The following is a 119320-nucleotide window of genomic DNA, read 5'->3' on the forward strand; positions in this document are numbered from 1 at the left end:
AACTTGGGAGAAACTCCTTAGTGTATACATAAAGCTGAAGATGCCAGGACCTAGGTCCTTGACCTAAGATTCAGCTGTTCCAAACTTTGCTTCTGGGGCAAGGAACACAAAGAGGAGCTATTATGAAGAATTCTCTTTGGTCATGACTACAGGGTTAATGGCAACAAGATAAAGTGTTCAAGGACAATATGCCTGCCACACTAATAACAGCAATAGCATTTAATATCTAGTGCTAGTGGTGCCAGTGATCCAACCTATTGCATCTGGTCCTTGGTAGATGGTTCTGGAATGATTTGGGGTACAATTTCAGGCTGCTCCAGGTTTTTCAGCCTGCCTATTGCATACTTGGACTACTAAACTTTTTCTTAAATAAGCTCCTTTTGACCTGAATCAGCTGTTGTCAATTTAGTTAAGAACTTGCATGTAAACCTGATTCAACACATAATAACTAAAATACTTATGCCAGAGGCAGGAGAATAATATATAAGATCAACCTAGAGTTTCAATTCAAAACTCAGAGGTTCTGGATTTGATCACAGTTCTCCCCACTCAAGATGGATGATTTGCGGCCAGTAATAAATCCTCTCTGAGCTTGAAGGTCTTCAGATATAAAGTAGAGAAAACAGCCTGATGAAATGATTGAGAATTAAATAAAATAATGTGTCAAATTATTTTCTTTACACCAAATTGAGATCACTATAGGCTTTAAACACAGAATCTTTTCACATTAGACTAAAATTATTTCTGGGAAGATAACAACTCTTTCCTACTAAATTATAAGCTACTATATTAGTCAGCTTCTGAGGTAGCAAGAAACAACTACACAATCTCAGTGGCTTACAACAGCAAGTATTTGTTTCTTGCTCACAAGTCTGAAGGTTTATTGTGCTTACTTGGGCTCGCCTGGGGTCATCTGGGCTCAGGCTTGAGGATACTCTATGTGATCTCATTCTGGGGTCCAGCTAGAGGGCCAGTGGCTCTTGGGGATCATTTTGTATAGTGGGTATAAGTGAATAACAGGAGTGCAAGGAGCCAAATCAAACTCTGCCACTAGGACATTTAAATCCTGCTCAGATATGATGTACTTCAGGTCAGTTCACACTACATTGACCAGGCCCAATATAAATGTGACCGAGAAGACAGTCAGAGACAATAACTCATTTTTTCATCTTAGGGTCTCAAATATAACTGGGTACAAATTAAGTGTGTAAAGGGTATTTATGGAGTGGAATCATGAATTCTAGAGCCACAGATAGACAATAGCTCTAAAAACGTTCTTAGAAATCATCCAGTCCTTGCAGGTAATTTTAAAGGATGGAAAGCTGAGACCCACAAGGTTATGTGACATATGCAAATTCCTGGAGAGTTTGGTGCCTGTGTTGGCAGTCTTTCTATTGGGTAATATAACTTTCTTCTCAAATCCGGGGTGAGAGCAGAGGTAGAATTTTCCATTCTGGAACATATAGTCTAGTCTGTTAAATAGGGCATGATGCTGTAAAAGCCAAAGACACATTAAATTCCCCTGTTACTATTAACCATGGATAATTTGAACCTGGTTAAAAGCTGCTGACCACAAGGCGAGAAAGAATCGACTCTGTGCATGCAGCTGAAAAAGTGCAAATCCAACCCCACTGAAAGAATTGAGAGCACATAATTATCTCCATTTAAAAGGGTAGCACATTATTTATTAAAAGCTGTCCATCCATGTTTTTCTTTCTTTCTTTTTCTTTTCTTAAACATGACTCTTTGAAACACATTTTTGTCAGTTTCTTAAGAGTATTCCTGTAAGTCAGTCATTCCGTCCATAGTACGGATTGAATCTCAGATGCGCCCATTTGCTCTGAGAATTCAGTTAATGAGGAATAATCAATATCCATGGCTCTATTCAGTCTGACTCCTGACTTTTAGATAAAATATACTTTTTCCTCACATGTAAAGTTTCAGCTCACCAGCAAGGAGAGCTCAAATAAACCTGAAGGTATGACAGATTGAGCTATGAAAACAAGTTAGTCAAGATTCAAAACACATCTGGCTAATCCCTAACACTAATTTCTCTTAAGCTTTGCTGGAGGTTATAGCAGTAAGATTATGGATGGAAGAAAAACTCCTCTCTGGCTCTCAAAATTAGAGCTTTAAAATTAAAGTTGATTTACTTTATCAAAGTAAAGTAGAGGTTGGATAGCTATAGGAGCAAATACAAATATAATACTTTTATTATTCTCAGTATTTACAAGCATTTGAATTTTTATTATTTTTAACTATTGGGACAAAAAGAAAAGAAATACTCAGGTATTATTGTTCTATTTTTAAGAACTTGAATTGACTTTTTAAAGTAATTTCAACTTTCAACTTTTATTTTAGATTCAGGAAAAGTATGTGCCATTTTGTTACCTGGGTATATTGAGTAATGCTAAGATTTGGGGTACAATTGATACCATCACTCAAGTACTGAGCATAGTACCAATAGTTAGTTTTTCAACCCTTGTCCTGCTACCTCCCTCCCTCTTCTTGTAGACCCCAGTGTCTATTGTTGCCATCTTTATGTACGTAAGTACCCAATGATTAGCTACCACATAGAAGTGGGAATATGCAGTATTTAGTTTTCTATTTCTGCATTAATCCTCTTCGAATAATGACCTCTAGCTGTATCTATGTTGCTGCAAAGAACATGGTTTTGTTCTTTTTTATGGCTATGTAGTATCCTACAGTGTACATATGCCAATCCACCATTGATGGCCACCTAGATTCATTCCATGTCTTCGCTATTGTGATAGCACTGCAATAAACATGTGGTACATGTGTCTTTTTAGTAGAATGACTCATATTCTTTGGATATATACCCAGTAATGGGATTGCTAGGTCAAATGGTAGTTCTTTTTTGAGTTCTTTGAGAAATCTCCAAACTGCTTTCCACTGTGGCCTAACTACTTGCATTCCCACCAGTAGTGTATAAGCATCCCTCTTCTCCACAGCTTCTCCAGCATCTGTTGGTTTTTGACTTTTTAATAGTAGCCATTCTGACTGATGTAAGATGGTATCTTATTGTGGTTTTTATTTGCATTTGTCTGATGATTAGTGATGTGGAGCACTTTTTCATAAGTTTGTTGGCCACTTGCATATCTTCTTTTGAGAAGTATCTGTTCATGTTTTTGCCCATTTCTTAATGAGGTTATTTGTTTTTTGCTTCTTCAATTGTTTAAGTTCCTTATGGATTCTGATTATTATACCTTTGTCAGATACATAGCTTGCAAATATTTACTTACATTCTGTAGATTATCTGGTTACTCTGTTGATAGTTCTTTTGCTGTACAGAAGCTTTTTAGTTTAATTAAGGCCTACTTGTCAATGTTTATTTCTGTTGCAATTGCTTTTGAAGACTTAGTCATCAATTATTTCCCAAGGCTGATGTCCAGAATGGTGTTTCCTCAGTTTTCTCCTAGGATTCTCATAGTTTGAATTGTTACATTGAAAATTTTAATCTAACTTGAGTTAATATTTGTATATGGTGAAAGATACAGGTCCAGTTTCATTATTCTACATATGCTAGCCAGCTATCTTTGCACCATTGATTGAAATAAGAAGTCCTTACCTTATTGCTTATTTTTGTCAAAATTGTTGAAGGTTAAATGGCTATAGGTGTGCAAGATGGGTTCTCTGTTCTGTTCCATTGGTCTATGTGTCTGTTTTTGTACCAGTACCATGCTTTTTTGATTACTGTAGGTTTATTGTATAATCTGAAGTTGGGTAATATAATACCTCCAAGCTTTGTTCTTTTTGCTTATTCAGGCTCTTTTCTGGTTTCAATATATGAAGATGAAATATTTGTCCATTCGTTTGTGTCTTTGATTTCTTTCAGCAATATGTTGTTTTCACTTGTACAAGTTTTCCTTGTAGAGATCTTTCACTTTCTTGGTTAGATATATTTCTAGATATTTTATTTTTACTTTTTGTGGCTATTGTAAATTGGATTACATTTTTTATTTGGTTCTCAGCTTGAACATTTTTAATGTAAAGAAATGTTATTTATTTTGTACATTGGTTTTGTACCTTAAAATTTTACTGACATCATTTCAGGAGACTTTGGGAGGAGTCTTTTAGGTTTTCTAGGTATAGAATCATGTTATTAGTGAGGAGACATAGTTTGACTTCTTTTCCTATTTTAATGCCTTTTTATTTCTTTGCCTGATTGCTCTGGCTAAGGCTCCCTTGAATTGGCTTATTTAGAGAGGTAGAATCAGCAGAAACCTAGCATAATCTAGGCCTAATACTGTGCTCAGTCAGCCTAATACTTTATATGGCATGTAGGCACAAATGAAAGGACAGGTCTTCTCACATTTGATCTAAGTAATGATCAGAGTACAGTAAGTATCTAACCAAAATGTTTAATATTAATATTTAACTGATATCAGTCATTATTACATGTAGTTAACTCCTTCTAAATCTGGTTTTATAACCATACAAACTTATTATGTTACTTCTAGAGGTAAATTTTTTACTGAATTACTCACCAGAAGGTAAGGTCATATTGCTCTTATTTATCCCAAATTTTCCTTTTCAAGCTCAAATACATAGTCATTATTTTAGTCCTCAGCAAATAAGTTTGTTTGTCCTGTCCTCTTCTGAAACAAATAGGAATTGCATTTAGCTTCTGAAAGTAGACAGCTAACCACAACAGCATAAACACATAAGACTGTCTTTCTCTCACAAAGAAACAGCCTAGAGTTAGACTGCTCAGGACTGGTTTACCGGCTCCACAACATCTCTAGGCTTTTTCAAAAACTCTTACTTTGATGCAGCCTGGTTCAATGAGTCATCTATGATTGAGCTGTCAAGCTGATGCAGCTAATATTGTTTTACGTGGTATGACTAATTTTTTTTGCACCTGAAGATGACTTTGGACACTCTCTGCCTGCACATATGGCAGAGAAGCTTTTATGAGATCAGCACTCCCACTAAGAATAATTAGAATAGTTGGATGCAATTTCAAAAACATCTGTGTGAAGGCATCAGTGAGGGTGTGAAAGACCAAGATCTTAGAAAGAAGCAAAGTGCGGAAATGAGTCCAGCATTTGGCCCAGCTTTTAAGCTTCTGTTGATTTATAAGCAGTGGCCTAGAAACTGAGAGATCTAACAGCCAAGAAGCCAAGAGGCACAGAATCCAAAAGAAAAGTAGCACCAAGAGCTTGAGAGAGTAACAGACTTTTAGACTGGGACTAAAATTTGGAGATCATGGCTTGTGAGGTAGAGGCACTGGTAAACATCATAGGAGTCAAGTTTAACCTTGTTGAAGATTAATTCTTCAAATCATCTCTACCTTCGAGGGTACTAAGATGATCTACCCCTACTCAAAATGCCTTCCTAAAGGAAAGGAAACTTTCTACAGGGGGATAATTCCCTATTCATTTTAGGAGGCCAGAATAATTGTGACATCCAAACTAAAATGGTATTACTTTAAAAAAAGGAAAAATCATAGGCCAACATCTCTCATGAACAAATATCTGAACTCCTAAATAAAATATCATCAAATGAGGATTTGCAATAGTTAAAAAGATACTACATGACAACTAGACTAAGTTTATGCAGCTTTCCAAGTTTGGTATAACATTTCAAAAAATCAATTAATGTAAATTCCTATATTAATAATATAAAGAGACAATAATATGATTATCTCAACTGATGAAGGAAAAACATTTGATAGAAATCAAAAACTGATTGTGATTATTTTGAAAGCCACTTTGCAAATTAAGATACAAAAATTGAAATCTTAACTAAAAACTTACCCACAGGAAAAAAAACTTCAAGGCCCAGATGGATTTACTAGGGAATCTTGTTAAATTCTTTTTTTTTTTTTTTTTGAGATGAAATTTTGCTCTTGTTGTATAGGCTGGAGTGCAATGATGCTATCTCAGTTCACTGCAACCTCTGCCTCCCAGGTTCAAGCAATTCTCCTGCCTCAGCCTCCCATGTAGCTGGGATTATAGGCATGCGCCACCACACCCTGCTAATTTTGTATTTTTAGTAGAAACAGGGTTTCCCCATGTTGGTCAGGCTGGTCTGCAACTCCTGACCTCAGGTAATCTGCCCATCTTGATTTCCAAAGTGCTGGGATTACAGGCGTGAGCCACTGCACCTGGACATTAAATTTTTAAGGAAGAAAAAATGCCAATGTTACATGAACTCTTTCAGAAAAGTAGAGGAAGTGGCAAAACTTCACAACTTACTTTATGTGGTCAATATTACTGTGATACCAACATGAGAAAAGACACTGCAATAAAAGAAAATCACAGACCACTAATGAAAATAGATACAAAAATAATTGTAAAAAATGTTAACAAATAGAATTCAGCAAAACACAAAGAGGAAAATAAACCATGAACAATTGCAATAGTGTGAGGTTAGTTTAACATTAAATATTAGTCAACATGATTCACCATTTTAACTAAAAAAAAATAAGAACCATACAATCATTTCATTGAGAAAGCATTTAGAAAAATTCATTGCTAATTCATAACTCATTCATGATTTAAAACTTTCAGAAAATTAAGAAAATAAGGTAATATCCTGTACCCTTTTTATGTTTACTAGTTGAATTTGGTGCTTTTAACTAAAATTTAGTATGTAGGAGAGGATCACGTAAAGCAAAAAAAGTGTTTGACTTTTAATACCTTGGCTTTGAAGTGCTCTCACTGGATGACATCTAAGACAAAATGCTAAGGGAGTCAGTGGTTGACAGTTCTTGAGGTCACAGACAAGGCATAGATTAGAATTATAAATTTGGGAGCCATGGCTGTGCGGCTGGTTATTGAAACAATAGTTACAGATTCGATTGCATAGAAGCTGTATCGCATGGTATTTATTAGTGTGGACTTTGAAATCTCACTGCTTAAGTTAGACCCAGTCTTTACCCTTTGTAATCTCTGATCCTGGACAAGACATTCAAAACTTAATACCTTTTCTCTGTATGTCTACCATTATGATACACCTAACAACCATAAAGATATTATAAGAATTAACAGAATTTTATGTGTAAAATATTCAGAGCATCTCCTGGTACATATGAAAAACCATAAAAATTTTAGCTTTTGCTGCTGTTATTGTCATTTTGAAAGAAAGAAAATATAATAAAAAGAAGAGAGGAACTTATAATAATTTATTTGGTTTCGAACTTTCATATTTACAATGTTGCTTTTGCATATTTATTATAAAACTGTTTATTTTTCATACATTAAGTTCAAAAGTATCTTTTATATGGTTTTGACTCCTTTATAATATTAGATTATGTTTTCTCAAAAACAGGTCCTGAGTCAGACAGATAAATGTTTACATGGATGGTGATCCAAAAAGCAATGGAATGGAATAGAATGGAAGGTGATGAGATAAAAAAAATGAAACCAATATTGCGTGTTATGACCTTGGTTTTTAGTGCAGGCAAATGTGACTTCATTCAACTGCGGATATTTAGAAGACAATGTAGAACAAATCTCAGAGTTACTCCAACTGAGGAAAAAGAAAGTAGGAGTATGTTTCTACCAATTCCCCAACTGTCCAAGGTTGAGTGCTAATGTAGCATCATTAACTCTCTGTTATTTCTGGATTGCCTTTTACATATGCTAAGAGTTTCCCCAAGGCTATTAAGAAGCCCTCAGGCAGGGAGTAGCAGAGACTTCATTAAGTAGGCTTTGGTGTGTAGAAATGAGAGCAAAGGGGATATGACAGACCACCTACAGCTATTGCTATATCCACACTCTAGGTAGGATATACTAAATAATAACAGTCACGTCTAGTTCAGTAACTAGTTTCACTGTTCCCAAAGAAACTTTATTAATCAAAAAGAACTTTTAAAAAATGTGTAAAGCAGTCAGATTCAAGAAACTGTGCTCAGAAAGCCTGATGTATTATTATGAAGCACTATGCAAGCTTAAAAGGCCTAGGATAAAAATTTTTTAACATAATGAAATCACTGTGAACAGTTATTTACAATGCCTGTAATGGCACAAAATAAGAGAAAACAATGGACTCATAAATCATGAGATATGAATGTCAATATAAAAATCACACAATTAAAATGTTTAATAGATAATTTACAATGGTATAAATGTATAGTGATGTTATGATTTATGAATACAATGTGGAATAATTAAATCAATCTACTTAATCAATCTAATTAACATGTCATCTCAAATACTTAACTTTTTTTGATGAGAAAATTTGAAACTTAACTCTTTGCAATTTTGAAATGTACAATATCCTGTTATTAACTATATTCACCACACTGTACAATATGACTCAAAAGAAAAAAAATTTCTCCCACCCGAGATGTTGTATCCTTTATCCATTATCTTCTCATTCCTCCTCCCATCCCCAGCCTCTGCAATAACCATTCTCCTCTCTGCTTCTGTGAGTTCCATTGTTTTAGACTACACATGTAAGTTAAACCACACAGTATTTGTTTTACTGTACCTGGCTTATTTCATTTAGCATAATGTTCTTCAATTTCATTTATGTTGTAAATCACAGAACTTCCTTCTTTTTCAAGACTCAATAGTATTCCATTGAGTATACATACATTTTTTTAATCCATTCATCTGTTGACATACTGTTCTGGAGGTGACAGGAAAGCATAAATGTGGGATTTCTTTCCTCCCATTCCCTCCCCTCCTCTCCTTTCTGCTCTTTTCTTTCCTTTTGAGATGAAGTTTTGCTCTTGTTGCCCAGGCTGGAATGCAATAACATGGTTTTGGCTCACCATAACCTCCACCTCCTGGGTTCAAGCAATTCTTCTGCCTCAGCCTCCCACATAGCTGGGATTATAGGCATGAGCCACTGTGCCCAGTCAAATGTGGCATTTCTAAGATTGTTGCAAACATGACACAAAATTGAAAGAAAAATTTTGGCTAGAAATTTATTTTGAAACAAAACATAATTTATATAAAGATTTTTGAAAAGAATTTCTTAATTAAGAAAACATTCTTTTTATAAGTGTGTGTGCTAACTACAGAGAAATTGAAACTCAGATGTGCCCTAAAATGTAACTTTTGCTAAAACTCAGATATACATTGTATTAGTCCATTTTCATACTGCTATAAAGAACTGCCCAAGACTGGGTAATTTAAAAAGGAAAGAGGTTTAATTGACTCACAGTTCCCCATTCCTAAGGAGACCTCAGGAAACTTACAATCATGGTAGAAGGCAAAGGAGAGGCAGGCACCTTCTTCACAGGGCAGTAGGATGGAGTGAGTACAAGCAGGGGAAATGCCAACGCTTATAAGATCTCATGAAACCAAGTCACTAGCATGAGAACACATGGGAAACCACCCCCATAATTCAATTACCTCTGCCCCTGGTCCCATCCTTGACACATGGGGGTTATAGGGATTATGGGGATTACAATTCAAGATGAGACTTTGGGTGGAGGGACAAAGCCAAACTTCCAAAAATATAACTTTATTTTCTCTGAGTTTTTCTTTCATTTCTGCTACTATCCCAATTAATGAGGGGAAAAAAATCTTCAACATTTCAATTAATATTATTTAAAGTAACTATTTAATAAACTGAAAACTTAAGCTCCCTATTATGGCTATTTTTTCCCTTCTATAGGTTTTTTTTTAAACAAATACTTTAAGTTCTGGGGTATATGTGCAGAACATGCAGGTTGGTTACATAGGTATACATGTGCCATGATGTTTTGCTGCATCCATCACCCCTGTCATTTACATTAGGTATTTCTCCAAATGCTATCCCACCCCTAGCCCACCACCTGCCGCTATCTGTCCCCTAGCCCCTCACCTCCCACTATCTGTCCCCTAGCCCCTCAACCCCAACAGGCCCTGGCGTGTGATCTTCCCCTTTCTGTGTCCATGTGGTTCTCATTGTTCAACACCCACTTATGAGTGAGAACATGCAGTGTTTGGTTTCTTATGTCAGTATGTTGAGAATGATGGTTTCCAGCTTCATCCATGTCCCTGCAAAGGACATGAACTCATCCTTTTTTGACTGCATAATATTCCATGGTGTATATGTGCCACATTTTCTTTATCCACTCTATTAGTGATGGGCATTTGGGTTAGTTCCAAGTCTTTGATATTGTAAACAGTGCCACAATAAACGTGTGTATGCATCTTTATAATAGAATTATTTGTAATCCTTTGGGTATATATTCAGTAATGGGATTGCTGGGTTCAATGGTATTTCTAGTTCTATATCCTTGAGGAATCACCACACTGTCTTCCACAATGGTTGAACTAATTTACACTCCCATCAACAGTGAAAAAGCATTCCTATTTCTCCACCTCCTATCCAGCATCTGTTGTCTCCTGTTTTTTTAATGTTTGCCATTCTAAATGACATGAAATAGTATCTCAGTGTGGTTTTAACTTGCATTTCTCTAATGACCACTGATGTTGAGCTTTTTTTCATGTTTGTTGGCTGCATAAATGTCTTCTTTTGAGAATTATCTGTTCATATCCTTTGCCCGCTTTTTGATGGAGTTGTTTTTTTTCTTGTAAATTTGTTTAAGTTCTTTGTAGATTCTGGATATTAGCCTTTTGTCAGAGAGGTAGATTGCAAAAAATTTTTTCCGATTCTGTTGGTTGCCAGTTCAATCTAATGATAGTTTTTTTTGTTGTACAGAAGCTCTTTAGTTTAATTAGATCCCATTTGTCTATTTTGGCTTTTGCTGCCACTGCTTTTGGTGTTTTGATCATGAAATCCTTGCCTATACTTAAGTCCTGAATGGTATTGCCTAAGTTTTCTTCTAGGGTTTTTATTGTGTTAGGTCGTATGTTTAAATATTTAATTTATCTAGAGTTAATTTTTGTATAAGGTGTAAGGAAGGGGTCCAGTTTCAACTTTCTGCATATGGCTAGCCAGTTTTCCCAACACCATTTATTAAATAGGGAATCCTTTCCCATTGCTTGTTTTTGTCAGGTTTGTCAAAGATCAGATGGTTGTAGATGTGTAGTGTTATTTCTGAGGTCTCTGTTTTTGGTACCAGTACTATGCTGTTTTTGTTACTGTAGCCTTATAGTATAGTTTGAAGTCAGGTAGCGTGATGCCTCCAGCTTTGTTTTATTTTTTGCTTGGGACTGTCTTGGCTATGCAGGCTCTTTTTGGTTCCATATGAAGTTTAAGGTGGTTTATTCCAATTCTGTGAAGAAAGTCGACGGTAGCTTGATGGGGTTAGCATTGAATCTATTACTTTGGGCAGTATGGCCATTTTCACAATATTGATTCTTCCTAACGATGAGCATGGAAGGTTTTTCCATCTGTTTGTGTCCTCTCTTATTTCCTTGAGCAGTGGTTTGTAGTTCTCCTTGAAGAGGTCTTTCACAGCCCTTGTTAGTTTTATTCCTAGGTATTTTATGATCCTTGTAGCAATTGCAAATGGGAGTTCACTCATGATTTGACTCTCTGTTTGTCTATTACTGGTGTATAAGAATGTTTATGATTTTTGCGCATTGATTTTGTATCCTGAAACTGCTAAAGTTGCTTATCAGCTTAAGGAGATTTTGGACTGAGATGCTGGGGTCTTCTAAATATACAATTATGTCATCTGCAAATAGAGACAATTTGACTTCCTCCTTTCCTAAGTAAATACCCTTTATTTATTTTTCTTGCCTGATTGCCCTGGCCAGAACTTCCAATACTATGTTGAATAGGAGTGGTGAGAGAGGGCATCCTTGTCTTGTATCAGTTTTCAAAGGGAATGCTTCTAGTTTTTGCCCATTCCATATGGTATTGGCTGTGGGTTTGTCATAAATAGCTCTTATTATTCTGAGATACATTTTCCATCTATACCTAGTTTATTGAGAGTTTTTAGGATAAAAGGCTATTGAATTTTGACAAAGGCCTTCTCTGCATCTACATAGATAATTGAGTGGTTTTTGTCTTTGGTTCTGTTCATGGGATGGATTACATTTATATATTTGTATTTGTTGAACCAGCCTTGCATCCCAGGACTGAAGCTGACTTGATCATAATGGATAAGCTTTTCAATGTGCTGTTAGATTAGGTTTGCCAGTATTTTATTGAGGATTTTTGTATCAATGTTCATCATGGATATTGGCCTGAAATCTTTTTTAGTTGTGTCTCTGCCAGGTTTTGGTATCAGGATGATGTAGGTCTTATAAAATGAGTTAGGGAGGATTCCCTCATTTTGTATTATTTGGAATAGTTTCAGAAGGATTGGTACCAGCTCCTCTTTATATTGGGTTCACAATTGGCTGTGAACCCATATGGTCCTGGACACTTTTTGGTTGGTAGGCTATTAATTGCTGCCTCAATTTCAGATCTTGTTATTGGTCTATTGATGGATTCAACTTCTTCTTGATTTAGTCTTGGGATGGTGTAAGTGTCCAGGAATTTATCAGTTTCTTCTAGATATACTGGTTTATTTGCATGGAGGTGCTTGTAGTAATCTCTGATGGTAGTTTGTATTTCTGTGGAATCAGTGGTGATATCCCCTTTAACATTTTTTATTCTATCTATTTGATTCTTCTCTCTTTTCTTCTTTATTAGTCTGGCTAGTGGTCTATCTACTTTATTCATCTTTTCAAAGAACCATCTCCTGGATTCATTCATTTTTTTGAAGGGTTTTTTGGTGTCTCTGTCTCCTTCAGTTCTGCTCTCATCTTAGTTATTTTTTGTCTTCTGCTAGCTTTTGAATTTTTTTGATCTTGCTCCTCTAGTTCTTTTAATTGTGATGTTAGGATGTTGATTTTATATCTTCCTCCTTTCTCCTGTGGGCATTTAGTGCTATAAATTTCCTCTAGACACTGTGTTAAATGTGTCCCAGAGATTCTGGTATGTTGTGTCTTCGTTCTCATTGGTTTCAAAGAACATCTTTATTTTTGCCTTCATTTCATTATTTATCTAGTAGTCATTCAGGAGCAGGTTGTTCAGTTTCCATGTAGTTGTGTGGGTTTCAGTGAGTTTCTTAATCCTGAGTTCTAATTTGATTGCACTGTGGTCTGAGAGACTGTTTGCTATTATTTCCTTTCTTCTGCATTCACTGAGGAGTGTTTTACTTACAATTATGTGGTCAATTTTAGAATAAGTGTGATGTAGTGCTGAGAAGATTGTATATTCTGTGGATTTGGGATGGAGAGTTCCTAGATGTCTATTAGGTCTGCTTGGTCCATATCTGAGTTCAAGTCCTGGATATCCTTGTTAATTTTCTGTCTCATTGGTCTGTCTAATATTGACAGTGGGGTGTAAAAGTCTCCCACTATTATTGTGTGGGAGTCTAAGTCTCTTTGTAGGTCATTATGAACTTGCTTTATGTATTTGGGCGCTCCTGTATTGGGTGCATATATATTTAGGATAGTTAGCTCTTCTTGTAGCATTGATCTCTTTACCATTATGTAATGTCCTCTTTGTCTCTTTTGATCTTTGTTGGTTTAAAGTCTGTTTTATCAGTGACTAGTGTTGCAACCCCTGCTTCCGCCCCCCAACTGCCCCATTTCCTTGGTAAATCTTTTTTGCATCCCTTTATTTTGAGCCTATTTGTGTCTCTGCACATGAGATGGGTCTCCTGAATACAGCACACCAATGGGTCTTGACCCTTTATCCAATTTGCCAGTCTGTGTCTCTTGATAGGGGCATTTAGCCCATTTACATTTAAGAGTAATATTGTTATGTGTGAATTTAACCTTGCCATTTCGATGCTAGCTGGCTGTTTTTTCTGTTAGTTGATGCAGTTTCTTCATAGTGTCAATGGTCCTTATAATTTTCTATGTTTTTGCAGTGGCTAGTACTGGTTGTTCATTTCTATGTTTAGTGTTTCCTTCAGGAGTTCTTGTAAGGCAGGCCTGATGGTGACAAAATCTCTCAGCATTTGCTTGTCCTTAAAGGATTTTATTTCTCCTTCACTTATGAAGCTTAGTACGGCTGGATACAAAATTCTAGGTAGAAAATTATTTTCTTTAAGGATGTTGAAAATCTCACTCTCTTCTGTCTTGTAGGAATTCTGCTGAGAGATCCACTATGAGTCTGATGGACTTCCCTTTGTGGGTAACCTGACCATTCTCTCTCTCTCTCTCTGCCCTTATAATTTTTTCCTTCATTTCAACCCTGGTGAATCTGACGATTATATGTCTTAGGGTTGCTCTTCTTGAGGAGTATCTTTGTGATGTTCTCTGTATTTCCTGAATTTGAATGTTGGCCTGTCTTGCTAGGTTGGGAAAGTTCTCCTGGATAATATCCTAAAGAGTGTTTTCCAACTTGGTTTCACTCTCCCCATTACTTTCAGATACACCAATCAACATAGATTTGGCCTTTTCACATAATCCCATATTTCTTGGAGCCTTTGTTCATTTCTTTTCACTCTTTCTTTTTCTAATCTTGCCTTCTTGCTATAGTTCATTGAGTTGATCTTCAATCTCTGATATCCTTTCTTTCGCTTGATCAATTTAGCTTTGAAATTTGTGTATGCTTCACAAAGTTCTCGTGCTGTGTTTTTCAGCTCCATCAAGTCATTTATGTTCTTCTCTATGCTGGTTATTCTAGTTAGCATTTCGTCTAATCCTTTTCAAGGCTCTTAGCTTCCTTGCATTGGGCTAGAACATGCTCCTTTAGCTCAGAGAAGTTTGTTATCACCCACCTTCTGAAGCCTGCTTCTGTCAATTCATCAAACTCATTCTCCATCCAGTTTGTTTCCTTGCTGGTGATGAGTTGTGATCCCCTGGAGGAGAAAAGGCATTCTGGCTTTTAGAGATTTCAGCCTTTTTGCTCTGGTTCATCCCATCTTCGTGGATTTATCTACTTTTGCTCTTTGAAGTTGGTGATTTTGGGATTGAGTCTCTGAGTGGACATCCCTTCTGTTGATGTTGAAACTGTATCTTTCTGTTTGTTAGTTTTCCTTCTAACAGGCCCCTCTGCTGAAGGTCTGCTGGAGTTTGCTGGAGGTCCACTCCAGACCCTACTTGCCTGGGAATCACCATCAGTGGCTGCAGAACAGCAAAGGTGGCTGCCTGTTCCTTCCTCTGGTAGTTTCATCCCAGAAGGGTACCCAGATGCCAGCCAGAGCTCTACTGTATGGGGCGTCTGTCAGTCCCTGCTGGGAAGTGTCTCCTAGTCAGGAGGCATGGGGGTCAGGGAGCCACTTGAAGAGGCAGTCTGTCCTTTATCAGAATTCAAGTGCTGTGTGGGAGATCCATTGCTTCCTTCAGAGCTGCTGAGCAGGGACATTTAAATCTGCTGAAGCTGAACCCACAACTGCCTCTTTTCCCAGGTGCTCTATCCCAGGAAGGTGGAGGCTTTATTTATAAATCCCTGGTGGGCTGTTGCCTTTTTTCAGAGGTGTTCTGCCCAGCAAGAAGGGAGTCTAGTGACAGTTTGCCTGCAGAGGCTTTGCTGAACTGCCATGGCTCTACCCAGTTGCTGTGTAAACTTCCTGGTGACTTTGTTTACACAGGCAAGGTTAAAACCTCCTACCCGAGCCTCCTACTCCTCCCCACATCAAGCTCAAACATCGCAGGCTGAGCTCAGAATGCTGTGCTGGCTGTGAGAATTTCAAGTCAATGGATCTTAGCTTGCTGGTCTTTGTGGGAGTGGGAACTGCCAAGCCAGATTACTTGGCTCCCTGGCTTCAGCCCCCTTTTTCAGTGGAATGAGCAGTTCTGTCTCACTGGCATTCCAGACATCACTGGGGTATAAATTTTAAAACAACTATGACAGCCAAAGTGGCCACCCAGTTTTGTTCAGGAAACCCGGGGCACTGGTGTTGTAGGCACCAGAGGGAATCTCATGGTCTGTGGGTTGTAAAGACTGTAGGAAAAGCACAGTATCTGAGCCAGAGTTCCAAAGTGTCAGGAAAAGTCCCTAATGGCTTCCTTTGGTGAGGAGAGGGAGTTTTCTAGCCTCTTCCTGGGTGAGGTGATATCCCACCCTGCTTTGGCTTGCCCTCCTTGGGCTGCACCCACTCTCTAACCAGTCCCAGTGAGATGAACTTGCTACCTCAGTTGGAAATGCAGAGACCACCCACTTTCTGCATTGCTCTTGCTAAGAACTGCATACCAGAGCTGTTCCTATTCAGCCATATTGGTGTAAATCAGGTTTTTTTTTGTTTTATCTTCTCCTTTTCAAGATTCATCATGGAGGATTGGGACACTGGTCCACAGTCAGTCATTTCACACTATGCTGGCTGCTATTGTGGGTGTTTTGTCCTACCTAAGTACTAAGCATCCTCAAACAATATCATCTTGAACCAGTGTCGCTATCTGGTCTTTTGAGGCTTTATATGTAGTAACATCCACTTTGAAACCCATGTTTTCTATCATGGGGTCTAGTTGAGGTCTCTTCTGTTTCGTGAATTTTCTCATAATTTTTTGTCACCCCATCTAATACGCTGAGCTTGTGGATACCACAGGTAGGCTTTATGCAGTTGAAAATATTACCCCAGACTCATTCACTTCTTCCAACTTTGCTGCTTTCTTGCTCTCTAACCATGTTGCTTGTGGTACCATTCTGAATTCATGGTTTATCTGCAAGACCTGTAAACTCTTCAGTCTATGGCCAGGGAATCACAGTTCAATGTACAATACTTTTGGATTCCTCAAAATTTATTTGGATGTTTTACTGTCTCCTAGGGCTTCACCCTGGTAAAGAGACTGAAGCCAAGATCCAATGGTGTGCTAGAGCCAGCTCATATAATCTCGTAAAATGTTATTGTTAGGTTCTTCCCACCCACTCTTATTGCCATTGTCACTACCAGAGAGCTGTAGCATGAGCTCCACAGAGCCTTAGAGCCACGTGCCTAGATTGGCTGCCACTGGCAGCAACCCCATCCTAACCCCAGCAGCAGGGTTGCCATGCATTGGTATATGTGCTGAAGATAGCCTGTTGCTGCTGTGGCTGCTGGGGCATACCAACCAGGGCCTGGGAATTGCTCCACTTTGTCCACCACAACCTGTACCTGTACATGCCACTGGGGGCCTGAGAACAGGTTCACCTGGCCTAGCACTACTACCACTCCCCTAAGCACACTGCCCAGGAACCTGGGGAACTGTCTTGCCCTGTAAGTCACTGCAGATGTATACACACAGCATCAGGGGATCTAATAACAGCCCAATAATGCCTGTCACCCAAGCACACAATCTGGAGACATAAGGACTACCCTGCTATGCCCACTACTTATACCCATGCACACTATGGAGGAGGGACCTAAAGACAAGCTTACCTCACCTGGTATTCCTCACCTGGGATACCAGAATGCCACCAAGGGACCTGGGGTATCACCCCACCCCATCAGTCACTCTGGGCACATGTGTGCACCACCAGGGGCCCTAACAATAAGCCCAGAAAACCTGCTGCTGACACTCAAGCATGCTGTCTGAAAGCTAGAAGATTGCCTCACCCTGTCCACCACTATTGGTGTCTGTGCAGTCCTCCCAGGGGCCTGAAGATGGGTCAGTCCAACTACTGCAACCACCAACATCAGCACCAACATGTGCCATCTGGGAGTATGGGGAATGGCCCAACCAGCCCATCACAGCCACTACTAATACCAAGGAATGCTGCCTGAAAGCCCAAGAGTTATCCCACCACCCTACTGCCATGGACCATACTATGCATGCTGCTCAGGGGCCCAAGGACTCACCCATCTGCTTGATTCACATCTGCTCCTACTGGCACCCAAGCAAGCCACTTGGAGTCTCAATAATTGGTTTGCCTAAACCTGCTAACACCAGTGCCTGTGTATACTGCTCAGGGGTCCAAGAACAGGCACTTTTGGCCCACCACTAGCACTAATGTGGCAATAAGACTGGACTGTTGTCCTGTTCCCAGCAAAACCTCACCAGAGCTCCCATTAACAATGCAGCCTGACCAATGAAGATCAATGGCATAGAAAACTTATTTAACAAAATAAGAGCTAAAAACCTTCTCAAGTCTAGCAAGAGATTTAGAAATCCAGATACAGGAAGCTCATAGATCCCCAAAAAGTTTTCCTCCCTGACACATTATAGTCAAACTGTCAAAAGTTAAAGACAAAAAGAGAATTCTAAAAACATCAAGAGAAATGTGTCTAGTCACATATAAGAAAACCCCCACAGACTAACAGCAAATTTCTCAACAGACCCTACAGGCCAGGAGAGAATGGAATGATATATACAAAGTGATGAAAGAAAAATTGCCAGGTAAGAATACTATATTCAGCAAAGTTACCTTTCATAAATGAAAGAGAAATAAAGCCTTTCCTAGACAAGCAAAAACTGAGGGAATTTATCATCACTAAACCAGACCTTAAAGATACGCTTTAGGGAGTCCAATACCCACAAGTGAAAAGATGCTATCTGCTATTATCAAAACATAGAACAATAAAACTCACTGATATGTGGGAGCTAAAAATCATTGAACTTACAGAGAGACATAAAATAATGATAGGTATTAGAGGCTTAGAAGGGTGTGAAGGTGTTTTGAAGGGTTAGGGATAAGGAGAATGGGTATAAACATACAGTTAGATAGAATAAGTTCTAATGTTTGATACCAGAGTAGGGTGACTATATTTAACAATAATGTATCATGTATTTAATAATAGCTAGAAGAGATGACTTGAAATGTTCCCAACACATAGAAATGATAAATGCTCAGGTGGGTGCTGTGGTTCATGCCTGTAATCCCAGCACTTTGGGAGGCCAAAGCAGGTGGATCGCCTGAGGTCAGGAGTTCAAGACCAGCCTGGCCAACATGGCAAAATCCTGTCTCTACGAAAAATACAAAAATTAGTTAGGCATGGTGGTGTGGGCCTGTAATCCCAGCTACTAGGGAGGCTGAGGCAGAAAAATCACTTGAACCCAGGAGGCAGAGGTGTGTGAGCTGATATCACACCATTTGTACTCCAGCCTGGGTGACACAGCAAGACTCCATCTCAGGAAAAAAAAGAAAAAATGAAAGAAAGAAATGATACATGCACAAGATGGTGAATAACCGAAATACCCTGACTTGATAAACTGCATATTCCATGCTTGTAAGAAAATGGTACATTTGCCTCATAAGAACATTGTGTATCAATAAAAATTCAAACCAGTTGACTTTTAGATTTTTAGGAATGTTGTTTGCCTGCTGTTAACACATAAGTTATTTTAAATTAGATTATATGACTTACATTTAAATTAATTATATTAAAAACATTTTTAAAAAGGTAATATAAACTCTTTCACCATATTCTAATAATTTTAATATATTTTTACTAATCTTTACTAACAAAATAGGTTTTACTAATATCTATGCCCTTCAGGTTATTTGTGTATATCATATCTTTCTAATTTTACATTCAATGACATCAGGCTAGTAACTTGAAATTATTCATGATGTGAGATATACCATGAAAATTATTAAATGCTGCAATTGTTAATCATTTGTGAGCACATCACTGCTCATGTCTCACCACTTGCCCATCACTTCCCGAACCCTTTGTCTCTTCTCTTCCTGTTTTCTCCAGTGGTCTAAGGGTTTTATTACTTTTGCTTCAGATTGAATAGACTTGTCCCATATTCTCCTCTTCTTGTGGGTTAAAAAAAAGAAATTTATTTATTATTTATTAATAAAGAATGAGAATATAGGACTTGGACTTACGAAAATATTATCATCATTGTTTGACTACTAACTTGCTTTTCAAATCTCATCTTCACAGTAAATAAGACAAATCTCAGCCAAGATTCCAAATAATCTCAAACTCCAAATTAACAAAGTCTCATTAGTAAGGAAATATTACAGCACCAGGTAACAATAAATTATCTATCTTGTGTTCTGAATTTTTACAAATGTGCCTTCATATTTACACCTTGTACCTTCATATTTTATCACCTTGGCATTATTGGCTCCTCATATTTTTACATTGTGCCTTCACATTTTATCACCTTGGCACTATTGGCTCCTCATAACTTTCTTAGTTTCTTATGATTATAAAACTGATTTGATTTAACAAGTTATTAGTGAACATGACTAATTATGTTCCCTTGTAATTGCCTTAGTACAGCAATCTCAAGGCAGAGGAACCAGGTGACTGATTTATTAGTCATTAATAATCATTTATAAAATTGGATAAACCATAGAGCAACGATATTTCCAGTTTTGTCTAGCTTCTACACTCGTGCTAGTTCAATAACTTTCTAGATTAAATCTCCATTTTCTCACTCTATTGATTAAACGGCTACTTTGCCAGACAGGATTTACACGACCAAGCGTGTAGAAAATATATTTATTGCCAAATTATCTGATGAAATGATTTCCATTCCCTGAGTTATGCAACATCTCCCAAGCAAAAAGAAAAAGTTAGAATAACATAATATCCTACATGGGAAAATTCTAGGATTCTCCCCTGAACATTACTAGAAAGTGAAATTTCCTTTATTGTTACAAGGAATTTAGTTCACCTGGAAGGTATCAATATTTATACATTGCAATTATGTAGTTATTTTCTACTTTTCTCTTTCAAAAGTAGGAATGTGAGGTCTATCTGGAAAGAATGATCTCTGTGGGAAAGAATTCTGTAGGTAATACTATATAACTTGTTTCGTAAATTCTGTCTACCAAAACCTTGACTATGGTTAAGCAAAGTTCACCCATCTTGGTATCATATATAGCAACACTGGAAGGTTTTTATTTTAATATTAGAAATATATTATAGAAACAGAAATATTTGTGGAAATTATTTAAGCAATATTTGATACTATTAATGCTGTTATATATGTATTATGACCAAAAGAAAAGAATAAAAAAATTATGAAAGAAATAAACTGTAAATATATAGACAGATGGAGTTCTCATATAGCCTGCCAATAATTTAACAAGGCTCGAGGAAATAATCAGGTCTTATTTGGATTTTGCTGTTTGTCTCAGTGTTTTTCTTTCAAATCTTCTAAAATGTATTAGCTCTTTTTTGTTCTCAGCTTTTATTAATAACTGCAATTATTTTTTTGCTCATGCACTTACTTAGAGCAACTGAGTGCTTATTACATGTCTACAAATGTGTCTGCCTCCTTCCAAAGTGCTCTACAAAAAGCTTATTGCCTACTTCGCTGTATGAGAATAGCTGTATCTTGTTTTAGCTTTATTTTCTTACACAGTTGTTCCTGACAGTCTTCCCTTTGCCATCATGTAAACATTCTAGATGTGAAGAGCTTCTCCATCTGTAGTGAAAAAGAATTATGCCTTCCTTAGGGTTCTAAAGTGAACATGGATTTTACATCATATAGCCCATTTACACTTTTTGTAAACTATCCATCAAGAAACAATGGTAACAATAGCTTAAGACAGTATTGCTTAAGCATTTCATATCCAACGTCTTTTATGCCACAAGATCCATGAAGATCAATGGTCTCATTTACTTTTGAAAATGACCAGAATGAGTAGTTAGAGCAGTTATCATTTCCCTATTTTACAGATAAGAAAACTGACTGCTAAAAATGTTAATTAAAATTTACAAGATTAAATAATTGGTGACTGAGCTGATATCAGAAACATTTTATATGGATAAATGTTTATAATATGTTGCCAAATTAATTTTAAATATATGAAGTATAGTCACACACATGAAAATTATATACATAATAGAATATTAGTTCAAAAGATATAAAGCATAAATAATGGTAGTGCCAATTATATCAAATAACACATAATAAATAAATAATATAAATATATAAATATAAATTGCCTGTTATGTTTAAAGCTGTAATAGATACTGGGTTTACAGAAAATGTAGACATGGTCCTTGTCACAGTAAAACTAATAATCTAATGAAAGAGATAAATGCTAATCAATGAAACATAAAAAGAAACATATGACAACACATTATGAGAAAAAAGAACAAAAAATAAGGTGCTATAAATGGCATCTAATTAATATAAATGAGAGTTGACTTGACTCTGAGGAAGTTAATTGAAACTGAAAACAGAAAAATAATTAGAAATTAATCAAGTGAGGATAATGGAGCAAAAATATCCTGAATTACTTTAATTTTTTCTTACTTTTCTGCATTTTCAAATTTCTAAGAAAACACACATTACTAATCAGACATAATGCACAGCTGATTTTTAAAAACAACCTTGTTTGATTCTGGTTCTGACTAATAGAATACTTATGAGTACTACCATATTTTCTAGCAAAAGCAACTGTAAAAGCTAAAATTTAAAAAAGAATAACCAAGGCAAAAAGTACTTTACTAGTCAAGAAACCTGAAGAAGAAAAGTCCATGTATTTAAGACAACTTCTTTGCCACTTTTCTTTTAAGGAATTTACTAGCTGATAATTGAAGTAGACCAAAAAAGATTTAGCAGAAAGCAGCAGAACAGAGCTTTCTACTCTCTCAGAGTAGTGTCGTAGGGAGACAGAAGTGAGTAAGAACTACTAAGATGGCCACAACTCAAGGGATAGGCAGAGGGGGAACATACAAAGAAGTAAACTCAGTATTTGATTCAGTGTTTTATCTTCAAATATGTTCTCATTTCTAAAGCGTTAAGAAACACTTTAAGAAATCAATAAATGAAAAAGCTAAGAAGAATTTTTGAAAGTCTCATAGTTCTGAGGTTGCAACAAATACAGCTATGAATTAAAGAAAATATATTAAAGAAGTTATTATATTAAAGAAAATTATTAATTAGGAACATGTGATTTTTTTCATGCACAATGTCTATCATTTTCTTAAAAAATTACCAGCAAGACAGGACACAGAACCAAACGTCAAATAAGAGGGAAATAACATGTTAGAAACAGAATCATAGATATACCATATATTGAACTTATCAGTCACTGACTTTAAAATAAGTCTAATTAGTACATTAAAACAATAAATGCCAAAATGGAAAAGTTTACTGGAGGAAGAGAATTAATTTTTAAAAAGAATAAAAAATACTTGAAGTGAAAAATATAACTTAAAAACAAAAAATGGTTTTAACAGCATATTAGATTATAGATATTATACGTATTATGATTACATAAGATAATGGAGGAAGCAAAAGTGTTGTTTTGTATGTGAGCAAAATTAAGCTGTTATCAGTTAAAAATAGACTGGTTTTAACTGTCACTGTAAGATGAATTATGTAACTTGAACTGTAACTGCAAGGTGAATTGTAAGCTTCATAGTAAGCATAAAGCAAAGCTATATAATAGGTACACTAAAGAGAAAAAGAAATGAAGCATACCACCATTTAAAAAACCATAAATATCACAAAGACAGTAAGAGGAAGAAACAAAAATATCTGCAAAATAAGATGCAATTTTTAAAATGAATCAAGTCCTTATCATTCAATAATTAAACACAAATGGATTAAATTCTCCAATTAAAAGAGTAGCTAAGTGGATAAAAAATACATTTTAAGAAAATAAGATCCAACTGTATGTTGTCTACAAGAGAGTCATTTAGCATTAAAGCCACACATAGATTGAAAGTGAAGAAATAGAAAAAGATTTTCCATGCAAATAGTAACCAAAAGTGAGCAGAATGGCTATACTTAGATAAGAGCAAATAGAATTTATTATATAATAAAGTGGTTAATCTATCAAGAAGATATAACAACAGTAAATATATATGGCAACAACATCAGAGCACCAAAATATATCAAGCAAATATTAATAGAACTGAACAAATAAACTGCAATACAATAATAGTAATGAACTTTAACACCCCATTGTTAACAATAACTACATTATCCAGATAGAAAACAAATAAGGAATCAGAAGATTTGAATAACACTATAGATTAAATGGACCTAAAAGGCATATACAAGACATTCCATTCAACAACAAAATACACATTCTTCTAAAGCACACACTGAACATGATTCAGAGTAGATTACATGTTAGGCCATGCACAAAAGTCTTACCACATTAAAAAAGACTGAAATCAAATTGCACCATCTTTTCTGATCACAATGATATGAAACTAGAAATCAATAATGGGGAAATTTTGTAAATTTATAAATATGGGTAAATTAAACACAGTTCTGAACAACTGACAGGTCAAAGAGGAAATCAAAAAGAAAAGTTAAAAATATATTGACACAATGAAAATGGTAACATAACATACTGAAACTTATGGGTGTAGCAAAAAAAAAGTTCTGAGGAAGTTTATAAACACTTACATTAAAGAAAAAAAAAGATCACACATAGACAAACTCTTTCCACCTCAAGAAACAAGAAAGAGAAAAACTAAGCCCAAACTTAGTAGAAGAAAGAAAATAACAAATATCAAATATAAACGAAAGAATTAGAAAATAAAAATATGTTAAAATGATCAACAAAATTAAGAATTGATTTTTTTTTTCTTTTTGAGATGGAGACTTGCTCTCTCACCCAGGCTGGAGTGCAGTGGTGCCATCTCAGCACACTGCAACCTCTGCCTCCTTGGTTAAAGCGATTCTTCTGCCTCAGTGTCCCAAGTAGCTGGGACTCCAGACCCATGCCACCACACCCAGCTAATTTTTGTATTTTTAGTAGAGATGGGGTTTTACCATACTGGCCAGGCTGGTCTCAAACTCCTAAACTTGTGACCCACCTGCCTCAGCCTCCCAAAGTGCTGGGATTACAAGTGTGAGCAACTACACCCAGTTCCAAGAGTTGATTTTCTTAAAAGATAAATGAAGTTGACATTTAACTAGACTAGGAAAAACAAAGACTCAAACAAAATCAGAAATGTAAGAGACGACAATATAGCTGATGCCACAGAGATAAAAGGAATTGGAAGAGATTACTCTTAATAAGTATATGCCAACAAATTGGATAACCTAGAAAAAAATGTTAAATTCCCAGAAACATAAAACAAACTACCAAGACTGAATAATGTAGAAACAGAAAATCTGAGTAGACCAACAAGTAAGGAAATGGAATCAGTAGTTTAAAATCTCCTGAGAAATCAAAGTCCAGGACCAGATGGCTTCACAGATAAATTATATCAAAAATTTAAAGAACTAATACCAATCCTCTTCAAACTATTTCAAGAAATTGAAAAAGCAGTAATTCTCCCTAATTCATTCTGGAATGCAATGTGAGCATTAACCTAAGTGCAAAACCAGACAAAGACACAACGAAAAAAGAAAACTACAAGCCAATATTCCTGTTGAACATAGGTGCAACGTCTTTCACAAATTACCTGCAAACTGAATTCAACAGTGTATTTAAACAATCATTCACCGTGATCAAGTGGAAGTTATCCATGGGAATGCAAGGATGATTTATCATATTTAAATTAATAAATGTAATACAGTACATTAACATAAGAAAAAACAAAAACCATATTATCATCTCAGTAGATGCAGGAAAAAAATTTGTCAAAATTTAACAGCTTTTCATGATAAAACATTTCAACAAATTAGATATATAAAGAATGTACCTCAACACAATAAAGGTCATATATGACAAACCCACAGCTAACATCATACTCAACTGTGTAAGGTTGAAAGCTTTTTCTCTACAATTAGGAATAAGACTAAAATACCCACTTTCTTCTTCTACTTAATGTAGTACTGAGAGTCTCAGCCAGAGCAATAAGGCAAAAGAAAGAAATAAAACATCCAAATGGGGAAGAAATCTTATATACAATCTTATATATTGTATATACAATCTTATATGTAGAAAACCCTGAACACTGCACTTAAAATATTATTAGAACTAAGAAACAAATTTGGTAAAATGGCAGGATATGAAATCAACACTCAAAATATCAGCAGTACTTCCATACACCAATGACAGATGTCCCAAAAAGAAATCAAGAAATATCACATTTTCTTTATCCATTCATCTGTTGATGGATACATAGGTTGATGCCATTTCTTGGCTATTGTGAATAATCCCACAGTGAACATAGGAAAATAATCCCATTTACAAAAACTGCCACCATAAAAAGCAATAAAGTTAACCAAGGAGGTAAAAGAGCTGTATACTGAAAAGTATATATTAATTCTGAAAAAAATTGAAGAAGATACAAGTAAATGGAAACATATCACATGTCATAAATTAGAAGAATTAATATTGTTAAAATGGCCATACTACCAAAATCAATCTACAGATTTAATGCAATCTGTATTAAAATTATAACAGCATTCTTCACAGAAAACAGGGGAAAAAAAACAAAAACCTAAAATGTGTAAGGAACAAAAACACCTCAAATAGCAAAGTAATCTGGAGCCAAAAGAGCAAAGCTGGAGATATCATATTACCTGACCTCAAAATACACTGCAAAGTAATAGTATTTCAAACAGAATGGCACAGGCATAAAAACAAACACATAGACCAATGGGACAAAATAGAGAACCTATAAATAAATCCATACATTTGAGGTCAACCGATTTTCACAAAGATGCTGAGATCACACAATGGGGAAAGGAAAGTCTCTCAAACAAATAGTGTTGGAAAAGATAGACAGCCACATAAAAAGAAATAAATTAGACCCTTATTTCATATTGTATAAAATATTAACTGAAAAGTTATCAAAGACTTAAACATAAGATTTAAAACTGTTGGAAGAAAACTCTGAAAATATAAAACTACTACAAGAAACTAAGGGTTCATCTATGTTGCCCTAAAAGACAGGATTTCCTCATGTTTTAAAGCTAAATCGTATTCTTTTGTGTATATATAGTGTATTTTCTTTATCCATTCATCTGTCAATGGATACATAGGTTGATGACATGTATTGTGAATAATCCCACAGTGAACAACATAGATGAACTTGGAGGACATTACACTAAATAAAATAAGACAGGCAAAGAAAGACAAACACCGTGTGATCTCACTTACGTTCTACTTATGTAGAACCCATAGAAGCAGCAACTAGAATGGTGGTTAGCTGGGGCTGCAGGAAAGAAGGGATAGAAATGGGGAGATGTTCATGGGATATAAAATTTCAACTAAACAGAAGGAATAAGTTCATGAGATCTACTGAATAACATGGAGACTACAGTTAATCACAATGTATTTACTAAACACTTGAAAACTGCTGAGAGCACATTTATTGTTCTCACCACAAAAAACAAAATGATAAGTATGTGAGGTAATAGATATGGTAATTCGCTTATTTTACCATTGCAAATGTATACATATATCAAAACATCATGTTGTGCACTGTAAATATAGACAAATGTGTACAGTTTTTGTCAATTAAAGAAAATAATTGTAATACATTTATTTATATTATTTCCAGATACGATACTGTCGAACAAAACCAAAGTAAAGAATATTCTAAAAATAATTTGCTTTATTCTTCAAAATTGTCAATGTCTAGAATGATGATGAAAATTTAGGCACTGCTATCTATATTAAACAGATAGAGAGAGATGATAACTAAATGAAATATGATCTTGGCTGGATCCTATACTGGAAAAAGAAAATAAATAATATTATTGAAACAATGTTGAAATATGAACAAAATAAACCATATCTTAAACTACTGTATCTGTTGCCAACTTTTCTAAATTTATTGACTATACTTGGTTTAAGAGTATATTGCATAAACTATGAATTTCCTTCAATTACATGTATGTTTGTTGTCTTTCAAACATCTAAGCCTAATGGAACAGTTTTTATTAAAATAAATGGCTTCTCATCCACCTCCAACTTAACCAGTTAGAAAAGATTAACCCAGTACAGTCACACAAAAGCCAAATTGAGCACAATCCATGATGTCAAGAAAAGTTAATTCATTTTTATCCTTTACTGTGCAGTAGGGCTAGGAAGATACCATAACCAAGCCAGCTGGAGAGTTTTGCTTGGTTCCCTGGGAACTGATTGCCCACCCACCAAACCTATTATGTAATTGTGGTTCCCCACTGGTTTTCTCTTAAAGTACTCCAGAGAGAAGAGCAAAAAAGGCATTTTTACACAAGTACAGGTTTATTCAACCATCTACTCCCTGTAGAATAATGAAATCATCACAGTTTTTTAATTCTAATTCTCTGGTGCTTTCTTTGTTTCCTGCCTCCTCTGACATATATCACCCCAGTCCCCAGTGTGGTAACAATACCTGTTAATCTCTAAATGTTAGCTATAGGAGAAACCATAGAAACCAAGCTTTTGTTTATTACAGTGGTACTAGGTAAGTTCAGCTTCAGTCTGAGTACAAATCTATTCCTCACAATAACTTAAATTATAGAATTTAGATCTGTGATCAAAACAAATTGGAAGGTTTTATTTACAATAGAAATTCCAAAGAATTTAAGCATGTTAAAGTTTAAAATGGGTGAGGGGATAGGGAAATTTTCTGGTTAAATGAATACAGTTAAGAGATTAAATTTATTTCCATTTAAAGGCTATGTTGAACATAGTAATTAGCCATATGGACTTATTCATCACTCTTATTTCATTACTCTCATTACATATTTCATTACTCTTTCAATCCAAGAGAAAGAAATAAAATGCTATAATCCCAAAGGACAAGGAGAATAGAGGAGACCACAATAAACATAATATTTCAACAAATTTTGGTAAACAGAAAGCAGTAGAATACTACCTGACTTATAAGAGCAGGGGAAGCTATATGCAAAAAGGTATCAGAAATAGTAAATATATAGATATTCATAAAAATAAACTATTTTTTCTTTTAATTTCTTTGAAACAATGCAATAGTTTAAATTGAATCTTCAAACTTTTTTCCATTATTCCCCCCCAAGGAAACTTGTTAGAAACTTTCCCCTGAAATTATTTGTTCCTTCCTTGACATTTTTGTACCCAAGACATGTTGTGCTCTGGTTTATATGTTATAGGTATACCTGTGCTTTATGCAATGAAATAAAAAATATAAAACTTATTTTTTTGTTTAATGCAAGTTTCAGAATGACTAAATTTTTAAAAGTTTAACGTAATGTTTAAAAAATTAAAAAGCTATTAGCATGTAACAACTTTGTAACTGCATGATTATTGAAAATTTTAATGTAATTTATTCACTTAATTATGTAAGTTAGCAACATATATAAATACACAGTAACAGTTTTCAAAACTATTAGTTTCGAGCAAAAGTAAAACAATTTAAAACATTAAATTTCTTAAAGTTTATTTTTAGTGAATTTAACTTTTTTTTTTCTTTGAGATGGAGTCCCGCTGTCGTCCAGGCTGGAACACAATGGTGCGATCGTGGCTCACTGCAACCTACACCTCCCAGGTTCAAGCAATTCTCCTGCCTCAGCCTCTCGAGTAGCTGAGATTACAGGCACCAGCCACCATGCCCAGATAATTTTTGTATGTTTTAGAAGAGATGGGGTTTCATCATGTTGGTCAGGCTGGTCTCAAACTCCTGACCTTAGGTGATCCACCTGCCTCAGCCTCCCAAAGTTCTGGGATTACAGGCATGAGCCACCACACCTGGCCAGTAAACTTAGCTTTTAACTTTTGCTCAGTATAAGAAAATAACTTTTAACTTAACTATAGCTGCCTGATATTCATTTATATATTGTTGATACTTTTTTGTTTTTTAGCACCTGTTTAATGATAGATTGAATAAATTTTATAGACTTAAATAACTATTGAATAATCATTCCAAATAACTATTGAATAACTATTAAAACACTATTTTTATTTAATTCTCAAAGCCCAAGTCACACACCAAAACAATGAAGATCAAATATAAACAACATCCATAAGGTGGCTGATGGCAGCCGATAAACTTGATAAGCCACTTCCTGCAATTAAGAAAAGGAAGTCATCTACTCACTGTAGCACTGAGCTTATATACATTTTGTGTGTCTTCCATGAACTCAATGTCAGTGCTGTTCAAGGAATAACCAAGAAAATCAAACAAGAGAAATTAAATTCTAAGGAATGAGATTGAGTCAGATAGGGTTGGGCTTTACAAAGTCATACACCATTGCAATAGCTGAGACTATTTCACCAACCCCACCAACAACTGATTTTCATACTCCTGGAGGGAAATATCATTCCTGTTGAGAATGTGTAGCTTAAAGCAAAAATCATGACAATGTATTTTAGAGTTTTCACGAAAACTATAGCATTAAAGGTCTGGGATCGGATAAATGCAATTACATAGTACCAAGTACTACAAAATATGGAGAAGAAAAGAAACAACAAGAAAAGAAAAAACAGCTCTCCTTTAAAAGTGACTGGTACTAGAAAGAAAACTGCAGGGCTGGGAGTCGTGGCTTTGATTTGCTGCATTGTGTTGTGTTTCTATTTTTTTTTTAGCTACATAAATAGATTAGTTTAAAAAGATAATATTTTAATTAAATCTTAAAATTAAACTGCCAAGAATGTATATTAGCTACTTGCTCTTTTTCAAAAAATCTGTTTATAATTGGGCACGCATGGACATAAGGATGGGAACAACAGATGCTGGGGACTACCGGGTAAGGGGAGAGGGAGGAGGGAAAGGGCTGGAAAACTACCCATCGGGCATTATGCTCACTCCTTGAATAATGAAATCATTTGTACCCCAAACCTCAATGACACAATATACGCATATAACAAACCTTCATGTGTGCCCCCGAATATAAAATAAAAGTTGAAACTATTTTTTAAAAAAGTGGGGATCCAAAGAATACATATAAATGACCAACATATACATGAAAAGATACTTAACATCATTAATCACTAGAGAAATGTAAATCTAACCTGAAATGAGATATGACTGCACCCCTATTTATATGGTTATCATAAAAGGATGGGCAACAAAAAAATCAAAATAAAAAATAAATCTGGTTTACATAGGGCCTTCTTTCTGATTACACTCAAAACCTTAGTAAGTTTGTTGAAGGAAAATAAGCAAAACAGGCTGGTTTGAGGGAGCCAGGGAATACTAAAAGATAAAAAAGAACAAGGTAAAGCAAGTTCACCAGAGCAGAAGACCTCACGTTCCTCTTCTGCCATTTATTTGTGGCATTAATTTGACTAATTGCTTAAGTACCCAGAGCCTTAGATTCTTCTTTTTAAATAACACATTACCTTCCTAAAAATAAGGGCTGTCTAGGGAAGCTTTCAAAGACCTCTTGGGCTTGAAGAAAACAATTCTTTTTACTCTACTTAACTAAACTCTTTTTTATCTAATAGGTGTCAGCTTCGATGTTTGTCTTCCATCCTTTCCTCACCTGCAGATCTATTCCCTATACTTTCTTACAATACTTAATAATTTTTATAGCACTTATCAAATTTATTCTTATATACTTTGTGTGTGTGTTTGTTTAATAATATCAGTTTTACCTAATATACAGTAAGTACTCTTATGAGAAGAAGGATTATATATGTTTTATTCACAATTAGGGTTTTCAATGAACCTAAAAGATAGGCTTTCAAAACACATCTAATTTGAAGGTGGGTTGGGAAATAATTTGGGTTCATTTTCAGCTCTCTTAAGTTCAAATTTTGATAGATTGGTAAGAAAAAGTAGCTTTTTATCATAAAAAGAATAAACACAGCTAAATAGCCAGCCTCATTTTTGCAAGTGTTTGAAAAACATGGCAAGAAATCAGGAAACTGTTTGTCCTTGTATTACACACTATCCCATGTCAGTAGATGTTGACATTTTGTTACTGTGAGACTAATTCTTGCCATCATTTATCTTAAAAAAAATACAACTATTCATCAGAGTTTGATTATTTTAAAACATGACCTCCTCAAACATTTCTCAATTTGTTCCTGTTCTCTCATTTCCTGCTACTTTGGCCATAATCCTGATAATATGTAGAAAGATGATTGGAAACTGCTGTCTTCCCATGCAGGATTCAATACACAGAACCTGTGATATTAATGGGATTGTCAGGCGTTCAAGCATTTGACTGAGAAAATCTTTCTCTTGGAAGAACCTTTAAAAACTGATGTTTATTTGTACAATTCATGTCTCAGAGAGCAGCCTGTTCTACCTCTCACTGCCGTTCTTCCTTAGATGTTGTTAAAACTTGGAGTTGCTTACATGACTCAACACAGCAAGTCTTTCTTTGCCTTGAAACTACAAACTTAGCTAAGATTTTGATAATCTCTGACCTGGAATTACTTCTCCTTTTCCTGCTTTAGGTGCTGTCCTGTGCCCAGAGGATAACATCACTGCTGTCATTAGTTTTTCAGTAGCTTCCCACAACCTCAGAATTCAGAAGAAAAATTCTTTCTCAAAGCGCTTTGTCAGAGTTATTTCAAGGACTTCACATTTCCCTTCATTATTTGCATTGCCTCATTTATTTATAATTCCCACAACCTCAGAATGCAGAATAAAAATTCCTCCTCAAAGCGCTTTGTCAGAATTAGTTCAAGGACTTCACATTTCCCTTCATTGCTTGCATTGCCTCATTTATTAGCTACTTATACACCAGAGAACAAAGGATGCTCAATACAGCTCTCCCAAAGCTCTCTCAATAGCTGCGTCTGAACATAGCACGGCCTTTCTTTCTCAGACTTCCCCCTTCGATCCTACAGACGAATCTAGATGACCCTACCTCAAAGAAGCTGTCCAGATTTGGAAGCATGATTTCCAGCTTCCTTCCTCTATAACTACCCTAGGAGGTAAAGTAAAGAATCTTGGTAAATGTTCAACTAATTTATTAGTTTCTACAATTGCTGGAGGTTGTGTGACATAATTGTGCACCAGGCTCAGGGCTGACACGAGCCTGCATGTGAGGCTTGAATATACTGTACAGCATCCATTCTGATTAAGCAGTGCCATGCCATACAGTTGTAAAAGTGTTGGAATATCTTCTCTGAAATTGTTTGCAATTGTTTGAAAATCATAAAATATATTCTAGTTAGGATAATTTGTTTGTAAGTAACAAAAATGTATTCAAAGTATTATTTACTAAAAGGAAAAGGTGTGCCTTATGAAACGCAAAGGAAGGAACTGCAGCTGAGCTTCACGGGGACAATATTTACATTTTCTAGGATCACATGTTCTCACACTTACATTTCTTCGAGTCCTTACCTCATTCTTTTTTCTCTCTACAGAAGCATTCTCTGCTTCTCCCTGCATGCAGCTTAAGCAAGCTTCACATTCTATTTAACTAGTATGTCTGAGTCCCACTCCCCAATCTTGGCACATGAAATTTGACTGACCCATACCCAATCCTGACCTATCACCTTTGTCCAAGGGGCAGAATCATGAGATCTGAAACCAGCTCAGTGGGTCCTACAGGACTAAATTTTCTGAGATCAGGCTGGACAGATTTTCTTCAAGAAAGCATAGAGCCAGGAAAAAAAGGGAGTAGAAAAAATGACCTGCATTTTAACAAGATGCAATAGCTGATTAAATATTAAAGAAATACTTCTTTTAAAAAACTATATAATTCATGTCTTTATTTTATTTCCTCTCTCCTCTCTTTCTGGAGATTGTAAATCTCACAAAGTCAGGGTTTCTCTTCTGTTTTGTTCACTGCTCAAGTGCCTAGAATAGTCCTTGCAGTAAATATTTGCAAAATTAGTGAATAAAAACCTTTGGATAATGACAACAGTGGTAATTACAGTGAATGTGATGAAAAGATAAAAGAATAAGTGACTGCATGAACAAGGGAAGTTATGATTTCTGTGAATAGAAGCATTTCTTATAATTTTTAGTTCTTCTTAACACTCATTTTCTTTTCTATTCAACCATTATTACTGTGAGCTGAAGTTCTTAAAAGAACTAACCAAAAGTATTCATCTTTGAGTCTTAAGTCCCAGTATAATGCTGGGTACATAATCAGTAAATATTTGTGAATTGAGTGAAATAGATGAATCAAGATACTGTTGCTCCTATGGCACTTTGAAGACTGCTTTGCAAGCCATAAAATGCTACCCAAATATTAAATTGTGATTTTCATTATAGTAGCGCTTTAGAAAAAGAACCTTAGTAACAGTATTTAAGATACTAAGGACAACTGGAGGAGAAGGAAGAAACTAGAAAGCTGACCCAAGAGTCTAGGTAGGATTCACGACCTCAATCATCTTTTTTTTTTATTGTCTTTTCCCACAAATCTCTAAATTAGAATCCAATCTAGGTTTCTCTATAATCCTAGAAGGAACAAAACTTGCAGAGGATTGGCTTTATTGGCTCAAACCAGATTTCTATTGCTATGTTAGACCAATTTTTGATTTCGAGACTAAATAGTTCATTTTCTTTCATTCAAAAGAGTTTGTTCCAAGAGCTTATTCCATTTAATATCATAATTATGCACTGTTCAACAATTCAAAAACACTTAAATAAAACCAGTTCTTAGAGCATTTTGCTACAGGAAAGATTGTTACTTCTTACTGCCAAACACATGAGAATCCACATAATGGAATTTAGCTAAGGGTACATTTGTAGGGGCATATTCAGCCATTTTCTGACAAACTCTTTGTGTGTCGACAACTCAATTCAACCAATATTGATTTAACTTTTATGTTTATCAAATATAAAGATTAATATTATACAGGCGCAGTATAAAGGAACTTTTACTCTGTTATGTGGACTAAGTGAGTAATAATAAAGCACACAATGATCATAATATCTGGTAATAGTAGGTGAGTTCCATATGAAAGGTAAAAAGAGATTCATACATTTAAATGCTGGAGGAATTATGTAGTATCTGATCTAATGTGTAAAAGTGATTGTGAAATATAGAAAAGACATAAAAAGGAAATACATTTGGAATGGCCCCTGAAGAAGAGATACACAATACACTACATTTGGAATTGAGGAAGAAAAAGTTTCAAGGGAAAAATACAATAGCAGGAGAAACTATAGCCCATTTTGTGGATCAGCAAGTTGTCCAATTTGGCTAGATGGTGGACTATACAAAAGGAAGGAGAGAAAATAAGTCTAAAGGATAATATAGAACAAAGTTGCTGAGGGTTTCAAATATTAGGGACAAACTCTGTAGGGACAAACTCTTGGTGGTTTCCTTAAAAAAATAACACTGAGATTTTGAATAGGATTGTGCCACTGAGAGGTGAACTCTAGAATACCCCTGCAGAGTAGATAAGAAGAAATTACAGGAGGAGTTCTAAAGCTCAGAGACCAGGTAAGCCACTGATGCAATCTTCAAGGTATGGTTTCATAAGGGCTGGAAATGGAGCTGAAGCCATAGACATGATGGCAAGGTGGAAAAATGAGGAATGCTCAGATGAGATGCTTCAAAGATAATAGCTAAATAAAATATAAAATTGCTTCATATATTTACCATCTAAAAGGATAGGAGGAGTTGAGGAGTGAGGATGTGATCTCTGTGATGTGGTGTTTCTATTATCCGTCTGAACATTAGAATACTAAGACAGGTGGACCAGGAAGCAATCGATACAAAGGTGATCAACAAAGCCATGGAAGTAGAGAAAATTACAAATGAAAGGGGCTAAGAATAAAATCCTAGATGGACATAGGAAGAGAATCACAGAGGCAGGCAGAAGAGGAATTGCCTAAGTGTTCAGAGAAATACATGTATTATATTTTGTCCAGGAAGCCTGCAGTGGATTGAGGTCATTCAGTCTGGCAATTAGGTAGGAGGTTAATGGTGGCCATTCAAAGAATAGTTGTGTAAGCTGCTCTTATTTATCACATAGGTTTCAGAATGAAGTGAATGAGAAGTAGATGGCAAAACATTAAACGCAGTCAATTTAGATTATCTTTCTAGTAATTTTAGTAGTAAAGAGAAGACATAAAGAACATGGAAGACTGAGATCCAAAGTACCTTTTTTTCCTCCATATTTGAGAGTTTTGATCTATGATTCCCCAAGTGAAATAGTTCAATCTGCCATTTCAATTTATCTACTCACATATTGACTGACAAAGCACACTCTGAAGAGTTTTTGAAATAGATGGGGTCATTAGCCTTAGCTTTAATAAGAAATTATAGTACTTTTGCTATAATGATAAGTTGGCATGTGAATATTTAGCATGTGAAAAAACCTTCTGAGAACAGCTTCCATTGTTCATTATCTCATATTTGTGGTTATTTTCTTGGCAGAAATACCATTTGTCTACAAATCTATTATTATTAAAAGAGGAATAATGGTTTTAAACAGAATACATATTCTCCTTCTGCTAAAATGATAATTGCTCCATCTTAACTCTCCATGTCCTGACCTCAATTTTCTTCTGCACCCTTCTGTTTCTTTACAATTATAGGCTTTCTACTGGTCTGTCAGTAGCAACTATCTACCTTATGAAAGTAGGAGAATTTGTGTGAGAAGGTATTCGGTGTCACCAGCCAAAACTTTAGAAGGCCTGCAGTTGCAGAAGCAACTCAGGCAGTAAATTTCATGGCAGACTTTGATTTTCAGCAGCACACATCTAAATATTGTTTAAAGAACACCTATATTCTTTGCATGCAGAGAGTCAGACCTGAGCACAACTACACACAAGTATTCACTTCCTAGCTCTGAAACGAATCACCTACTCATCAGTCCCAAGTAGACTACTTCTACTTCCCAAAGCCACTGGACATTGTGTTGTATGTATCAGCCAGAAATATCTTCCTCTGGGTTGCAACTATTCCTATAAAGGGCCATGCAGTAAATATTTTAAGCTTTTCAGGCTAGTCTGTTGCCAGCACTTAACTCTACCACCATAGTGCAAAAGCAGCCACAAACAATGGCCAATTATATGACTTTATTCCTATACAATGTTATTTACAAAAACAGGCACATACATGCCATGGAATACTATGCAGTCATAAAAAAGGATGAGTTCATATCCTTTGCAGGGACATGGATGAAGCTGGAAACCATCATTCTCAGCAAACTGACACAAGAACAGAAAACCAAACACTGCATGTTCTCACTCATAAGTGGGTGTTGAACAATGAGAATATATGGAAACAGTGAGGTAAATATCACATACCAAGTCCTGTTGTGGGGTAGGGGAACTAGGGGAGGGATAGCAGGGGGTGGGGAGTTTGGGGAGGGATAATATTAGGAGAAATACCTAATGTAGATGACAGGGGGATGGACGCAGCAAACCACCATGGCACGTGTATACGTATGTAACAAACCTGCACATTCTTCACATGTACCCCAGAACTTAAAGTATAATAAAAAAAAATTTAAGTTATCTGAGGAATATTTGTTTTAGTTGTTTTTTACTGCTTTGAAAAAAGTTTGAAAAACACTTATTTTACAAATGAGGAACCAGTGTTCCAAATAGGTAAAATGATTTATTGAAGCTCACGTAGCTGGTAGCTGCTTAGTGCAGAAACAAGACTAGAATATGTATCCACATTCTAAGTTACTATAGTTTTCTCTTTTCTATTGCACTATTTTGTTCTGCTTAACCTTATGATAAAATCCATTTTAGTCAATCTCAAGTTATATTGCAACCATTTCAGAGAAGCATAATCATCATCACATACAAAGAGCTCATTTGATCATTATTATTTTAAATCTTTCCAAATTAAATTTTTGTTTTTGATGGCATATAAAAATACTTTATTTTCTACAATAAACTTGGGTTGAGAAATCTTACTAAATTCATTTATTAATTCTAATGTTTGTCTGTAGATTCTTTTAAACTTTCTACATACACAATCATATTGTCTACAAATAACATCTATTAGTTACCAATAAATATTCTATATAAAAAAATCAGAATCTATACATTCCTAAGGGGGACATCAATTTTAAGCAATTAAACTAAAGGATTCATTAAAATGGAAACAGAGATTTCTGTGCAGTAGCCTTTGAATTGAAAAATCACTGAAAATTCAGGATTCTTTGTAACATCCAACACACAGTTGCAGGATTACTGCTGATTGGTATAACCATTTGCAAAGTTCAAGGTTCACAGAATGTTTATTTTGGCAACACTATAGATGTTTCTAGGCCTCTGAGATATGAGAGCATTACCTTGCATTAGCTAGCAATAAGAAAAGAAGCTTTGTTTGGATTAACATATATACTCTCTTCATTGTGCGTATCCATTTTTCCTCAATAATTTGCAGGTTAGGTCCCAGGACACTACAAATGCTGCTTAAAGGTGAGTAATATGATGATTTCATTTTCAATCTTAATATCTCAAAATTGTTAATCATGTTTCCAATGAAATTACTGTTTCATGCATAAAAATACATGACTATAATCATTTCTTTGTCTTTCTTTTTTGTAATCGCTTTGTTTACATCTCAAAAGAATCAGAGGTTATGTTTTTCAGACAAATGTCATTACAGAGGACATTTGAGATCAGGTTTCTCTATGAGTTAAACTACAGTTTAGAGTAAAGCAAACATATTCGTTAGCAAAGGTCAATTGTGTGCCTGGACTACCCAGCTTACCTTGGCAATAGTAAATACCTTTTCTTGAGCCTCTAGGCATGCACAGAAAAAAAAATAAAAATAAATAAGAAATTCAATAAGTTTACATGAAGATGTAAAGGAAGAACATACAGTTTGGGATAACTACAGCATCTTCTGAAATCTGTTGGGTAAGATATGCTGAACTGGCTTGGAGACAAATGGTTCATATGAGTAAAATACATTAGATGGTGACAGGTTAGAATAAGATGGACTTCACTTTAACTGAAATTCTCTAAATGCTCATAAAGCCATCACCAATGGTTCAACGGAATCACTGATTTTTGGAAAATTCAGGAGGGGATGGCAACTATGAGAAAACTGCAGAATTTAGGCTCTTCTACCATGACACTGAAGTGGAAGATTTTTTTCCTATCTTCCTCTGTCAGTGAACATTCTTTTATTCTATGTTTGTACGAAAATCGTATAGTAATGGGTAAAATGCCTGCATGTAATTTTAGATACTTCCAAAATGCCAAGCAATGTAGAAATAAATAAGAAACCAAATAATACAATATGCTAGGCCATCATAACAAAAAAACACAGAAGTAATCATTGTTATTTGAATAAAAATTATTTTAACATAGAATAATTTTTCCTCCTAACAATAGAATATTAAAAAAAGGAAAGCTACCAATTAGCTCTTTCATTAATACCTCATCAAATAAGTTTTAATGTTACCATCTTAATTTATATCAGGCTCCCTATTGCCTCAGAAGTTATAGCTTAAAGAGAGATCAGAATATTTTATAAGGGTTCAGTTTTTGCACTTTCTGATGGTAATTGAAATAAAATTCACCCATACATTTCAAGGTTTTTGAAGTTAAACGACAGTGTCTGCTGAGAACTGAGAACATGTAAACGCTTGCAATTTAGCTTCTTCAAATTATTTACATGGAAATCTCACAAGAAGCTTTGTTTTCTCTACAATTGAGAGAACTATTCTGGAAGATACTGGTCTCATCCAACAACTAATAAGGGAAAAAAAAGCATCTGTTTAGTTTTTCTTGCTGAAAATGTCCCAGTACGAGAAGATTCTAATTTTGGCAGTGGGGGGTGGGGGGTGGGTAAAGGGTATAGGAGGTGGTTTCTCTAGTTTATCTACTGGTTGAAAGGAATGGTTCACATTATTTAGGAGCCTCAGCTCCCAAGGGCCCTGAAGCCAGTGAAACTCCACCCAATCTTAAACTCAGGTTGGATGTTTGGAACTCACATCACATGTCTGATCACAACCTAAATTCTACCTGGCTACTCTTGTCCAATATCCTGTGGTTCTGTGTTGCTGAGGAAAACCAAGAAAGATGAGTTACTTACCAGGAAACTGGAATCAGCTTGCAAGTGTAGTGGAAAAAAAGCCCCTTGTTTTTATGGCTGAAATAGTCTAGGGTTGTAGCAGCATAAGTTGGATTTACAAGCTTGGTTAGAAAGCATAGTTGTATTTTCAATTTCTGTCTACCCTCCTAGACAGTGATAAAGGCTTGTATTTCTTTGTGTCTCATTCAATGCTGAGCAGCACACAATGAATACCAAAATGTCTGTGGATTCCATTTTAAATTGAAAGACATATTCAGCCATATTTCAATGGATTTGGTTACTTTTATTCTGGCATTTGTGTTTGAGCTTGTAGGAGAGTTTAAAAAGCTTACTGATTTATTAACAAGAAATACCCTAGTTTCTGAACATACTGAATAAACAATTCTTCCATCTGATCTCAAGCTCTTGACTTAAATCAAGATTTATCGAACAATGAACCCCGATTATTTTTGCTGAGGTATCCTTACATCAAAACTAAGAAACATAAACAAACCACATAAAAATATAATCAGAAACTCATACTCTGAGGCATGAGAGAGCCATATTTCAGGGCAATTTGAAAATAGCTATCAAAAATGTATGACCAACAGCTACAATTAAATTTGTGACATTCTTAAAAGTTATTACTAATTTGAAAAGCTAGCACTGAGTGATCATTCTACCCCAAAGATTGTTCTAAGCATTTTACATAAACCTTCTTACTGAATCCTAACAAAAGCCTTATGAGGTAAATAGTATCCTTATTTTACAGACAGTGAAACTGAGACAGAAAAATTAGGTGAATGGCATTTGACTTTTTAAAGTAAATGTTACTACTATATTAATTATAGCAGTATTATTGATATGTACATATATTAATCATGCTGCATGTTTCATTAGGAATGTAAAGATTAAACTGCCAATAATGGGGGAAGGCATGATTTTACAAATAACTCATGGATCTTCAAGACCGTAAGTGGGAACCACTGGTCAAAGATTTTGCTGTTCAACCTCTTATGGCCTAGGTGATGGAGCTCCAGGCATCTTGATGCTCCAGTAACACAGTACTTAGGATTCTTAGAAACTCAGTGAAGGACTATACCTCATTCAAGAAGCCGGGGTGGTGAGCTCTTACTTGTCCTGCAGCCTCAACACTATAGCACTGCCTTGAGCCTCATTTCATCTCCACAAAATGAAGCAGTTTGATCGCAGGTTTCAAAGATCCTTTCCAGCTCTTATTTATCTGACTCTATAAGGAGTCAGTAAACTTTCTGTTCAGCAGGTTTCCAGCATGTCAGGAAATGAAAAAGAGCTTCTAGAAGAATGATCCAAACTTCTTTTCCAGTTCCAGAAAAGTAGGAGCAATTGATATGTTCTTGAGGGTATTGCCCACACAAAAGAAGCAGGTATTTTGAGAAGAATAAGATTGTATATATCTAAAATACTTTTAGGAATGAAATGGACTACAAACACATGCTACATACTTTGTCTTGTAGCCTATCACCAACCATTTGAAGAAACTTACTAGTACTGGGAGTTGTGCTATGGTAATCTCCACCCTGAAAATCTTTAAAAATAGGATTTGTACTCATGAGCATGTAAATTTGTAGGTGTTGACTTGCCTTAAGAAAGGCAGAAAAATGCATATATTTCCTAAAATCACATTTGAATCTGTGACTCAGGATGACCTGTGAAGGTTTGCCCTCGAAAAAGCATTTGATATGTGGTATACATTCTTTTATTTTAGGGCCTGAAGGCTCCCGAGGTATGGCCAGACACTCCATCTTGTACTTCATCCTGCTGAGTGCTCTGATCAACAAGGGCCAAGCCTGCTTCTGTGATCACTACCCCTGGACTCAGTGGACTAGCTGCTCAAAAACCTGCGATTCTGGAACCCAGAGCAGACACAGGTGGGTATAAGCTTTGTAGCTTTTCTTTGTGCCCTGGAAGAACTCAAGGATGAAGTCAGCAATATCAGGAGTGCCACACGAAACAATGGGAAAAATATATATATCTCAAAGTAAAAATTTACACATTTGGATAAAATTTGAAATCTTCCTCTTATGAGGTTGAAAGGAAGTCTACTTTTGTTCTCTCTACAAAAACAAGGGGTTTCAAAGAAATTTAAGAATCTGTGCAACAGTGTCAGTTGACTATTTAACTTGCTTAGAATCACTACTCAAGCCTTTTTTCAATTAGCATATAACTCTGCTTGCCTACAGTTAGTGAGTTAATTATAGAGAATTTTCTACTCATTAAACCGAGTCTAACAGGACCTCAATTGAGCAGAACTGCTAGCTATTAGCTTGATTATTGGCTTATACAAAATGGCAACAAAGCTGTTCATTCTTTATAACATTTAATAATTCAGTCTTTTCACCAATTCAGACTTCTCATCCCCCACAGTTTCTTTAAATATGTTAAATGTTTCTGTACCACTGAGATGCTCACAAGTTAGAGGAGAAAATCACCTATTTAATGTGTTTTAACCATTACAGCATTTTTTAGGATCCTTATTTTAGAAAACTATTTTTACATATGTAGTGTGAATCTCATTAAAATTACCAATTGACTTCCCCAATAAACCATCTATTAAGTATGTGAAAACAGATTTGTTTACAATATTCCTCTACTCAAGAGTCCTTCAGTAGCTCCCTGCTTCCTATGAAGAATAGCCAATATTCCTGGCCAGTCACACAAGCTCCTCCCTGGAGAGGTACCTGGATATCCTCTCTTCTACTTCAAATCTTTGCACATGTCACTTCCTCTATATTCCGTTCCTTCTGTAACCTGAAGAATTCACATGAATTATTCAGGATATTTCTCTCATGTCACTTTTTCTTTGCATCCTTAGTCCCACAGCACCCTGTGTTGTCCCCCCTTTAAGCAATTTGTAGGATCTTTCTCTCCTTTCATCTTTCCTTACTCTCCAGTCCATTCGAGGCGCTCCAACATGGCTGGCTTAATGGTGTAACACGTGCAGTCACATAGGACCCACACTTAGAAGGGCTTCATGCCCTTAATGATCTGCCATTGCTATCCTGAAGCTCTTAGTTTTGAGCAAGAGGTTTCCCATTTTCATTTTGCACGGGGCCTCAAAAAGTATGTCCTGAGTTCTATTAAGTGGTGAGAACTGCATATATGTCAACCTGCCTAATTTTTCTATGAAAATTTTCTTTCTTTTCTATTTATTGTAGTTAATGCTCAATGATGCAGGATCCATGGTAAATACAATCATTCTAAGCCATTTTTTCTTCACTATTACAGGCAAATAGTAGTAGATAAGTACTATCAGGAAAACTTTTGTGAACAGATTTGCACCAAGTTGGAGACTAGAGAATGTAACTGGCAATCATGCCCCATCAACTGTCTCCTAGGAGATTTTGGACCATGGTCAGACTGTGACCCTTGTGTTGAAAAACAGGTAGGTGACCATGCACATGTCCAGGAAATATGGATCATAAGAGAGGGCTCGGATTCCCTGACAGGCTTAACAACACAGTAATGCTGACTCACTTCAATTTCTGAAAGTCAATTGTCTCAGCTTCCATTGAGGGAAAATTCCATTTAGCACTTGAGGGGAAGAAGGAATGTATTTTATATATTTTACTGTCTTTGATCACAAAAAAGAAATTTTGCTCCCACTATTGGTATTGTACTTACCCAGTTCTGAATTCTACTGCCTGTGCCTTCTGAGAATTCTCAAAGCAAAAGTGTTTATACAGATTGATCCTTATCCGAAATGTTGGGATCAGAAGTGCTTTGGATTTTGGATGTTTTTTAGATTCTGAAATATTTGCATATACATAATGTAGTAGCTTGGGGATGGGACACAGTCTAAACATGAAATTCATTTATGTTTCATATACACCTTATTCATATATTCTGAAGATAGTTTTATACAATATTTTAAATAATTTTATTCATGAAACAAATTTATGATAAGTATTTACATATACAATACTCCACTGTGCCGTCATGTTAGCGCTCGAAAATTTTTAGATTTTGGAGCATTTTGGATTTGGGGTTTTCAAACTAGGTAGGCTTAACCTGCACTAAAATAATAAAATAATAATACAACAGGGTTTCAGTCCAAGGTTTCAAACAAGACAGAAATGAGGGAAATGAATCAAAACCTTGACTCCTTGCCCATCCTCTGCATTCTCTCTCCTCACAGCAGTCCCTCAATTTGTTTATTGTTCCCAATTGTCATATTTACCCATCTCATTCCTCTAAGGGATTGGCCAATGTGAGCCACAGTCAGGGCCGTGCTGAGCATTTGCACAGCAGAGAAGAAAAAGAAACTCGTGCAGAATACCTACTTTCTAAGGGGAACTCTTCTAGGTCCCTTTCATGTGTCACCTTACTCAAACTTCACATTATATTGTGTTTCTCTACCAATAGGTAGAAAAACAGATGAGAAAGTTATTGCTTATTTGGGGTTAAGTAATTTTCCCAAGAATATATTCATCAATTAATAAATTGAATTTTTCTGTCTTCAAAATCAGTACATTTTAGTCCTATTGTATTGCTATTCTCACTCGACTCACCATTTTACTACTCACCATTTAGAATCTTTTTAAAGTGTAGACTATGTTAGCATTGGTTTTCACAGGGACTTCCTTATGCAAAAGAACCTCAAAATTATTTCACATTTATCCCTTTACAGTATCTGAGATATAGAAAGGCTGTTATTGCCTGGAGGAATTTACTGTACTCAAGAGACTCTCAGCAAACATTTATACATTTTATTTTGAAAATGTATAAATATGGTTTCAGAGTTATAAGAAGCCTTAGAAACCTTTTTGACCCACTTTCTCATTTTACTAGATGGAAAACAGAGGCCCACCGTGGTGATTATTTCCCTAAGGGAGCATAATAATTGAACTGGAAGAATCATAAGTAAAATTTAAGAAACATTACCATAGGAAAAATCACTGTTGTGATTGAGAAGGCCAGTTTTCTCAGATACATTTTGACCTTGACCCTGCCTCAGAGTTATGTCTTTCTCTTCTTTCTTTTCAGACTAAAGTTAGATCTGTCGTGCGTCCCAGTCAGTTTGGGGGACAGCCATGCACTGAGCCCCTGATGGCCTTTCAACCATGCATTCCATCTAAGCTCTGCAAAATTGAAGAGGCAGACTGCAAGAATAAATTTCGCTGTGACAGTGGTAATGTATTTTTGTGAAATGTTAAGTCTCCACTAAAAATAACTTGACTAAATCAAAGTTACTCCAATTGACTAAACAGTAAAATCCATCACAGAGAAATCCCACTGCATTTAAGCATAGTGGAATGGGAGTGTCATGCTGCCAATTACCAAAATAATCCACTGTTAAGTTACGACTTTTAAGTTATACCATTTTGACCACTTACCTGATGTGCCCAAATCTATAATCAGGATAATTTTTTAAAAAATGAAAAATTTTCAAAGATTTTTAATATGATTTATTATGACAAGAATATTAAGATATCATGTTGGAAGATGACTAGAGATGATGTAGAAAACTCTCTTGACTGGCTCTAAAATTAATTCCAAAAGACAAAGTCAAAAGCACATACACAAATGAGCTGGCTGTGTTTCAGTAAAATTTTCTTTACAGAAACAGATGGACATAGTTCAAGTTAGTTTTAGCCCACGGGCCATAGTTCACTGACCTCCTATCTAAGGAGTCAACTTGAAGTTACAATAAAATTAAATTTCAGATGAATAAAATCTTTATCATTTCTGTGTACTCTGGGATATCCTGAAAAGTAAACTAGATAGCAAATTCCAATTCCACAGAAAATTGACCCAAGACCTTGGAACCCACGTTTTCCCCTCTTACTCCCTGCTCCCTGCCTTCAGCTTTGCAATGTTTTCTGGATGTCAGACAGGAATGCTGGGGTCAGGGTTTTCCTTTACCCACTTCCATTCCAAACCTGGAATATGAAGGTGGGATGTAGGTGGGGAGATATACTTTGTGGCTATATAAATAAGGTCAAGTCACACATTGACCAAAGAGGCAATCAGGGCAAAATCCTGATGACAGTGGCTGAGGGTAATACAGACCTGATCATTATATCCATAATATCAAAATCAAGATCTAGAACTAAAGTATAACTATTTGAATCTTGAAAGATAGTTTTTTACCACCAAGAAAGACTCTTTTATTCAGTAGATGATAAATCTATGAAAAATTACAAAAGAGCTGCATTCAGGCCAAAAATACTCAAAGTTTGAGAAGCCTTGAGATGCATCCATGGGTAACCAATTTATAATGAACAATTTTAGAAAAGTTAGCAGTGTAGGCACAGCAGATTGCCATTTCATCAACAGTTATGTTCATAACCATTGATTTTAAATTAGCTGTATTATAAAGATGTGTCTGTAATGGTTGGTAAGCAGCAGAAACCCTGTCCTCCCTGTGTAACCCATGTCCTGCTTCCCGAAGCCCCAAATCCCTAGATCTTTTCATGATCCAGAAACGGTGGTAAATCTCTGGTACAGATGTGGTTGGCATCCATTCTGACTGGGTGATGCCATAGCCTTTCGGTTGTTAAATATTCCATTGAAGATGGTATACTATTTTGCTCTCCTGAAAGTCTCTACTAATGCCACTGTCAATGGGAATAAGAGGTTGTATGAATGATTTTTTTCTGACTCAAGACGCTTAAGTTAGTTGTTTGGCCCTCAATTAACAAAGAACTATCTCACCTGAAAAGATTAACCATCTTGCCTTTCCTCCCTTATGACTGAGGTTCAGAGTTTCCCAAGAGTCCTCAAGATGAAATGGATTATTTTGATGTGTACATGGATTTTTAAGCATTACCCATTAGGTTAATTCCCATGCAATATACCAACTCTTCTTTCAAAGTCCTAATTTAAAGCATAAAAAAACTACAGAATTTGCAGCTGGTTTTAAAAAATAATACAGTATTTTAGTGACACAAATTGCTTCCAATGGTTAGGAAAAACGTGCAATTTCTGCATGATTGCATGGTTTCAAGTGTAAATGTATACAGGCATGGGCTGGCTAAGCATGGCGACTTCTGCAAATCCTGCAATATTCAAACTGTCCTTTAATTTCTCATTCTTTCTTTGGTATGGAACATATTTATGGCTTACAATATCTCTCCCCTTATGCTTTCTATTCCATAGAGTTTTTATGGCCTGGAACCATTCTTACCTATATCACATCAGGCCTATTCCTAAACATCACTCAAGAGGTATTCTCTTCCCTTCATCCCTGCCGTTGCTAATAGGCTATGATATTCCTCTAAGTACTAAATGGATAGAGTATCTTGTATTCTCACAAATCTGGTACTCTGCTCACAACGCTGGTACGCTGCTCACAAAGCTAAGCTAATGAGAACTATACATGTGTATTTTTCCTTCTGTCTAATAAAGTGTGATTTTAGTGTAACCATATCAAAAATAAGCCTTTGCTTAAATTTATAAGTGCTAGGTTCAAAGCTTTTTTAAAAATGTAATATGTATAGATGCATATTTTAATAAATAGCCTCTCTATTTCAAACTAAAATTCCCATTCTGTTCTGCCCTGAAAATAAAATGAAACAAAAAAACTAGAAGTACACTGTTTAAAAATAGAGCATCTTTCAGGTCAAGTCATGGGATGAACAGACATTCAGTTCAATCTGTATTTTCAGTCCTGTGTGATTACAGTACTCATAGCTATAATTCTTTATAATAGTCCTGACATAATGCAAGATGGAAGATGTAATTATTTTAATTACACTCCTACCTTCTAAGTGAAGATTATTAACCAAAAAAGTTGAAACCAAGTACTTTCATGGGAACTCTCTATTAATTAAAAAAATTTTAATTCAACAGAATGCCCAATCTTCCTGAGCATTTTAGTCAAAATAGTCATGCATAATTGTAGTGAGATACTAATCACGTCTTAAAATAGTCAACCAGATAATCTCAAGTAAAACTTTAATCATTGTCAACTGGACCTGTAGGTACCAGTACAGATGCTAACATCATCAAATAGAGGCAAGAAGGTGAAGGGCAAGCGAGGAGATATCTGTCATTGCACATGGGCATTTCAATTTCTGTAATATATAGTTACACACTGATTCCAAGGATCCTTATGAAATTCAGTGAGTCAAAAATGGAGCATAATTATTTGGGCACACGAAATTTGTACCATTTTCTAAATTTGCTCACTCAACTTGCTACTGTGGTATCTAGACACTTGTCCAAAAAATAGATATAGCAAATTTTATGCAGTAAAACAATTACATACAGTAATTATACATAGTAAAATATATAGTAGATATATTTAATAAAATCTGTAATTATAAATAGTAAAATATACAGATTCTAATTTTTCACAAATTATACAATCATGTAAACAACGCTATGTCAAGATATAGAAAGTACAGATTTCTATATTAAGATACAGAAAATTCCCATAAACCCAAAAAGTTCCTACCTTCTCCTTTCTAGTTAACTCCCCCTCCTTCTTTCTGGACATCATATAAAGGAATCACATAACATGACTCATGTGTCTGGCTTTTTTCACCCAACATAAAATTTGAGAGATCTAACCATGTTATTGTTTGTGTGTATCTGTGTGGTGTGTCTGTAAAATTAAAGGTTTTTAAATAAAAACAGTAACCTTGATCTCCCATCCTGGATCAAAACAAAATTCTGAATCTCTTGTTAATTTTCCTCTACTGAACATGATCTCTATAGTAGCTGACTGTAATGGGAATGACAGTCTAGGATTACTTCTCCTTCTAAAGACAATCAGCCCATGGCAACTAAATAATTCTGTGGTGACCCTTGTAATCTTACAGGTGGAAATATCAGTTTATCACTCCATTTTTATGTGCTCCTAAAACTCTATCAAAAATAGTGAAGACTTGCCTTCAACTTTACCTTGAAATTTAAAGGATTTGTGTTTCAAATTAATAAATACTTTCTAAAATGATAATTTGTTGCAATGATGTTGTTTGCTTTTCTTGACCAGGCCGCTGCATTGCCAGAAAGTTAGAATGCAATGGCGAAAATGACTGTGGAGACAATTCAGATGAAAGGGACTGTGGGAGGACAAAGGCAGTATGCTCACGGAAGTATACTCCCATCCCTAGCGTACAGTTGATGGGCAATGGGTATGTAACACTCTTTTTTATCATCTTGGGCAGAACAGGTATCAGAACAAATGAGTCAGGAGGAGCAATGAGATACATCATTGTCCATCTTCCTCATTAACTTCTTACTAGTCCAACCAGCCCTATACCTGATACTTAGCTACCATGTTCAGGAAGCATGTGGCCATGATCCTCACTCCTGAGACGTGAAAGTCAGCATTTTCACATATAGTTTGTGCCAGGCAATGCTATGGACCCTTCATAAACGTGGCTTGTTTTAGTTCTCATACATCTCTCAGGAAGTTTTCGAATGGATTAGAGCAGAATGGTAGAAAACCCACCAAGCCAGGAATTGCCAGGATGGGGTCCTGGAGCTAGGCTTTGAATGGCTGAATAACCACTCAGAAATATCAGGAGCAAATTGAGAAACAGGGTGTCATAAAAGAATGCCTATGGGTGGCTTTGAAGTCAACACATTAGATAAAGAAAACCAGTCTTCCAGTGTGAGAAGCAAGCCCAGAGTTGAATAATGAGCAATAAAGCCAAAAGGAAAGAAGTTAGGCAAATACAGAAAAAAAGAAAAGGCTAAGCAACAATGAAACCATAAGAGAGTAAGCAGTGAAGTGAATATAGCTAAGTATTCTCTCCCATAGGCTGTGTGATGTGTGAGTAGGTCAGTAGAGCCTCATGGCAGAGGCCAGACCTATATAACCATCCACTTTCAGCTTACAAACTGAGTCTCGGAAAGCTTAAATACAGTTACCAATTCTACCAACTAGCAAATGGTGGAACCAGGATTCAAATCCAGACTTAACCCAGGCTATTTCCACTATTTCATGCTGATTCAGGACTACATCCACCTTACACATGAGATAACCTAGAAGAAACCTCAGGAGATCACATAGCTCTTTCTTCTAGTGTCCCTATTTTAGGAATACCCAGTCATGAGCACAATGGGGGTTTCTCAAGAGGTCCTAAATTCATTAGACTGCACCAGTGTTCTTGAAAGATCTTAGGATATTATGAAAAGAGAAAAAGTGAGCTTTAACTCAAAACATAAGAAAAATCAGTAAAGATAATCTATCCTCTTCCCTTGACATAATAAAGAAACCCCTTTTAAATTTTTGGCCAGAAAACAAATAGTTTGCTATCAATTTCTGTTCCTACATATTGGACTTTAAAAAATTAGAATATTCACTTAATGCTGCCAGAGTTGCAGAATATGAAACCTCGAGGCACCTAACACAAACAGCCACAATTGCAAGTACAACCTCATTTGATTTAGAATAAAACCCAGAGAATATTGACCCAAACCCAAGGACACCATTAACACGGAAAAACCATTAGTCTGAAAGTAAGAGGAGCTGGGTTCTAAATAACTCAGCTGATTCTAATGTAGAAGTATAACCAGTTCTGCATTATCTCACTACACCACAGCTGAGTTATTCAACAACCCTGGGCCTCAGTTTCCTCATCTATATGTTGGATGACTATAAACCAATGTGAGGTTTTGTCCTAAGAATGTCTAACTAGTGGTGATCTCAATGAGAGTGCTTCAACAACATATTCTTATTCATGTGCAGAAATGGTTTCCTTCTCTTGTTTTGGCTGCAAGAAAACGTCAGCCAAAAACTCCCACTGATAATCACATTTTCTAATGTTCTGATTGATGAAGGGTGACATTTCAAAATCACCTTTTGTTCAGTTGATCTAGACTCGAGTTACAGATGGGGAGGACCACATGCTATGTGTACTTTGGCTGAAGGACTATGTGGCCCTCTGCCAACCAGAGCTGTTGTCCCAAGGATTCTCAGAAATGAGCAAAGCCTCCTGGCTCAGGACAACCAGTCCTGCCTCCCCAGGGACTAAGAGTTTTGAGAATTGCTTAATGTAATCCTGTTCTAATCTGCTGGCCTTAGAATCTCTGCCTCTCCTCTGTACCCTGCTCCCCAATATATTTCAAACCACAAGAGAAAAAGCTTCCTGAGTGGCTGTCCTTCTTTGTAAATGATACTTCTCCAAGAAAGAGATATAATAATTTCTACATTGCCAACATCAGTCACTAGTTCTTAAATATGAAGCAAGAATCAGGCAACAATAGCATGCTATTTGTTTTTTTCTCAGGCTCATTGTGTATACAGATACACATACAGTTGAAAGGACACATTAATCTATGTGGTGAATAGTGAGACCTGTGAGTAGGGATCACACATGTATATATGTGAAATTCACACATACACACAAATACATATTTCTGATTTACATATTTCTAGTTATATTCAAAAAGTTACAAAGTATGACACATAAATCAGGTTAGATCAAAGCACTTTAGAAAACTAAAGTATTAAGGGCAACACTGTATGTGAAACACTAAAGTATTTTAAGTCAGTATCAATATCTGAGAAGGGAAAGGAAAGAATAAAACTGAAAATTTCTTCAGAGCTGGCTTAGCCCCTAAAAGATTTCTCCGGCATGGCCTGCTGGAAACACATCCGTAAAATTCTATCTTCAGGCTCTCCACAAATAGCTGTCACCTTCATAGATTCCTTGTGACCTGAGAGCCATTTTTCTCAAGCCCTTTTTTGCTTGTGACAAACATAAGTACATAGTACATACCAGTATAAGGTGAACAGGTTTGGAGTCTTCACTGTTAGGCTTTCAGCTATTTAAATATAATCTGCATCTTAGGCAACCCACAGAATTCACTCATTTTAAAAAACAGCCTTATTGAGATGTAATTTGCATGCCATACAATTCACCCATTGAAAGTGTCTAATTCAATCATCGTTAGCATATTCACAGACTTACGTAACCATCACCATGATATAATTTTAGAATGTTTTTAACATACCCAAAATAAAACCTTTGCACATATTAGATATTAGGCTTCATTTACTTCCCCCTTCTCCCCAACTCCTAGCCTGAGGAAACCGCTAATTCATTTCCTGTTCATGTAAATTTGTGTATTCTAGACATTTCATAAAAATGGGATTATACAATATGCAGCCTGTGTCTGCCTTTTTGCACTTACTATAATGTTTTTAAGATTCATCCATATGCTCATAATTGATACTAGAGAAATATAAAGGATCATTAAAGACTATTATAAACAACAATATGCCAACAAATTTGAAAACCTAGAGGAAATGAATAAATTTCTGGATACAAAAAAACTTACCAGTATTGAATCAAGACGAAATAGAAAACACCAGTTGTGAGTAATGAGATTAAATCAATAATAAAAAGTCTCCCAACAAAGGAAAGCCCAGGACTGGATGGTTTCACTGCAGAATTTTACCAAACTTTTTAAGAACTAATATGAATTATTATCAAGGTATCCCCAAAAAAATCAAAAGGGAACTTTTCCAAACTCATTCTACAAGTCCAGTATAATCTTGATACCAGCCTGGCCAACACAGTGAAACCCCATCTCTACCAAAAATAAAAAAATTAGCTGGGTGTGGCGGTGGGCACATGTAGTCCCAGCTTCTTGGGAGACTGAGGCAGGAGAATCACTTGAACTCAGGAGACAGGGGTTGCAGTTAGCTGAGATCACGCCACTGCACTCCAGCTTGGGAAACACAGCAAGACTCAGTCTCAAAGGCCAACAAACAACCAAACAAAAAACACCAAAGGCATCACACTACCACATTTCAAAATACACATTTTACATGTGTTACATGTTACAAAGCTATGATAACCCAAGCAGCATATTACTGGCATCAAAACAGACACATAGACGCATGGAACGGAATACAGAACCCAAAAATAAAACCATGTATTTACAAACATATGATTTTTGACAAAGGTGCCAAGATTATGAACTGAGGAAACAAGAATCTCTTTAACTAATGGTGCTGAGAAAACTGGATATCCATATGCAGAAGAATGAAACTGGACCCTCACCACTCACGCTATACAAAAATCAACTCAAAATAGATTAAAGACTGACTTGTAAAATTTTAGAACTATTAAACTATTAGAGAAAATTATAGGGGAAAACCCATTGAACGTTCATGTGAGAAAATATTTTATGAATAAGACCTCAAAAGCAGAAGCAACAAAATCATAAATAGACAAATGGGATTATATCAAACTGAAAAGCTTTTTGCACAGCAGAGGAAAGAATAACAAAGTGAAAAGACAACCTATAGGGTGGAAAAAAAGTATTTGCCAATCATTCATCTGACAAGGAGTTAATATCCAGGATATATAAGGGACTCAAACAACTCAACAGCAAAAATAAACAAATAATACAATTTAAAATGCACAAATGAACTTAATAAGACATTTACCAAAAGGAAACATAAAAATATCCAACAAATATATTTTAAAATGTTCAACATCACTAATCATCAAGGAAATGAAAATCAAAACAGTGAGGTATCATCTCACCACAGCTGGAATGACGATTATCAAAAAGACAAAAATAGGCCGGGCGCGGTGGCTCAAGCCTGTAATCCCAGCACTTTGGGGGGCCGAGGCGGGTGGATCACGAGGTCAAGATATCGAGACCATCCTGGTCAACATGGTGAAACCCCGTCTCTACTAAAAAATACAAAAAATTAGCTGGGCACGGTGGTGCGTGCCTGTAATCCCAGCTACTCAGGAGGCTGAGGCAGGAGAATTGCCTGAACCCAGGAGGCGGAGGTTGTGGTGAGCCGAGACCGCGCCATTGCACTCCAGCCTGGGTAACAAGAGCGAAACTCCGTCTAAAAAAAAAAAAAAAAAAAAAAAAAAAAAAAAAGACAAAAATAACAAATGCTGGCAAGGATGTGGATAAAAGGAAACTCATGATGCACTGTTGGTGAGAATGTAAACTATTATAGCTCTTATGAAGACCAGTATGGAGATTCCTCAAAAAACTACAAACAGCACTGCCATATGATCCAGCAATCCCACTACTGGGCGTACATCCAAAGCAAAGGAAATTGGTACACCGAACAGATATCTGCACCCCCATATTTACTACAGCACTGTTCACAATAACTAGGACATGGAATTAGTCTAAGTGTCCATCAGCAGATAAATGAATAAAGAAAATGTGGTACATATACAAAATGGAATACTATTCACCCATAAAATAGAATGAAACCTTGTCACTAGAGAAACATGGATGAGCCTGGAGGTTATTAAGTGAAATAAGCCAGGAACAAAAAAGTGCTGGATTACAGGCGTGAGCCACCACGCCCGGTGACAATTTTAAAAAACATAATTTTTAAAATCACCCATATAAAGTATATGCTAATACTTCATTCCATTTTATGAGAGAATAACAACCCATTGTATCATTCTATCACATCGAGTTGATTCATTCATCAGCTAATGGACATTTGGTTTGTTCCTACTTTCTCTAATATGAGTAATGCTGCTATGAACATTCACCTACAAGTTTTTGCATTGATATATATTTTCAATTATCTTGCATATATACCTAGGAATGGAATTGCTGAGCCTTATGGTAATTATATTTTTAATTTTTGAAGAACTCTCAACTATTTTCCAAAACGGCTGCACCATTTTTCATTTCCCCCACTTACATATGATTGGAAATTAATTTCTTCTTCATCAAAACTGTTTTTGTTTACCTTTTGGTTAAAGCTATGCTAATGGCTGTGAAATGGTATCTCATTGCAGGTGTGATTTGTATTTCCTAATGAGTAATAACATCGAGCATTTTTTTACATGCTTATTACTCATTTTCATATTTTTTCAAAGAAATATATATTTAGATACTCATTTGCTCATTATTTAATTAATTTGTTTTTATTATTTAATTCTAAGCATTTTTTGTATATTCTGGGTGTAAGTTCTTCATTAGATACGTGATTTGGAAATATTTTCTCCCATTATGTGAGTTGTATTTTCATTTTTTAGTTGGTGTCCTTTAAAACACTAAAGATTTTAATTCTGGTGAAGTTTAATATATTTATTTCTTTTGTTGAATGTGCTTTTAATGTCATATCTAAGCGGCTTTGCCTTATTGGATATCACAAATATTTAGTCCTATATTGTCTTCTAAAAGGTTCTAGAGCTTTAGCTCTTAAATTTAGGTTGTATTATCTGTTTTGATTAATTTTCTTGCATTATGTAAGAAAGGGGCCCAATTTCATTCATTTGCAATATAACTATCGGCTTGTTACAGTACGATTCATTTAGGACTATTTTCCCCCATTGAATATGGATTTATTTCTAGATGCAATTCTGTTCCATTGGTCTATATGTCTATCCTCATGCCAGTACTACTACTCTGTCTTGATTACCCTAAGTTTGAAGCAAACTGTGTATCAGGAAGGGCTATTTCTTGAACTTTGTCCTTCTTTCTCAAGATTGATTGTCTTGGCTATTTTAGGTCTTTTGAATTTTAGAATTAGCTTGTGAATGTTTACAAAAAAAGGCAGCTGCGATTTTTATAATAATTGTCTTGAATCTCTATCTTAACAGTACAAACTCTTCCAACCCATTAATATAGAATGTCTTTCTATTTGTTGAGATTTCACTTAATATCTTTCAACAATTGTTTACACTTTTTAGTGTACAAGTCTTAGACCCGTTGTTAAATAAATTCCTGAGGATTTTATTCCAGAGGCTATTATAAATGGAATTATTTCTTTAATTTTATTTTGGATTGTTCATTGCTATTGTATGGAAATACATTTGATTTTTGTTTGTTGATTTTGTTTCTGCAAGCAATTACTTTTGAACTTAGTATGCAACCTTTTAATAAAATTAAAATTTACTTTCCCTGGTAGAAAAATTGGGAGACTTAATATGTATTGTTTCTTCTAATAGGGCAGGCCAGTCCTGTGCTAATCACTGTTAATTTCCACAACTACTATAAAGAAGCAATTAGCTCCGTTTTCAAGTGAAGAAACAATTTCAGAAACTTAAAAGTTGTGTGTTTGTGTGTGTCCTTTTATATTAAGACAATTTTATTGGTAGAGAATTTACAGGTATTTATATTAGCCTTACTTTCTTTTCAGTATTCTAACATCGCTTTACAATTTTCAAATTATCCGTGTTCCTCTTTGATAGAAAAACATTGTGTCCATTGGTTAAAAGAAGTGCCTGCATAATTGATTGAATTTTCTACTTTAAATCCAAATGTCTAATAGCAGATCACGAAAATCTGGCATAGTGAACTACTTCTTGATTCCCTCACAAATGGATAAGTCTAATTGTCTTTTCCAGATCTCTGTGATAGTTACAAAACTTAGTATTTCAGCCTCTGGTAAAGGTGGTGCCTTTCAGGTACATTTTGTCTTGTGAGTTAACACTATAGAAGTACAAGGGAGGCTGGGCATGGTGGCTCACATCTGTAATCCCAGCACTTCGGGAGGCCAAGGCGAGTAGATCACAAGGTCAGGAATTCAAGACAGGCCTGGCCAATATGGTGAAACCCCATCTCTGCTAAAACTACAAAAATTAGTCAGGCATGTTGGCACACACCTGTAGTCCCAGCTACTTGGGAAGCTGAGGCAGAAGAATCACTTGAACTTGGGAGGTGGAGGTTGCAGTGATCCCAGATCAAGCCACTACACTCCAGCCTGGGCAACACAGTGAGACTCCATCTCAAAAAAAAAAAAGAGTACAAGGGAAACAGACATGTTAGTGGTAGATGACATTCTTGAGGCTGTTTAGAGTTCCCTTGAGCCCCCCAAACTATCAGAAAGGATGGGTGTACTGAAGGATCATGAGAAGAGAAAGGGCATGGATGCTATTCCTTCTGCTACATGGATTTTCCAGTGATACTCTGTTAGAACTACAGTATATGTTCTATAAAAGACAACGTTATTTGGTCAAATGTATCTGGAGAACGACAAATTATATTTTTTAAGGCTCTGACATGACCTGTAGAAAACAATTTTTATAGTCTATGTAATACAGCATTACCAAACAGTTTGACAAAAAAACTACATTTTTCACAGAATACATACTAATATCTCTCAGAATATGAAAAAATGTTAGCATCTTGAAGAAGTTTTCTTTTTTATCTACAACAAAACAACTTCTTAAATATTTGATTTATGCTAAGGTAATTAATCTCTATGTGCCTCAATATCCTCATTTGTAAAACAGGTATAATAATTATATCTATACCATATGGTTATGATAAATATGTTACTATTAGTAAATATTAACTAAGTCAATATTTGTAAAGCACTTACTATTGCTTGGCTTACAGTAAACAGTATGTAAGCATTTTTTAAATAAAATAAATTTTAAATACTATAGTCAGCTATTAGTAAAACTATAATGTTATTATAATTCCATCAAAATATTGCTATTACTATTTATTATGAGCTCTCTATTAGAATTCCACTCAGTAAGAAGTGGACCCAGAATGGCATTTATTATATAATAACTTATTTCATAATCTGCTTCCAAACTTTGCACTGGCTTTGTAAGTCATAAAAAATTATAAATCCAGATTTTATTGTATGTTAAAAGACAAGAACAATTAAGTATGTGGAATAGGAGAACCAAATAGAGCCAGAGAAGCTGAGTTCGAGCTTTCCAGCTTCCTTGCATGCCTCACCAAGGACTAGAAAAAAAGTGGGGGTAGCAGGGGTTCCTTCAAGTCATTTGTCTTGAGTCAAAAATGTTTAGAAGAGGAATTCCTTTCATATAACGAAGGTAATTTTAAAGATTGCTCTACATCTATTGAATTCTTAAAAACTACTTTGTTTCTAGGTTTCATTTTCTGGCAGGAGAGCCCAGAGGAGAAGTTCTTGATAACTCTTTCACTGGAGGTATATGTAATACTGCCAAAAGCAGTAAGACAAGTAATCCATACCGTGTTCCAGCCAATCTGGAAAATGTCGGCTTCGAGGTATGACAGCCTAGCATGGTGGCAACTCCAACATCATCAGTGAATATAAGCTAAATTTCTCATGCAAAATTAGTGGTGAATGAAGGGACAGAATGAAAAAATAGTGAACAATTTTAATCACCTGTTATGTTTGCATGTTATCCATGGACACCCAATGAGGCCAGTGTTATCATCAATTTACAGATGAAAAAACTAAGGTAACAACTTTTCCAGAAGTCAAACAGCTAGCAAGAAGTTGATTCAAGATTCAAGGCTAGGTTTCCTGATTTGAGTTGGTTCCTTCTCCAGTGAATAATCAGCTATAAAATAGCTTCACACCGATAAACAGTTTGACTTATTCAGGATTTTCACCTAACCTAGTTAGTTCTCTTAGATAACCACAAAATATAAACTTTTTTAAAGTGCCAAGCTCATAAGAAAAATCATGATGAGTCAGTCTAATCAGATAGCTCTGCTTGCTTTTCTCCCTATTTTATTAGTTGCTTTGGTTTATTTGTTTGTTTTAGTCAATGATGATGAGCAGCATCATTCTACTCCCAGCATCTAACCCATGCCTTACAGATAAGTGCTCCATACTCGTTGCACTAAAGTGAGTAATCTACTTTTTCAAATTTGTGATAAGAACAGGAAATATACAGTTTTAATGGTGACATTCATGCATACAAATATGACAAGCTAGAGAGAATTTCAGAAGGTGCAATAATTTCTGAGATCCACTTTATGGGTAAAATGAATTTAGCAAAAAGTCATTTAATCTTTTTTTAAAGACCTTTATATACATATAAATACAGGCATTTTTCAATTCAATTCACTCAATTTAAAACCATCTAATATATACAATGGGTGGGGAATGTCTTTGGGAAGTAACTGTCAAATTCAAATACCTCTGGGAAGACTGATATTACTGCTCTTAAGATGTATCGTATTGAACAGGCTTTGTAGACAGAGCTAAAACCTAAACATTCATAAGTAATACTGCTCTGATGGAAGTTGCTTTCTAGTTCCAAAATAACCAATCCCCAAGTTTACTTTCAAAATACAATCATTTCACAAAAGCATATTGCCTGTATTTTCAGTAAGCATCTATTTCATGTACTTGTACAAGTAACAAATTAAAGGAAGTATATGAGATTGAAGCAAATTGAGGTTTAGGTAACACTTCACACTTAGATGATACTTCAGTCTTCAAAGTACTTTCATATATTGCCTTACTTGATTCCCCTAACAACCTCCCCAGAAAGGTAGAAAATTGTTTACATCAATATTGCTAACAGAAAATTAAGGCTTGACCAGTTGTTGCGGCTCATGCCTGTAATTCCAGCACTTTGGGAGGCCAAGGCGGGTGGATCCTGTGAGGTCAGCAGTCTGAGACCAGCCTGGGGAACATGGTGAAATCCTGCCTCTATTAAAAATACAAAACTTAGCCAGGCATGGTGGTGCACACCTGTAGTCCCAGCTACTCAGGAGGCTGAGGCACAAGAATTGCTTGAACCCAGGAGGTGGAGGCTGCAGTGAGCCGAGATTGTGCCACTGCACTCCACCCTGGGTGACAGAAGGAGACCCTGTCTCAAAAAAAAAAAAAAAGAAGAAAGAAAAGAAAAAGAAGAAAGAAAGAAAGAAAGAAAAAGAGAGAAAGGAAGGAAGGAAGGAAGGAAGGAAGGAAGGAAGGAAGGAAGGAAGGAAGGAAGGAAGGAAGGAGGGAGGGAGGGAGGGAGGGAGGGAGGGAGGGAGGGAAGGAGGGAAGGAAGGAGGGAAGGAGGGAAGGAAGGAGGGAAGGAAGGAGGAAGGAAGAAAGAGAAAGAAAGAAAGAGAAAGAAAAAGTTTAGGCTAATTGGCTTATGGAAGTTAAATAACTTTCTCAGTTATACAAGCAAATAAATGGCACAGAAGAATAAGAACTCCTGGCTTCTGGCTCCTACAGTCTGGGACTGCCTATGTTAGATGAGACCCTTATAGTGCATCAAAAAAGACATTAAAACTCGGCACTGTGGGTTAAAAGTCTGAGCACCTTCACAAACTATCAGTTAAAATGTATCTCCGTGAAGTTAGACAGTGATGTTCTGGAGCAAGCAATATGAATTCACAAGAGCCAACTGTTAACTTTTCAGGAATTTGGCAATCCAGTTGCTAAATACAGACTTTTTTTTTCCTTTTTCAACTTTTATTTTAGATTCAGGGAGTACATAGGCACATTTGTCACCTGGGTTTATTGTGTGATGCTGAGGTTTGGGGTACAAATGGTCCCATCACCCAGGTACTGAGCATAGTACCCAACAGTTTTTCGACTCTTGCCCCTCTCCCTCTTTTCCCCTCTAGTAGTCCCCAGTGTCTATTCTTGCCATCTTTACATCCATGAGTACTTGATGTTTAGCCCTCACTTATAAACGAAAACGTCGTATTTGTTTTTCTGTTCCTTTGTTAATTTGCTTAGGATAATGGTCTCCAGCTGCATCCACGTTGCTTCAAAGGATATGATTTTGTTCTTTCTTATGACTGCTAGTATTCCATGACATATATGTACCACATTTTCCTTATGCAATCCACTGCTGATTGGCACCTAGGTTAATTCCATGTCTTTGCTATTACAAACAGTACTATGATGAACAGGTGAGTGCATGTGTATTTTTGATAGAACAATTTGTTTTCCTCTGGATATGTACCCAGTAATGGGATTGCAGGGTCAAATGGTAGTTGTTCTATTTTCAGTTCTTTTAGAACTATCCAAACTGCTTTTCGCAGTGGCTGAACTAATTTACATTCCCACCAACAGTGTATCAGCATTCCTTTTCTCCACAGCCTTGCCAACATCTGTTGTTTTTCTCGACTTTTTAATACTAGTCATCCTGACTGGTGTGAGTAGGTATCTCTTTGTGGCTTTGATTTGCATTTCTCTAATGATTATTGATGATGACCTTCTTTTTATATATTTGTTGGTCAAAACACAGTCATTATGAAATATCAAATATATTATCTCACAGGTAAACATATTAAAAACAAAGGTTATAATGACCCAAAATTTATCACATTTCAATTATTTTGCTACATTTACCATTATCCATGCTCTCGAGGTTATTTACATCTATTGGATCTGTATTATTAAAACACTTTGCAATTTGCTACCATGCACCTCTTTCCAAGTTTGAATTCAGGGCATCACATAGGTAGCTTGAACTCAGCCATGGTAAGAATATACACACAATGGAAAAGGAAAATGTTATAGTAAATCGAGGCTTTCCTCCCCCTCCCGGAGAGCTAGTTGTTAAATATTTACTAACAGATCACTGGGTTAACCCACAAAGCTTGATAATTCAAGCCTGGATAGCAAGTTACATGAGGAAATATAGCCTGAAAATTCTTATACAGATTAAACTCATTTTCTTATCAATGTAGCTCTAAGACTTGTTCAAGTTTATGAAGATACCTGAGCTAATCTTTAACTATATATCATAGTGGCCTGGCTAAAGTCATGGTGATAAGGCTAAAGAAGGTCATAGTGGTATTTCTTCAAACAAAAATATGGCAATGACTATAGTCCAGGTCATGAGCTATTGGTTTTCTTTTAACTTATCTCTGTATAACTTCATTCTTTAGGCATATCTTCGGCAGGCAGCTGTGCAAACCTAAGTTATACGTTATTGAAAATAACAGAGGAGGAGAAATTCAGCGGCCATCTGACTTCCCTTCTTTTGTAGTATTGTAGCTTATTAAGACAGATGAAATAATGGGCTGGCTGGTACACAGAGACTAAAGAGTCTCACAAAAGGATGAAAAGGCAAAAGGCAACTGGGCAGGGTGTTAGAACAGAAGATCTTAGAAAAACTACAGGACAGTTGTTGGAATACAGACACCAGACAGCATTTTATCAAGCAGGACAAGTTAGGTTACACTGCAATAACAATTCTAAGATGTCAGTGTCTTAAAAGTGTCATTCATACTGTATGTTCTACTCATAGTAGTCACTTAGAAACCAAGGGACTTAAGGGATTCTGCTTTGATACATCCTTCCATGATGAATTTCAAAAAAAAAAAAAAAGGGAAGTGACATATTTCCCATCATCTCTTAAAGTGACAGATACCGTTTATATTTATGTTTTATTGGCCAAAGAGAGTAGGGATATGCATGCTTTTTATGTGCACAGAAAAAGACTAGAGTAGTTATAAACAGTGTAATGACTAACACAAAGGTCAATCAAGAGAAGGTCAGCACTGGGGCTTTGGTGGCATGCAGTGGGATGCCAACCTTAGAAACTGTGATCCTGAAGTCAGACTCCAGTTTCCTGAAAAAGTATAAAACGAGGAGTACCTGGTTATTAAGAACAAGTCAAGTTGTCAGAACTGAAAAGTATCTTAGTTAGACTGCATGCTGCATCAAAATCACAGGCGGACTAAAAATAACCCTCATTGCTTATCACCCTGTTAAGTCTCGCCTTAGATGGCATTTCCTTGAGGGAGGATTTCCTGATATTGCCTCTCTGGGTCTTATATTTCCTATGGGATCTCACTGGCCATACAATGCTTACTGCATTAAGTGTTTGTGATTATCTCTTTCTATAACTAAACTATTAACCCCTCAGTGTAGGAAGTAACACTGTTCTTTGTTCTCTAGCAAAATGTGTCCTCAATAAATATTGGCTGAGTACATAAATAAATATATCATCATTTCATTAGATATCTACAAGTTGCTCCAGTATTTCCTAAATTATATTTTATTTTACATGGATTTTTATCCAGGTACAAACTGCAGAAGATGATTTGAAAACAGAGTTCTACAAGGATTTAACTTCTCTTGGACACAATGACAATCAACAAGGATCATTTTCAAGTGACGGGGGGAGCTCTTTCCATGTACCAATTTTTTATTCCTCAAAGAAAAGTGAAAAGATCAACCAGAACTCTGCCTTCAAGCAAGCAATTCAAGCTTCTCACAAAAAGGTAACAAAAATGGTTTCCAATCTTTTTCTTCTTTCTTGAAAATTAACACCAATTCTAGCAATCGTGCAACAAGAAGGGGAGAGTTTTGAATATTGTAGCAGTATAACTGCTAATGCACATTTAAGTAGTTTTCCCATTTTTTTTGTTATATCTCACTTTAAAAGTTATAGAAATACTATGTATATTAATGCTTCCATTTTGCATGCATTTGACTGTTATTGTTGTTTTTTATCTTTACTTTTTGTTCATATTACTGTAGGTGTGCTTCTTATAAACTCCACACAACAGAACTTTGTCCTTTCATGTAATCTTGACAGTCTCAAGTCTTTGCTAGGAAAATTTAGCCAATTTATATTTATTATATTTATGGACATGCTTGATCATATTTTTTCCATCTTTTCTTTTTCTTACTCATTTTACTTTGTTACTGTTTCCTGTTTTCTCTCATTTGCTGTTTTTAATCACATTTCTATCTACTCCTTTTTTCCTTTTGGTGATTTTGAAAGTTCTACTATACATTTTTTTTTTTTTTGAGATGGAGTTTTGCTCTTGTTGCTCAGGCTGGAGTGCAATGGTGCAATCTTGGTTCACCACAACCATCCACCTCCTGGGTTCAAGCGATTCTCCTGCCTCAGCCTCCTAAGTAGCTGGGATTACAGGCATGCACCACCATGCCCAGCTAATTTTGTATTCTTAGTAGAGATGGAATTTCTCTATGTTGGTCCAGCTGGTCTCGAACTTCCAACTTGAGGTCACCTGCCTGCCTCAGCCTCCCAAAGTGCTGGGATTACAGGCATGAGCCACTGTCCACCAGACTTTTAAGTGTTGCTCATAGTTACTTTTCTCTAGTTAGGAAGCATAATTAGGCCTATGTTTTTTCTTTTATCACATAAAATAATATCTGTAACCCCCCAAAAGATCTTTTACCTACCTAGTCCACACATGCCAACCCCTCTATGTCCTTGAGAACATATTTACTTTTCTATTCCCACCATGAGGTTCGAACATCACAGTTTTAGTGAGATAGTTAAAAACCTTTGTGTTCCAAGCTATTCTTAAAGATTGTTTTGTGTGTGTTTATATATTTTATATGTTAGCGTGTATTTTATTCTAACTCCTATCTTCTCTACTAAAAGATTCCTCACATAACACTTATAATTTTCAAGTTCATAGTCTATATTTTATATTTTTGTTATATTTTATGTATGTATTTGTATGTCTTTATATTTGTACACATACAAATACGTACATAAAATATAAAATGTATAATATTTTGTTACATTTATATTTAAACATACACATTTACCCATCTCAATTTATTTTCCTCTTATTTCCTTTTCTTGAGATCCCTGTTCTTACTCGGTTGCCTTTTTTTTTTTTTTGTATTTTCCTCATATAGGACATATGCAAGGTATATTCTCTAAATCTTTGCATATGAAACATTGCTTGCCTTTTCCCTGAACAACAAATATAAAGAATACCTGACTGTATAATAATCATTATGTCTTCATAGTAGATGTTATTCAACTGTCTTCTTATTTCCATTGCTATATAAGAAAAATCACATTCAGATCAAATTTTTTTATTTTCTTTTCCCTGCTTAGAAAGTTACAATTATTTTTCTGTACTTAGGGTATGTCTAAGTATTGTACTTTTCCTGTTAATCTTGCCAGGGACTTATGGAACCCTTTTAACTTACAAAGATACAGCTTTCCTTGTTAATCATTCTTCATATGTTCCTTTTTCTCTTATTATTTAAATTTTAAATCTCTTAGATATGTCTCACAGTGCTTAAACAATTTAGGAGACAGATTTCTATCTGAAATTTTTAGACGTTTACTAAAGTTTTTTAAAATAGTGTCTATTGCTCATCACAATCACCACCCAAAGTAGCATTTGCCCTTTTCCAAGACATGAATGAGGAGAATGAGCCCTGAATCATGGAACTAGAGAGGTAGGAGACAGAGGTACCAATGTCAGAGTTAATGGAATCAGCAACTGGAGGGCACCATATTATGCTTGCTCCTACCTTTATCATATTGCTCTTCTACTTTTATTTAGACAGACATTTATGCACTTATATAAGACCCAACAGCACTGAATGGACAATTTTCCCCAATATTTCATTTATCCTCAAAAGAACTAGATTATTAGAGTCAATATCTAAATATCATTTTGCAGATGAATAAATTGAAGTTCATGTATGCATTTTTAATTCAACAAACATTTATCAGATACCTACCATAAGGCAGGCACTAACTAAAGTCCGAGAAGCTGAGAGAATTCCAGTGATCTTACAGTAAATAAATGCCAGAGTTGGGTACTGAATGGCCTGATTTTTATTTACTTTTTTTTAATTGTACTTTAAGTTCTGGGGTACAGGTATAGAACGTGCAGGTTTGTTACATAGTTATACACGTGCCATGGTGGTTTGCTGTACCCGTGAGCCCATTATCTACATTAGGTATTTCTCCTAATGCTATCCCTCTCCTAGTATCTCAACCCCCACAAGACCCGGTGTGTGATATTCCCCTCCCTCTGTGCATGTGTTCTCATTTTTCAACAACTGCTTATGAGTGAGAATAAGCAGTGTTTGGTTTTCTGCTCTTGTGTTAGTTTGCTGAGAATGACAGTTTCCAGCTTCATCCATGTCCCTGCAAAGACATGAACTCATCCTTTTTTGGCTGCATAGTATTCCATGGTGTATATATGCCACATTTTCTTTATCCACTCTATCATTGATGGGCATTTGGGTTGGTTCCAAGTTGTTGTTATTGTGAACAGTGCTGCAATAAACGCATGTCTGCATGTGTCTTTACAGTAGAATGATTTGTTATTCTTTGGGTATATTACCCAGTAGTGGTATTGCTGGGTCAAATGGTATTTCTAGTTCTAGATTCTTGAGGAATTGCCACGCTGGCTTCCACAATGGTTGAACTAATTTACACACCCACTAACAGTGTAAAAGTGTTCCTATTTCTCCACATCCTCTACAGCATCTGATGTCTCCTGTTTTTTTAATGATCACCATTCTAACTGGCGTGAGATGGTATCATTGTAGTTTTGATTTGCATTTCTCTAATAACCAACGATGATGAGCTCTTTTTCATGTATTTATTGGCCACATACATGTCTCCTTTTGAGAAGTGTCTGTTCATATCCTTTGCCCACTTTTTGATGGGGTTGTTTTTTTTCTTGTAGATCTGTTTAAGTTTTTTGTATATTCTGGATATTTGCCCTTTGTCAGATGGATAGATTGCAAACATTTTCTCCTATTCTGTAGGTTGCCTGTTTACTATAATTATAGTTTCCTTTGCTGTGCAGAGCTCTTAAGTTTAATTAAATACGATTTGTCTGTTTTGGTTTTTGTTGCCATTGCTCTTGGTGTTTTAGTCATGAAGTCCTTACCTATGCCTATGTCCTGAATGGTATTGCCTAGGTTTTCTTATAGGGTTTTTATGGTTTTAGGTCTTACATTTAAATCTTTAATTCATCTTGAGTTAATTCATATATGAGGTGTAAGGAAGGGATCCCGTTTTTGCTTTCTGCATATGGCTAGCCTGTTTTCCCAACACCGTTTATTAAATAGGCAATCCTATTGCATTTTACTTCAAGATATTTGACCCTTTATTCATTTATTTATTTATTCATAATTTTAGCAAATTACAGAAGAACACTGGTCTGGTGATATGGACATGTAAAAATGACAATGAAATAGATTCATTTTATTTATACATAATATATATATTCATTTTATATATACCATATATATATATATATATTTTTTATATTATTACCTCAGTTTAGAATGGGCTATGGGTCCTACAGTGCTCTCCAAACCTAACAAATTATATTTGTAAGACAAGATAGTATCAGAATTTCTTGTAAGTAAAAATATACATCTCTAGGCCTCTCATTAAATTACTGATTCAGAATATCTGGAATTGGGCATGGGAATATGGCCTTTTTTATTTTTAGCTCCCTAGCTCAGTATAATATAGCATGCAGGATTGGAAATAACTGCTTATAAACATAGTCAAAGATGAAAGGAGATGGACTGTTTGAATGAGTTACAGGTATAGTCCTACATCTTGCTTCACATATGTGATTTATATGTATTTCAAACATGCTAGAGAACATTTGTAAAACCCTTATATGTAGATAAACAGCTATTGTTTGATCCTCTAATAGTCTGTCCCAAAGTGAAAAAATTTAGAGCTATTCACAATATCGGATTGGAACATATGAAACTACTGTTATTCGACCATTTTGGTTTACAAAATTGTTAGCCTCATGCAGTTCAATCCAACATCATTACTGCCATCTTTGATTAGGTGTGAACAGAATTAAGGAATTTCAATCTAAATAGAAAATGAGGTTGGGCATGGTGGCTCACACCTGTAATCCCAGCACTTTGGGAAGCTGAGGTAGGTGGATCATCTGAGGTCAGGAATTCGAGACCAGCCTGGCCAACATGGTAAAAATTATTTATAGATCCTAAAAAAACTAGATATTCTAGTCTCTTTCTGGGCAAATAAAAATACAAAAATTAGCCAGACATGGTGGTGGGTGCCTGTAGTACCAGCTACTCGGGAGGCTGAGGCAGGAAAATCGCTATAACCTGGGAAGCAGAGGTTGCAATGAGCTGAGATGGTGCCACTGCACTCCAGCCTGGGTGACGGAGTAAAACTCCATCTAAAAAAAAAAAGAAAGAAAAGAAAAAGAAAAAAGAAAATGCTACTGCAGCTTCTCTTAGTCTTCAAGTAGAGAAAACAATATACCACAACATTGAAAATCAATCCAAGCCTTTCAGTAGAGCATAATGCTTTAGTTGTTTTGTCAATCACAGATCAAACTAGACATTTGTTGAGCAAACAGTCTGTTTCCAAGCAAAATATCAGTTAACTCAGTAAGATTCACTACTTTCCTGACATACTTTACAACACTGAAATCACAAAAACATTATTAAAATAAAGCAAGACCTCACACATTATTGAAATAGATTATATGTGGTTTAATAACCTATACTAACATATTTTTTTACTCTAAAATAGCCAGTTTCAGTTATCATGAACCAGCAAGCAGAACACCATGGAGGTAATTGTGCTAAGTTGAGCTACCAAAGTTTAACTTGTATTTTCCGTGACTGAGACTTTAAAGCATCCTGGAAATATTGAACCTTCCAGAACGGGCACTTCAGATACTCGGGGAATGAGTGTGCTTCTTACTGAAAGCACAAGGGCTCTCCAACTTTTGAAAACTATGGTTCTATGACAAAATTCAAGTATTATAGTTAAAAATAGAATTAATGAGAACTTACTAAAACGGAATTTCCACAAAGGCATGAACTTTGTCCGCCTTCTTCACTTCTGTTTCTATAGCATCTAAGACAGCTAGGCAATAAATGTATAAAAGTCCAGAAGGTAGAATGAAGGAAGAGAGGGACAGGGAAAAGGAAAGAAAGAAGGGAGATTAATGCTGATTCTTTTTCAGTTTGGGGGATTTTTTTTTTCTTTCGTATCAGCAGTCATCTTGTGCCATAATTATAGCAAATAGGAATATGGTTAATAATTAACAGTTACAATAGTTATTTTGTGAAAATATGGTTCTTACTCCGTTGCCATTATTATAATTTATTTAAATTGAGAGATCAGATTATGTAAAAAAATTTTTCAACAATATACATAAAAACTTATAAACTTCATTGGCTATATAGAAAGATAATCTGAGGAAATGATATTTTAAGCATAATATTGACCAGCTAATTCTAAATTAATCTGACATAAAACGAAATAATAAATAGGTTTGTAAACAAAAAAAAAATCTCATATATTTCTGCATATGGGTGAAGGAGAGAGAATATAAATAATTTTACTTAAGTTCACCCCCTAAGTAATTTAGAATCAGCACTTTGGAGTTGAAAGGAGGTGTGAAATGTTTCCAGGTGCAAGCCCTCATCTTATCATTTGACAACTGAATTCTAGAGAATCAAACGCTGTTTCCAGTTAGTGATAAAGCTATAACTTGAATCTCAGTTGTATAACCTCCATCTCAATTACATAACTTCCAGTTCAATATGCAAACAATCGTTTTTCAACTTTTCACATTAGCAAGCATTCTAAATAAAAACTCAGTAGAAATGCAGCCATGATTGACAATCAAGAGAGCAAGCTGACTTTTGTGATAATTGATTTTTTTTCCTTCTTAGAGAACACATGCCCCCTTTCTTAACTGGTATGATAGCATGCAATACACTTTATCTCTTATTATATTATTTTAATTATTCTTCTTTGACTTTATTTAGATCCTTAAACGATATGAAGAATGATTTTAAAAATACATATTAAAATAAATAAAACGAAAATAGAAAACTAAGACCAAAAAATAAAGAAAAATAAGTGAGCTTAACCTCTGTGATTTTATGCATCACACTTGTCGCTAAATTTCCTGACATCTGGGAACATCATCAGCTTACACAGTAGTGGTTACCCAAAAAGGAAGATGCATGCCAGTATCTCAAGGGAAACAAAGTTTGTACTGGCACTAAGTTCTAAAAGATAATTTAGGAATAGCATTTTTATAAGAGATAATTTCATAGAGCAATAATTTATAGCAAATTAAATAGCAATCTTTTACATTATTGAGACAATCTTATCTGTTTTGATGTTGAACATTGGCATTGGAAAGTAAAATAAAAATTATAATTTTGTATGTAAGAACATGCAATAGAGAGTGAGAGTTGTTGTAATACTATGGAGGGAATGAACCTAATGATAAATCAATGACATTTAAATGCGTGGGACTTCAAACTTTCATTATCTTTAATCATCTTTTTTTTTTTTTTACTTTTTTCTTCCATTTAGGATTCTAGTTTCATTAGGATCCATAAAGTGATGAAAGTCTTAAATTTCACAATGAAAACTGAAGATCTGCACCTTTCTGATGTCTTTTTGAAAGCACTTAACCATCTGCCTTTAGAATACAACTCTGCTTTGTACAGCCGAATATTTGATGACTTTGGGACTCATTATTTCACCTCTGGCTCCCTGGGGGGTGTGTATGACCTCCTCTATCAGTTTAGCAGCGAGGAACTAAAGAATTCAGGTAACTTTTTTCAGTCCTCACCCTTTAAACTGATATGATAGCATGCAATACATTTTTTTCTCTTACTATATTAATTATTTTTCTTTGACTTTAGATCCTGCTTTATTTCCAAAATGATATAAAGAATGATTAACATATGTATACATACATTCAAATAAATAAAATGAAAATAGAAAACTAAGACCAAATATAAAGAAAAATAAGTGGGCTTAACGTCTGTGATTTTATGCATCACACTTGTCTCTAAATTTCCTGGCATCTGGGAACATCATAAGCTTACACAGTAGTGGTTACCCAAAAAGGAAGATGCATGCCAGTATCTCAAGGGAAACAAAGTTTGTACTGGCACTAAGTTCTAAAAGATAATTTATGAATAGTATTTTTATAGGGAATCATTTCACAGAGCAATAATTTATAGCAAATTAAATAGCAATCTTTTTCTTGTAATAATTTTAACTAAAAGCCAAGATGAAACCTATGATGAAAGAAAAATTGGAAACTTGACAAAGGACTAAGCTAGAGTGGGCGCCATAAGCCCCTACTGGTGATGAAACCCGAAACTAAATTCAAAAGGTTTGCGTTATTGTAGGCTTTCCACGCTGCCTGCATGCCTTATATTTCCTTTCAGTTATCCTTTCCACCAGAGAAATTCTTGCATGATGAATTGGATGTCTTCTACTACTTCAAATAGTATCAACACCAATGCTGAGCAGAAATAGTTAGGGGAAATCTCTGGTCTTTGACTTGGTTTTGTCTCACCCTCAGATGAATTATTCTGGTCACTGCTGCTATAACTGAGACAATAATTTCCCACTTGATGAGTATAAATCCTCACGCATGTGGAGCCCCTAAATGCTTAAAGGTCAGTTAAGAACTGGGTGAATCTTTAATCAACTATTCATCCTTTCAAGAGTTAAAGCCCCATAACCAAAACGAAGAGTGATGAGCTCTACTTTCCTACTGAAACATTCTCACATTCCATCTCTTTCTCTGTAGAGGTAGAGACTGACAGTTACATATAATGAAGAAAAGAAAAGGCGTTTGGGATGTGATAGGAAATTCAAAATAAATACCTATGTATATCTATGTATGCATGCACACACACAATATGCGCACACATGCATACACTGTATATATGTATTGACAGTGTGTCTCCTTGTGCATGTGTATGTGTATATATATTCAATAAGATGTATTCTGGATGTAAGGACATTCTGGCTGTGACATCTGTCACTTCACTGTTTGCCAGAGTTGATTCGGCTGATCTGGCTGGCTAGGTGGGTGTCCCCTTCCTCCCTCACCACCTCCTGGGTGTCCCTCCAGAAACTGCACACTTGGTCAAAGACGACCATCCCCAATAAAGGAGGACTGGTCTTCAGTCAAGGGTATACAAGTAGCTGCACTCTTCTGCTAGAACCTCCAGACAAGCTCTCAATAAGATGTATTTGATATTCTTATATTCAGTAAGTTTATATGTAATAATATATCTGTAAAATTTTAATTGTGGTTAAAATGAAGCACAATCTGACAGAAACGACTTCTCAAGAAAATGATATTCTCCAGTTCATGTGCTTACCTGGCTTCTCCAGCTCTCTAGATAAATATATATTCTGGCCTCTTCCCTTTTCTCTCCTTCTATTCTCTCTCCCTTTGCCTCATCATAGCATGAAACTGAAGTATAGATTTAATTTTTTCTATGCTTTATTCAATAAGAATTATATCCCTTGTCATTAATTTTGAAAAATAACTGAATATTTCATGGTACTTTATTTCCCTCAAGAAAAAAAAAAAAAACAAAATTAAACTGCCTTTTATTTGCATCCCTTGATTTATTTCTCTATTGTTCAATGTTCCATAGTCAAGTTAAAACCTTAAATAAAAGTTGACATTGCTTCAGTATGCTGTGGGAAAGAGTTTCATAAACACAGTGAAAACATCAAACAATAAAAATATCATAATATGCCAAAGGGCAATCTTAAACTCCTTTTGTTGGGAAGTCATCTTCTACTCTGAATTGGTGTTAAAAATTATTCACCACGCTACTTATTAATATGACATTTTCAACTAACACTTGACTTTTGCGCATCAGAGTAGATAAAGACATTACTGAAATACTGATTCCTACGCCACACAGCAGAGGAACACTCAGGTTTAAGAGGTCAGGCAGGTACTGCAGTATCAAGTAGTTTCTTAGTTAATGTAGATAGAGGTCCAGCAGCAAAAAACTGGACATACTGCAGGGGAAAAAAGGGTTGCACAGAAATTCATTGATAAAGTCCAGATATTTTAATCACTGCATGTCCAATGTCATAAAAATATTCATCATTCAAATCTTCAAAGATTCACCTATAGCCCTCCAAAATGAAATTAAGCTTATAGCTAATTTACTATGTTATAGTTAATTAACTGAACACATACAATTTAATTATTACTTATAAATAATAGCCTAATGAATGAATAAGAAAAGAATGGGAATTAGGCATATATAAATGCATTACATTCCCAGTATGGCCTAAATATTTGACTAACCCACTTATAAAAACAATCCTACCAGAAGCAAAATGAACCATATTTATTCAACCAGATTGAAACAATTATCTTTTTGTTATAATTGAAGATGCAAACTAAACATGAGGGCTTCAAACCAAGAATTTTTTACTTCCAACTAACAATGCATCTCTTCAAATGTATCAAACTGTCACCAAATAATGAGGTAGACAGACCCAGTTCACACGTACCCAGCCTCGTTTCTTACTGATCTATGCCTCCAAATTTCCATTTCATCATCACACTGAATCATAACCTCAAGCTCTGAAAACACCCATCCCTGCCTATTATGACCCGCAACCCCAAATACTAGTATTTGATAACCCACTTTTCTTTTAGGTGCTTAAGAGCTGATATTAATAGCTCTGTCTCTCATGTGCTCGTATTCTGCAAGGCAAATTTTAACTAAACATCAAAAGACCTGGATTTTAGTTTTGATGTTTCCAGCAGTGAGTCAGGTGGCTTGGAAGCTGTTAAGAAAAAAAAAATGTTGATTTCCCTCAAAATACCCCAGATAATACTAATTCAGCCTACAAAGATACTAGATCTGTTCCCCTACACTCTTCCACTAACACACAGATTTTGAGGCCATTGAGAATGATCATAGGACTGTGGTGAGTGGGAGTGGTTCAGATGCCCGTATCTTCAACAGATGATGCTAGAGAGTTTAGAAAAGGAGAACAATGAGGACTAAAGGTATTAAAACCAGGTGGTCTGAGCCTAGAGTATCAAGGTTTTCACAAGTTATAAGACCATGGGGAGTCATCCAATGAAAGCACCAGTGAGAAACTAGGAAGATATCAATCCCAGCTCCCATACATGAATGGGGTGAGAAAATGGCAGTATCAACTTCTGTTGGAGATAACAGTGAGAACAGTATCAAGTGCAGTCTTGAATTAACATGGGGACACAGAATAGCCAGGGAGGAGTTTGAAAATAATTCAGAGATCAGGAAGTCAGAATTTCTGAGATACAAAAAAGGGATTTGGAGGTAGGGGCTGAGTGAGTAGCTGAGTAAGGGAGAAGAAGCCTAGAGAGGTATGAGAATGACTGTTACAGGAAGAAACGTGGCCAAGAAGATCTGCATTTTAGATGACACACAGGGAAGCAATTGAAGTGGACTCAGTTCTCACAGAATCAGCAGTGGCCCAGAAAGTAGGTCTTAGAATGGAGAACAGATCAGATATGTCGTAGTCTCTCCATTTGCAGGACTACACAGTACAATGGCCAATAGAAAGGAAAAGCTTAGAGCTCCATCATGTTGAGTGGCAGCAAAGGGCAGGCAACAGGGACAGGCCATCACCATCCCCAGGTGATGAGCCACACTGGCTCATATGTGCTTCTGAGGGTCAGTGTTAAAGGGAGAGATAATGGACACTCAGACATACTCTTCTGTTCAGAACCATCTCTGGGCCCATGCAGGACTGAATATGTAGTTTATGGGGATTGGGGAAGAGAGGGGCTAATATAAAGTATCTGTAGCTCCGAAGTGACCAGAGCATCATGTCCCTCTTTGAATTGTCAATGGCGCATTCTCAGTGGTTTTTGTTTGTACTTCACTTCCCAGGTTTAACCCAGGAAGAAAGCCAACACTGTGTCCGGATTGAAACAAAGAAACGTGTTTTATTTGTTAAGAAAACAAAAGTGGAACATAGGTGTACCACCAACAAGCTTTCAGAGAAACATGAAGGTAACAGTACCCTCTCTTAGCAGCTTATCCAGTGTGCCCTGAGCCTGGCTGTCATTTACAGACCATATTGGACATGACTATGCTATTTTTAGCTTTTCATTCATTTCATTTCTATGCCTCAGAACCCTGTGTGTTGGGGGAGGAGATGCAAATAAAATACCATTAGCATTACCTAAAAAAGGAAATTGTTAAGGTTTTCTTTATCTCCTACTTAGGTTGCTCAATACATAATTTACTAATTTTACCCATGGACAGAACTCAATATTAGGAATTGTGAAGTGCATATGGGTGTGAAACAGAACCTTACAAGGTAAAGAAACATAAACATCCATTTAAAACACAGATTGACAAAGGTCTAAGAGAGGTATATTTTCTAAAAGGCTATAAGAAGAAAATGGGCAGAAGAAAATCCTGAGATTGAAATACATCAGATTTTGTGAAGAGAATAATTTTGGGCAGAAGAAAACAGGCAGAAGAAAATCCTGAGATCTAAATACATCAGATTTTGTAAAGAGAATTATTTTGGGGCCATGCATTAAAAAATGGCTGAAGACTCTGGCAAATGGAAAGAGTGAGAAAGAAAATCCATGCAAAAATAGAAGATACAAGTTATGTTTTGCAGAATGATCTTACTGCTTCCCAATTTTAGCCACTGCTTTCACTTTCTATCCAAATCTTCAACCCCAATAGGCTTTCACTTTTCTATCCCAATCCCCAACCCAGATATCCCTTCTGAACTCCAGACACCTACTGTCCACTAAACATCTCTACTGGAATGTCTCTAGGTAGCAATGCTTCACGTATTCTCTCGCTGCTGCTGTTGGTTCTTGTTCATATCGAATAGCCTTTACTTTATAGCCTAATAGGACTGTTGTGAAAACTAAGTGACATGATGTTTACAAGAAGCCTTGTAGAGTGACCAGCAGTGGTTGGCTCCTTTCACCTTTCTTCTCCTTCAGCAGTCCCAGCCTTGATAATGGCATCACCATCAACTAAGTCAATCAAGCCAGAAACCTGGCTGTTGTCTTTGATTCTACCCTCTTTCTAGCTTCTATATCTAATAAGTAAGTATGCACAATTCATTCCACCTCCTGAATGTCTCTGCAAGTTGTCTTAATCTTTTTATTTCCATGGATATAAAACTTTCCATGGAAGGCAAACCTTTCATTCATTATTTCCAACCTGGATTATTTCAGAAGCCCCCTAGATGGTCTCCCTGCCTCTAGTCTGGTTTATTCCAGTCTATTCTACACATTTTTATGAGAGGAATCTTCTCTATGGAAAACCTGATTCATGAAACCTTCATACTTGGAACAGGTCATGGTTCCATTTGGCCTTAAGCGTAAGTTCCTGTCCTTCTCTGCATAGCTAAACTTCATGCAGCCTCCTAAACAAGTCAGGCTCTCTCCTATGCCTTGCCATTATAAATAACTCCTTCCTCTCAGTAAAATTCTATTTCCTTATTTTGCCTGACTGCTCAGATTAAAAGGAAGCAGAATCACATAAATTCCCAAATTTGAAGCCTACCTTCTCATGGGGAAAACACACATACACAAAAAAAAACAATAAATAAATAATAAAATATAATATTTACTATAATAATAAATAATTTTAAATACAGTATCAGAAAAGATAGATGGTCTACATATACATGATATTGTTATGCACAAGCCAAATGAAAGAACTAGCTTGACAACTGCACAAAAAAAGAAAAAGAGGGCAAAAAGGCATATAGCATGCAAAACAAATAATCTGGCAATATTAACCAAAATATGAATTCAGATTCTATATCAGCTTATCATGCAGTAGAATAATTTAATGAGTATGAGTTCAATAAATCAAGAACTCAGAGATAAAATGGTTTAATATAAGAATTAATTAAGGATGATCCAAGATGGTTGAACAGGAACAGCTCTGGATTGCAGTTTCCAGCAAAAATGCAGAGGGTGAGTGATCACTGCATTTCCAAAATAAATTTTACTGCCCACAGACCAGGAGATTCCTGGGCAAAAAGTACCATGTGTCTCCAGTGCGGCTGTTTCAGCCAGCATAGCGGGTCCCCATACAAAAACTCACACAAATCTGGGTGCCATTTCAATTGTCACCTGGAATGCCTGGGAGACAGAATCGCCGTTCAACTGAAAAAAAAGTGGGGGCTGAAACAGGGAGCCACCTCCACAAAGAACAGCAATCTGAAATGCTCTAGATTGAGAGTTTCACAGCAAATACAGCTGGACCTGGGATGGTCCAGATCTGTGGGGGGAAGGGCGCCTGCCATTACTGAGGCAGTTCACCACTACCAGGCAGTCTGCCATTACTGAGGCAGTCCACCATTATCAAGGCAGTCCACCATTACCCAGGCAGTCTGCCATTAACGAGGCAGTCTGCCATTACAGAGGCAGTCCACCATTACTGAGGCAGACTGTGATTACCAAGGTAGTTCTAACTATACCCCTATAAACAAAACTGAAAGAAAGTTCACACAGCAGCTGGGCAGAGCCCACAACAGCTCAGCAACACCTCTGCTGGAAGACTGTGACTAGGCTACCTCCTTGCTGTGCAGGGCATCTCTGAAAAAAGGCAGAAGCATGACAGGAACTTACAAATAAAGCCCCACATTCCCAGTACAGAGCTCCTGGGGGAAAAAAAGGCAGTTATGAGTTCCACTGCAGCAGACTTAAATGTATCTGCCCAGCAGCTCTGAACAGAACAATGGCGCTCACAGCTCAGGACTTGAGCTCCTATAAGGGACAGACTCTCTCCTCAAGCAGTTCCCCAACCCCTGTATATCCAGAGACACCTCATAAAGGAGAGCTCAGGCTGATATCTGGTGGGTATCCTTCTGGGACGAAGATAACAGAAGAAGAAACTGGCAGAAACCCTTACTGTTCTGCAGCTGCTGAGGGTGACCCCCAGGCAGGCAAGGTCTGGAGTGGACCTCCAGCAGTCCTACAGCAGAAGGGCCTGTTAGAAGAAAAACTAAGACACAGAAAGAAATAACTTCATCATCAACCAAAAGGATGTCCAGAGATCCCATCTGAAAGCCACCAACCACAAAGATGGGAAGAAACCAGTGCAAAAAGGATGAAAGCAAAACCAGAACACCTCTCCTCCTCCAAGGGATCACATCTCCTCACCAGCAAGGGAATAAGGCTGGTTGGATAATGAGTCTGATGAATTAACAGAAACAGGCTTCAGAAGGTGGGTAATAACAACCTTCTCTGAGCTAAAAGAACCTGTTCTAACACAATGCAAAGAAACTAAGAACTTTGAAAAAAGGTTTGACAAAATGCTAATGAGAATAAACAACTTAGAGAGGAATATAAATGAATTGATGGAGATAAAAAACACAACATGACAACTTCACCAAGGATACACAAGTTTCAATAGCTGAATCAACAAAACAGAAGAAAGGATATCAGAGATTGAAGATCAACTCAATGAAATAAAATGAGAAGGCAAGATTAGAAAAAAAAAAAAGGAGTAAAAAGAAATAAACAAAGTCTTCAAGAAATATGGGACTATGTGAAAAGACCTAATCTACTTTCAATAGGTATACTTGAATGTGATAGAGAGAATGAATCCAAGATGGAAAACACTCTTCAGGATATTATCCAGGAAAACTTCCCCAGCCTGGCAAGGCAGGCCAATATTCAAGTCCAGGAAATACAGAGAACAGCACAAAGATATTCCTCAAGAAGAGCAACCCCAAGGCACATAATCATTAGATTCACTAGGGTTGAAATGAAGGAAAAAATACCAAAGGCAGCCAGAGGAAAAAGGTCAGATTATTAGACCCATATCCTTTGAATCTTCCTCACAAAGAGGCCATGCCCTTTTTTGTCTACCGCTCTTTCTCAAGACTCCCTTACCTTCTTGAGGCTTTAGGAAACCCCTGCCAGTTTCCTGCACATCACAGTGAAATGTGAGGGCCTTGAGACTACCACAGGAACCAGTTGTTTGGGTGGCCATGTTGGATATAAAAGATTCTCTCTAAGGCTTGCCGTTCCCATTCTACTACTTGAGAAGATTAAATGTACATAAGGGGACTTCAAAAAGTTCACAGGGAACTGGAATTTAAAATATAAAATATAAACTTTATTTATGAACATAAATTTCATAAAGCTCAAGACACATTTGTTAGTGATGATACCAGCCATCTAGTCCATCCTCAAAGAACTGAGGGTCCTAGGAATTTAATGGTGTCAATTCATGTTAATAACTGAAAAAAATGGATGCCTCTAAAAGATATTTTTAAGATTAGAAAACAAAAAGAAGTCAGAAGGCGTTAAAGAAGGACTGCAAGGTGGATATCTAATAATTTCCCATCTAAACTCTCACAAAATTGCCCTTGTTTGATTAGAGGAATGAGTAGGAACATTATCACAGTAGAGAAGGACTCTCTGATAAAGCTTTCCTGGGCATTTTTCTGCTAAAAATTTGGCTGTCTCAAAACACTCTCAATAAGAAGATGTTATTATTCTTTGACCCTTCAGAAAATTAACAAGCAGAATGCCTTGAGCATCCCACAAAACATTTCCATGACCTTTGCTCTTGACTAGGCTAATTTTGCTTTGGCTGGCCCACTTCCACCTCCTGGTAGCCATTACTTTGCTTGTACTTTGTCTTCAGGACCATAATGGTAAATCCATTTTTCATCTCCTGTGTACATTTCTTTTTTAAAAAATGCTTCAGGATCTGATCCTACATGTTTAAAATTTTTATTGAAAGCTCTGCTCTTGTGTGCAGCTGATCTGGGCACAATAGTTTCAGCAACCATTGAGTGGAAAGTTTGCTCATCTTTAATTTTTCAGATTGTGTAAACTGAACTAATTGAGATTTCCACAGTGTTGGCTATTGTTTGCACTGTTAATCATCACTCCTCTTCAATTAGGGCATGAACAAGGTAAATTTTTCCTTACAAATTCATGTAGATGGTCTACTGCTAGGAGTTTTCTCTTCAAAAATTATTTCTTCCCTTCCTACAATGCATTATGACTCTGAAGACTGCAGACTGCCTTGCATTATTGTCCCCATAAACTCTTCCCACGGCATCAGTGATTTCACCTTTCTTCCACCCAAGCTTTACCATAAATTCGATGTTTGGTCTTAACGTTTACTTTAGAAGAATTCAAGTTGCTCTGATTAGGCACTCTTTTCAAACTGATGTCTCACCCTTCTTTGTCCTCAAACTAGATTTTATTCAGTCATGTAATGGTAAGTTACTATGAATTTATTTTTGTGCAAAAAAAAATTGAAAGCCATGCATTTTTTTCATAATACACATTTTTCATTAATTTATTGAAGAGCCTCTTATGAGTTTCTGTCAAACTCCTCTTGTCAAACTATTCTTTCCAAGATTTTCCCCAAAGTGGTAGAATCTTAGGCCTGCACTAAGGAATCCACCAAGTCTATATTTCAGTTATCACATGTCCAATATTCACCATTCTCCCAGCTGCTCAAAATCTTTTCTACTTTTGAGAAGGAAAATGGCTATTTTATATAGTCTTTATCATTTTATGGTCAATGTTACAAATTCTATGATTCTAAATCCTAAAATATTTGGCTCTTGATATTTTAGTTCAAGCATTAAGAACTCAAGAATTCTTTTTCTCTCTCAAAAGCCTGGCCCTTGACATTAAAAACCCTAGCCTTCAAATCTATGACTTTTGCTAGCTTTATAAAAGTATACTTGCGAGCTCAAAAGACAAAATTTTACTCTTTTTCTCTCTCGATTCTTTCCAGGCTGAGGCTGTAAATATAGAAAGCCCATGATTCTGCTTCAGTTATGAGAGAAATAATAGAGATTAAAAAATATAAAAAGACACACAAAAATTAATATTAAAATATTAATCCAGGCCGGGCGTGGTGGCTTACTCCTGTAATCCCAGCACTTTGGGAGGCCAAGGTTGGCAGATCATGAGGTCAGGATATCTAGACCATCCTGGCCAACATAGTGAAACCCGGTCTCTACTAAAAATACAAGATAATAACTGGGTGTGGTGGCGTGCGTCTGTAATCCCAGCTACTCAGGAGGCTGAGGCAGGAGAATCACTTGAACCCAGGAGGCGGAGACTGCAGTGAGCTGAGATTGTGCCACTGCACTCCAGCCTGGCAACAGAGTGAGACTCCATCTCAATATCTATCTATCTATCTATCATCTATCTATCTGTCTATCTATCATCTCTAATACATAATTAATTAATCCAATACATAAATATAGAGCTCTGGAGTAAAGAAACATAAGCAAAGATGAGGCAATGAGAACTGGATTCATTTAATATATAAAACTAAGACTAAACAACAAGGGGAATAATTATTGTGTTCTTCTGTGTTGCTTAAGTGTTTATATGCTAAAGATGTAATAGCTATTTTGAAGTAACAAAATCTTGACATTGTAATTTTTAGCAGACAGTCCAGGAAGCCTTACCTTATTACCATCTCTATCGTTACTCATAATTAAGGTTAGGCACCCTGCTCTATGTACTCACTGCAACCTGCATGCACACCATCATAGCACTCATCACACTATATTATGTTTGCTTTCTATTTCCTCCAAAGTATGCAAATTCAGGACAGTGACATGGTCTTTATGTCCTCAATACTTCGTACCACGTCTAGCACATTATAAAAATTTAATAGATGTGATCAATGAACACATGAATGCTTGAAAGAATAAATGAATGGATAATTAACATTTATTGAACTCTTACTATGCTCTGGGCATTGTCCTAAGTGTTTTGTGTGTGTTAACTTCTAATTCTCACAAACCCATAAGAATGGTACAAATTATTACCCCCATTTTATAGATAAGGAAACATAGGCACTGAGAGGAAAAGCATGATTATGTAAATGAATAAATGAGTGTTTCTATTTGGCTTGAGCATAAATTTTTTGAAATAAAGCTGAGAAGGTAGGTTTGGTCCATATTAAACAGGGCTTGTGTGCCTTGCTAAAAAATATAGACTTACTCCTAGTAAATATTGTCAGTATCCCACATTTTATCTACAGAATGTTAATAGGTGTTGCATATGAAAAGGGAATTCCATCTTTAAATTGAAAAACTTTGAGTGTAACAGTGTTAAAGAGAAATTCTCAGAGCTTTTCAAATTATAAAGAGCATTGTGATCTTTTAAGCAGCTGAAATAGTATGCAAGTTTTTCCCTAAAATACCTTGCCAAGAAATTCACAGACTTAGTATTGAGCAGAACACACTAATGGATTGATGGATTGATTCAGTGGGAAAAACAGTAAAAATTATTAAGCAGGAAAGTAAATGTTATTTATAGAAATTATTTCTAGCTATGATATATTAAATTCATTGCATATTGACTAAATTTTCAGGTTAGACTATATTCAAGTGTTGACTCTAATGTTGATTGGCTATGTAATCAACATCAAGAATTTAATCTTTTTTCTTGTAAGTAAAATAAAAATAATAATATTTATTTCAAATGCTTACTGTGAGAATTAAATAAACCATCCATATAAATTGATGAGCACAAAGCCCAGCCTACACTAAATATTCAATTCATGTCTGCTGTAATTATTTTGTAGTTGCCCAAAGTGGCATGTAGTAAAGGCATATAAATAGGAAAATTGTAGTTGAAATTGTAAAATAAGCAAAAAAATTGAATAAACATGTCACAAAACAACATATTTAAATAACCAATAAACAAGAAAAGATAATCAAGAAAACTGGGAATCCAAAGGATAAAATTAAGACAATAAAATACCACCTCATACAAATGGTGAAAAAATTTAAATTAACAAGTATTGGCAGTAGAACTTCACAACCTGCCATACATTGCTGGTGGGAGTATAAATTATTAATACCATTTTGGAAACTATTTGGCAATATCCACTAAAGTGAAACATAAATGCACACACACTTAGAAACTCTACTACTAGGTGTGCACCAAGAGAAATATGAACAAACATGGAGCAAAAATAAGAATATTCAAAGCAGCATTAATTTATTAGATATAATTCAAACGTCTATCAAGAGTAAAATGGATAAATTATGATATGAATTAACTACTGCTACAAACAAGGTAGACAAATGTCACAAACATAAAACTGAGCAAAAGGAAGCATGCACAAAATGGTACATGTTTTAAAACTTTATGTAAAGTTTAAAATATGCAAATCTAATCTATAGCAATAATAATAAAATTGGCATTTACATTTGGGGATGGAATAATGACTGGATGAAAATATGAAGGAGGCTTTTGGGTGTTGCTAGAGTTCTATTTCTAGACATGGGCAGTGATTATTTGAGTGTGCTCACTTTTTACAAATAATTGAACTGTATGCTTAATGATTTGTGTACATTTGTGTCAATATTATACTTCAGCATTAAAGTCTACTTAAAATGTAAGAAAATACTAGGCCCGATCTCGTCTGATCTCGGAAGCTAAGCAGGGTTGGGCCTGGTTAGTATTTGGATGGGAGACCACTTTGGAATACCAGGTGCTATAGCCTTTGAAAAATAATAATAAATAAATAAATAAATACCTTTAAAAAAAGAAAATACTAGGCTATAATGAGGGCTACTTAGGAAACTGAGTTAATGTAGAGGAATTGACATGAGAAAATATCAAATATGAACCCCAGTTTTCAGCCTGTAGGAGCAAGAGGACACTGCAAAGTCAGAGACTATTGCAATAGGCTCCAAACTGATTTTTCAAATATTCATTGCTACCAGCTGACACAGTACTGCGAATATTCCTGAATCATTTTAAATCCCCACCTCAAAACAGTTGCATTGTTTCTAGAAAATGCAACTGTTTCTAAACCTGAAGAATGAAGTCTAATTTCTTTGGCTTTACATCCGGATTCTCTCAATTTTGCTGTTCTTCCCCCTCCCTGGACCTTCCACTTCAACTCTAACTGATGCTTATATGTGCTGTCTCCAGGGCATGGTACATCTGCCCTGACTCCAAGTCCTTGTCCATTGTACGCCCATGGCTTAGAAGGCCATCATCTCCCTAATAAGTCTCACCTTTCCTTCCAGGAACACGTTAGTCTTCCTTCAGAGCACCATCCTAATTGTCAAAGATGACACAATTATTTCACTTTCCTAACTAGGTAATCATTGTTTTTACCATTAAGTAATACTTAGCAAAAAAACTGTTTTATTGGTCTTTAATTTCCTTTCTTTTCTTCCATTTTCCCTCCCTCTCTACCTCCCTCTCCCCTTTCTGCCTTCCTTCCTTTCTTCTTTTCCATCCTTTTTTATTTCTCCATAGCCTTGCTGGCGTATTTATGTACCTATTCCATATACTCACTGAGAGTCTCAGTTCTTAACATGATATTTTATATTTATCTGGGCCTGGCATATAGAAGATCCTCAAAAAATGTTTATTGATAACAATTTGCCTAAAGTCAAAGACACAGACACATTGAAGAGCAAAACACACACAAGAACATAGATTTGTCTATTTCTAACCCTGAGCCAGTTCAATTAAATCATTAGACTTTAAACTTTTCAACTCTATAACTATATCATTAAAATTTTTTTGAGGTACCATGGAAACAACACAGAAAGAAAGAAAAAAGAAAAATTTTTTGAGGATATATCACTAATATGTATTTTTTACTAAAGAATTATATAAATGTATTATTCAAAAATGTGCATTAAAATATGCAAATGCAAAAATTGACTTTTTAAAAAATAGTGTATATGAAATAAACAGAATTTTATCTTCTTCATAGTAGTGGCTACAAACATTTAAAAACAAAGTTCATTGATAAATCCATATGTTACAAAAGCTTCTTGAAATTTTCTGACATGCTTTGATGAGCTTTGGTGTTCATCTTATTATGTGGCTTCTGAGAAGACTGCAGAAGGAGAAATATTCATTCTGTCTTTTACTAGTTTTTTCCCTTACATTTGCATTATTGGCATTATCTTTGATCTGCATTTTCTTTCTGGAGTCATTTTAAGCCCCTTGCTCACTTGCAAGAGTAAGCTAATGTGACAGTAAACAGACTTCCTCTTTCTTCAGTACCCCATGCCCCTCACAGATAACCATTACCAGTGTCAGCCCATTTATGAAATACATGACATCAATCTAAATATGAAGTAACGTGGCAAAGCCACTGTCAATGTGTACATGATATATTGGCAAATCCTAATTTGCCTTCTACTTTTATATAAAAAATCAATACGAAAACCTCTAAAACTTTCATTGTATAACTTTGTTTTGTTACACCTTGTACCTGTGTTTTCTTACACACTTCACTTTAAAAGCAGGCATACTATTTTCTTCATAGGAAGAGAACTTCATCCATTCTTCCAATCATTCTAGCCTATCTTACTGTAGAAGTTCTGAAGAGTGGGGGCATACTAATTCTTACTGGTAGACACCAAATTAATGCCATTAACCATCACCCATATCAGTAGCCTTTGTATTTGCTATTATTTCTTACTACCATTCCTTATTACTCAGTCTCTATCCACGTTAGTTAAAGTTACGATCTTGTTAGTGGAAATTATTTTGGAAATTTGTATGAAAGAATTGTTCTATATACTTTAACAGTAAATGTCATTGTGTCTAAAGAAACATTGTGCCAACTCTTAACCTGATGGTTAATTTTTTTGTGTTACTTGTGCTTTACCTCTGTCTTTAAGTATAAAATCATTCTATCATTTTTTCCCTGTAATTGGAAGTTTCAGCATGACAGCCAATTGATTGGCTACCAGAAACCATGTGAGGTAAGTTAGTCTGGGCACCCAAAACATATGCTAACATAAATCAGAAGCAGGATGGCTGGCATGAAAGAGGAGGGGGCAGAGTAGTCTAGGACTCAGCTGTATTTGCATCCCAGTCCCGTCTCTTAGTAACTATGTGTTTCAGGACAAATTACTTTCAGCTTCAATGTTCATGTTTATAATAATATCTACTTCTCAGGGTTGTCATGAGAATTATATAAGATAATGTGGTTAAAGTGCCTGACATCTACCAGATGCCGAATAAATGGTAGCTGTTAGTGCTGTTATTATTATTTCTATTATTAAACTCCCTACAGGGAGGAGTGTTAACTGGCTTTTTCACTTAGCTTACTTAACGTAACTACGTATCATCTACTTCTTCCTTCTGTGCAAATAGGCTGGTTTTTTAGAATAGGAATTTGCACTAAAATTAAATGGGTATTTTTATCGAAACACCCTGCAGGTTCATTTTTGCAGGGAGCAGAGAAATCCATATCCCTAATTCGAGGTGGAAGGAGTGAGTATGCAGCAGCTTTGGCATGGGAGAAAGGGAGCTCTGGTCTGGAGGAGAAGACATTTTCTGAGTGGTTAGAATCAGTGAAGGAAAATCCTGTTGTGGTTGACTTTGAGGTAAGAATAAAAATTATTCCAGGTAAGAGACCTAAAGTAGTTCTCTAGCAGCCCAAATTGCACATCACACAATTTATTTTTCATTTTCATTTCAGACAATAAAGGAAATGTCTTTCTTTAGCATTCATGCACAATGTACCTTCTTTATTATAGTTTAAGTTTTGGGGTACATGTGCTTAATGTACAGGTTTGCTGCATAGGTATACACATGCCATGGTGGTTTGCTGCACCTAACAACCCATTATCTACATTAGGTATTTCTCCTAATGTTATCCCTCCTCTAGCCCCCCACCCCCCAGCAGGCCCCAAGGTCTGATATTCCCCTCTCTGTGCCCATGGGTTCTCACTATTCAACTCCCACTTATGAGCAAGAACATGCGGTGTTTCATTTTCTGTTCTTGTATTAGTTTGCTGAGAATGATGGTTTTCAGTTTCATTCATGTCCCTGCAAAGGACATGAACTCATCATTTTTATGGCTGCAAAGCAGTCCATGGTGTATATGTGACACATTTTCTTTATCCAGTCTATCATTGATGGGCATTGAGGTTAGTTCCAAGTCTTTGCTATTGTGAACAGTGCTGCAGTAAACATACGTGTGCATATATCTTTATAGAATGATTTATAATCCTTCTATAAATAGAAGTATATACCCAGTAATCAGATTGCTGGGTCAAATGCTATTTCTAGTTCTAGATCCTTGAGGAATCGCCACACTGTCTTCCACAATGGTTAAATTAATTTACACTCCCTCCAACAGTGTAAAAGGGTTCCTAATTCTCCACATCCTCTCCAGTGTCTCTTGTTTCTTGACTTTTTAATGATCACCATTCTAACTGGTATGAGATTGGATCTCATTGTGGTTTTGATTTGCATTTCTCTAATGACCAGTGATGATGAGCTTCTTTTCATACGTTTATTGGCTGCATAAATGTCCTTTGAGAAATGCCTGTTTTCATATCCTTTGCCTACTTTTTGATAGGGTTATTTGTTTTTGTTTTTGTAAATTTGTTTAAGTTCTTTGTAGATTCTGGATATTAGCCCTTAGTTAGATGCATAGATGGCAAAATTTTCTCCTATTCTGTATGTTGCGTGTTCACGCTGATGATAGTTTCTTTTGCTGTGCGGAAGCTCTTTAGATTAATTAGATCCCATTTGTCTATTTTGGCTTTTGTTGCCACTGCTTTTGGTGTTTCAGTCATGAAGTCTTTCTCCTGAATGGTATTGCCTAGGTTTTCTTCTACAGTTTTTATGGTTGTAGGTCTTACATTTAAGTCTTTAATCCATCTTGAGTTAATTTTTTTATAAGGTGTAAGGAAGGGATCCAGTTTCAGCTTTCTGCATATGGCTAGCCAGTTTTCCCAACACCATTTATTAAATAAGGAATCCTTTCTCCATTGCTTGTTGTCAGGTTTGTCAAGGATCAGATGGTTGTAGATGTGTGGTGGTATTTCTGAGGCTTCTGTTCTGCTCCATTGGTCTGTATACCTGATGTGGTACCAGTACCATGCTGCTTTGGTTACTGTAGCCTTGTTTGAAGTCACATGGCGTGATGCCTCCAGTTTTGTTCTTTTTGCTTAGGATTGTTTTGGCTATGTGGGCTCCTTTTTTGTTCAATATAAAATTTAAAGTAGTTTTTTTCTAATTCTACGAAGAAAGTCAATGGTAGCTTGATGGGAATAACATTGAATCTATAAATTACTTTGGGCAGTATGGCCATTTTCACAGTATTTATTCTTCCTAACCATGAGCATGGAATGTTTTTCCATTTGTTTGTGTCCTCTCATTTCCTTGAGCAATGGTTTATAGTTCTCCTTGAAGAGGTTCTTTACATGCCTCGTAAGTTGTACTCTTAGTTATTTTATCCTCTTTGTAGCAACTGTGAATGGAAGTTCATTCATGATTTGGCTCTCTATTATTGATGTATAGGAACGCTTGTGATTTTTGCACATTGATTTTGTATCCCGAGACTTTGCTGAAGTTGCTTATCAGCTTAAGGAAATTCTGGGCTGAGGCGATGGGGTTTTCTAAATATACAATCATGTCGTCTGCAAACAGACAATCTGACTTTCTCTTTTCCTAATTGAATACCCTTATTTCTTCCTCTTGCCGATTGCCCTGGCCAGAACTTCCTTAAATGTTAAATTGCATGTCCATTACTTTTGCTTTTTAAACAAGCATTCTACAGTATGGTATTTAGAATTCCTGGCATGCATGAAACACCAGGAAATGGAACTTAGTGAATAAAAATGCTCAAACTTGCCTTGGGTAGTACTTTTTATTTTTCCATGTATACAATAAATCTGGTTTGTGTTTTTCTTGCAACTCTTTGATGAACACCCCTAAGTGTTCATTTGTAGCTCTATGAGATAAATGAGATTTTAGATCCATTTGACTTCCTGTTTCTACTACTACTGATTGAATTTACCATTTTTGTATTTGATGTAATTGCATTGAAAGGTGAGATTTATTATTTATGGAATACTTTACCCACATATCAGCCATATGTCATTTAGAATCTGTTTTGCCCAAAACATATTCACATTTTTTAAATGGCCTCCAAATAAGCCATTATGTTCATTTTATTTAAATGAAGATAAAATAGTTCAATCATTATGAAAATAGAATCATTTACATACATTGTGAAGATGTATTGAGCTCTACAGGTTATGAGAGAAAAATGAGACCCAGCTGCCCTTCTGGGTACTTGCAAGTTATATTGCACTAGGTGGTCATTTCTTTGAGGTTTTACAATGTTAATAAAATGAGCCATGATTTATCCATTAGCTACATTATTTGTTGCTGTAATTCTTCCATTTATCCTACTGGCTAGTTTATTTCTTCATTTTCTCCCACTCCACATTTTCTCATCTAACTCCAACAAAAGCATAAACTGTCCCTGGAAATAAAGAACATTGAAAGCCTCTTTTATCCTTTCTAGATTTTTGCTGCTTGAATCAAATTTAATGAGGTTTCAGTAGAGCAGTAAAGAGTTAACCTAACGCTTGGTCACCTAGCCCAGTGCTTTGATGCTTACATGGGATACTTAATAAATAACATGACATACAACCAAGTAAGCAATACCTCCCATGTAGCTTCCTTCATAATAATATTTCAGGGAAGATAATTGCCATATACATCACACCTGTCCACAAGTAGAAGGCTTTTGCCCGCTAGTTCAACAAGTGGCAATACTATATTCTTCAACAGTCTCTTTCAAGTATAGAATTTTCAGGCTCTCCCTCTCATTTCATGAGAACTGGGCAGAAATGGCAACCTATTACCAAAGGCAATGTGACTGGACCTCCTCTCTCCCATTTTCTCCTAGCTTGCCCCCATCGTGGACTTGGTAAGAAACATCCCCTGTGCAGTGACAAAACGGAACAACCTCAGGAAAGCTTTCCAGGAGTATGCAGCCAAGTTCGATCCTTGCCAGTGTGCTCCATGCCCTAATAATGGCCGACCCACCCTCTCAGGGACTGAATGTCTGTGTGTGTGTCAGAGTGGCACCTATGGTGAGAACTGTGAGAGACGGTCTCCAGATTATAAATCCAGTAAGTATCAGGAATCTGTGGTGAAGTAGACACATTTTCCCCTCCAAAGAATATTCTAAGTTGGGCAATTAAAAAGAAACGAAACTTCTCTCAGGAGCCTCCACCTTGTACAGGCTCACAAGGAAGATAAACCTGCAAAAAGTGTGAGTCTCAGCTGTAAACTACCAGCTTTGTGACCTTGGGAAAGTTACCTAGTTTCCCTATGCCTCGATCTGTTCATCCATAAAATGGGAAAACATCAGTATCTATCTAGGGAATATAAATATATTATATATGTATCTCAAAAATACATGCACAATGCTCATAACATAAAAAATCAAACGTAAGATAAAATATGTAATACTGATATTATAAGCCTCTTATGTATTGTAATATAGAAGAAGGATGGCTTTATAATAAAAGATAAATTAAGCGACAACCAAAGTTTTCATTCAGGACTAAATAATGTTCATATTTACCTCAAATCCTCCTCAGAAACAGGATAAGGCATGGGAGTAAGAATATATTGTACCACAATTAAAAATGCAATTTAATATGCATCTATTAAGAAGATGTTCATGTTTATACATATATGAGTTAAAAGGCCTCCAAAGCAAAGAGTACAGAGGTTAGCAGTTGAAAATAATTCATAATGGTTGCCATTTTATTTAGACTTGTGGGAACAAAGCCTAAAAGGAAATCAGGCAATGTATCAGGCCCCCTCCACAGGTAATTTCTTTTAATCCTCAGAATAACCCTATCAGATTCCACAAAGGAAATCACTCAGTTAAAAAGTGGGGAAACCGGGTTGGCCTTGCCTCAAAACCTAAATTCAGCTGCTCCATGATCCATGGGGGTGAGTCTTCCTTTGTTCCAGATGCAGTAGATGGACACTGGGGTTGCTGGTCTTCCTGGAGTACCTGTGATGCTACTTATAAGAGATCGAGAACCCGAGAATGCAATAACCCTGCCCCGCAACGAGGAGGGAAACGCTGCGACGGGGAGACGCGACAAGAGGAAGACTGCACATTTTCAATCATGGAAAACAAGTAAGGCCGGGTAAGGGGAAAGAATGGGTCATTTCCCCCTAACTCTCACTAACATTGAGAGTTCAAACGGTTGTTAGTCTACTGCTAAGTAAAGAAACAATTAGAAGTTTACCTGTGCCAACACAGAATATTAATGAGGCATTGGGTCTGCTGCTCTGCCTTTTTCTGTATATAATGTTTTCTCTTTAATACATAATATATATAGTGTGTATATACGTATACACATAAACATATACGCACGTGTACACGTATATTTATGTCTCCCTTTTAGTGGACAACCATGTATCAACGATGATGAAGAAATAAAAGAGGTTGATCTTCCTGAGATAGAAGCAGCTTCTGGGTGTCGTCAGCCAGTTCCTCCAGAAAATGGATTTATCCGGGTCAGCATCCTAATCCTCAATTTTGTTTGTAGTTTTAAAACCCTCAAATAGTATAGACTGCCTTTTAATTGGAGTTATTGTTTTCCTATTTGAATAATAACCTGTTGACTTTATTTTTTTTATTTATTTATTTTTTTAATTTTTTATTGGATTTTAGGTTTTGGGGTACATGAGCAGAGCATGCAAGACAGTTGCGTAGGTACACACATGGCAGTGTGCTTTGCTTTTCTTCTCCCCTTCACCCACATTTGGCATTTCTCCCCAGGCTATCCCTCCCCACCTCCCCCTCCCACTGGCCCTCCCCTTTTCCCCCCAATAGACCCCAGTGTTTAGTACTCCCCTTTCTGTGTCCATGTGTTCTCATTTTTCATCACCCACTTATGAGTGAGGATATGCGGTGTTTCATTTTCTGTTCTTGTGTCAGTATGCTGAGGGTGATGTTTTCCAGATTCATCCATGTCCCTACAAACAACACGAACTCATCATTTCTGATTGCTGCATAATATTCCATGGTGTATATGTGCCACATTTTTCCAATCCAGTCTATTATCAATGGGCATTTGGGTTGATTCCAGGTCTTTGTTATTGTAAACAGTGCTGCAATGAACATTCGTGTACATGTGTCCTTATAGTAGAACGATTTATAGTCTTTTGGATATATACCCAGTAATGGGATTGCTGGGTCAAATGGAATTTCTATTTCTAAGGCCTTGAGGAATCGCCACACTGTCTTCCACAATGGTTGAACTAATTTACACTCCCACCAACAGTGTAAAAGTGTTCCTTTTTCTCCACATCCTCTCCAGCATCTGTTGTCTCCAGATTTTTTAATGATCGCCATTCTAACTGGCATGAGATGGTATCTCAATGTGGTTTTGATTTGCATCTCTCTGATGACCAGTGACGATGAGCATTTTTTCATATGATTGTTGGCCTCGTATATGTCTTCTTTCGTAAAGTATCTGTTCATATCCTTTGCCCATTTTTGAATGGGCTTGTTTGTTTTTTTCCTATAAATCTGTTTGAGTTCTTTGTAAATTCTGGATATCAGCCCTTTGTCAGATGGGTAGACTGCAAACATTTTTTCCCATTCTGTTGGTTGCCGATCCACTCTAGTTACTGTTTCTTTTGCCGTGCAGAAGCTGTGGAGTTTCATTAGGTCCCATTTGTCTATTTTGGCTTTTGTTGCCAATGCTTTTGGTGTTTTGGTCATGAAGTCCTTGCCTACTCCTATGTCCTGGATGGTTTTGCCTAGATTTCCTTCTAGGGTTTTTATGGTGCCAGGTCTTATGTTTAAGTCTTTAAACCATCTGGAGTTAATTTTAGTGTAAGGTGTCAGGAAGGGGTCCAGTTTCTGCTTTCTGCACATGGCTAGCCAGTTTTCCCAACACCATTTGTTAAACATGGAATCCTTTCCCCATTGCTTGTTTTTGTCAGGTTTATCAAAGATTGTATAGTTGTATGTATGTTGTGTTGCCTCCGGTGCCTCTGTTTTGTTCCATTGGTCTATATCTCTGTTTTGGTACCAGTACCATGCTGTTTTGATTACTGTAGCCTTGTAGTATAGTTTGAAATCCGGTAGTGTGATGCCCCCCGCTGTGTTCTTTTTGCTTAGAATTGACTTGGCTATGCGGGCTCTCTTTTGGTTCCATATGAAGTTCATAGTGGTTTTTTCCAGTTCTGTGAAGAAAGTCAATGGTAGCTTGATGGGGATAGCTTTGATTCTGTAAATTACTTTGGGCAGTATAGCCATTTTCACGATATTAATTCTTCCTAACCATGAACATGGAATGTTTCTCCATCTGTTTGTGTCCTCTCTGATTTCGTTGAGCAGTGGTTTGTAGTTCTCCTTGAAGAGGTCCCTTACGTTCCTTGTGAGTTGTATTCCAAGGTATTTTATTCTTTTTGTAGCAATTGCGAATGGCAGTTCGCTCTTGATTTGGCTTTCTTTAAGTCTGTTATTGGTGTAGACGAATGCTTGTGAGTTTTGTACATTGATTTTATATCCTGAGACTTTGCTGAAGTTGCTTATCAGTTTCAGGAGTTTTTGGGCTGAGGCGATGGGGTCTTCTAGGTACACTATCATGTCGTCTGCAAATAGAGACAATTTGGCTTCCACCTTTCCTATTTGAATACCCTTTATTTCTTTTTCTTGCCTGATTGCTCTGGCTAGAACTTCCAGTACTATATTGAATAGGAGTGGTGAGAGAGGGCATCCTTGTCTAGTGCCAGATTTTAAAGGGAATGCTTCCAGTTTTTGCCCATTCAGTATGATATTGGCTGTTGGTTTGTCATAAATAGCTTTTATTACTTTGAGATACGTTCCATCGATACCGAGTTTATTGAGGGTTTTTAGCATAAAGGGCTGTTGAATTTTGTCAAATGCCTTCTCTGCGTCAATTGAGATAATCATGTGGTTTTTGTTTTTGGTTCTGTTTATGTGGTGAATTACGTTGATAGACTTGCGTATGTTGAACCAGCCTTGCATCCCTGGGATGAATCCTACTTGATCATGATGAATAAGTTTTTTGATTTGCTGTTGCAATCGGCTTGCCAATATTTTATTGAAGATTTTTGCATCTATGTTCATCATGGATATTGGCCTGAAGTTTTCTTTTCTCGTTGGGTCTCTGCCGGGTTTTGGTATCAGGATGATGTTGGTCTCATAAAATGATTTGGGAAGGATTCCCTCTTTTTGGATTGTTTGAAATAGTTTTAGAAGGAATGGTACCAGCTCCTCCTTGTGTGTCTGGTAGAATTCGGCTGTGAACCCGTCTGTACCTGGGCTTTTTTTGTGTGGTAGGCTCTTAATTGCTGCCTCAACTTCAGACCTTGTTATTGGTTTATTCATAGTTTCAGCTTCCTCCTGGTTTAGGCTTGGGAGGACACAGGAGTCCAGGAATTTATCCATTTCTTCCAGGTTTACTAGTTTATGCCCATAGAGTTGTTTGTAATATTCTCTGATGATGGTTTGAATTTCTGTGGAATCTGTGGTGATTTCCCCTTTATCATTTTTTATTGCATCTATTTGGTTGTTCTCTCTTTTCTTTTTAATCAATCTGGCTAGTGGTCTGTCTATTTTGTTGATCTTTTCAAAAAACCAGCTCTTGGATTTATTGATTTTTTGAAGGGTTTTTCGTGTCTCAATCTCCTTCAGCTCAGCTCTGATCTTAGTTATTTCTTGTCTTCTGCTGGGTTTTGAGTTTTTTTGATCTTGCTCCTCTAGCTCTTTCAATTTTGACGATAGGGTGTCAATTTTGGATCTCTCCATTCTCCTCATATGGGCACTTATTGCTATATACTTTCCTCTAGAGACTGCTTTAAACGTGTCCCAGAGGTTCTGGCACGTTGTGTCTTCGTTCTCATTGGTTTCGAAGAACTTCTTTATTTCTGCCTTCATTTCGTTGTTTACCCAGTCAACATTCAAGAGCCAGTTGTTCAGTTTCCATGAAGCTGTGCGGTTCTGGGTCTGTTTCTGAATTCTGAGTTCTAACTTGATTGCATTATGGTCTGAGAGGCTGTTTGTTATGATTTCAGTTGTTTTGCATTTGTTGAGCAGTGCTTTACTTCCAATTATGTGGTCAATTTTAGAGTAGGTGTGATGTGGTGCTGAGAAGAATGTGTATTCTGTGGATTTGGGGTGGAGAGTTCTGTAAATGTCTATCAGGTTTGCTTGCTCCAGGTCTGAGTTCAAGCCCTGGATATCCTTGTTGATTTTCTGTCTGGTTGATCTGTCTAATATTGACAGTGGAGTGTTAAAGTCTCCCACTATTATTGTGTGGGAGTCTAAGTCCTTTTGTAAGTCATTAAGAACTTGCCTTATGTATCTGGGTGCTCCTGCATTGGGTCCATATATGTTTAGGATCGTTAGCTCTTCTTGTTGTATTGATCCTTTTACCATTATGTAATGGCCTTCTTTGTCTCTTTTGATCTTTGTTGCTTTAAAGTCTATTTTATCAGAGATGAGAATTGCAACTCCTGCTTTTTTTTGCTTTCCATTAGCTTGGTAAATCTTCCTCCATCCCTTTATTTTGAGCCTTTGTGTATCCTTGCATGTGAGATGGGTTTCCTGGATACAGCACACTGATGGGTTTTGGCTTTTTATCCAATTTGCCAGTCTGTGTCTTTTGATTGGTGCATTTAGTCCATTTACATTTAGGGTTAATATTGTTATGTGTGAATTTGATACTGCCATTTTGATGCTAAGTGGCTGTTTTGCCTGTTAGTTGTTGTAGATTCTTCATTATGTTGATGCTCTTTAGCATTCAGTGTGATTCTGGAATGGCTGGTACTGGTTGATCCTTTCTATGTCTAGTGCCTCTTTTAGGAGCTCTTGTAAAGCAGGCCTGGTGGTGACAAAATCTCTGAGTACTTGCTTGTTCGCAAAGGATTTTAGTTTTCCTTCACTTCTGAAGCTCAGTTTGGCTGGATATGAAATTCTGGGTTGAAAGTTCTTTTCTTTAAGAATGTTGAATATTGGCCCCCACTCTCTTCTGGCTTGTAGTGTTTCTGCCGAGAGATCTGCTGTGAGTCTGATGGGCTTCCCTTTGTGGGTGACCCGACCTTTCTCTCTGGCTGCCCTTAGTATTCTCTTCTTTATTTCAACCCTGTTGAATCTGACGATTATGTGCCTTGGGGTTGCTCTTTTTGCGGAATATCTTTGTGGTGTTCTCTGTATTTCCTGCAATTGAGTGTTGGCCTGTCTTGCTAGGTGGGGGAAATTTTCCTGGATGATGTCCTGCAGAGTATTTTCCAGCTTGGATTTATTCTCTTCGTCCCTTTCTGGTACACCTATCAAACGTAGGTTAGGTCTTTTCACATAGTCCCACATTTCTTGGAGACTTTGTTCATTCCTTTTTGCGCTTTTTTCTCTGGTCTTGGTTTCTCGTTTTATTTCATTGAGTTGGTCTTCGACTTCAGATATTCTTTCCTCTGCTTGGCCAATTCGGCTATTGAAACTTGTGTTTGCTTCGCGAAGTTCTCGTATTGTGTTTTTCAGCTCCTTTAATTCATTCATATTCCTCTCTAAGGTATCCATTCTTGTTATCATTTCCTCGAATCTTTTTTCAAATCTTTTTTCAAGGTTCTTAGTTTCTTTGCATTGATTTAATACATGATCTTTTAGCTCACAAAAGTTTCTCATTATCCACCTTCTGAAGTCTAATTCCGTCATTTCGTCACAGTCATTCTCTGTCCAGCTTTGTTCCCTTGCTGGTGAGGAGTTTTGGTCCTTTCTAGGAGGCGACGTGTTCTGGTTTCGGGTGTTTTCCTCCTTTTTGCGCTGGTTTCTTCCCATCTTTGTGGATTTTTCCGCTGGTCGTCTGCGTAGTTGCTGACTTTTCGATTGGGTCTCTGAGTGGACACCCAGAATGTTGATGATGAAGTATTTCTGTTGCTTGATTTTCCTTCTACCAGTCTAGCCCCTTCGCTGTACGACTGCTGAGGTCCGCTCCAGACCCTGCTTGTCTGGGGTGCACCTCTAGCAGCTGTGGCACAGCGAGGGATGCTACCAGTATCTTTTTCTGCTATCTGTGTCCCAGGATGATGCCTGCCTAATGTCAGTCTTTTGGATATAGAGGGGTCAGGGAGCTGCTTGAGGAGACAGTTTGTACTTTATAGGGGTTTAATTGCTGAGCTGTGCGCTCTGTTGTTCCTTCAGGGCTGTTAGGCTGCTATGTTTTATTCTGCTGCAACAGAGCTCATTAAAAAACCCTTTTTTTTTTTCCCTCAAATGCTCTGTGTTGAGGGGTTTGGGCTTTATTTTTGGATGTTCGATGAGGTGTCCTGCCCAGCTAGAAGGCAGACTAGCCACTGTTTGGCTGCCAAGGTTCCGCCCTGCTGTTGTGTGATTCACCCTGTTCCTACAGGCTCTGCTGTGGTCTCCGCCACGCCCTGCGGCGGAGTCTCTTCGTTGTAGCGTGTTGCCTCAGCAACGGCAGGCTGCGTCAGCAGTGGGCGTGTATCTCAGTTGGGGCGGGTTGCCTCGGCAACGGCTGGCTGCGTCAGCAGTGGGCGTGTATCTCAGTTGGGGCAGGTTGCCTCAGTAGTGGTGGACGCCCCTCCCCCACAGAGCGTCTCGGGCCGTCTGCTCGGGATAGTTTGAAATCGCGGTTTTGTTCGTCCCACTGGGTATCCCAAACGATCTGTCCCTACAATCCCCTGGGCTGGGCTTCTGTCCAAGTCTCATTCAGTCTCAAGTCCAGCCCTCTCAAGTCTCAGGTTGCCGTTTCAACAAGGCACCCGGACAAGCGCGCCCTGTGGGGATTGCTGTGTAGGGCCGGCCGCCGCCACCCCGGCTGCCGGCTTTGCCAGGCAGACCTACTGCCTGGCGTCCCGTGTCTTTTTTATACTTGGGAGTTTCCCCATTCTGTGGGCAACAAAGATCAGTCTGGAAATGCAGCTCAGACTCACCGTTTGCGGATTCAACGCGAGCGCCAATCCTGGGTTGTTCTCACAGAGCCATCTTGAGTCCTCCCCCTGTTGACTTTAATATTTAGAAACTGCCCCTCTTCCATCTTGAATTTCCTAGCGATGTCTTCACAGCCAGTTGTTAGACTAAAGGAAAGCAGATTGCTTAGGTTTCTTGGAAAGAGAATGGAACTTCAGTGTAATATAAGATTGTATTATTTGTGAGAATTTGCAAGTAAAATCTGGCTATTTCAGAGTCTGAGCAGATACCCTTATCTAAGGAATGTTTAGAGAAACACACTGTACATTGGCTATAATCATAGGATGTGTTTAGTCTGTACTGTCTTATTAGGTTAGAAACCTGTAGAACTCTTAAGTTTCAACATTTTTTATTAAGCCACAATAGGTTTCTATGATTTTTTAAAAGCTGAATACTTTCTGTCAGACAGATCTGTGGCTTTAGACATAAATTTTTCCGGTGACACATGATATCTAAAATTGATCACAAAAAGCATACTTCCTATTTTCTCTTACTTTTCTTAAACTTAGTAACATCTTTACATTAATCTTTTCCCAACTATATCACACTTATGATAAAAAAATCAATAACACTCAATTCTCTAAGCCCAACAAATAGTTTTATTCATAGAGTGTAGTCTGGGCTAATGTATCTTCCATATTCACTTATCTTCTGCCCATGCATAAGGACAATGCCTAAAAGCTGATGAGGAGGAAATATTTCAGAAGGAGAGCATTTTATTTAGTCTTTTCTCTAGTAAAGAGGTTCTCAAACTCAACAATGCATTGAAGGACCTGTTGAAACACAGATCGCCGGGTCTCACTCACCGGACCTCCAATAGTTCCCAACACCTACTGGAGTTTCTGATCCAGTAGGTCATGGGCAGGGCACAGAAAGGTCCATAGCTACTATGCTCCCAGGTAATACTGATGCTGCTGGTTTAGAAGCCATGCTTTGGGAACCAATTCTTTTGAACAACAGTCAGCAATCTATGGCCCAAAGCCCAAATTTGACCTACCACTTAAAAGAAATAAAGTTTTATTTTGATTGGAACACAGCCACATTCCTATGTTTACATATCATCTATGGCTACTTTCATACAATAATGGCAGAGGTGAGTAATCTCAACAGTCACCATATGGCCTATAACTGACTATCCAGGCCACTTGTAGAGAAAGCTTGCTGGTCCCTGCCCTAGAACATTATCCTTAAAATCACATATTGGCAGATCCAGATACCAAAATAACTTTTAATCTATTTATGCCAGCTGCATACAAAGACCATTAAAATTATTGACATTCTCATTTTAAAAACACACGAAGGCTTTCAACAGTGATTCATTATCCTTCTAACTCATTTTATAAGGTTAGATTATATATTCCCATTTTCATGGATAAATTCATTTCTTATTTTACTTTGCTCTTTACCAAATGCCTGGTTTCTGTCTGGCAATAGTTTTCACTCAAATGTAATAAAATTTTAATTTTTCCTATTAAGCACCTTCTGGAATTTCTAGTGGCAAAATGTCCCTTGTATAGATTCAAATAGAAGCAGACATGCCTAATTCCAGGCCACAGCAATGATGTTATTGCACAAAAGTATATTTATTTAATGAGTAACCCACAAGTCCAACCTCAGTAGGCAAGTGACAGGGACTTTTGGCAAGGTTTTCTGTTTCGTCAGTCTATCAGATGTACTTGCCTAAGTTTGATTATTGCAACATATATGTTACAGATTAAAATAAGAAATACAAACGAAATTTTAAGGCAATAATTTATTTCAGAAGAAATGTAAGAAAAAATGTGCAGCCTTTGAATAAAATATGCAAATCATGAGTCCATTTCCCTTGGAAACAAAGCATACCAGTAAACTGAATAAATAATATGTCTTACATATAAAGCAAACTTTATATGTAAGGATATATAACAGTAGGATAGTAGTTCTGCATCCAGATAATTAAGAATCTTCTAGGAGACAAGTTTAACTGTATGACCAAGTAACAACATAAGCCAACAATTGAGCTTTCACTGTTCTCAAAGTTCCCAATTTCAATTCTCAGAGAACAACTTCCTAGTCAATTCCTGGTACTCTTATCCCTCTCAGTAAAGGAAAATTGTATTACATTACTAGCTCCTTAAGAAGGATAATGCTTTGTATTATTTCAGCAAAGAATTAAAGCCTGGCTGTGCCAAGATTTATGAGACAGAGATCTGGTTGTGGAGATGCCACTAAAGGGTCAGGGTGGGTTGATAAACATGGTAAGTACCATAAAAATAGGACTTTGCATGAGTTTCCCTCAGAACTGGAAGGACGGTGTGCCTCATGAAACAAGGGAAGTCAAAGATTTTTGCAAAGGACATTCTATTTGAGCTGGGACTTGAGGGAAGGAAAGAAAGAAGGTGTTGATGATACAGGGAACAGCCAAGTGGAGGCATGAAAGAGAAGTTTATGTTCAAAGAATGGCAGGGTTTTGTTTTGCTAGAGCATAGGTTTTATGGGAGGAAATGGCTGGTGAGGGTGGTAAAATAAGTTAAAACAAATTATTCCAAACTAAGAAGTATAAGACCCACTTTACCTTGAAAATTTTAGTGAAACCCCTCCCCACACCAACATGATGACAGTTGTACAATCCATTCATTAATTGGGAAAATATATAATGACCAATGGGTTACTAGGAATTAGTAACATTTCTAAATGATCTGCACTCAGTCACAATAGCAACTGAGTGTTTGCTTTATATGTAAGACATATTATTTACTCAGTTTATAGTGACTACATGGTGAGTACATGGTTTTTCTATTCTAGCAAGAGTAGAACATCCCATATATAAAGTTTTCTGGTTTCTTCTTTTTTTTTTTTTTTTTTTTTTTGGTGTTTTGTTTGTTTGCTTTTTGGTTTTTGTTTTGAGACAGGGTTTTACTCTGTCGCCCTCATGCTGAAGTACAGTGGCACAATCATGGCTCTCCACAGCCTCAATCTTCTGGGATCAAGTAATCCTCCCACTTCAGCCTCCCAAGTAGCTGGGACCACAGGCACATGTCACCACTTCTGGCTAACTTTTTGTATTTTTGTGGAGACAGGGTTTTGCTATGTTTACCCAGCTGGTCTCGAACTCCTGGACTCAAGTGATCCACCTGCCTCAGCCTCTCAAAGTATTGGGATTATAGGCATGAGCCACCACTCCCAGCAGGGGAGCAAGTTTTCAACTAAACAAACAAATAAATAAAACCCTAATCAATTTAGGGAGATGGATTAGAAGAATGACCAGTTATAAAGTTGCCCTGGTAAGAAACAATAAATACCATGAAGAAACACAATGATGGCAACGGGAAGGAGAGAACTTCAACAGGGTTTTTGGAAGTAGAAATTGAGAGGACTCAATGGCTAAGGAGATCCAGAAGTGAAGGATATAAAGGATCAGTGTGACCCTAAAGAGCGTAGAGAGTGTTATTCATAGCATTAATAATTTCTGGTTTCTGTTTTAATGTAGAATGAAAAGAAACTATACTCGGTTGGAGAAGACGCTGAAATTTCATGCCTTACTGGCTTTGAAACTGTTGGATACCAGTACTTCAGATGCTTACCAGATGGGACCTGGAGACAAGGGGATGTGGAATGCCAACGTGAGAACCGGGCAAACCATTTTGCTTGACTGCTTTACAGAATGAATGTGCCCAATATAGAAACAGTAAAATCACACTCTTAGATCAATACATTTTACTAGTTTTTAGTAATTCTAGTGAAAGATTTTGTGAAGCAGAAAATAAATAGAAGGGCCCGTTTGCTGAAACTGGATTTCCAGATATCTCCACATTTCCATGTTCCTGCTCCTACATATTACTGTCACACACACAGGACTGTGAAGTATGCACTTCAAAAGAAATCCAGGAAATCTGCAAAATATATCTAACCACAGACATCTGCCTTGCCCAATGTTAAAATTAACACAAATTGTTGAGTTGCAAAATGATATTTACAGTCTTTATGTATCAGAAATGGGATTGTGTGTAAGATGTCGTTTTCTCCAAGACACTACTCCTTGGAGCATGTTCACATTCTTTGCTGAGAAAAAGTGAATGAGCTGTAAGCTCTGCACATATCTGTGCTAGAGTAAAGTAAACAATGAGATTCAAACAAGGCTTGAATGAGGACTCCAAAGACTTATTGTGGGACACCATGAAGCTGAGTTGAGACCAGTGTGAATTAGAATGCCCCGCCTCTGCATCACTCACAGTGTGGTAACTTGCACTAGGAGAAATCCACTAGGGCTAAGAGAAAATTCTTGAAAGGAAAAGGTCCCAATGATTTCATAAAAGTTTGATGTGTGTGGACCCAGGTCTTTAGCAAGGGAACCTCCGATAATGAAACCGAAGGGAATTTTTCAATGAAATGTCTGAGGGAAAACCTGGGATTCTTATCCCCCAGGTTTTCTGATCAAAAGATGGTACCAAAGCTGAACAAATACAGTGAATTTCATCAAAATCACTTCTTCACTTGCATAAAATTTGCCTATATTTGTTGTTTTTTTTTTCCGTGCCACTAAACACATCTGAAATGTTGCTCTCCTGCAGGGACAGAGTGCATCAAGCCAGTTGTGCAGGAAGTCCTGACAATTACACCATTTCAGAGATTGTATAGAGTTGGTGAATCCATTGAGCTAACTTGCCCCAAAGGCTTTGTTGTTGCTGGGCCATCAAGATACACATGCTGGGGGAATTCCTGGACACCACCCATTTCAAACTCACTCACCTGTGAAAAAGGTGAGTAGCAGCTCAGTGTTCTGGGGTCTGATAAGGTGGTGCACCCTGAGATTGGTAGTATGGCCTCTATATCCATGCTATTTCTTAAGTACAGAAAGGCTAAATAAGACACAAGTTTAGACAGTGCGGGTCAAACAGGAATTATGCAACAGCTCTGCTAATTTCCCAAGCTCTTTGCCATCCTGCCTCCTTTATTCTCTTCTGGGGTTTTATAATATGTAAAAGAAAGGGGGGAAGTTAACCTTTCGAATAACCTTAAATAACATTATCCATAAAGAGAGCTCATAGGAATTAAAGAGAACTTCGTGTAAGTCTTGTGTCTCAGTTTCACTAGACTCCTGATGATAATGATAAATTACAAGGAACATAAGTGTCAGTGGAATGAATGTATGTGGAAGCCATAGACTTCAGAAAGTTAAGATCTTTTGGACACCATAGGCAGTATCCTCTTCATAGAGCACATGTATATGACACACACATGCATGCATGTGCACACATGTGCCCTTAGGTAAGAAATGAAAATTATAAACCAAACTGAGAAATAGGAAATGTTCCACAGCTAAAGGAAATAAGTAGCCTATTTCATATACTTTCTCTCCAATAATATTGACAGAAAGACCAATGAGGGTAGTCACAGGGAAAGACAATCATCAATAAAACTGGACACTGTGAGGTAAAGACATATTCAGACAGGGAAACATTATTAGTTCTTTCGATGTGAAAAAGTTCTGCTTCATGAAGATGTGAGATGCTACACAGTTACTTTTTTCCTTCCTACAAGAAATGGACACATCCAGTAGCCTTCAGAGGATCTTCTTGCCCTAAGCACTTTACTAAGTGGAGTATTGTTGCTCAGGTGCTGGGCAGTGTAGGCAGCTGAGTCCCAGCACTGCTTCAACCTGAGTCTGATTGGAAGAGCAAATTCCTTGCATAAGATCATTGACGATTGCAAACCTGTAGTGATAGAGCAAGCCTCTGTGCCACTTGATAGCTGATTGATTCTCTTTGGAAACAATGTATACCTTGCTGCTCCTCCCTGGCCTAAATGTAGAATTACAAAGGGCAAAGAGGCACACAAAACCAATCCCACCTCAATATAAACCATAGTAGCTAAAGCCTAACCAGAACTACAGGTCTCCACATTCATAAAGGTTCTGGGCCAAGTTTTACCAGATAGAATGGGGGTAATGGAAGGAAATGAAAACAGTTGTGAATAAGAAAACCTAGACATTTTTTATATCTTTATTTTTGCTTCTAACATGAACCACTTTTCCTTATCAAATCTACTTCATAGGCTGAGGAGAAAGTGTGAGCTGAGCCTCCAATTCTGCCTTGACAATTAACTTGCTCACAGGGTCATTTTGGTTCTGGGGATGCCTGAATGTCAGATCCGGATCAAAAAAAAAATTGTTTCATTCAATAGACTCAGGAGTTTGGCTCCAGGTCCAGGTTCTCTAGGTGGGCCTCAATATGAGCAAAGAAACAAAGGTTCCCTCTTTCATAAATATACTCCCAGTTTCACTCCCTCTATTTTCATCCCCCTCCCTCATCTACATGCTATTCAGGTCCTCATCTTAGTTCAAGCATCATTTCCTCATGGATCCTTCCTTACTCTTCCCAATTGGGGTCTTTATGGTTATGGAGGCTCCTAAAACCATGTTCCTTTTCTTCAGAATACTTGTCTCAGGCCTTAATTATAAATCCATTATTATAAGTATTTGATAAATATGTTTTCTCTTTCATTTTTCCTCTCTTCTCCTTTCCTGTTCTCTCCTCTACCTTCTTCCTTCCATCCTTTCTTTTTTCCCCACCATAATATCCTAGTTCCTAGAATGTCATGCAGGGATTAATACCTACATTTAGAAGCTGCATTTCTCCCTTGATTCTTTTAGGAAAATCTGACTTTCAAGTCATTCACATCCATATTGTTAAATCTAATGGACATTTTTTTCCTTATCTTCTTTGACCTCTCAGCAACCTTCAGCAATGTTGACCTTCTGCACATATGTTCTTTCCTCAGCTTCATATTCTTGTTTAGCTCCAACATCTCTTGCTGTTGCCCTCTATTTTTGGCAGGCTCCTGCCAGTGCTTAGACACTAATCACTGGAGTTTCCCAAGTCTTGGCTCTGTCCCCTTGCCTCACACAGCATTATCCTACTGAAGAATCTTAACCACGTGCATAGCTTCAGTGATTCCCCCATAGACTAATAACAGATTTAAATCTTTAGCACAGACTTTGCCACTGAGATTTAGACATGGATATCCAAATTCCTATATATCTACATTGTTTGGATGCCTTAAAGATACCATAAATTCAACATGTACAGAGGAGAACTCTTAAGTCATCACCCTTCCTTCCTAAAACTAAGCATTTTCTAATATTTTCTATTTCAGGTAAGGCACCAATGTATATTCTTTTATTCAAATCAGAAACCCAAGAAACATATAATTGACAGCTCTAATAACTTACCCATAATATATAATATCACTTGTTTTACCTGCTAGATGTGTCTCAAGTTTATCCACTTCTCTCCATTTCCACCTCTGGAATTTTGGTCCAAATTATCATCCTCTTTCACCTAAACTACCACAATCACCTCATAGATTATCTCCCTGGGGCCCCATTGACCACCATGCCTCTTCAAATCCATTCTCTGCACAGAAGCCAGAATTAATTTCTTTTTCAAAATCCAGGGCTGATTTTGTCACATGATTCCCTGCTTAAAACATCAGAGACTGTCTACTATTTATAAAATGAAGACCAAAACCCTTCAAAGACCCTGTTAGCCCCATGCACAGCCTACCACACAGCCCACTTCTCTGGCCACATCTTGTTCCATACTCTTGTTTTCAGTACTTCAGCCACACTGGATTCTTTCAATTTCAGGAAACTCACATGCTGCCTCCCTTTTGAACATTTCCATTCCTTATGTTTCCTCTGCATTGAACAGCCTCACTTTTCTTTCTTCATTTTGCCTTTCCTAATCTTTCTAGCTACGTCAATTTTTTACTATATGCTTCTCTTTAATAGCACCAAGAACAGCAACAATTCTTTTTTTTTAACTGCATTTTAGGTTTTGAGGTACATGTGAAGAACATGCAAGATAGTTGCATAGGTACACATGTGGCAATGTGATTTGCTGCCTTCCTCCTCTTGACCTATATCTGGCATTTCTCCCCATGCTATCTCTCCCCAACTCCCCACCCCCTGCTGTCCCTCCCCTATTTACCCCAACAGACCCCAGTGTGTCGTGCTCCCCTCCCTGTGTCCATGTGTTCTGAACAGCAACAATTCTACATGTATATTAGTGTGCTCATTTGGTTAATGTCTATCTGTATCCACAAGACTATAAGCTTGGTGAGCACAGGATCTGGGTCAGTCTATGCTCAGTCTCCTCTCTCCAGAACCTTACAGAGTGCTGGGAATATGATTCATACTCGATAATATTTGAAAAACAAATGAAAAAAAGTTTCCACAGTTCCATTTTCTTTAGTTATCTGAACATAATAGCAATTTTAGATTGGAAAATGACACCTCGTGTGCACTGGAAAGGACCTTTCAGGTGGAATATTTAATGACAACATATTTAGAGAAGCCAAAATGAATGCTCTAACTCCAAGAGATAAACAGGAATCTTTTTGCCACCGCCTCTTCTCTGGATTCAAGCTCAACACTTAGAATCCATGCTTGCACTTCTTTTCTTCTTTTTCCTTTTGTTTCAGATATTCTGACAAAATTAAAAGGCCACTGTCAGCCTGGACAGAAACAGTCAGGATCTGAATGCATTTGCATGTCTCCAGAAGAAGACTGCAGGTAAGAGATACCCTACAGACTGTGTCTGGATATTGGGAAAACCAGTCTAGTGTAACCAGCTTGATGGAAGAGCTGAGCTTCTTGAAGCACAGACATGAAATAAATGAATTTTCCACATAACTGATATTTCTGTGCTCTGCCGAATTCTTCCTTCCCCATTGGGTAGCAAGTTTTTTAATTCTCAGCCCAGTTCCCTAAGTTTGTATGGCTTTGTTTATTAAAATAATCTAATTTTGGTTATAAAGAATTAATTTCTGCACACTTAAACACTTTAAATTCAGTTATATCAACACCTTTATTTTCCTCCCACTCAGCCCAGAGCTTGGAGCAGGGTGGGGAAAACAGGCAAAAGAAAACTTGTAGTTAACATACTACATTGGTTACGTGCTCCTGTATTTTTCTGGTCTTCATAAGAAATGCTTGCTTTCCTCTCTTGTGCAGCCATTATTCAGAAGATCTTTGTGTGTTTGACACAGACTCTAATGATTACTTTACTTCACCCGCTTGTAAGTTTCTGGCTGAGAAGTGTTTACATAATCAGCAACTCCATTTTCTACATATTGGTTCCTGTCAAGAAGGCCGCCAGTTGGAATGGGGTCTTGAAAGGGCAAGATTTTCATTCAATAGCACAAAGAAAGAATCCTGTGGCTATGATACCTGCTATGACTGGGAAACATGTTCAGGTAAGTTCCACTGGTGATCATACTAAATGTTCTCACTTAACCTTCATCTCAGCTTATTTGCATTTATACATCATCTTTCTTAAAAATAAGCTATCCTTAATCAAAAATAATTCCTTTTCATTATAAAAATAATCATAAAATGATTTAAACAGAAAGGAAAACCATAATCACCCAGAAGTAGAAATAACTACTGTAGTAATGTGGATATATATCTTTCCAATCTTTGTGCATATTTGGAAATATCTTTTCTCTGTGCATAATCAGTACCACCTAGTTATGCATTTGGAAATATTACTACAGTAATGTGGATGTATCTTTTTCCAATCTTTTCTCTGTGCATAATCAGTACCATCCTGAGGCCCCAGTGGGAAGAACACCTGATCTCATGCTTCAGGCATCCCTCCCAGTCCCAACTTTGGAGGGTCTTCACCAGAAGTATCTAAGTTTTCTTCTGGTGGTTGGGACTGTCTGGGACCAATAGTGCTGTCCAGGTAGGTCTGGATTTTGCAATGCCAAAGCATCTTCCTTAAATTTCTTTAAGTCCTCTTTCAGTGCCTGGGATAAGCAAAGGCTGACAATACTTTTCAAGTAGGACACCCTGAGCCCAGAGAGTGTCCCACATAAACCCAGGCACTGTTACATTTTCCGACTCTCTACTACTTCTGCTCCCCACCATGCATGGGGTCAGCCAGATGCCCCAAATAGCTCTGGGGCTCATGCCTGTGGAGTCATCTCTGGCCCAGGGCTAGACCCTCATTCTCAGAAAACAGCTTGGTGAACAAATTGCTTCTGCTAGCCAGCAGGGCATTCGTGCTCAAGAACAACTTGAAATTAGAAAAATAGTATGATACTGACACATTAATTTGGGGTGACTGCAATTGTTTATAGGCAAGCACCCCATAAAAAATGTTATCCCTGGGACTCAAACATTTCAGGAGTGGCCTTGCATATGATGCAATTTAAAAATATAAAATGGATCGTACTCTACATGTTATTCTGTATATTACTGGCTTTCACTTACTATGTCATGAAACTAATTTCATGTCAACATATATTATTCTGCCACATAATTCTCAATGTCTGCGAAAGTCTATATGGGTATTCTGATTTATTTAATCAATCTTTGGTTGGGCATTTAAATTGTCTCCTGCATTTTGCTATCATTAATAGTGCCTTCATATATAAATCTGACACAAATCAATCTGTGACCTAAGATTACTTCTTTTGGATATAGCCTAGAAAAGGAAATTTCTAGGTAAATATTATTTTAAAATTATTTATTGATATAATATATTGGATCCCTATCCAGAAATGTTTTGCCATATTATATTTCACTCTAGGACGTATAATAAAGACTGCACTCCCACACTCTCAGCAAACCTTGGCATTATCATTCCTTTGTATCTCTGTCAATTTGATACTTAAGGAGTTGCATTTTATTTCTATTTTCCCTAAGTTTACTGGCCATAGACATTACATTTGTGAATTGTTTAGAGGCAGGGACTTCAGAGCAGTACTTTTGCTCCAAGATCAAGTTTAACCCTGAAATAGCCCAACTAAGCTTTATATATTTTACAAAAGATGGATTGGAGATTACAACATAACAGGACCCAAATAGTTAGAGATGTTTCCTTTATGGAACATTTTCCAAAAAGGCATCTTAAATTGGGGAATAAAGTATGCAAAAGAATCTTTGCTGAAACCACCTTACTTTTGCAAAAGAAAGATAAAAACCATGTATGTTCCCCTTGAGTAATTTTGACTTTGTAGCCCAGTGATCTTCAGCTCAGTCCTGGAAAGAGGAGAGGTCTTATTACTCAAAACCAGCTCTCCTGATCCATGTAAAGTTGATTATCAAGATTCAGCTCCCTTGACAGGCCACAAGATTGAAATTAGAGAGAGGGTAGACACAGCTGGCATCTGAAGGTGATAACTCAGGAGGCCAGTATCTGGGGTTTTCAACCTTCATGCCATGTCTGAACAAGGCAGTTCCACATAAGATACAGCAGACCAGGCCCTGATACGTATGTTGCTTGCTTCTAATAACTATTAAATAATCTTTTAGACAAAAACTCTACTTTTTAATGCTTGACCAACACCAGTACCCAACTGACGTCTCTCTTGCAAACAATAATTGTGGTAGAAAAGTGCTGAAAGTATTATACAGCATCATTTTCAATTTAAATATAAACTTTTTCTCTGAGAAATATAGTGTAAGAACATTATTGTCAAAAATACATAAAGAAAATAAAAGAAATTTGGTCAGCACGGAAGGTAAGAACTGGTCCCTGACTGTACTGTAGTAGATAGGTCAGGCATTTGGGGCTGTATTTAGTGTTACCTTCCATTCTTCCTTATTTATCATAGAGAAGCAGTCTCTTCTATTGCAAAGAATTTATTTTTTTTTTTGCTATTTTCCCACAAATTATTCTTTTCAAATCTGCCTGAGTGAAAAATAATCAAGTCCACAATTTCATCAAAATGCCTTTACTACTGATACCCCTTGGCTGTACATATATCTACATCCTCACGTACTTGAGGAGTCCGAGTTTGTTTTTAAAAAGTACTAACTATGACTACTTAACCAATATCATTCAAAATGCTTTGGTTAGTCAAACTAACACATGAACATTTCTTAATAGAATACTTATCTCGGCAATTTAAAATATTTTTTGTTCTGCACACAATCAGGAAACTCAAAGCATTTTTTTCTCCTAACATATGATTTGCCTCTGCTAGCTTTCTTTAATTGGTGAGCAAAAGTAAATGCCACAGAGGGTTCTGTTTGGATTAGCACCATAGAAAAGTATCAGTGATAGCATTTATGAAGACAGAGAAAGCTAAAAGCGTATTTTATACTCAGGCCACTCATGGCAAGTTGGAATATTAGTAATTTTCAGTTCAATTGAACATCACTTTGATTAAACTGTGTTCTTGATTACATTGTGTTCTTAGCTACTCTTTTCCGTCTCTATCTACAATGAAATTTTTTAAAAGTTTAAAATAGAACTTCAAAGTAATATGAAGGTCACTATTCAAAAGTTACAACATGAATGAAATTCCCCTGAAAGCCTATTTTATCAATATTAAGTATTTGATCTGAATTTCAGAAATATCTACCACCAATCAACAGGAAGGGGAAATTTGTTCAGCCAACATCCATTTAGCAGTCAATGTGGAAGTCACTATTCAAGGCATGATGAGGGTTTTTAAATGAGGGACTCTTTTTACCCCTCAAATTGTTAAGGAGTAACATTAGAAAATAATTACATGAATCGCTTTAGTACAAGGCAGAATGTGATAAGAGCTATAAGAGAGAGAAATATCTTCCTGTCTGGAAAGGTTTCTTAAGTATAGAAGCATGAGAACTGAATGTTAAAGAATGAATTCGTGGAGGTGGTGGGAAGGGCTTTCTGGTGTTGGGAGGCTGAAAATTTAAGCATGGGTATAGTATATACCATGGGTGTAATATATAATGCTCTTTGCCTGATCAAAGAGCATTTAAATTATACCCATACTAAAAGAGTAGTGACTATGGCCCTTCCAAAACCCTAAGGAACTGATTTCCTAACCAGACGTGGAACAGTCACCTGTCTTTCGCCAAACTCCATCCCTTCCAACAATGGGCAAGAACATTCTTTCCAACAATGAATGACAATTTTCCCTAGCTGTTTGACAGAGAGCATAGTAAGGAAATAAATGGTTTTTCATAAAATGTTTCCTACCAATGGCAAGATGCCCAGGCATGTGGTGCATATGAGTATCTCCCTATTTCCTTTCCCTATTTTTTCCCTTCAGTTGAGATAGATGGGAAAGAATTAATGTCTGCCTAAAATAAGCAGTTAATTCATTACCTCATTCCTGATACTCATGTGACTTTGGTATTTTGGCAATATGAATTATTCCAGATCCATTAAATAAATTTATTTTTTGTATACTTATACCTGTACCCAGAATTCAGAATTTGAAATCAGTTGATCCTGAGAATTAACTGAGTACCTTGTTAAGAGCTGAATAGAACACACAGACGGATGAGCTACACTGCTCTCCAAAAAAGCACTTAACAATTGTCTTGGGGAAAAGACATATGAATAGCTCACTAATAAGAATTTTTTTTAAAAGTCAGATATGGTACTGACAAGTTAACACCGCTGAAGTAAAGATCTGCTTTAGTTCAGCCATCATGGAAAGCAGTGTGGCGATTCCTCAAAGAACTTAGAACAGAATTCTTTCAAAAACTTAAAACATAATTACCATTTGACCCAGCAATCCCATTACTGAGCATATACCCAAAGGAAGATAAATCATTCTATCATAGAGACACATACACGTATTTTATTATAGATTAGCAAAGACAGACTTAACCTAAATACCTATCAACAATAAACTGAATTTAAAAAAATGTGAAAACGTGATACAAATACATCATGAAATATTATGCAGACATAAAAAATATAAGATTATGTCCTTTGCAGCAACATCGATGGAGCTGGAAGCCATTATCTTAATCAAACTATTATAAGAACAGAAAACCAAATACCACATGTTCTTTCTTATAAGCATGAGCTAAACAATGAGAACATATGGACACAAAGAAAGGAACAATAGACACCAGGACCTACTTGAGGGAGGAGGGTGGGAGGAGGAAGAGGATTACAAAACTACCTGTCAGGCACTATGCTTATTATCTGGGTGATTAAATAATCTGTACACCAAACCCTTATGACATGCAATTTTTTTTTTTTTGAGACAGAGTCTCACTCTGTTGCCAGGCGCCAGGCTCAAGTGCAGTGGCACGACAGCTCACTGCAAACTCCACCTCCTGGGTTCAAGCAATTCTCCTGCCTCAGCCTCCCGAGTAGCTGGGACTACAGGCGCACCCCACCACACCCAGCTAATTTTTGTATTTTTAGTAGAGACAGGGTTTCACCATGTTGGCCAGGATGGTCTCGATCCCTTGACGTTGTGATTCGCCCGCCTCAGCCTCCCAAAGTGCTGGGATTACAGGCGTGAGCCACCACGCCCGGTTCATGACATGCAATTTACCTATATAACAAAGTTACATATGTATCCCTGAACCTAAAAGAAAAGGAAAAAAAAAGAAAATCTGGTCAAACATTGTGGGTCACACGTATAATCCCACGACTTTGGGACACCAAGGCAGAAGAATCCATTGAGCCCAGTAGTTTGAGACTAGCCTGGACAACATAATGAGACCTTGTCTCTACAAACAATAATAGATTAGCTAAGCGTGGTTGGGTACCCCTGCAGTCCCAGCTACTTGGGTAGCTAAGGGGAAGATCTCTTGAGCCCAGGAATTCGAGGGTGCAGTAAGCCATGATGTGGACACTGCACCCCAGCCTGGGAGACAGAGCATGACCCTTTCTCAAAAAAAGAAAAGATCAAAAGATTTGAGTATGGGTATGTTGCTATGAAATGCTTCATTGAGGAGGTAAGACTTACAGAAACTGGACATGTGGGGAGAAGTGGGAAACAGCACATCAGTCTGGCAAAAAAAGGCAGATGGCATGGGGGAAAGGACAAAAACTAGAACACATTTGGGGTCTTGTTGGAAAAACAGAGAGTTAATCTACTTGAAATGAAGAAAGTTAAAAAGATAATGTTGGAAATGGAAGTTGAGGCCAAACTGTGGAGGACCTTGACCTTTGACTAAACATTAATATATAATAAATGAGCCTATAAACCTTTGTTTAAAATTAATTTAATATACTCGGCTTTGGTAACTTTATCACTAAATGATTGTTTTAAACCTGTTTCATGAACATAAGACTTAAATGAATTATGAAGTGTTTCCATGATTCCAAAAGCAGGCCTCATAGGAGAATCACCCAATTTAACTATTAAAAATACAGATTCCCAGGTATAACTCAATAATATTCTTTTTTTTTTTTTTTTTTTTTTGAGGTGGAGTCTCAATCTGTAGCTCAGGCTGGAGTGCAGTGGTGCCTTCTCAGCTCAGTGCAACCTCCAGAGGGTCCCAGTTCAAGCAGTTCTCCTACCTCAGCCTCCCAAGTAGCTAAGATTAAAGCTACTTGGAGCCACCATGCCCAGCTAATTTTTGTATTTTTTAGTAGGGACAGGGTTTCACCATGTTGGCCAGTCTGGTCTTGAACTCCTGACCTTGTGATCCACCTGCCTCGGCCTCCCAAAGTGCTGGGATTACAGGCATGAGCCACCATGCCCGGCCCCCAATAATATTCTTGAAAGAAAGAAACAAATATGATATAGACATAGTTATAGATATTGTTAAAGAGCTCAGTACTGTGAGTCATGTATTATTTAAATCCTGCTTCTACCATTTACGAATTGTGTAGCAATGGGCAAAGGGTTCAACTTCTCTGAGCTCAGTTTTCTCTTATGTAGAATTAGTATGATAGCCTAGTTCATATGTTTGTTGTAAGGGTTCAACGAAGTAAAGCATGCAAAGTGCTTGGCATATTGTGTGGCCTCACAGTACACACTCTTCAAATGATAACTATAAATGTACTTAGGCAATGCCAATGATTGAGAAAAAAACAGAAAGGACAAGCTGAAGAAAATGGAGAAATGGATTGATAGGACCAGTGCCTGATTGAATGTAGGCAGTGAGTGAGAGGGAGGTGCCAGAGATAGTTCAAATCCTCTCATTGGATGTGGACAGTGAGACAGGGGTAAGTGCCAGAAATAGGCCAGCTCTTTAACCTTACTGGCTTACTAGTGCCCTCTAGTCTCTTACACACAGATCTCGCTATTCAATCACAGTTGGGTCTTTGGGGTCATTGCCTTTGGTGGGATGTTTTGTCGTTTTGTTTTGTTTTTAATTCCTATTTTCTAGCTTTCCCATTCACTGGAGAAAGCTTTAGACTAAACTTAATTTAACACCGTCAAGGAGCTTGACACTCTAGGGATGAGTTAGGCAAAACCAAACCCTAATGTACTGTGGTGAGTCACACTGTCTCTCTCTCTCTCATTGCAGCCTCCGCTTCCAAATGTGTCTGCCTGTTGCCCCCACAGTGCTTCAAGGGAGGAAGCCAACTCTACTGTGTCAAAGTGGCATCATCAACGAGTGAGAAAACGTTGAACATCTGTGAAGTGGGAGCTATAAGATGTGCAGACAGGAAGGTGGAAATACTGCATCCTGGAAAGTGTTTGGCCTAGCACAATTACCTCTAGACCCAGCACAATTAACAGATTTACCATCCAGAAGAAACAACCTCTACAAATGAGAATTCTTGTACAAACAGCAGACTGGCATGCTCAAAGTTACTGACAAAAATTGTTTTGTGTTAGTTTGAGATCATTATTCTCCCCGGCCTCTTCTGTTTGGCATGTCTTATTCAGTTCCAGTTCATGACACCCTGTAGCATACCTCTAGATACCAACTTCCACAGCAGTCTGGTAAATTCTCCTGTTCACATTGCACAAAAATAATGCGACTCCTGAGGCCCTTAAGAAGCCTGTGACATTAAGCATTTTCACAGTTAGAAATAAGAATAAAACCATAATTTTCTTCAATAAATCAATAAACAGAAATCTTTAGAACCTCTAAAACACATTCTTGAAACCCAACTTTCATGTCTTCATTAAGCAAACAATTTGATTATGTATACAGGATGTCAAGTACTGACCCAAAGTCCTGAGAACTCAGCAAAGAATAAAACACCCAAAAGCCTTTGCCTTCATGAAGTATACATTCATCCAGGGGGAGACATACACACAGTGAAATAAACAGGTAAAATATGCAGCATGTTTTATGGTGATCATTGTTTTGGAGAAAATACAGCAGGGAAGGGTGAGTCCCATTTTTAATTATCAACTTATGCAAGGAAGTATTCCATAACAATAAACATCACTGTAAGGATGATTGAACTCCAGTGGAAATTAGAGTAGTTAAGAATAAACTTCTGGAGTTCTATTCTCTCCAAAGGTAGACAAGAGATTCTCTTTGCCTCAACTAAAGTGCATTATAAAGTTTTAGGGTGAAGTGTGTGATGGATGGAAAACTGTCAGAGAATTTTGAAGGAATGGTTTTTTCAGGTCAGTCATTTCTTTTCATTAGACCATATAAAGCAGAAACCAGTTTATTAGAGAGGCTAGGGTATCAATTTAAATTGGAGAAGAGAGGCATCTTTGGAGCAGCAGTCAAATAACAGGTGCATTAGAATCACTGAGAGGGTGTGTATGTTCAGATAGATGCCTGGAACCACCCCAATTTCTAACTCAGTAGTTCTGGGGTGCGGCCTGAGAATGTTTCTAACAACATTCCAGGTACTGCTGATGATCATTAGGCCATCACATTTTAAGCACACCGAATTTAGATACAGAGTCATCACACAGCTAATCCTGATTAAGTAATTGATCTCAAAACCATAGCCAACCTCCAAACAGGTGAGTGGAAGCAGATTCTCTTTCAGCAAAACTCATGGGGATCCCCACCTCTTGGAAGAAGGCTGTGAGCCACAGCCACCCACAAACCCCCTCCCTAGACCTTATACATGCAGCTCCTGCTCCAACTCATTAATCATAGGATGTCTGCAAAATCTAACATATATCATAATGTTAAAGAAGAAAAATGGGGAATGAAAACACCTATAAACTCATTTTCCTGGTGTAACAGAGGTTGATTCTGACCTTTTCCTTTCCCAGGAGTCAGTAACCCATCTCTTTCCCAGTCATACCACCCTACTCCCTTCTCACTGTGAGTGGTACAGGCCACTCCTGTAAACATAAGCCTTCAGCACATCCTAGACACCAGCTAAGGGCAAGGAGGTATTAAATACTCCCACATCCTAAGGAGAGCCACTGACAATTGAATCAAGAAACTTTCCCCAAGATTGAATTGGCTCTGTTCAACCCAACTCTCATGTGAGCCCTACAACTTTCCAGGCTATAAAATGGGACTAGATAAGTAGGGAAGGGAGTCATGGGAATCTGCAGCCACAGGAATGCGGAGTTGAGAGTGGGAGTCCTGTTCTTCCCCTAAGTCCATTCTCTCCCTTTGGTGAGGAGGCGGAGGATGCTGAAAATGTCTACTGAAGCCAGGCAACCAAAGACCCAAGACAAGTTGTAGGGTGTGATGAAACCACCTTTGCTGAAATTCTAACAGGGAGGAAATTTTGTCTGTAAGAGAGATCTGATTTAACCAACCCCTACCTTACCTTTAGCCTTCAAACTACTCTTAATTATTCCTGAGCTTGGGCCAAGCTAACTTTGGGAGACAAACATTTAATTTATAGTTTAAATGATAATAGCCCCTCCTCCAAACTCAATGGCCTTTATAAAACTAATGAGAGACCACCACACTAGAAGGATGAGAGGAACCTGAATTCTGCTAAGGTGTAGACATACATGATTACCCACACATTATTCCAAACCCACAAGAAGTGCAACTTCCCCCAGTTACTCCTGCAAATAACATCACTATTGTAGAACATAAGATTGGCTTTTTGAGATATCTTTTCAGGTTTTTTGCATATGATGACCAATGACTCCACCTGGATCTGCCAACAGCTCCTGCAGCCCCACCCACAAGTGACTCAGTGAGCAAGAGGACCATTTCCCACACTCCTATAATTGCACTCCCAACCAATCAGCAGCAGTACCCATTGCCTAGCCACCCTCCTTCTTCCCCTCAACTATCTTTGAAAAACCCTGGCCTTTAAATTTTTAGAGACTGATTTGAGTAATAATAAAACTCAGGCCTCTCATTCAGCTGGCTCTGTCTGAATTAAGCTTCTCTATTGCAATCCCCTGTCTTGATAAATCAGCTCTCTCTGGGCAGTGGGCAAAATGAACTCATTGGGCAGATCCATTGGAGTTACCTACACTGTGGATAGATATATGGTGGTGCCCTAGCTGGCTGGATGCTGTGGAATCATAGCTGCCACTGGCAAGGTTTAAGAGCTAAGACCACTTACTGCCTAGCAAGTGCTGAAGGCAAGATGCTTACAAGAGTGGTCTGCCCCTTTCTCATAGTTGCAGCCTGACTGGGGAGAATATGGATACAGCCCTTTTCTCCATCTGCATCCCATGGCACAGGGAAGTAATGGAAACTTGGTGGCTCCCATGGAGCACAGGGAAGAGGAAAAGCCAGCACCGGGACTGGAGGGAAGAAGGAGATGGAATGAAAATCAGATATAAGATAGGGACTTAAACTGGACCAACTTTCAAAAAACAGAAACTGACTAGAAATCTGTCTTATCCGTGCCAGAGCTAAGAAGGAGAACAGAATTTGGCAGACCCTATTGAAAGCAGGAGCTGCCATAACAAAGCCAAACAAACAGAAACTTTTTGTCTCACAATTCTGGTGGCTAGAAGTCTGAAACCAAGATGTTGGCAGGGCCATGCTCCCTCTGATACGTGTAAAAGAGAATTCTTTCTTGCCTCTTCCAGCTTCTGGTGTTTGCCAGCAATTTTTGGCATTCCTTGGCTTATAGATGCATCACTGCAATTTCTGCCTTCATCACCACGTGGCCCTTTATTGTCTTCCTTCTGTCAATGTCTGCCCAAAAGTTCCCTTGTCTTATAAGGATGCCAATCTTGTTAAATTAGGCCTATGCTAAATGAGGCAGGAGAGTAGGGTCTGGAGATAAGGAACATGAGGCTGATTCACAATTCATGCTGACTTCCTAGAACTAAAGCAAATAGAAACACTTCAGCTATGACAGGAAATATCCTCTCCATTTACCTAAGGCATCCACTGAGTAAATGATTTTGTAACTTTACTTCACCCTCTTCATTTCCATAGGGCATACACCAAGTAACAAATGGAATCCTCTAGAGGGTATTTAAACCCCAGAAAATTCTGTAATGGGGATCCTGAGCCCCTATCTAGGGCCTGCCCCCACCCAGTGGAGGTACTTGTAATTTCAATACATCTCTGCTTTTGCTACTTCATTCTTTCCTTGTTTTGTTTATGCATTTTGTCCAATTCTTTGTTCAAGACACCTAGAACCTGGACACTCTCCACCAGTAACATAAAGACCTCATCTTAACTTGATTACATCAACAAAGACTCTATTTTTAAATAAGGTCACATTCCCAGGTACTGGGGTCAGAGCTTCACCACAGATTTTCAGTGGACAAAACCCACAAAACTGTGATTGGAAAAACATATTTTCTATTTGCAGCCCATGGAATAATCAAAGAGTCATACAGGCTATTACATTCATATTGTTTAATTAAAATCAGTCACCTTGGCTATAAAGTATTTTATTCTTTATTTGTAGCAATCTTCCTTTCTAATGGTGATTACTTGGTCGTTTTACCACTTCAGCTACTTTTGTTTCAAAGAATTTTTTGAGTGCGCTAATCCATTAAAGTTTGCATTAGGCTGATTTGCATACCATTTACCAGTTGGATTTTTACACTCAGATACTGAGATAGCAATTTAGTACAGTAAGTGTTAAGAGCTAGCGATAAAATTATCAACATGAAGCAGCGAACAAAACTGAAACAAATTAAATACCTGGAATTTGAACATGTATCTCCAATTCTGTCCTAAAAGATTGAATAAATTCCAGATCTAAGGTAAACGCTTTATCTCTTTGGCTATTAGAGATGAATTCTAAGTCTTTATGCTGGCAGCTTAAGTAACTGAAAATCAATTCAAGTCTTTGTAAAATATGGATTTGAATTGTTGACGGTTCTGCAATACACTGACAAAATAAGTGAAACCCCAGCTTGAAGAATGTAATGAACAGGCATGTTATATATTTCTGATGTCCCGGAAGCAAAGACACAAAACAGTTCTAAGACTATGATTTTACAATTCTACTCCTCTGTTTATGAGACATTCAAGCTTAATGAAAAGTTGCCACTTTGGGGCAGTCTTCAACAAAGCTCACTAAATTTTAGAATATGTTATTGTTTTTTCTCTTTCTAACAGAGTCTTCAACTCCTACAATCCACACTTTTTAGTTTAAAATATTGAGCTCCTCTGTTATTTCCAAAAAAGCACCTATAATCTACACCTAAACCACATTCCTTCCCAAAATCTAATTCTGAGTAACAAGAATCTGACAGATCATGATGTTTCTGGTTGGTGTTGGGTATGAAACTACCCTGATTTAACACTCCACAGTCAATATTAGGCAGATCAACCAGACAGAAAATTAACAAGTATATCCAGGGCGTGAACTCAGACCTGGAACAAACAAACCTGATAGACATTTACAGACCTCTCCACCCCAAATCCACAGAATATACTTTCTTCTCAGCACCACATCACACCTACTCTAAAATTGACCACATAATTGGAAGTAAAGCACTCCTCAGCAAATGCAAAACAACTGAAATCATAACAAACAGTCTCTCAGACCATAGTGCAATCAAGTTAGAACTCAGAATTCAGAAACTAACCCAGAACCACACAGCTTCATGGAAACCGAACAACTGGCTCTTGAATGTTGATTGGATAAACAAGGAAATGAAGGCAGAAATAAAGAAGTTCTTCGAAACCAACGAGAACGAAGACACAACATGCCAGAATCCCTGGGACACATTTAAAGCAGTCTCTAGAGGAAAATATATAGCAATAAGTGCCCACATGAGAAGAGTGGACAGAACCAAAATTGACACCCCATCGTCAAAATTGAAAGAGCTAGAGGACAAAGATAAAAAAACTCAAAATCTAGCAGAAGACAAGAAATAACTAAGATCAGAGCTGAACTGAAGGAGGTAGAGACACGAAAAATCCTTCAAAAAAATCAATAAATCCAAGAACTGGTTTTTTTAAAAGATCAACAAAATAGACCACTAGCCAGACTGATAAAAAAGAAAAGAGAGAACAACCAAATAGATGAGATAAAAAACGATAAAGGGGAAATCACCACAGATTCCACAGGAATTCAAACCATCATCAAAGAATATTACAAACAACTCTATGCACATAAACTAGTAAACCTGGAAGAAATGGATAAATTCCTAGACACCTGTGTCCTCCCAAGCCTAAACCAGGAGGAAGCCAAAACTATGAATAGACCAATAACAAGGTCTGAAGTCGCGACAGCAATTAAGAGCCTACAACACAAAAAAAGCCCAAGTCCAGATGGGTTCACAGCCGAATTCTACTAGACACACAAAGAGGAGCTGGTACCATTCCTTCTGAAACTATTCCAAATAATCCAAAAAGAGGGAATCCTTCCCAAATCATTTTATGAGACCAACATCATCCTGGTACCAAAACCCGGCAAAGATCCAACAAGAAAAGAAAACTTCAGGCCAATATCCATGATGAACATAGATGCAAAAATCTTCAATAAAATACTGGCAAGCCAACTGCAACAGCACATCAAAAAGCTTGTCCATCATGATCAAGTAGGATTCATCCCAGGGATGCAAGGCTGGTTCAACATACACAAGTCTATAAACGTAATTCACCACATAAACAGAACCAAAAACAAAAACCACATGATTATCTCAATTGACGCAGAGAAGGCATTCGACAAAATTCAACAGCCCTTTATGCTAAAAACCCTCAATAAACTCAATAAACTGTCTTGCATGTTCTGCACATGTACCCCAAAACCTAAAATGCAATAAAAAATAAAATTAAAAAATTAAAAAAGAAAAAAGAAACTACCCTGAAGCTTAATTAACTGGATTCTAAATGGCTGGCTCTCTCCAGGGTCACCTTCATTCTTCTGGACATCATGTGTGGAATCAATGAGGC

At 36.8% G+C, this 119320-nt stretch overlaps 1 protein-coding gene across 1 annotated transcript; it reads left to right on the top strand.

Moving 5' to 3' along the window:
- The first annotated feature begins 37725 nt into the window (after positions 1-37725).
- Positions 37726-113392, top strand: C6 (complement C6). Its single transcript, XM_002745024.7, has 18 exons — positions 37726-37840; positions 41194-41356; positions 42714-42870; positions 44472-44616; positions 48427-48568; positions 57242-57380; positions 62112-62312; positions 69176-69416; positions 73531-73653; positions 84834-85000; positions 88327-88552; positions 89409-89580; positions 89852-89963; positions 99881-100013; positions 100962-101150; positions 104875-104965; positions 105407-105648; positions 112625-113392. The coding sequence occupies exons 1-18, from the start codon at positions 37828-37830 to the stop codon at positions 112804-112806; spliced, it is 2838 nt and encodes a 945-aa protein (XP_002745070.5). The 5' UTR covers positions 37726-37827; the 3' UTR covers positions 112807-113392.
- The last annotated feature ends 5928 nt before the right edge of the window (positions 113393-119320 follow it).

The sequence above is a fragment of the Callithrix jacchus genome, chromosome 2 (assembly GCF_049354715.1).
Source record: "Callithrix jacchus isolate 240 chromosome 2, calJac240_pri, whole genome shotgun sequence".
In the NCBI taxonomy this organism is placed as follows: domain Eukaryota; kingdom Metazoa; phylum Chordata; class Mammalia; order Primates; family Cebidae; genus Callithrix; species Callithrix jacchus.

Excerpts from the sequence above, each read along its gene's own strand:
- C6 (XM_002745024.7), top strand. Across the intron at positions 89,964-99,880 it reads CAGAAAATGGATTTATCCGG|AATGAAAAGAAACTATACTC; the intron begins GTCAGCATCCTA and ends GTTTTAATGTAG. Across the intron at positions 101,151-104,874 it reads CTCACTCACCTGTGAAAAAG|ATATTCTGACAAAATTAAAA; the intron begins GTGAGTAGCAGC and ends CTTTTGTTTCAG.